Here is a 117,753-nt window from a genome sequence, read left to right as displayed (position 1 = left end):
GTTTTCATTTTTATCTTTTATTACTGCTCTAATGTGCACCGGCTGCTGCGATCCTGTCATTCCCCACTGTGGGACTAATAAAGGAATATCTAATCTAATCTAAGACCAAAACAATGAGCCAAAAGAACTTAATAAAGCTTCAGCTCAAGACCATATTGGGCAATAATGTCTTTCCAATGCTTATATAGAAACTGTAGGAGTCCAGATCGACTGAACTAATATATTAATTTGAATATTAAGAAATACCATGCAACAATTATAAATCGCTTTAGTAAATACAACATTTAAAACTGATCTGCTGCCAAAAAAATGCAGAAGAAATGTGAAACGTGTTCCACCGGTTAAATGTATATATCATTTCCTGTTCGTCCCTCGTGCAGAAGAAGATTACTTCACACAGTCCAGCACACAGTGGCATACCGTGCAACTAACAATGAAAACGTATATGTGGAGAAGAAATTAGCTGTATGTAAATATATTGAATGGCTTTTGTTGAAATGTAATGTACCTCAAGGGAATATTTAAACGTTTAGGTTTCGAGTGCTGATAATCCTGAAATACTGTAGATGTAGCGCCACTAGTAACATACGTTTACACTCTTCTTTCTGTTTCTGCCCTTCCACAGTGACTCAGATATGTTGAAGCATCTGTAATGTGACTATCTGACTATCAGACGCTGGTGAAATATCTTCCATATTGTGTTATACCACCTCACCACCTTTCCCAGGGGTTTTCTCGAAAGGCTGAGCAAAGCCTCACCTCTGACGCCTTCACAACAAAAGGAGGAAATATCAAAGACTTTCCTCTCTTTTTCTTCCTGTTAGTGGGCTTTCAGGTTTTTGTTGAATTAGGCGAGCACTCTGGTTTCAAAGGGAATGCATTGGCAGGACTTTTATGTGACCAGGTCAATCACACACACAGGCACGTGTACGGCATACGTGCATACAATAAACCAACGAGCATGGACTTACTACTGTGTGTACAAACACAGACGTAAAAATATCTAAAGATGTCGTGGTGGATTGCATTAAGCTGAAATAGGAGATGAGCACATCTAATTACTTGATCTGCATTTTTCAATCACTCCCACTCTGTTCTCCTGTCTGTCCAGCCGGCTCTTGGCAGCTCATTTCTCTGTTGTGCAGTTTGGGACACTGCGAGCCTCTCAGATGTCTGCTTTAGGTTCATTCAGCCCTTTTCCTGCTGACCTGAAGGGTACAAGGGGTTTCTCGGTCACTTGCTTCTGCTGACTTTATTCAGTTTTTTGAATGAGAAGCAGATAACTTTTCAAAGGAGTCTGCGGGCCCCCGACAGGGTGAAGCTCCTCTCTCCGTCTCTTCACACACCTCCAGCCGCAATTGTTTGTTTGCCTGCAGCTGCAAGCGAGCGTTCCGATTCTGCCCTGAGTGATGTTGCGCAGATGACAACTTTTGTCAGCATCCGATGGCTGTTGATCGGGGGATTTCTCGGATCACACAAACCCAATAAGACATTATAGCCTCCAGCATATCGTACTGGTGTAAAACAGTGACTGTATGATACTACATCTGCACTGGTGGGGGAGGAAACGCTCCTGCAGGAAGACTTTAAGGCAGGGATTTAGCAGGAGACATACTCTCAGAATAGAGAGTGGCTCTTTTGACGTTCCAGGATCACTTTGCAGTTTCTATTTTTCATGGTGATGGATGCACATGCAGAGGAACGTGTACACACAGGGCCACACAAGGACAAACAGAGGCAAACTCGCATGGCAAATTCATGAATAACTGCCATTCGCCTTTTAGCCAGATAAATAATATATTATTCATTTATGAAATAGATACATAGAAATACCAACAAAATAATATAATTGATACAGCTGTTCTGGACTTGTCAATCATTTATCGACAGTTGTTTCCGAGGTCAAAATTAACTTTGACCTTCAAACTATAATAACAAATACGGAAGAATGCACGTCTGCACGTGTAAGTATTGATCTAATAATGTTTTAATTAGTAAATAAAGTATTGCATTCAATAGCAAATGCTCTTACACTTGATTGATGTTATATAATCTTTGGAAAAACAAAGCTGTGAATGCTTTTCACTTCCATGTTATGCAAACACATTTATACACCTACTCTAAATATTTCATCAATCAACTAGTCATTAAAAGTGATCATGTAGTGGACAGATTCAAATCTTAGTGGTCACTTGACAAAAGTCATTATATTTTCCTAAATTTGTTAAATCTAATATTTCATTTGAAGAAGCCTGTTTGGGTTTTCCTGAAGCAGCGGCTCTCAAGACATCAGGCCTCGAGATTATCAATATTTATCATCACACATCCTGCAAGGGTGTATTCCCCTGATTGGGATGACTTTGTCACTAGCTGATGTTGTTTATTTATAAAGACAGGCGCCAGTGGAGGACATTATTTCCACTTTAGATGGAATTCCTAATTATATAAGCTTAATTGCGTGTGAGATAAGGAAAATGTGTGTTTACCCTCTATCCTTGTTTAGTTACATTCCCAAAGCAGGAAGGCTGCCGGCCTGCCCATCAGAGACCCTCAGCTCCTTCTAATCCAGATTGAAGAATTTTCTGTTTGCTGTTTCCTTTAATTGAACAAGATTCAAGGATATCAACCTATTTCTGCATCTCACTACAGCATTGTATTTCTCTAGCTGCACTGCAACTTTTATTCTATTTCTTGCTTTTTGATTGTTTTAATTGTTTTAAATGTTTTAATGAATGTTCTTAATTGTTTTTAAATCTTGTTTTCTTTTGCATTATGTATTGATGCTTTAAATGGTTTTATGTGAAGCACTTTGAATTGCCCTGTTGTTGAAATGTGCGATACAAATAAACGTGCCTTGCCTATTAATAACACAGTAACATTTATAATTGCAGGCTTGGTGGAAAAAGTGAGAAAAGACCTTTCGGGAATGACTTTCTAAGAAGTCATCAACCCTGCAGTTATGAATGTCAGTAAATAATCCGAAAGGAGTAATGGGCTTTCTAATAAACCATCAAAACAGCAGCTGTAAATGAAGGAATCATATAGTGGAGAATATAGTTGCCCAAGGATATTCGATTTTCACAACCTGAAAACCCAAAAGTATTAATAATCATATTAACCTTTAACTAAGCCATAGACTACTATTTATTGACCTTGTGATGTATTTATTATTGTATATACAAGCATGATTAAAACTCTGGGGTTTGACACCAAGGTGAGATTTTCATTTTCACTGTCAACCAGCCATTGCCTTTTTCTCATCGCGTTTTGTTTCGTTTGAGACGCATGAACTTTCGACCTCAATCCCAAGGTCTCAGACAAATTGTGTGGGGAGGCAACACAGGATGACATATTGTATGTAATGAGTCTCTATAGGGGGGCTAAGAGTGAGGCGCAGGGACATCACACCAGAGGGAGGATGTGAGATAGACACCCACAATCCTGTTTGTTTATAGTTGGGGGCTAAGTGGACGAGTTAGAGAGCTGGAGAGAAGGAAAACAATACATCATCTGCATATTTCATATTCTTCACTTAGGTCATTGCATGTATGGGAAACTGACACCCGACAGGCACTGTGGGGTTATTTAAATGATGGGTTGTACTTTTTTATTTGAATAAAAGCAGGGTCAAATCTGATTAGATATTTCAAATGACGGTTGTATTCGCAGTCTAAATCCGTGCTGACGTTTCAGGCAGTTTCACTCTGGTTTGTTTATTGTGGGCAGTCTGTGCACAAGGCCACTACTTTCTCATGATTACTGTCTCCTTCTAACTGCTGCCAGTGCCACTGCATATTCAATCATAACCTTTCCTAGACCTCCAGCCTCATACCCCGTGTTGCCCCTGACCACATGACCTACACAAAGAGCAAGGTGAGGGAAGGAGTCTATGCTTCGAAAAACTTGTATTGATAACCAGTCACAACCAGTAACTAGATGTCGTAAAATTGTACTTGAGCCATTTGAGCCAAACTACCAGTTTTGTCTTTGTTCACATGAAATCACACACACACATTTATAAATGTGATCAAATACAGCCACTATTTTCAAGCTTTGACACAGATGAGTTTTAAGTTCACCTTCAGCTAAAAAGTCTTCTCTACAAGTCAAAAATGTTTATTGAAAATCCATTGAATTATCTTAAAAATTATACAGTTTCACTGCACCACACATGTGGACGTCATTAGTTCACTGACTAGTTTTGATAATTGGATAACAGCGTCACTGTTGTTATTGCTTCCTTCCAATGTTTTAGATCTATTTGTTGTAGATCTTCTTTGAGTGTTTTATGACATTTGGCCAGCTTTGCTTAATTTTCTTTTTAACAGAACAGACTATTTTTTAGCTTCTGACTCTGAAGAAGTTTGTTTTTTTAAACATCACTGTAACGTCTCTTTTAATAACTGTCAGGGTGTGTCAATGTGTTGGAAAGCTGCACAGGAAATGCACATTCCTCTGGTGCCGGGGTCACTAGATCTAAGTATAATGGGATATTATCCCGGTTACTTTTTTTGGTTATTCAAATGACAAAGACAGCAGGGAATCTATGGCAACAGGCTCTATATTCCTCAACTCACCCGAGGGCTTGAAAAGCACAGGAAAGGGTAGAAGTCCAGTGTGTCCCAGCCCAAGGGGAAAGGTAGAGACACCTTGTCTACCCTGGGACAATGGGAAACAAGATGTTATCACATGATGGCACACAACCATTCTTAGTTCCCCGGGATACAGCAGGGATGGAGACCCTGAGTCAAGCCAGACAGGTAGTCGGTGTCTGCAAAGACCTTCGGCCTGTTGCATGCTGGAGACAACTAGTTGTTGTTGCATGGATGCTAAATGTATTGCCTGCCATAAAGGAAGTCAACAAGTGTAGAGAGAGAAGAAAATATAACTGCATCCAAAGACAAACCATCTTCAATAAATTGCTAGATATTTTGTAATAATTATAATATGCTAATTCATTTTTTATATTGTTGCGAGTTAGATGAGAAGATGATCGATTCCACTCTCATATCGGTTTGCTAAGTATTGAGCTACAGCCAGCAGGTGGTTAGCTTAGCGTACCATAAAGACTGGATTCAGCTACTCTCTTTTCAAGTCCTAAAATCCACCGACCAATACTTCTAGTACTTGCCAACTCTTTGTATCTCATTTATTTCATTAGCACACAAACAGAAATGTAGCAGGATTAGGAGTCTGCAGCCAAAGCTAGCCGCTCTGAGAGGCTGCATGCTAACATGTCCAAAACCATAAACGTGGTGAGATGTAGGAGGTATAATGTTTACCACATTCAGCACATTAGTTTTGCATTATAGTTACTACGGGAACATCAGATACCAGGGCCGGTCTTACGAGTCATCCGGTCCTTGTATAACCAAACTGAGAGCTGTGTCTGTAGTACTCGGCACAAAGTCAAACCCGTCTTCAGTGGATGCTCTTTGCGAATGAAGCGATTATTTCGGCTTCATCACACCTGCAGCACGCACTGGGGCGGTTTGCAGCCACATGTGAAGCAGCCGACATGACTGTCAATACCTTCAAGTCTAAGGTTATGGTTATTTGCCGGAAAACAGCGAATTGGGTTCTCCAGGTTGGGAGTGAGTCACTCTCCCATGTGAGGGAGTTAAAAGTATCTTGGGTCTTGTTCAATGAGTGGGTGTGAAATGGAGCGGTAGATGGTCAGGTGCAGTGCGATGTCAGCAGTGATGGAGCTATAGGTGTTGTACCGGAAGACATAGCTCCTATGTAAGGAGGATGCCGGCCGCCCCTGCAATCAGATGCCGGAGAAGCTGATGGATGGCGTATGGATGTAACTGAAATAGAAGAATGTTTATGAAAGATTACAATCTTCAGAGAATGTATCCTTTCAGGAAAAGGAACATGGGATCCCAATGTCCTCTTACCGAGGAGAAGGGTTCACCGTCAACACCTGCTGTGATGTAAGCTTCTGAATACTGAGATCTCAAGTCTGTGGCTTACACTTCTTCCATCAAAGGAATGTGTGTGCGTGCACGTGTGTGTGTTTGTCTGTGTGTTTGTGTGTGTGTGCATACGTGTGTGTTTGTGTGTGTGGTTTTAATAAGAAATGGTCCCAGACATCCTCTGTGTCTGTCTCTCTGTGAACGTTCTGGCAGAGCCTCCGTCCTATTCACTTCATATCATTATTCAATCTCCACACAAGCAGGAAGAGGGAGTGTTTGATTGTGTGGAAGCCAAACACTGATCAGAATGTACAACTCCTCTAATTACAAATTATGTCGTGAGCATAGAAATATGTGACAAATGGCACTATGATAAATATGCAAAGATATACTAATGTATTTGTCAATAGCTTATAGTTACAGTTTTATTTATAACTATGCTTATTCTTAAGCCTGTCCGTTATTCTTCTATCACATCACACTACTATCCATTAAATATTTTCTTGTGAAATCTCTCATTTAGATTTTTTTCCTCAGGTCATGTTAAGGAATGCGACTGGGGAGCTTTGATGAGTCACGGCAAGGAGAGAGGGAACATTGATTTATTTGTTCAGCTGAAGACCCCATGATCCTGGTCCACTCTGGAGAACACTGACCCACAGAAGAGGCATGCTACACACACACACACACACTCACACACACACACACACGCACGCACACACGCACAATATCAACTCAGATACTACATGGCTTTAAAGTTGCACTCATCAATATCTTTATATTAACAATTGGACAACTGACAATGTGCAATGTGAGAAGAGTGATGAACCCACAGTGAATTACCACCAGCCCTCGGCTCTCCAGGGGGTGTTCATTCTCACTGCTATTATAGGCGTGTGTGATCTAGCATCATTATGTCTATGGTTTAGCCAACATCTGGGCCTTTCCTACCATGAGTCGCCTGTGGACAACACCTTTCAACCTCCTCTTCAGCAGCTGGCAGCCGCCGTACACGACCCGCTCTGCAGCAAACAGCAGAGAGATAAAAAAGGTTAGTGACTGGTGAACATAATCGAGCATTTAGCTGCTAACGAGACAGATAGTTTTCTCAGGGGAGTGAATCAGGTGGTCAGAAACACAACTCTAATTGAAGGCTAATGTCGCTTGATGTCCACTGGATGTGTAATCAGGCAACTGTTGCTTACCACCTGTGTGATCTTCAGCTCGCTGTGGATTTCTGCCCTTGAGTTGCCAAAAAAAACACATCCAACTGAGGAATGCTGCTCCAAAGATAAATGACCAGAAATGTGAAGGTAAGTGGAGCAAATCTTTCTAGATGGCAGACATTAGTCAAATCTTGATGTCCCTGGTTAGAGATGATAATCAAACAGTTTTTGTCTCACAACACTGCCCCACACAAACCCAATAAATAATAACTTATAAGCAGTGGTGTATAGTAACGAAGTAGAAGTACTTTGTTACTTTACTTAAGTAGTTTTTTTGGGTATCTGTACTTTATTTTACTACTTATATTTCTGTTTACTTTTACTTTTACTTCACTACATTTTGCAATGAAAACTTGTACTTTTACTCCGATACATTTCCCCTGAAACAGTATCGTTACTCGTTACTACGGAAAAAAATAATCATGAGAAACATCGGGGACTGTTGTGGAACACACCGCAACGCACCTGAATGCAGCACGAGCACCAGGTTGGGGATCAGGGGTCCTTCCCGCGTGTTTTCTATTCCCAGTGATGCCCAGGATGCGAGCGAGCGAGCGGCTACAGAGACGACTCATTTCATGTGGAGCAGCAATGGAAGCTACTCGAACAACCACGGGGACCAAGATCAACGTCCGTGGCCATATTTGGGCGAACTCTTTTCTTTTGTCGGAGTGAAAGTTCCTTCCTACCGGATGAAGTGCCTCTTATGCCGACCGAAAGCTACGGAGATATGGCCTTCAACAACTCACCAACCTCAGGAAACACATTGAGGTAAATTAAGATTAATCCCATGAGCCGCAACGTTAATGTTTAGTCATCATAAACCTGTTAAGATATCTAGCAGTGTTGTCCTCAGGATTGGAGTAAGTTATATCTTTGGCAGGAGAGGGGAGGCAGGTGTCTGATTGTCCTCCGCATGTTGTATGTTAGGCTAACGTTCGCTAGCTATCGTCAATTAAATGAGACAATTAGCGTGAGTGGAGTAGACTGATCTCTAGCGAGTTAATGAGCTGAAGAAGTGTTGACAGTTGTGAGAATTTGTTGATTTGAGTCGTCTTAGCTATAATATAATGCTAATCATTACAGCATTATTATAATTATTTGTATTAATATTATAAGAGTGACGGTCCAGTATTTGCGACGATATTGATTTGGGACTGTTGTTGTGTTTAACTACAGAGATACAAGTACATATTCACAAATCAACTCTGGATGCACGGACAGTGCATGAAACTAAATGTATAAACTTCAAATTAAAACAAACTATTTTGTACAAAACTTTATGCCCTCATACCCTACTCATCTGGAGATAAGTATACCTCCAACAGACTTATTTGAAGATGATGAAGTAACTCCAGAAACATCTGTGAAATCCGAACCCGCCCTTGTTCGCAAATGTGAAACAAAAGATGCACTTCCATACACTGCCCCATGCACACATGACATGTTAGGAAGTGTTATTAATTCTATCATGTCTGTAATACTCTCACTTTATTTCAGGAATGGACTACATCAAGCAGCACATGGAAGAACCCTCCCTGCAGCTATGTGATGCCACCAGGTCCAGTTCATCTGATGAAGAGGACTTCTTCTTCGTCATCTCAAGCGCATGACAGCAGCAAACAGCTGGATGGAGACGTGGATCACGTTGACTTGCTGACTTCCAACTGTGTGCTGCTGTCTGTGAAGCTAGACACACTCTACCTGCACCATCAGGGCCTGTGAAGCTAGACACACTCTACCTGCACCATCAGGGCCTGTGAAGCTAGACACACTCTACCTGCATCAGGGCCTGTGAAGCTAGACACACTCTACCTGCACCATCAGGGCCTGTGAAGCTAGACACACTCTACCTGCATCAGGGCCTGTGAAGCTAGACACACTCTACCTGCATCAGGGCCTGTGAAGCTAGACACACTCTACCTGCACCATCAGGGTCTGTGAAGCTAGACACACTCTACCTGCACCAGGGCCTGTGAAGCTAGACACACTCTACCTGCATCAGGGCCTGTGAAGCTAGACACACTCTACCTGCACCAGGGCCTGTGAAGCTAGACACACTCTACCTGCATCAGGGCCTGTGAAGCTAGACACACTCTACCTGCATCAGGGCCTGTGAAGCTAGACACACTCTACCTGCACCAGGGCCTGTGAAGCTAGACACACTCTACCTGCATCAGGGCCTGTGAAGCTAGACACACTCTACCTGCACCAGGGCCTGTGAAGCTAGACACACTCTACCTGCATCAGGGCCTGTGAACGGCTCTTCAGCATCGCAGGACTCGTCTTCAGCCCCAGAAGAGCGACACTGAAATCTGTCCATTTTGAAAATCAACTTCTTTTGAAGATGAACAGGACATTTTTCACTTTAAAGTGATGATTTTGATTGTTACTTTTGGTTCTGCTTTTTTCTGTGTTAATCGTGTTTGTGTATTTTAGTAATTTCATAGTCTTCATATATTGCTCAGTTCATCCGAGCTCATACTCCTTGTTCATGGCGGCCACAGCACCCAAACAAATAAACTTCATAATTCTCAAAATTCTGACCCTTTGTTTTTTTTATTAACAGCTTTTACTTTTACTTTCAATACTTAAGTACATTTAATATCAGAAAATTACTTTTGATACTTAAGTTTTAAAAAAATCAGATACTTTTATACTTTTACTCAAGTAGTATTCTCATAGGTGCCTTTTACTTTTACTTGAGTAATTTTCCAGTCAAGTATCTTTACTTTTACTCAAGTATGACTTTTGGGTACTTTATACACCACTGCTTATAAGTAAAAAAAATGGCAATGAAAAAAGTTTTACTCACTACTCTTTTGATCAAGTGATTGCGGAATGAAATCTTAAAAATCTTCTGGAGCTGCTGATTGACTTGTCTTACAATTCTGTTGAAGCAGCCAACCTCCTCTTTACTGCAGATGAATCAGAGATGTCAGTTGTTGGAAGCCTTTGATGTTACATAATTCTTCAATATGTGTGTGTTGTCTGAAAAAGTATACCTGTAGCTATATTCTGAATGGACACCCAGCTGCTTGGCATCATTATTATAAGGGAAACCCTCATGTATGCCTTAAATAGGCACACATGCATTCCCTCCATTGCCCAATTTGTTGACACACACACCCCTCGTTTTGTCGTGACACATAGGCCGACTGTGGGTCAGTGGTTAGCAGGTCCGTCTTTCAATCAGGGGGTTGTTTTTTGGGGAGATAGAAGCGTCAGCTAAATGAAATGTAATGTAATAACATGCTGCTGTACACGTTCTGAACAAGAAAATAAAGTCTTAACAGTGCACATCGTATAGCAGCCTCTGCTCCCTGGAGATTTGCCACAGCTTCAATGCAACCGTTTGGGTTATAACACATGAACATCCCGCCTCCATCAATTTAATAAGTAAGAGTGCATCATGCTGTTTTGTCTTGCCTGGGGGTGGGGGGTGGGGGGTGTCGCTTCTTCACATACATGTGAGGTGTATATTTAGAATAGTTGTGCGTAACAGTCGTTGTTGCATGGGTGGAAGTGGGGAGTTACTTCCGACACTGGAACCAATGACCCATGTTGCACAAAAACAACCACAAAGACACGTGCACAACTTCACAGAGAATATTTAACATGCATACGTGCTTACGGAAAGAGAGATTGTGTGTGTGTGTGTGTGTGTGTGTGTGTCATAGGTTGGAAGGAGATAAACCCCAAATGTACCCGGCGCTGCTCCCACCCCAGCGTGCAGACACAGCCTTGCGTGATGCTGCAGCGATGTATTATTCACCATCTTTAAACATGGATTATCTTTTTCACTCCATTGACGATAGTTCCACGGCCTTCAAGAGAGCTCTGGAGCAAACACATCCATCAAGCGGAGCACGCCGATATGCGTTTTGTTGCTATGGCAAGTGGCAAAATCCAACTCGCAGCGCAGGCGGAACACTTTGTACTCGGTGAAATGTATGTGTGCTTTTTTTAGCTCCTCTTTATTTGATGAAGCAGGTGAGAGATCACTCAGCGGGGGAAGCCCTCCTCTCACTCGATCATCAGCATGCATCCTGTAATCAATCGCACATATTCATTATTCGCCCTCCCACAGGCTATGAATTATTCAACGCTTGTATTTTCACATATGAACTGTGAGATAAGACACAAGGAATGCCTGCTCCCTGTCTTTACCCTCACTCTCCCTCCTCCTCCTCCTCCTCCTCCTTCTCCTCTCTTGTGCACCATTGTCACTTTGACACTATACGAGGACAAAGAAAGGGAGAAATCCCTCGTCTCCAATCAGTGTGTTCTACCCTCAAGGTGTGTCAAATGTAAAAACTGACACTGTGTTGCTGCCAAAGACATCATAACCAGCGACAAGTAGAATAAATAAACTGAATGAATTTCAAGTACGTTTATCACATTTGAGAACAAACATGTAAACAACTGTGGGAAGGTTCTTGAAAAATATCTGCAGCGCTTTGTTTCTGATGCAAACAAGTCCTCATTTAGTTAATAATTTATCAAAATATGGCACACAAATTGCAGAAAATAGCAGCACACCTGCTCACTAAAAGCGACAGGGCTTCTAGATCGACGGAAAAGGTTGCTGACCTTTGCTCGGCCCCGCTCCCATAACAGCTATTACATTTCCCTTCACAGCCCCAGACGCGTGACCTCCGACGGCCATTAACAGGTAGCAATGAAACAGTTCATCTTTAGCTGGATGTGTCCCTCCCCAGCACATGTAGCTGTGGGAACAAGATTGTAAACTAACAGGATATTGTCGGGAATTTTGCTGAGATATTGAAAAGTGTGTCACCTATTACTGTTCTCTCTAAAAATGACCCTGTTATCTCAGGGTCATTTTACAATACAATATCAACAATACAGCCATCATGCAGTATATCTTCTTCACCCTGTTTGGACAGGGAGGCGATTGCGACTTTGAATTAAAAATCGATCGACCTCATACAACATGATGGTGTCAGAAGCCGCTCGCGGGCCTTCTACTGGGAGGGCAAGGGCATTTATTCACAAGAGAGCAATTAAGGACAAAACGTCCCGGTTTCAAATTTAACCACCAGATCGGACGCACACTCTGACAGATGGAAACCCGTGTTGCTCTTTATTGTCCGAGCAGTGCAATCGCTCTACAGCAGAAATAATCAGCATTTCACCTCCTCAAAGTCGGCATTACTGCAGGGAAGTGGCCGTTAATAAAACATGGTAGAGCGCTGGCGGCGGTGCTGCAGGCTCCTGATCACAGCCGGAGCTTTGGCAGTCACTGAAACGTTGGCACAGAGGGAGGCGCAGCGGGACTTAGGAGAGGATTTCCTACTCTGCCATGATGCGCCCACACAGCCAATCTGCCACTACTGCTATCTGATTCAGTCTCCCTGCCTGGACCCTCAGAGACACTTTATTTGGGCGTACTCCCTTCGCACCATATGTTTCTTATCTCTCGTGTGAGAAAATTGTGCATAATGTATTTTTTTTCTTCTTTTCATAAAAACAAATACACAATAAATTACATAGTGTTCCAAGGCAGAAAATGAAACACTATTTCCTGATATTTGCCAGTAACCACCTAATTGAGTCTAAATATCTGCCATTAAAGTCCTTGTGCTTTAGCTGCGAAAAGGTCACACGGCATACCTGACCAAATTCCAACTGTTGCATTTTAACTGCGTTTAGCAACACATTTACACAGCCGTTTATAATGTTCAACCGCTTTATAATCGATTAGTGACTGATATTAGATACAATGTCTGATTAAAGTCTGCCAAAGAGGAATAGCATTAATATATGTCAGTATTTAATAAGTGGTGTAAACTTTATTCTCTCATTACGTTTTATTAAGCTTTTTATTGCATCGGACAGTCTTATAAAAAGTAATGAGGAGTTGCGACACAATATGTTGTGCTGAACTAAGGTCTTTACCCGTGTGGAGTAAGAAAGAAAGCCCACAGCAAGCGTTCCTAATGACAGGTTTCACCTTGGAACACACTGGGCACAACTTGTGGTTCCAGTAGAGCAACAACAAAAATAATCCCGTGCTCTGTCTGATATTAGGAATTTTATTTCCCTGATATCTCGCAAGAAATACCCACAAAAGAATTCAAGCTTTGAAGCATGTTGGTTCGTGATAGCCTGAAGACTTCAGGAGCACAGCATGTCATGATATTGATATTTTTGGTGTCTTGTTTCCTGTTTTATTTTGAAGTCCGTCTTTCTTGCCCTGGGTTTCCCTGTCCCTGTGATTGTCTTCCCTGTCCCTGATTGTTTCCTCTTGTGTCTTATCACCTGCCCCTTGCCAGTGTATTTAAACCTGTTTGTCTCCTGCACCAGTGTCGGTTCGTCCTGTTGAGATCCTGTTATAGACTTATAGCCTGTTGTGTGTGATCTCTCGGTTGAGAGGAGAATAAAGTTTCTTTGCACCGTTGTTGGCGTTTGGGTTCTCTCTCTCGGGTGCTACACGCATGATACAACAACGTAATTCAGATTCCTTTTCGGATATGCCACCAAGCCGTTTATCCAAGCAGAGTGGTCACTCTCGACAATGACAAAAAGACAGGAAGCAGAGATCTCGATAGGAAACACATAAGTACATCCGCACTTCACAGGGACCAGTTCATTAGCGTTCTGGAACACTATTATTAGACATGGTTTACAGACACACAAATGGCTAAAACCACTTAAAGCCATGACCTTCACACTGATGACTTTTCTATTTATCAGCCTATACCCGCTGTTGGTAGATCACTATCGTTTAAAAGCTTTGCGTGGGTAAAAAAAAAAACATTACACCAGATAGATGACAGCTGTGATATGAAATGACAAGTCCTGCTACATTTCATTCATTAAACTGAATGCAAGCCATCAACGAAGAAAGCGTACCCATATGTAATCTTCTTGTATGTCATTAGAGAACATCACATTATTAATTATATCTTCTCCAAATACAGACTGAGATAAGTGTTTTAGACTATATCATTGGCACAGAATGTGCAGACTGATGCACTCTGCACTTTAAATCTGAACTTCATTAAGCCAACAACAGACCTTGTATCGTCAGGTTTGTTTTTCTTTCCATATCTGTATGTTGTGGTTCTAACTCACATTTTACCGAACAATCTGAACAGGTCAAAGGGAAAGCTGTTACTAGTCCTCATATCTGGTGTTGTGGTAACACTGGGGAAAGCATATTAGCGAGAAATCCTGGCTTTGGGGAATTGTGTCGTACTTTAATCTCTCTCTCGCCCTTTATAGTTCTCGCTACTTGATTTCTTATCAATAATGCATGGATTTAAACTGGGTTTACTGCAGATTTATTTGTAATTTTTGCCTAATAAAAAATGGATTTATAAAAAACAGAGGGTCAAATATGAACATAATTAGTCTTAAAAACCTGACGCCCTGAAATAGGATGAATAAAAAAATAATGTGGAATATTATAACTCGTGTCCAGATTATCATAATGATGTTAATTGAGGAGCTTCTCCTTGATCAACAGTGCTTTCTTTTTTTAATCTGGGCCTCTGGAGCTTATTTTATATTTCATTCAAAACTATTGAAGCACATTAAAGTAGAAACACTTAGATGACATTTTTTTTCCTCCTGTTAAATTTACAGTAACAAAAGACACCGGAAATATACTTCACAATCTCTAAATGTAATTCCAACAACTATATGCTGCCTTGTGAAATGCAGATGTGAATAACTGCAATGCCTCAGACTGAAAGAACACAGGAGATTGTTTAGAGCACAAAGGATCCCAACCCCCCTTCCTCTAATGTGGGCATGACCTCTAAGAGTTTTTTCCTAAGTCAAGATCATTTTGAGCAGTGTGAGTGCTTTTTAGCTGCACAGCAGTGTATCAGAGAGGCTGCAAACATGGTAGGTGCATGGAAAAAGAAAGACACACCATGTCTGAGATAAAAAGGGAATACATCACTTGGTTGTTTTCCCCTTTCCTTGGTGTAGATCTGTAAAAACTTTGGGGAAGGAGTCACGCCACGTGGAAATGTGAGCAGTCGAAGACAAACTTATTTCTGTAATTCAATCACAAGTGTGATGGGAACTGGTTGATGATAGTTACTGAGAGTCCGCAGGGGCCAGTGGAGCTCTTCAATGTTCATGGATGCCTAGAAATAAACTTGTTATCCGGATGAAAATCAATCGAAATTGGAAACAAACTAACATTTCAAGCCGTGAGGGTTACAACTATATCATTTACGTTCTTTTGACCTATTACAGCGGAGGTCAACCAACATACCATTTCATTAAGCTTAATGAAATGTACATTTCATTAAGCTTTTGAAAACATCCCAAATTAACTGATGGGGAAATGACTTGAGACAGAGTTCACACAGGAAATTAATGCTGAACTCACCATTAACCTTACACAAATTGCAGGCAGGTGGCAGTGCTCTGGGATGTTTGGATGAGCATGTCACTCTGTCAATTTGACTTATCTAAGCCAGACAGCACATATTTCAATAAATAAAATTCAAAGTTCAGCTGATTTGATTATATCTTGCGAATAGAGTTTTCCAACTCCGATATGTCACTTTGTTAATGTGAAATATATTGATTAGATTGAATAAAAAAGGCAAGCTCCCCTGGAGTGAATACAATTAAAATTAAACATTTTGGAGGGGAACAGGGGTTGAAGAAATCGGCAGACAAAAATAAGAAGTCTGCAAAAGTCTGTAAAGTTTTGTGGGGAAAGAAAATGTACCGCAATCTGAAACAATTAGGGATAAGTATACCTGGATAGAGAAAAACTAGGGATGGAACGAGTACTAGAATATCACTCTTATACAAAAGCCCTTACTTTAATCTATGTTTAACAAAGAAAGGATGTTGAGTGATGATAAATGATTCTACTGTTAAAAAAACCCAATTAGCCTAAAAAATGGTTTACACCAATTGTCAACATCACACCACCAAGCCTTTACGTCCTACCCACAATTAATTCACTTTCCATAGACGGCACCTGCAGCTTGTTCATACCACTGATTATCAATTATAAATATCCTCAAAAGAATTTACAGCAAAACTCAGACAAGTAAACTAAAATGGCCTAAAACAAATACAAAGTCAATGGACAGCCCATCCTCCTGGGGGGGAGTGTTCTGGCTGATCGGCCATGACTGGTGACCTGCCGATCAGTCGCATATTTCATTCTTCCTGTGTTATATCTCACGTTTCCTGCAGCTGCCCGGCTGTGGAGTCTAGTACGGGTAGCTGTCAGGGAAGCCACCCCTGGACGCACTGCTCTCCTCCCCCAAGTACGGACCCTTCTCCAGGTAGCCGGGAGGCAGGATGACCTTCAGACTCTGCCTCTGGTTGTCTGGGAAAGCCAGGGAGAAAAGCGCCTTGGGGTTGCACATAAACCTAACGTTCCCCTGCCACCTGCAGGACGAGCCAATCAGGGAACAGTGAATAAAATTATAACAATTTTAATGCAAATGATTACATTTTGTTTACTACAATATGACAACTAAAATATTACTTTACCTTTATAATAAATGTGTAAAGAGTGAAACCTGCCTTTGCCTCATGCATGATGCCCTTCTCGTAGTTATACCTCAGAGAGCGGCTCAGCTTTTTTTCAACAACACATTCTCACTCTTCCATGTTTGGTTCTAAAATGAAAAATATAACAATTAAATATATGATGTATTCTAGGTTACAAATTAACCATAAACAGAAAATAGCAGCATCAAAGGGTATGTTACGATCAATAACCTAGATAAGTATCAAAGACACAGGCCGATATAACTATATCTATGGTTTCTATACACGTCTACTGCCATCTACTGGTACAAACACTGTTGCTCTGCGGCTCCTTGTGCAGGCTCTGCTTTGCGGTCCCTCATGGAAACAGCACCGTTGGAGCCAAAATGTAGTTTTTTTAATGCTTTCTTATATCTTTGAATGGAATGCCGGGTGAATTGGGGCATGCACTTACTACATGTGAACACAGAGTGGCACAGTACCATTAAAGGGCATATAGGTGGGGGTCTGCTAATGAGAACAGGTGGGTGGATGGTAACCAAATAGTTGTTGACCGTGGTCGTGTCAACAGCATCTTGTGTTGTGCTGTAACCAAACGTGTAATGTATAGCAATTGTATTGGACATTGCTAATGTTATGATATGGTGTCACGGAGAAAAGATTAAACCCATTGAAAGAGACAAAGCGCATTAGTGCATTTGTTTGTGGCAGAGCACGCGCCCTAACATGATCCCGTTCGCCCCCTTGTGGCTTTAATACCTACTGGGGAAAGTCTTAGGGCCTCTACAAGCACTATAAGATGCACGAATAAATATGAGTTCTAAAAGCAACAACTCTAAAACACACAAATGGCTCATACAACTTTATTACTTGCATGAAATCCTTCTATTTTATTTTGACACTCGTAATTCCGGGTGGCATCCCTTCAAAATAAAAACATAAAAAAGGATTTGCAAACAAACTAAATCTGCTCGTTATTTAAATTTGATTCTCTTTGTATTTTTGTTTTGGGATTCAGACGAAAAAAACTGTATTGTATTTCTGTATTTCCAACTACACTGTGTAGTGTTATGGAATAATAGGGTTTGAGACCGGTGTATCTTGAAGTATCTTTTATTAGCTTAACCATACGTAACACTGAGACTGACTGGATGTGGGCAACTCCAAGAGCGGACTGCCGACTGTACACGCCCCCCTCTGATAACACACACCTTCGTATCACTCCGCATGTGTATAAAGTAGTACCATTACATTACATCACCCTTTCTTTGAGTTATTTAAAGACATACATTCAATTTCAAAATCTCTTCAGGATTTAAACTTGTTGTGGCACTAGCACTTAACAGTTTAATTTTTTTCATTAATGAAACAGTTATTTAACATACACTTGAACAGTTGAACTAATGGGATCTGGGTAGACTACCAGTCACCAACATAGCTGCAGTGGATTAGGAAAAGGAGAAGAGGGAGACAAGAAGCGTTGGATGGACAGTAGCATAGAAAGCAAAATAAATGAACATTGACAAATTAAAAATCAGTCCAACAGTTCCATTGCCTGCAATAGCACGTGGATACTTTCTGAGGCAACAGTAGACTTTGTGTTATTAAGAAAGAGTAAGAATAGAAGGGGTACGTTTACTATGCATACTATACAGACACACATTGACAGTTAGAACAGTTATATTCAAGTATTTACAAACGCATTCAAGAATTTAGGAAACAAGTTAGGAATAGTGCCTGCATTTAATACTAAAATAGGTAAGATGATTAGGGAGTATCAATTTACATAAGGGAAATGCTGGCAATAATGTTTGCATTGCAGTGGAAGCGGACACAGGACCAGTGAAGGTCATCATTTGTTCAGACTCCAGTTCATCATTAGACAGCTTACAGATCAGTCATTCACCAGTAGACAGGACATCCTGATTGAAATGCAACAACGTTCATAAAGGATTTAAATGATGGGACTGACAGTAGTGTAATGGGTTCCAGCACATGTTGGTGTCAGGGGAATAAAAAGGCAGACAAAGCTGCAAAAGAAGCAGCAACAAATAATTGTACAAAAGTTGAAGTCAACTTCAGCAAACCAGAAACTAAAAGTACTATTAAAAAAGAGGTTAAAAGAAAGGTGGCAGAAGCAATGGGAGGACATAAAAGAACGGTGTGTTTTCAGAGTTCAGAGGAAAGTGGGAGAAAGGAGATGGGCAGGAAGGAACAGGAGAAGAAATGGTCATATCAAGACTGGTCCGTGTACGTTTTGTTAGTTTGTTTTTTCGTTTCATTCCAAATACGGAATACGGAAATCACGTGGTTTTTTCGTTTTCCGTCTGAAACCAAAAACGGAAAAACGGAATACCACCTCCGTATTTCGTTTCTGCTGTCTGAAACCAAAAACGACAGAACGGAAGTGCTTAAAATTAAGTCAAAATAAAAGCCAGTGATACATATTCGTATTAACCTTAGAAGAATATTAATTAATCAATATAAAGAATAAATAATTAAACGGGGATATTTTAACGATGCAAACACATAGCAGGGTAACGTTAGAAGAATATTAATTAGTCAATATAAAGAATAAAGAATTAAACCTGGATATGTTAGCGACAGTGGTGACGACGGGAAGTTTAATATTCATGTACACAGCAAGAATCACCTTCTCACTTAATGTGTGTGTGTGTGTGTGTGTGTGTGTGTGTGTGTGTGTGTGTGTGTGTGTGTGTGTGTGTGTGTGTGTGTGTGTGTGTGTGTTTTGAAACATATGGTTGGAGGGAGCAAGAAAGACTGTCCCACATTTACAAAGAAACAAATGGTCAATTTGACCCGCAACATAACAGGAGGGTTAAATGTAGTTGACACTACAAAGGGTTGCATTTTGGGTAACTGAGTTTATTCTGTGTTTATCTCTCGCAGTTTTAGGTTTGCCACTGCTATATACACCCTTTTGCACTGAAGCACGCAAGATGGACTCCAGCCTGTTACCTTACTTAGATATTGTACAACAAATGATGCATAGTGGCTGTAGTGATGTGGACATAAAAAAAACATTTGATATTTGAATGTGGCTTGCGTAGAGGAACGTCCGTGGCCAATATTCGGAAGTTTTGTAAAGACCACGGGTTAAAAAGACAGCGAGTGACGGACCAACAACTTGAAGCTGCAGTCTCCAATGCAATAACACAGGTAGGGTGCAGTTAATTTATTTGCGCGAAAAAATGCATACAACGAAACTATAAGTGTGTGTAAGGTTAGTATGTTATACTTTAACCCTCCTGTTATGTTCGTTTCTTACATACAGCCGTCATGCTCCCGGGTCAGTTTGACCCAAAAGTGGTCAGAAACAAAAAAATCTTAATAACTATAGTTTGTACCTCATCACCAACACCATTACTAACAATCCAATCAGTTTTTAGTGGAATTGAGTTATTCACCCCTCCATAGATTTAATGAAAAATACATGTTCAAACAATTTTTTAGGTACATTGAATAAATCTAAATTAAATTGCATTAGTTTACTATAACATGTATATTCTCCTACATTTTATTACCATTTAGTAGAAAAATTTCATGGGGTGATGTAGATAAATAGAGATGAGACACCTGTGTTCAGGGTCATAATGACCCGCCCACTAAAAATCAAGCCAAATGAGTCATAAAGGATTTGTATTGAAAGTAAACTTTAGTTATGTTCATTTATAGTGTTGATATGCATAAATTATGTTATAAAAGATGACCAAAGGCCAGCACATAGTCATCCTCTTGGTGCAGTCGTATGGATCTGCAGAAATGTCACTCTTGCCTGTCTTCAAAACTTGAGAGCCCTGAACAGGGTGTGTGTCACTCTCAATCACCCAGTCTATTAGAAGTACTAGAGCACCATATTTATAAGGAGAGACATGAAAGAAAGCCTTACCTTAGTGTCCCATGTCCAATAAAGGTGTATTTAGGGGGGAAATGAGAAACATTTGTAAAGTGTGGTTCTCGTGGGGTGATGGCCGGGCACACAGGCAGGATATAGATGGTTCATACAAACAGATGGTAAGAAAGACTGTCCCACATTTACAAAGAGGTGGGACTCCATAATAGCTATTGTATTTAGTAGTTATATAGTTATTGTAACACGGTCCGAAAACTGTGCAGCTCCACGCAGCTCCAGCCGCAAATACCTGCCGTAAAGTGTGATCCATGTGACGTCATTCTGTAACTTGCTTGTATTTATTACAATAACAAATGATAACGACATCTTTTAACATTAAAGTTAGACACAGATCTGATTAAAGGTCAACATCTGAATCCAACTAAATAATGTAGCCTACTGCTAATTAAATTTGTCTCTTACAACTATGAAAATGTATCGAGTAAAACATGTTTAAACTGCAACTAGTTTTCATAATCATCTATAATTCAAAACACTTAACAATTAATTGTAATTTAATTGGAGTTGAAGTTGACATTTCATGGCTTAACATTACAATGCAACATGTATTCCTTTCTTTATCTTCAGGGTGGTCCTACCTATGGCAGGAAAATGATGACTGGGAGTCTTGCAGCTGCAGGTGTCTTCGCATCAGAGGGTCGTGTTGGAGCTGTTTTGCGCAACATTCACCCACCTTACCATAAGGCACGATGCCAGGTTTTTTTTTTTCTCAAATTAGAATATGTTGTGCTATTCAATAAGGTCATGATGTTCTTTTTTGTCTGTGTTTAAGGGAGCAAGGAACCTCAACCTCTTCCTTACCATGCAGCCTATGTGGGTCACAAAATCCACATGGACCAAAATGAGAAGATTGTCATGTTTGGCGTGACTCATGTGCTGGCAATAGATGGCTTCTCCAGCAAAATTGTTGGACAAGCTACTATGCCTGTAAAGAACAACCTCACCATCTACAATGACGTTTACAGGTAATTGAAAAGACTGTTGTCCTTGTACCCTAAACATTACAAATCATCCCCATTTTATGAGGTGTTTTAACAGGGTGTCTGTGGGTCCTTAAAAACAAAGAAATGCATTTAAAATTAAATATCTTACAATTTCTTGAATACCATTTTGTCAGCTCTGAAAAATGCACTTGATTAGGAAGAGACGCACATTTTCGAAAGTGGATTTAAATTCAATATGGCTTGTTAATGTATTAACCCTTGTGTTGCCTTCGGGTCATTTTGACCCGAATCAATATTACACCCTCCCCCCGCCTTCGGATTAATTTGACCCCATTCAATGTTTAATGTCGGTGTTCTTTCGGTAGTCAACAAACAAACATAAAGCGCCTCACACTTAAACTTGGAAAACAATATTAATTCTAATAATTTTCTGGAGGTTTTAATTGCTGGCGTCAAATTGAACCCAAAGGGTAAAATATGTTAGTAAATATAAAGGTAACAGGAGGGTGAAACATTGAATCGGGTCAAAATGACCCATAGGCGGGGGGAGGGTGTAATATTGATTCGGGTCAAAATGACCCGAAGGAAACACAAGGGTTAAAAGAAAATGCTCAATTTAAGTGGGATTAGTCGCATGTGAAAACCTTCATAATATATATTTTTTTAGTTTGGATTTGAATCAACGTATTAAATTGCATTCATATTGGTCTAAAAGAGGACTTAAATTAAACTTATTGAAAACTACAGAAATCCTTTTTAAGCAGCAAGTTAAAACTCATCTCTCCTCATCAGTACCTGATAACACAAGGCCTACTACACATTTTGTAAATGTATCTGACACCATTAGCCTTACCCTCCATACTGCTGTCTGCCAATGTTATGTTTTCTTGCAGGAGTGCAGTAATGGAATATGGGATGTGGGACCAGGTCAGAGTGGATCATGGAAAGGAGTTCTACCTCACTCTTTTCATGCAGGAGAAGTTGGCCAGCCACCGCCACAACACTGAAAGGCCACCATATCTCCAAACACCATCAACAAAGGTGATCAACATACAATGGTTTTGCTGATTATAAAGTTAATCAACATGTAATTAAATAACTATTTCACACTTTCATTAATTATTCAGAATGGTTAACTGAAGATATTGAAATGTGTGAAAGTAAGTTAGTCTGGGGGGGCGGGGAAAATATTTGTTTATCAAGAATCTGAAAATGTCTATTTTGCAATGACAGAATCACAGAATCGAGAGAATCTGGCCAGAAATCAACAACCGGGTTAACTACCCATTGAAAGCTGCATTGGTCCAACTGGTGGATCAGGAGGAGCTGGACATGGAGGACCAGATGACTCGGTTCTGTGTGTCATCTTTGACATGCCAGTTGGCCCAGATCGGTGTTAACCGACCTGTGCAAGCATGGAATGCACACAGGATTCCTGGTATGTCTTCGGGTTGGTCTTTCAAGGCTTTTTTAATGTGAATAATTATTTTCAAAATGTTTTACGATTGAATGTTTCTTAAACATGTTTAATCAAATACTAGAAGGAGCATGTTGCAATACATGGCATGGTTGTGACAGCCACATTGAATTATTGCCAAAATGCATCTGTGGCTGCAGACTGGTACGACCAGGAAGTGGGCTCACTGACAGAGTGTCAGACTTTGGCACCAACCCATTTCCAAGTTTACAGGACCAGGAAGCTGCAGTGAGGGAATTTGCTCTGCAGTGCCCTGATACAAGTGTACTGCTGGACAATGCAGTGAATAATCTGCCACAACCGTTCAAAGATGGACTCAAAGGCCTCATCGACATCTCAAGGAGAAGTTGTCAACGCTGATGTTTTTTTGTGTCTAAGTTGTTATTGTCTGTGCTTTTTAATTTATTGGTTCAACTGACGGGATGTTTTTTTCTTTTCTTCAAATGTTGGGGGTTTAAAGGGAGAAATATGTTCTTTTTGAATAAACACTTCTGTCTTTAAAGTCTGGCACGAATTTCATTTTTAATCTGTAATGGGAAAGGCTGGACCTGTAACACCAACTATTGATAGTGACATGGTGTGTTGACCCCCTGCCAGTGTGAGTAAGGCACTGGAAGATAGCTTGTTCAGTGACCTCTGACCTAGGTAACAAACGTACACCCCAAAATATACACACACAAGACGGTTGCAGCCGGTTTAGGGCGGTGAAGCCATGATGACTTCATACATTAGCCACCATTGTATCATTTGTTTCAGGCTCATAAGTCGGTCTCCCTGACAGCCGGGTATCACAGATTTGGACCCAGTGTGAAGATTTCCCACTGGAGGAGGACCCCTATGTGGTTGGGAACCTCGCTTGTTTATGAAGGGCAGCTTAAGGACCCTGACACCCTCAGTTTGGATGCCTATCTGACACCTATTGCTTCACTAAGAACACAGCTGATGTCTGAGCACTACAATCAAACAGCAGGAACAAACATCAATGATAAACAATCTGAGCCAACCTATAAATCACATAATACTAAACACCATTTTGACCTGAGCTTGTAGCAGGTATAAAGCTTCAGTGGAAGCTCAGTCAGGACGGTTCAAACATCTGACATTCACTTTTCATTTGGAACAGCTCTTGGAAGGCAACACTTTGATGATGTAAATCATGCGAGCAGATTACCTGCAGATGGAAGAATCAGAGGAATTGAGATCCAGCAATACAATTCAAATACAGGAATGTAATCCTAATGCAATGCCACCACTATTTCTGAAGGCTTCCTCTTTTAGGGGAGTAGTTAACTTGTGCTTGACATAAAGAATTAGAAAATACCAAAGATTGTCTTTCTTTACTAATCTAGAAGTGTGCAGATGTCATTGGATCAGATATAAGTAGCCTACATGTGAGCTACTGCTCTGAGCTAAAGAAGGCCACGACCTGTTAGGCCTACTCTGAGCTAAACCTGTTGCTATTAGCTAAACAAGATCATGACTTGTTGCTCTAAGCTAAAGAAAGCTCTGAGCTGAATATGGCTTATCTAAATGTACATGCAGAGATATAGCCATACGGCTAAACACAGGCAACAACACCGAACAATCACTACTATAAACTATGTGAGACATGTTAGAGATGTGAGAGGAGCTGTGCTCTCCATGTTTCACTCTGATACAATAACTCATGGAGTCAGCTCCTCAAAACATGTTCACACAACACAGAGCTCCATCCTTCTGGAGACCAAAGGACTACATGATGATGATGTGATGTAGTCAGAGGAGTAGAGACACTGACAGCAGAGTCACAACAGAACAGGTTACATGTTTATGATGATTTAGTTTATTTCGATCAGCAAAATATACAACAATCATAATTCAACAAAAGAAGAAAGTGGCTGACCGAAAGGGTCGAGGCTGAAGCTAACGAGCTTATAAGTGCCCTAACCTATGATTTCTCGAAAAAACTTATTTCAAAGAATCATATATATATATACACACATACATACGTATACATATACATACATATACACACACATATATACATATAAACACACACACTATACATACACACAAATGCATATAAACATAAAACGAAAAACAAAACAAAAAACTTGTCCCCATTAACCGTTGATGTAATGATGATGTAGTAATGAAGGTTACAGGTGAAGCACAGGTGGTGCTGTGACTGGGTGCTAAACTGAACGCTGCTTAATAAGAAAAACTCAACTGTCTCTTTATTTTTCAATTGTCAATATGTATTGCCTCGTGGTCATCATATCCTCACTCTTCCATGTGGGAATGTTTAGTTCCAAAATGACCCAAATAAAACAAGTTAATACATGATGTATACAACTATGCTGGAAATTAACCATGAACATAAATATCAGAGGAAATAAACGGCATTAAATACATATGTATCAATAACAGGTATACTGCCATATAGCGGTATAAAGGTGAACCGTTTACTCTGCGGTGGAAATATAGTCTCTGCACAGAAACATTACTTTGATTAATCTATATTTGGAACTGTGTTGCATCAAACAATGCAACGATTAAGTGAGAAGGTGATTCTTGCTGTGTAAGCTACATGAATATTAAACTTCCCGTCGTCACCACTGTCGCTAACATATCCAGGTTTAATTCTTTATTCTTTATATTGACTAATTAATAGTCTTCTAACGTTACCCTGCTATGTGTTTGCATCGTTAAAATATCCCCGTTTAATTATTTATTCTTTATATTGATTCATAATACGAATATGTATCACTGGCTTTTATTTTGACTTAAATTTAAGCACTTCCGTTCTGTCGTTTTTGGTTTCAGACAGCAGAAACGAAATACGGAGGTGGTATTCCGTTTTTCCGTTTTTGGTTTTCAAACGGAAAACGAAAAAACCACGTGATTTCCGTATTCCGTATTTGGAATGAAACGAAAAAACGAAATAACATTACGTACACGGACCAAGACTTCAATGTGGACACACTGGGCTGAAGTACACTACACAGGACGGGAACCATGATACAAGCGTGTGTGACTCCTGTGAACGAGAGGAAACAATATAACATGTTATTAATACCACAAGGTGGCGGTAATGCACAAAACAGTTGTTTAAATAACCGCCCATACAACTTTAAAAAAGAAGAAGAACATTCTGTGGCCGAAGGTAACGCGAGAAAGCGGCTTCCGGAACAAGCCACGTGACCAAGTTACTAAAAAGGACCCCGGATTTGTTTTCCAAATGGGACTGAGTCGCTCAAGATGGCCAGAGCTGGAGGACTCGGCGTGTTCCGCCTCTTGTGCCTGTTCGCCGTGTTTGAAGCGGCATGTCTGCTGGACTCCGGCATGCTCTTCCCCCGGGAGTCCTCCTCCCGGGAGGTGAAGGAGCTCAACGGGCTGTGGAGCTTCAGGGCTGACCGGAGGAACCAGGGGTTCGAGAGGGCATGGTACAAAAGTCGCCTTGCAGAGGTGAGTGAGCGCCACAGGAGCGCTGACCGAATACAGCGGCTCACTTTGTTTTGACATATAAAAGCAAAATGAGCTTTAAAATAGTTCTCTATCACCACTGACCGTAATCTGAGATACTGAAAATGGCTCATTTGGCTGTTGGCCTACTGTGGGCATAAAAAGAGAAAGATATAACTACGACATTTCAAAATTGTACACACAACTTTATACACAGGCTTTCTCGCCAGTAACTAATGTTCTTCCACTATTTGCTCCGTTGTGCATAATTTCAAAAGCCATGGCATCACGTGTTTTAAATGTTTTTTTAAGTGAATTTTAAGACTCAGACTTTTAGATGTTCGTCTTTTCTAATACACTATTCACTGAGGTAAGCAACGTGTAAAAATAAACTGATCCAGTTGCCAGGGAGGATTTTTAATATACCACTGGAGTAAAGGTGTTGCTACTATCAGCTGGTTTGTGGATTATACGATAGATTGAAATAGTTAAAGGGTACCTGTTGAGATCGCGAATATGTAGCCAGATCAAAAGATAATGTGTTTCTAAAGGTTATTCATGCACTGACGGTCCAGTATTCAATAACAATACGTAGTTTAGGCTGTTCAAAGTCCCTCAACTCCGACAAGCTTCATTGCACTGGTGCTTGAATATGGCGCCGGTGGTGTGACGTCACATCGTTGATAGATCGACAGCCAACCACAGCGGATGTGTTCAGAAACCAATGTAAACAACGTCGAGCACTCGCAAACAAATGCTGAGAACTTGATAATAATAAAGAAAACGGGCGAAATATGGACGATGAAAGATTGTCAGATTCAGCAACTGGATACTTGTATGAACCATTAAAAGCAGACTATCCCCATTTAGTTAATTGTGACAGCGATAGCGATGATTCTGATGAAGTTGATGCCGAAGGACCGCCGGTGTTACACCCCTACTGGTTTTCAAACCTACTGGTTTTCCTACGCGTGCGTGTGTTGTGTTCTCTTAACATCTGCAGCGGGGCTCTGTCTCGCTCACCAGATTCGTCACACATTCACAAACATATTGCTGGAGATCTTCAAGCCTCCGTTCATATCCATTTCGGTGATTACGATTGTATAAGTGAGCAGTGCATCACAGCCACGTAGGAATAAATACATTTAATAAAAAATAAAAAGATCGCCCGACCTGGTTTCGATCTCTGTCACGCAAAATGAGACTGCACTCTAAGCCACGCAGTCTGTGCGCTGCGTCACCAGATATTAGTTTCAACTCAAGTAATTGCGCGGCTGTGTCCAGACGCCGTCGTGGTAGCTCCGCGGAGATTGTGCGCTCTTTTAGTTTTTGTGTTTATTTTTAATAACTAATTTCGGCACTAACAGCATACGAACGCAGCACACTTTTGGACATAAACTTTTGCGCAAAACAAGGGTTTTTGTCCACTTTTTCCATCGATCCAGCGTGGCCGGCAGAGATCGTACGAGCGAACCACAACAACAACAGTGGAGCCGCTACTACGGGGAGACGACGAAAACATCGAGGGAAACGGAGCGGAATTCGGAACAGACTGAGAGTTCAAGCCCACCGTCCACCTCTGCCCAGCATCCTTCTTGCTAACGTCCAGTCTCTGGAAAATAAGCTGGATGATGTTAGGGCAAGGATCAGATTCCAACGGGACATGAGGGACTGTAACATCTTTTGTCTGACGGAAACATGGCTGACCCGCTGGTGCGGATCGAGTCATATGCCCAACCGAGTCCTTCTCTGTTTTCCGTGCAGACAGAACGGAAGAGTCTGGTAAATCTAAGGGTGGAGGGTTTGCTTCATGACTAACAACAAGTGGTGCAACCCCAAGGACATTAAGACTCTTTCTCTTCCTGCTCGCGAACCTGGAACATCTGACGATCTCATGCCGTCCATTCTACCTTACCCCGGGAGTTCAGCTCGGTCATCACCACAGCCGTCTACATACCACCACAAGCGGACACCGACGTAGCACTATCGGACCTACATGATGTGTTATGTCGGCATCAGAACAAGTATCCCGACGCGGCTGTGGTGGTGGCTGGGGACTTTAATAGGGCAAACCTAAAAAAAGTAATGCCGAACTTTCACCAGCACATTACGTGTGCTACCAGAGGGGAAAGAACGTTGGACCACTGCTATACGCCATTCAAGAGAGGCTACAAGGCTGTCTCTCTCCCTCCGTTCGGCAAATCAGACCATGCCGCCATTTTCCTGCTACCGGAGTACCAACAAAGGATAGCACGGGAAGCGGTAGTGACGAGGGACGTAAAGCGGTGGTCTGACCAATCAGAGGCTGAGCTACAGGACGCTCTGCGTGTCGTCGACTGGGACATGATCCAATCCAGTTCCAGTGACGTCAGCGAGTTTGCGGACGTAGCAATGAGCCTCATAGCAACGCTAGCGGACACCATCGCCCCACGGTAAAAGTTAGGGTCTTTCCTAACCAAAAGCCGTGGGTTGATAGATCCATCCGTGAAGCTGTGAACGCCCGTACTGCTGCCTATAACTCCGGTCTTGTATCCGGCAACATGGACGAGTACAAGGCAGCGGTCTATGGACTGAGGAAGGGCGTGAAGGAGGCCAAGAGGAGGTACCGAGACAGAGTGGAATCACAGATGGAGCAGCGCGACACCAGGCGCCTATGGCAGGGGCTACGGACTATCACAGACTACCAGAGCAGACCGCGCGCAATGGTGAGTGCCGACGCATCCCTAGCGGACGACCTGAACTCATTTTATGCACGGTTTGAGGCTAGCAACAACAGCGCTAGCTCGCCGGCTAACAACAACACCGTTAAGCGTAGCCGAGGTGAGTTCTACCGCTGGGGATGAACACACACTCTCTGTGACCGAGCACAGTGTGAGGAGGGCTCTGTTGAGGGTGAACACCAGGAAAGCTGCAGGTCCAGATGGCATATCTGGGCGAGTACTGAAGACCTGTGCTAACCAGCTAGCTCCAGTGTTCACCACAATATTCAACCTCTCCTGGCTGAGTCCGTGGTCCCCGCCTGCTTCAAGAGATCCACTATTGTCCCTGTGCCCAAGAATGCTTCTCCAGCATGTATGAATGACTACCGACCGGTGGCCCTCACCTCGGTGGTCATGAAATGCTGAGAGGCTGATAAAGGACTACATCTGCGCCTTCCTCCCTTCCTCCATGGACCCGCTGCAGTTTGCTTATCGCCCAAACAGATCCACGGATGATGCTGTCTCCCAGGTACTGCACACCACACTCTCTCATCTGGACAGCCAGAGGGGGCTATGTGAGACTGCTGTTCATTGATTATAGTTCAGCTTTCAACACCATAGTCCCTCCAGACTGGCGGCAAGCTGATTGAGCTGGGACTGAACACCCCCTGTGTGCTTGGATCCTGGACTTCCTGACCGCCAGGCCACAGGTGGTCAGGGTGGGCAGACACACCTCCAACCCCTCACCCTGAACACAGGATCCCCCAGGGTTGCGTCCTCAGCCCCTACTGTACTCCCTGTACACACATGACTGTGTGGCCAGGTTCAGCTCAACACCATCATCAAGTTGGATGACACAGTGGTGGTGGGCCTGATCTCCGACAACGACGAGAAGGCCTACCTGGAGGAAGTTGCTGATCTGTCACTCTGGTGCCAGGACAACAGTCTCATCATGAATGTCACCAAAACTAAGGAGCTGATTGTGGACTTTAGGAGGGCACAACAACAGAGGACGTACTCACCACTGGGGATTAACGGGACTACTGTGGAGAGGGTGAGCAGGTATAAATACCTGGGAGTCCACATCACCGAGGATCTGACATGGTCAACGAACACAGACACTCTGGTGAGAAAGGCAAGGCAGCGCCTCTACCACCTCAGGCAGCTGAGGAAATTTAAAGTTTCCCAGAGGATCCTTCAGTCCTTCTACTCTGGAGCTGTAGAGAGCGTCCTGACGGGAAGCATCACTGCCTGGTTTGGCAACTGCTCCGCTCAGGACAAGAAGGCTCTGCAGAGAGTAGTGCGTTCGGCTGAGCGCACTATTGGAACTACACTCCCCACCCTGCAGGACTTGTACACCAGGAGGTGCAGAACCAGAGCCGGCAGGATCATGAAGGATCCTCACCACCCCAACAACAGACTGTTTCAGCTGCTGCGGTCAGGCAGGCGCCTCCGTAGTCACGCTGCAAGAACAGAGAGACTGAGACGGAGTTTCTTTCCTCAGGCCATCAGGACTGTGAACTCCGACCTCACCAGGACCCCCACATAGACCCACACAACTGCCCCTCTTAGGCACACACACACACACACTTAGGGTAAATATTGTACTGTAAATATTGTGTTTTTTATTGTAAATAGTGTGTACTTGTTGCCCTTGCACATTCCTGCTGAGCATTGCCACTTTCATTTCACTGCACACCCTGTGTGTGTATGTGACAAATAAAAACATCTTGAATCTTGATATATTCAACCATTACGTCACATCTTTTGTTTCATGGGAACAATTTGGCGGAGGGGATCTGAAACAACTGGTTACCTTGTTCGGATATTTACACTTTGAAACATGTTTAGCGATGCTTGTTCGCAACGCAACAGCCACACAATACCGACAACAACTAATTGACTTTCGTGACGAGTATATAATGACGATGGTACTGTGAACAGAGATTAGAAACATTGCGAACACTGAACAACAGGAAGAATGGAATACTAGTAATGTTCTATCCACAAAACAATGATGAACATATTGCTGGAGCTCTTGAAGCCACATGTCACATCTATTTACGATTGTACAAGTGAGCACTACACGTCACACATGAGTAAATAACTGGCAATATGTCTGCGCACTGAAACGTTCACGGACTCGGAATGTTGACAAAGAAATGTAAAGCCTCGGGCTATGCGTGACTTGTTGACAATAGCGGCGGGGAAAATATGATTTATTTGATGCGCCTAATGGATGTAGCACGTTGTTGTTTTGGGCTACAGGTACCCTTTAAGGTTACATTATAGCGATCAGTTAACATTATATCGAACTTAATATCGGTTTCAAAGGCACACTCAAGTTTATATAACGTATTGAATAATTCTTATGCCATGGGACAGATTTCCCAACCCTAATGGCCTCTGTAAATGAAGCAACATCCTCTTGGTGACCTCCCTCATCACAGGTTATGGCCTCAGACATTTCTTCTGAGCAGCAGGCTAACTTGTTCCCTTTCTTCTCGGATTGTTTCAGTTTGAGAAAATAAAAATATTGAGTTGAAACTCAAGAAGAGAAAAGTCCTAAAATATATAGTCGGGGCCAAAAGTATTTGGACTGTGACAAACAACTGCAATGTATTTTTAATTAAAGCGTCAATATGTGGTTGAAGTGTAGACTTTTAGCTTTATTTCAATGTATATAACAAAAATATGACAGGAATTGCAACCATTTACAAAACCCACCACATTTTCTGAAGTAATTGTACAAATTGACACAAATATATTGATAATTTGTAATACTTGCTGCTGTCCACCCAGTCATCACCCAACGCTGAGCTTCCTTCCTTGAGATTCTCCGCCAGGCCTTTACTGCAGCCTCCTTTTAGTCGCTGCTTGTTTGCAGTTCAGTCAGAATTAACGTTCTTATAATATTCCTGATTTAGTCATCCCTGTTACTACAAATTTGCCACAACAGATCCCCTTTGATGCTTTATCCTCCGTAGACTGGCCCAGTGATCGACATGCCGGTTCCTGCCAGCTACAATGACATCACCCAGGACCCCACACTGAGAGATTTTATTGGCTGGGTTTGGTATGAGAGGGAGGCGGTTGTGCCTGCCCGCTGGATCGCCGACGAAGGAACAAGAATTGTCGTCCGAGTGGGAAGTGCTCACTATTACTCAGTAATTGTGAGTATGACGCGTACCTTCCCTATCAACTTCTATGAAGTTGTAAAAATAAAATAAAAATATGACACCCATCCATTCTATACTTTCCACCTCTTGTAATCATGTGGCCTTGCTAATGTGGTTTAATTTGGTTTGCAGTGGGTGAATGGGGTGAAAGTGACGGAGCATAAAGGTGGCCATCTTCCTTTTGAGGCTGAGATAGGCGCTTTACTCCGCAAGGACCCAACTCAGCCGTGCAGGATCACCATCGCTGTCAACAACACTCTGTCCCTGGACACTCTTCCACCGGGGTCCATCAAGTACATGAACGACAAGACCAAGTAAACTCAGTCTTTTTTTCATTCAGAAGTGAAACTCACTACAACAAACGCCTGCATGTTGTTTTCTTGGGCGTGCCAACTTCACTGACTCAAACTGCATGGGGTCATTATTGCAGCAAAACAATTGGCAAATGGGTAGGGACAGTTGGGTAAGATGTGTTTATGTGTAAAATAATCTGATAATGTTGTGAATGTGTACGGGGATCTGTCTGTGTGTTCAGAAACCATGTAAACAACTTTGATTTGCTTTGATTCACATGTTTAAAGTCGTAGTATTCTAAAAAAAACTCCCAAATTCAGTTGCAGTTGAGCATTTTCCATTTCAACTGTCAATTCGGGTGTAGTCAGACATTCCTTCCAATATGGAGAGCACTCGGCAGTGACACTTCACGGGGCCAGTGTTTCGTTTGTCCGTTCTGGGCTACTGTAGGAACATGGCTGTTTTCCTTTTTTCTGACACTGAACCCTTTTCGAGTTCGATGAGGTATTTGGGGCGGGATGAAAATGTGTGTCATGTTTGTCAGTTCAGATAATGATGAAACGTGTAATCGCTCAACAGGTATCCTGATGGGTATTTTGTGCAAAGCATCTTCTTTGATTTCTTCAACTATGCCGGCATACATCGCTCCGTATTGCTGTATACTACTCCTAAGGCGTATGTGGATGACATCACCGTGGTGACTAACTTCTTCGATAACACTGGTAAATGAATGCATGCGGCTATAATAAAACTACTAATTGATTGCAAGTCACCACCAATGCACTTGTTGGGTAGTTTACAAGAAACCCATGTGACTTTATTGAACAGTTTACTCTAAGAGTATTTATGTGACATCATTCAGTGTTTTCCCTTCATTTCAGGTGTTGTCCAATACAAGTTATCAGTCCGAGATGCCGTCTCAGCCACCATAAAAGTCACTTTGATGGATAAAGATGGCCACTGTGTGGCCTTCTCCAGCAAGCAATCTGGAGACCTCACAGTAAAGGATGTCATTTTGTGGTGGCCCTACCTGATGCATGAGAACCCAGGTTACCTTTACTCTATGGAGGTAAGACAACATGTGACACGAGGCAGTTGGCTTGAGAGAAAATTATATGTATTTGATTATAGTTGGACGTGATGAGGGTGAGTTGTTAATACACCTCATGTTCAAAGTTAAGTCAGGAGCACAACTTCATGTTTTATTAAAGTCACGGAAAATTGACCTTTTTCCTCAGCCGACATTTTGCTTTGACAGTAGTAACGCCGTAGCTTTTTTCTCTTCCAACAGGTCAGCATGTTTATTAATGTGAACATTGTACACCGTGAACTCTCTTCAAATATCTAAATAGGATACAAAATTAAAAATATATATATTTATAGTTTGACTTCCACCGTCACTTTTCTTCCTTACCTGATCTGGTTTTGCCCCACTTGGACTCTCTAATGTGCTGTAGTTGTTGGGTATTCAGGCAAACCTCCTCTCTTTGCAAAGTCTGCTGAAAGAGATGTCTCTGACGTTTGCATTTTAACATCTAGGTCCGCTTAAAGGCAGCCGATGAGAAATCTGCGTACGAGGATGTTTACACTCTACCAGTTGGCATCCGCATGGTCAACGTTACCAGCACCCAGTTCCTCATCAACAACAAGCCCTTCTACTTCCATGGAGTCAATAAACATGAGGACTCTAATGTGAGTACCACTAGAGGGAAGCAAGACTGTCATTACTCGTTTTTTAAAGATACATATCTGTAGTAATGCAAGCCAACATCCACAGACCATCCATATCCTCCTAAAAATGGACAAGAAATATGATATAAAAGGTTGATCCAGTCCAATAATCCAATCCTGACTTTCTCTGTTCACGTTGCATTACAGATTCGAGGTAAAGGCTTCGACTGGCCCCTCATTGTCAAGGACTTTAACTTACTGAAATGGCTGGGGGCCAACTCGTTCCGTACTAGCCACTACCCCTATGCAGAGGAGATCATGCAGATGTGTGACCGCCACGGCATTGTGGTGATAGATGAGTGCCCGGGCGTGGGCATCAAAGACATGTAAGTGTCACCACTCGCATCACTGTGACCTTCAGGTGTGTTTGAGGGCAACATCGTCACAGTGTATGAGGACAGGAACAGAGGCCAGTGCGCTGTCCAGTTCAAACCTCCTGACTGATGTTAACATAGAATAAAACTGAATTAAAAACAACAACATATGGAAAAAGGAAACTAATGATGTCGGGTCCCAAATACTATTTGCTCTGTCCTAAAAAAAATTGCATACAGATGTTGACGGTGCCTTGTGTGTGCAATTTGTGCCCTGCCAATGTAGCCTCAGTTTTGGAAACGCCTCCCTGACCAATCACCTGGTTGTCATGGACGAGCTTGTGCGTCGGGACAAAAACCATCCCTCTGTGGTCATGTGGTCAGTAGCCAATGAGCCGGCTGCAGAGATGCCCCCCGCTGACTTCTATTTAAAGTGAGTGCTGGTCGTTTCGTTAATGTGAAGTCCTGAATGGATCCAGTCATCATACACAAACTGACTCATTTCCCCCTTTTTTTATTTTTTAGTTCTGGGGATTCCAGATCGTTCCCTATGCAGATTTTTAGGAAGTTTCTTTTTGGTCATTTGATAAAGACTGATAACAACCGAGCTACCAGGATGCCTCTTGGATACCCAAACCTTTAAAAAGTATAAAGCTTTAAACTTCTGGCATGCGAGAGTCTGGTTTGTTATTCAGTCACAGCCTATCCCTTTACTCTGATATGTGGAATACTGTAAGAGTAGTCATGAATCGCCCTGAACACAAACAGTTGGAGATCAGGATTAGCCGGCAGCTTCTTGGACTACCAGTCGACCCGCCCAGGTTCCCACAAGTAAAGCAGTACGGGGAGTACACGCACAGACACGCTTTGTCCCACTGAAGTTGTAAAAAAAAACCACTAAAGCAGTTTCTTCAAATTAAAGAGGTTAGCACCGTGACATTGTAGTGATTTTACATAACACTGTAATCATAAGAAAAGGTTGCTTTTGCTTTTCCTGCAGGACCGTGATACAACATACCAAAGCTCTGGATCCAACTCGGCCCGTCACTTTTGTTTCAGACAGTAACTATGCCAGGGATAAAGGGGTGAGTTTTATCAAATGTGAAAACGGAGCATCTTTGTCATTTAATACATTAGTAGTAATTATTTGTATTGATACAAGTGGTCAATATAGAAAGAATAACTTAAACGGGTCAAAGAAAATGCAAACGGCCGGTTTGCTATGTAGATATGAAGGGCTCATTCTAAGCTACGACTCGGATGAGGTTCTTAGATCCATCCCCCCCTACCTACCCCTAAATCCTGCACACTGGTCCTGAAATACTTAAACATTTCTTGCAAGCTTCTCAACTGGCTGCAGTGAGGTAGACGTGTACTCCAGGGTGTGTCGGTCCAGTGACATCACCAAGTCAACCGCTCCCATCAGTGATGCACGCTGAGGTGAGGCAAACGAGAACGGAGCAGCAACACACGGCGTCCCAGTCTGGTGTCGAGCTCTCTACGAGCAGAATGTGTGCAGTACTTAAAGGGTACCTGTAGCCCAAAACAACAACGTGCTACATCCATTAGGCGCATCAAATAAATCATATTTTCCCCGCCGCTATTGTCAACAAGTCACGCATAGCCCGAGGCTTTAAATTTCTTTGTCAACATTCCGAGTCCGTGAACGCTTCAGTGCGCAGACATATTGCCAGTTATTTACTCATGTCAAAGGTCACTATGACGTAGAGTCGTTGAAAGGAATTCAGCCAATCCGGAGCCACTTCTACACGCGTTGCTTCTTGGGATAGATCGGTGGCCTCAAACCAGTTCACGTCTACATGAAACAACTGGCAAACTTACCGATTTGACAGTTCTCCCTCGGGTGCAGGCCCCCGAACATGTCGGCCGAACATTGCATCAATGAAAGACACCTCCAGCGCTGGCTTATGCGCGATGTAGCTATCAAGCTCACGCTTTTGTGTAAAGCAGATTAGGTCTAATGACACTATATCATCGGACATAAGTTCGTGTTCTTTACAACAAATGCACTCTGTCTGTTTTTTGTGGCACACATTTCCCACAACTGCACCAAACGTCCGCCGACTTGCGTGCACGGTCCGCACGGTGAAGCATCTGGACCGCGGTCCTTCGGCATCAACTTCATCAGAATCATCGCTATCATCGCTGTCACAATTCACTAAATGGGGATAGTCTGCTTTTAATGGTTCATACAAGTATCCAGTTGCTGAATCTGACAATCTCTCATCGTCCATATTTCGCCCGTTTTCTTTATTATTATCAAGTTCTCAGCATTTGTTTGCGAGTGCTCGACGTTGTTTACATTGGTTTCTGAACACATCCGCTGTGGTTGGCTGTCGATCTATCAACGATGTGACGTCACACCACCGGCGCCATATTCAAGCACCAGTGCAATGAAGCTTGTCGGAGTTGAGGGACTTTGAACAGCCTAAACTACGTATTGTTATTGAATACTGGACCGTCAGCGAATGAATAACCTTTAGAAACACATTATCTTTTGATCTGGCTACATATTCGCGATCTCAACAGGTACCCTTTAAACTCACATTTAAGGCCAGATACTGTGACTTTTTGGTTTTCTGTAATATTAAATATAAATTGAATAATCAAAGTTGAACTTTGGAGGGAAAAAACATTATCAGTAAATTATATAATACACTCATTTACATAATTTGGACTTTGTGGGTGGGGGTCAATCAGATTTGATTGACTGTGTTGGGAACGTTCACCAATAACACAACAATTTGTGTCCGATTATGATCTATTAAACAAGATGAAATCTGCTGCTGTCTTTTTTTTTTTAAATGTAAAACTATGCCTGTGAAAATGTAAACACGGACTCTTCCAGTCTACGTGAGTAAATCATTTGGAAGAACGACTCTATAGAAAAGCCCCATCTTGTCGCTGATGGTTCCATTTGCTTATGTGGTTCATAAAGAAGTTTTACATCGGTTTTCATAACGACTTAAACTCCATTCAGTTGCTTTTAACATTGAGGCCTTATTTGAAAAATTAAAATAAGGGAGTACGAGTCAAACTATCCTGCTGAGCTTCTCAGGTTGTTGACCTCGCATTCCTTCTCTGTGGAATATCTCTTGGTGTACTTGGTAGCTAAAAGTCACCGATTAGTTTACCTTCAGACACTATTCATTTACCGTGGGGCGATGAGCTGGGATTGACCATTGGGAAAAACATTTACTTTAGTGTTATAGACATACTGGTTTGTATTCTCTCCATCACAGATCATTGCTGGAAAAAATTGAGAGATCTATCAAAAAATTCTTATCTCACTGACTTATTTACAATGTGCTCGTATAGAACTGAACAACCGGCGCGTCGAAGAGCCTCTCTCAGCGTCGTTTTAAGTCTTTTTGTCTCGTTTCTAGGCTCCCTACGTGGACGTCATCTGCGTGAACAGTTACTTCTCCTGGTACCATGATCCAGGCCACGTGGAGCTCATCGCCCTACAGCTCAACACTCAGTTTGAGAACTGGTACGGAAAATACCAGAAACCCATCATCCAGAGCGAATATGGAGCAGATACGGTGCCGGGGCTCCACAGTGTGAGGACTCTTATTCGTACACATCCAACTATCTGAAGGCTGCCATGAGTTTCAGATTTAGCTCAACCTCAGCCCGCCCACATCGGTCTTAGCATGTTTGTTGCGGAGGGGAGGATTAAGAAAGCTGCCTTTTCCCTCTGCAGGATCCCCCCATGATGTTTACTGAAGAGTACCAGAACATCGTCCTGAAAAACTACCACAAAGTGTTCGACGAGAAGAGGAAGCAGTACGTCATTGGTGAACTCATCTGGAACTTTGCGGACTTCATGACTGCACAAGGTACTGCAGCTGGAGAACACGGCCACCCGTAAAACCAGAGCTGTTTTCATCTCTCCTCCTGTTGCTGTGCCGAGTTAATTCAGTGATTTAATTTCTCTCCCCGACACATGGAACGACACGCCGTTGATTACGTGAATACAGCGGCTTGCATGTCAGGCGCCGTATACATTCTGGTGGCTCTCGTTTCCGGGCATGCTGAAAATCAGATTTAGCAAAAGTAGCTCCTCCAGCATTTGAAAGTTATTAGCAGTTGGTTTATGCGCATATAGACCTATGAAACCAAAAGATATTCATTGATATCCCGCTGTAAAGTCGCTCGTTTGCTATTTGATGTGCGTCCGTTATCATCAGCGCATGTGTAGTAGACCACGAGATGTATAAGATGCATTAATCCACTTCTGCAGGCTGGACAGTTGCCAATTACACAATGTCACAAAGGTTTTTTTATCTGAACTATTTTATCTTCAGTAAATCACTTTAGAGACTAAGATAATAATACTATGTTATATGACATGGTATTGCCATTATATTGAATTTAATGTTGTATTATATTACTTGAATGACAGATTGTAAGAAGCTATGGTTATTTATTGTTAAGTTAAACAACGATTCTTTAAACGATTTAGAAATGAATCATTAGAATTATCGATAATTAAATATAAACTTTGTTGCAAACTTTCTAACCTGATGCTGTTAGAATCACACTGGATATTATTTTTTGCGTAACACTCCAAAAGGTTCCTCTGTTGTGTGACGTGGTTCTTGTTGATCCCTCATGTCTGCAGGGGTCCTGCGCGTGGTGGGGAACAAGAAGGGTGTTTTCACCAGGGAGCGGCAGCCCAAAGCCGCAGCGTTCATCCTGAAGGAGAGGTACTGGAGACTGGCCAACGAAACGGGCAGACTGCCTCCTTGGACCAAGTACCCCTGCTCATTCTGACACCTGCCAGTCGGGTCACCCGGTCCAGGACGGGCTTGATCCTACGTTTTCCTATATACCTCGTAAAAAAAACCATGCAGTTTAGTCAAAGCGCTTATAGAATACTTAATTGAATCGCACCTTAAAACCATTTTGAATACGCGCAACCGATCAAACCACCATGACATTCAGCTACGCTTCTCTCATGGTCTGCAGTTATGAACTAAACCATCAACACTAATGAACATTTGAATCATTATACAATTCACATGTTGGTGACATGGTCTCCTGAGGATACCTGTGACTAACACTCAATTTAGCTGTTGGAGGATTTTCTGATGCATGTGTGTGGCAGGACTTTCCACTGCCATCTTAAGGTCACGATCCCAATTCTTCATCACCGATTGGCTCCCACCTTTCTACCTGGCAGAGAAAGCACACACCACAATACAACCAAATATGTGTACTGTTAATGTGAATTGCAGTGCTCCAATCATTCGCGTTTTATTTTTATATGTGAAAATCAAGAATTATTTTATAAGAATCAACATATTAAAGACAACATAAGAACTGTACATGCAAACTGTGTTTTGCTTTGTTCGTAGAGCACATTGAAGTCTACTTTGCATTCTTAGTGCTGATTCTCTAAGTCACTGTGACTGAATGTGTTCAAAACATACCCAACATGCACCTAAAGGGTTAAGTGGCATGATGGAGGTCGATGGCAACACGACTGAAATACAGCTTTAGAACCATCAGTGACTCCGCATGTACCCTCATCACATGATTGACCTCCAGGTTCCAGCTGAACAAATATTAAGACGCCGCTTTCGCTTTCCTTCAAATGTATAGCGGCGTCCAGCAGCACACGCATACAAGATGTCGACGTTTTATAAAAAGCTTTGTCAATGCTTTTTGGATTTAGTCGAGCTGAAAATGACTTTCACAATCTATTGCATAATTGGAGATTAATGTTAACCTTTTCTGGAAAAAAACACCTAATTCTCTAGTCATGGTGACACAGAGGTTCAGACATGATTCTCTCAACAAGGGGGATACTGTATATGTTCACATACTGATATTTACTATCCTGTCACATGAGGGTTGGCATTTAATTGTATCTGTATCCAGAGCCCTTTTTATTTTTGTAGTTGAAGTTTCAGAAAATCAGTTAACCCTTGTGTTGCCTTAGGGTCATTTTGACCCGACTCAATATTACACCCTCCCCCCGCCTTAGGATTAATTTGACCCCATTCAATGTTTAATGTCGGTGTTCTTTCGGTAGTCAACAAACAAAGTGCCTCACACTTAAACTTGGAAAACAATATTAATTCTAATAATTTTCTGGAGGTTTTAATTGCTGGCGTCAAATTGAACCCAAAAGGTAAAATATGTTAGTAAATATAAAGGTAACAGGAGGGTGAAACATTGAATCGGGTCAAAATGACCCTAAGGCAACACAAGGGTTAAGTAAATGTTAGAATAACCACTTTTAAACAACTGATAATGGGGCTTCAGCAGTATTTACACAGATCGAATAAAGCGGGGATCTTCCAAGGTTACAGGTCCAGCATTCCTTTGTTTCCTTGCTGTGATAGGGGGACAGTGACACAGGAAATACAAACACGAACGTTGGAAATTATTAACCTTTTTGTAACAAACTTTGGAGTACAGTTTTACACAAAGGGGCTGTTGGGTGTCCACTCTTCTTCCATTGGGAGCACAATGGGAAGGGATCCTCTTAATGGCCATCTGACAGGGAGGAATGATGTACATAGCTATTATTCTGAGACAAATACATTGTGCACTCATCCTTTCGTGTCACTAACAACGATTACATTTAGCAGTGAATCCGCATTTTGCGTAGCCATTGTGTAATGGTATTTAATGTATTAAAATAACTTCAAATGAGCGGTAGTTTCAGAGGGAATGTTTTAATGATAGATCATTTCCACATGACAATTAAAAATGTTCTCATGTCAACCAGTTTTCCCTTAATGTAAGATGGATTTTTGAACAGATTCTTTTTTTTGCACCCTCCTACCATTCATGTAACACTTTTCCATGTAAGAAAATACAGCATTTTAAAACATATTTGGCAATACAGACGCAAACCCAGTAAGTTTTCCTCCACAAAGAAATTTAATGAACATGGTATGCTGACACATGGATTCCAAGCCCCCCCCAGCCCCTCATCTTTTTACTCAAATAACGCAGAATGTTAATCTATACAGCTAAAGGGCATAATTAGGGATGAGGAAAAAAAGAACATTACAATCATGTAGTTTAAACAGTGTATTAACATGTCCTAGCTAGACAAAATAAAGATGAGAATTATTTCGTGGAGTTCAGGAAGGGAAAAGGGGTTTGACCTTTGATTTGACAGGGCATTTTGTCTGACAATTTCCAAATGGATTAATGCACAGATACTGGAAATCAACTTTGGGAATTACCAATTTATCAGATTACTTTTTAAGGAAGGCAAGCATTTGTGCCCGTAACAGTTACCATTCTATATTTTACAAGGCTATTACTGTTGCTCGTCTTTGGCTCAAGGCCTAGTGATCAAACAGAAGGCACTTTTGTTGGCATTGGTGATGCAACTAACATGGCAGTTATACCTCAGGGCCTAAATGAATATTCTGGAGAATATAGTATCGATCGTTTTGACATTAACCCATCACACAACATGTGTTTACCAGCCAACATATTCAAACTTTTGACTTGTCATCCAAATTTCTGACCCATTTTCTTGTAAAGTAACTGCACATGACTAGTGTGACAGGCTCGCTCGATGACTGGAATCATGAACGGAATGATACCTCCTGTGCCCGGGTCAGTTCTATGGCCTCCAGTCCTCACCGGACCCATAGCTGTTGCCACAGAAACTAGCAAGTATATGTCAGTTTGACTTGTGCAAGTGAATCCATGGGAAACGTGTCTTACATGCGGGTGCACAGGATTCCCCAGACAAAGACAAAACAGTGCGGTTGTTAATCTTTTTCCGAGTCGAGATGAAACAGAACCTGATGTGAGCCCGACAAGGCAATACTGTAAACGGAAGATCTTAAAGATGACTTGCTGAGGAATGATGCAACCAGTTGAATCATTCTATGGAGGACCGTACGGCAGGTGAAAAAAAAGAACTGAACTGGTGTTTGCATGTTTTTTGGCCAGTTTACTACCAATCGTGCCAATGTAACATAACTGCCGACCATTTTCCAAAGTAAACTAGTGTTTGAATGAGGTTCTCTTCCAGGCTGCCATTGGCTCCCACTCTTTTCTGTATGGCATGAAAATCAACTTTCAAAGAGAATGAACTGTGTTTAAAGGGGCTACTCCACAGAAGGTACACATTGAGGTCTGCTCACGGGGGGGGGGGGGGGGGGGGGGTCCTACGTTTGCTATGTTAGCCACTACTAGCACACCAAACCCCAAGCTCCGGATGAATTGTCGGTGGTCAAGTTATATTGTGGGAAGAAGAATGCATGGAATAAATAAAATATATTTCTGGTTTTGTTGCATCAGTTTTGAATAAATGGTAAGAGTCCATGCTAAAATCGTGGAGTACTCCTTTAAGATAGGTTCTCCATCAGGGAATGACTGAAGTCTAGACTCTATGCCAAACTGCATCACATCAAAAAAAGTTATGCTGAAACTCAAAAGACAAACATTGACATGGTGAAGAGTACAGAGATCTCCACTGAGGGATTGAGAGCCGGAAGCATCTCTTCACGTGTATCCCATCACAGTGAACGGAAACCAGTCGGCTTGGTGTGAAGGGGAGAAACTATTGTGCTTTGGAAAATGGGCAACACCAATGTAACAGCATAAATATATATATTATTTTAAGTAAATGGTTACAACATGAACGAACAGACAATTTCCCTTGATAACCTCCTCAATTCTCATTTTCATAGAAAAGCGACGACTTCGCAGGTCATCACAGGGAACATGTCAGAGATTACTTTCTTGGCAGTTGCGATCATCAATACTTCAACAACCCTCGTGCCATGAAAGACTTTCAGGGAGAACTTGAATTCCATCAGAGTGAAAGGGCATGGAGACAAGCAGCAATGGGAACTATTAACAAGCCGGTTTGATGCCGCAGATGAATCACATCGTTAGTTATGACGACTGCTGTGGATTGTTGAGCATGAGACTGATGTCCACCATGTGCTTAAAGCAAGGAGACAGTGTACGATGCATCGGACTGGTAGGATGCTGCAAATCTGTAGATTCTGGATGGAAGAGAGACAATGGTCCGACTGACTGGGTGCTGGACTGAGCTGGCAATCCTGGGGATTCCTTCTAGCAAAGCATCTACCAGCTGTGGTTGCTCCCCCAATACTGGGACTAATCTCTGAACAGACCTTGCTATGTTAGAGATCACTTCATAAAAAGCTTCAGTGTCGGCAGCGGCTCATCTTAGAAAACCGTCAGAGACCTGGATGTCTTTTCCTGCAGGATTGAATAAAATCCCACAAACTCTGCATATGGCTTAACGCGCTGCTGTTTTCGTCTTACGGAACTCACACGCCCGTTACGCCTCTGCCGCTCATGTCAACATAAAACATTACATGTTTTCTTTTGTTCACATCCTGCAAATGAACTGTAACTCAGCTTGGCAAAATCACCGCCATCGTTCAATTGACATCAAATGTGTACAGGCTGGACAGTGAGCAGAAAGCCAGATGAGCATCAACACATTGAAACAGCAGGATAAGAGACGCCTCTGCAACTCTACACTTCAGCAGACAATCACAGTGTAGCAGCCGTTGCTACTCATGAGACTGTTAGGGAGGGAGAAACACTTCACTGGTATCTTAATGTACAAAACTGTGATCATAAAAATAAAGCCTTGGACCTGTGACAAAACAACGAGCAGACCTGGTGTTTACATAACATTACCCCCCACCCTCCAAAACGTAAGGAAAAATAGAAACAGAAAAAAAGAAATTAAGGTAATTCACCTCAACACTCCTTTAGGCACATAAGTCTTTATGGATCCCACTTGTGTGGAGGTCAGGAATGCTTTTCACATAATAACCCCCCCCCCCCCCCCAAAAAAAGAGTGAGGGTGCCTTTATGCAAACATGGTGAGAAGAACCCATAGAAGAACCCATAGTTCTGTTTAATAGACTTGCGTCTGTGGCTTCAGATGAAACGGTAACCACACAACTCTGAACTGCATGCCTGGCCAGGACTTCAGGACGGAAGACGTCCCAAGCACATCTTCAGACTCCTCCTGACAGGTGACCGTTGTCTCTTATTTTGTTCCCAATTTACTGATGTTTTTCTCCTGTTTTGGTGGTGTTTTTTCTTAATATTTGCTCCTTAAAGGTTTGTGTCAACACTAAATCACAATCTAGCCTGGAATATTGCTCAGCAGCTATTTACAGAATAGCAAAAACAAACAATCCGCGTGATCTACACACAATTTTCTCACATTGTTCTTTGTTGATTTTTAGTGGTCCTCTGCAGAAAAAAAAACGTACTACAAAGTGTAAACATGAAAACAAACTACTCTGTATAAATGTTAATCCTTTTGTCCCCCCTCACCTTTTCTCCCCCTAGAACCTTATCTGCAAACTGTAGGATAACCTAATGAGTGTTTTTTTTATTTCGTATTATTATTTTGGGACACATTTATTCGGTTCTGAGTTTTAGTGCAGATCCGCTGTGCAGCAAAAGGACCTTTTACTACAGTTTCAAGTAAACCCCTTTTATGTCCCATTTTCTTCCATTCTGCGATCCTTTTTGTTCGAAAGAAAGCTGTCCTCCATCGCTCGGTATTGTGGCCTTCGGCCGCTGCTTAAACGCGTTGATGTGTTTCCCCACACACACAAACACGTGCACACAGCCAGCCCCTTCCTTAAGCGAGTACAATGTTAAACAAGAAAAAATAAATGAAAAGAGAAATCATCTTTCACTTACAACTCCTTCCGTGTTTGCAACATTGAGATGTCCGGCCCAACATTCTTCTTTTCCTTTTTTTTTCCTTTCTTCTTTTTTTTATTTTTTAAAACACACAGCAGAATAAACATTGTTTGGAAGCAAGGTCTCCTGGTGGCATGTCAAATGTTCAGAGGTCACATTTCTTTTTTTCTTTTGTTTATCGCACTTTTCTTGCCGCTCTCGACAGCTTAGTCCTGCTTGGCCTGAAGCTGCTGCTTCCAGGCCTCGTTCAAGTAAACCAGTCGCTTGTAGTTGAGAATAAAGAGAATGAAGTTCAGCGCGTATGTGGTGATGCAGATGATGCAGAAGTCCTTTAGGACAAAGTAGAGGATGTAGCCCAGGTAGAGCGAACCCACCACCGACAAGATGGATGTCGTCATGAGAATAAGGGCGGCCATTGCACTGACAGTCATTCCTACGGCGAGAAACACAAACTAAAGCTTAGGCAAATAACCACAGCAGAAGAAGAAGAAACAAAGGCAACCTTAGAACACAAATAACCTGATGAGTCTGCTTTTTAAAGTTCAGCATTTATGCAACCAGCCTCCTCGTGATGACATTCTGCCTAAACACTGGTCACATGAGGTGCAGTCATAGTTCTCAGGCTTTTGACGGTTCCTCTGTGTTGGCGCTTTTGATAGGTCCTCAGGGCTCATAAATGTTGGGCTGCTGCACACCTAAAGCCAAAATGGTTTGATCCTGGTTTCCCTTTCTGGGAGAAAACGCAGCTGAACCGTTTCTGGCATGTCTGAATGAGTCACGCAGATTGACAGCTCTAAAAGCATGAGAAAGCTGCATATCTGAGGGCTGCAACGGGTTATTCTGAAATCAACAGGTGTTATTGGGCAAGCTTGATATATTTTTAGAGCTAGTGTTGCAGACAGTCATTTTCAGTGATTACTAATCATAGAATATGAAATCCTGACAAATACAATGCCTTACGGTCCAGTGGTTTTTCTTAAGTACCAAGCTAATATAAACATAATTTTTAGGTTCTTGTACTTTAATTGAGTGATTGCATTTTCTGCTATTTCACAACAATTCAGAGGCAGAAACTGTACTTTTTCATTCACTACATTTATTCTAAAGCTTTACTTAGTTACTTTGCAAGATTCAGATTATCAAAACTAAATGTGATCTACAGCAGTAAATGGGGTATTATTATTATTATAAGATTTAACTAGCCACCAGTATATTGAGCAGTTAAAATTAGTCTCACCTTCATCAGTTGCAACTTTAAAGAGATACATATATTAATGCATCAGTGATCCATATAGTCGAATACACTGCATAGTATTCTAAAATTTGCTATTTATGCGTTATCAGTACTTTTACTTTTGATACTTCTGTACTTTTACCCAAAAATGACTGTAACAGTATTTCTACACTACTTATTGTGGTACTACTTTTACTTCAGTAAAAGGTCCGAGCACTACTTCCACCACTGGGGGGGTCAAACAGGTGGTAACACCAATCACTACCAGAAATTAATGAAGTTGTGGTAGTACAGGCAGGTAGTACAATCTGTCCTGTTCTTGGGGTGGACCATATCTACCATGAGGTGACGTAAACTAACCAAATGTCAAAAGATGTTTCCATGCCATGTGGCCAATGAGCACACATCAATAAGCACCAACCAATGTTATGGACGCATCACTCCTACATTATGTGCATGATTGTGATGAAGAACAATGTTTTAGGATAATCCAATAAATTTAATAACACACCAATCAAACATTTTGGTTATTCGGTTTTTGTGTATATATCTTCTCAATTGATGATCCAAAAAAAATTCCATGATAGGAAAAAGACACAACTATGGCATTAGTTTGTGTGTCTATTTTTAAAAAAAAATTTAAGTCCATTTTTTGCAGTATTCAAATGCTGCACACTGGCATTAATCAGAGGTTAAACTTTGAATATGCTAATTATTGAGTCTCTGCTCTGCTCACAAATGTTGAACGACCATAAGAATAATGAAACTTCTGAAAAAGGGTGGTCTTGCCTATAATATGGAAATCTTGACCCGCTGTTGGCTTAACTGGGCTGCTATTGTGTTGGTCGACTGAGTGGTAACGGCTGTGGCTAAAAGGACCTCTTGTTATGCGTCCGCGCCGGGTGGACAGGAGAGCCTGCAGGCCACTCGGCGGGAAAACCCGCACGACCGAGTTAAAACAACTCACAAACACATAAGGGAAAATGTTTAGGATCACTCTGAACTGTCTGTTTCAAATTACACAGGGACGAATGAGGCCGCTGTCTGGAGAGCAACTATCGAGGTCTATTGATCAACTCCCTTATTCTATACTAATACGTCACCGCTGCAGTCTTGGTAGAAATGAATTAGAATGAAGTTCAAAACGCTGATCATATTGCAGATCAGGTGAGCTTGAACAAATATGAGCCGCCTGAAACTAGATTATTTTATTTACTCATGTATGATGTCAGTGTGTCAGGGTGATGAGTCAATTTGGGCAAATACAGAGGAAGGCAAAGTGTTGAGTCAGCACTAGTTGCAAATGCAATGGCTATGGAGATTGTCACCTGAATATGAAACATCAATAGATGACTGAATACAATCATATCTTACCTAGTAGAAGCTGAAAGGCATAAAAGGCAATCCCGTAGACACTGTTGGGTTGATTCAGTGCACTGTCATTTCCAAAAATTGAGCCCAGGAGTCCAAACCCTCGGCCCCACCTAGACAAAGAAGGCAGTTACAACTTTACTTCAGCAGTACAGAAACTCAGCTGAAGTCTATCAAAACCAAGTGAGTCAAACTATAAGAATGGAGATGGGATTGGAAAAAGATCTTGGCTGCAGTGATCCCACTCAGTCCTTCATGATGTTTGTTTCCCAGGAACCTTTAATCCCGTCTGGGTGAGGTTTTTTCTTTTTCTGAGACGTGTTCCATGATAGGCACATAATAATTTCCAGAAATATATTTTGGTGTTCAGTGAACTTGAGCTGCAATTAATATATATTTATAGAATTTACTTTCTGGATTCATTGTTTTGTCAACAAAATGTCCCAAAACAGTAAACAAAACTGGGGTTTTGTCTGACCAACAGTCCAAAACGATAGCTGACGATTCTCTTTCTGTTGATCAACTAATCAATGAATCGACTAAACCAATCTGGACTTTGAGGGAAAACAAATGATGCAAAGCTAAAACGTGTTTTTCTTTCTGTCCCAACACTTCTTTTATATTACATTGAACAGATGAGAACCCCTGAAAGGCAACAATAATTAAGTTTGTCTGATTTTATGTACTCAATGAAGAACTGTCAGGATGCTAGCAATCCCATCCTGTTGGTGACCAATAACTTTAAACATATGCAACTCATTAGGTCTGGTTCCAGTTTGGGCTATAATCAAATAAAAGTTGTTGTGTTGCTGCTGCCTGTTATTTTTAAAGTACTGATGGAGCTATTTCCAAGAAAAACCACAACATCCAGCAAAACAAAAAGGTAAGATAGGAGTGTGGTCATCATGCTCAGGCTATTTAAAGCAGGACAAGTTTCACTCAATGAAAAAATTCAACTTCAGGAAACATTTTTCCAATACATTTTCTTAAAGTCTGAAATTGATTTCTTCTGCTCTGTTGTGCTCCAAACATTTAGAGAGTGCATTTAAGTTATTGGATATTATAACAACTCATACATGTGCAAGGTAGTGACCCTACTTACTCGGATTCTCCTGCCATATTAAATAATGAGTAAGTTCCAGCATAGAAGCATGCCTAAGTGTACGCTCCTAACTTTACCGGTATATCACTCTTCAAATACCAGTTATTCTATATTATATCAAGTTTTGGTGAACATCAGATTTAATTCAGTATGAATATTTTAAGTTTTCTCATGTCTGATATGAGGCTTACAGCAGGAGCATGGAGGTAAGAGGCTGGTTGAATAACTCACACCGTATTTAACATCTTCTCAAGCACAACAAAGTTGGGCCGCAGTCTACTTCTAAACGCTGTGCTTTCAAACATTTGGGGATAGTGCAAGTTGTAAAGCATCAGTGCAAGTACTCTACCATTTAAACATCTCTTTACCAAATACAATTACATCACACATAAGCTGCATCACCAAATATAGGGTATTCGCTTCTTTAGAAACCTTAATGGCAGCAAAGATGAGACGAGAAGTAGAAACGGCTTCGATTCTTCATCTGAGGAAATGTTATCTTTCATTCAGTCCTCACCTCATTATTCATGAACACACTCGGTCAGAACTGACGGGTCGCAGCTGATGTTGGGTTACAAAGGCCGGACTGTCTCTCAATGCTCAGAATGAGAGTTGACCACTCATCTTACAGGTCCTAGACAGGTTACATTCCAGCCATGCCATGCTTTCTTCGCCAGGGCTGCAACAACTCTCATTCAATGCCACGAACTAGGTGGGGTTCCCTGGAGTCAGTAATAGTTGCCCAGTCAAGGACTTGACAGCATTTGTTACATAGATTACTGTCAGCATAAAAGGTGTAAAGGGGGTTCAATGGCGGACTGCTTGTAAACAGTGTGGCAGGCACATGAACTTAGCCAAAGTAAAACTGTCTGTGTGCTCATGTAGCTCTGTGGTATCAAGGTGTGACGGTGAGCAGCACTGACACTTTAAGGGGCAGCGCGGGCTCAATCCCTTCCTCTGACCTCTGTGGCCATTCCGCGCGCTGTCCCTCTGCCGTGTAACGTACAGGTGTAACGTACAGGTGTAACGTTCGTGGGTTCAGCCCCTTTTGGACTGACCGACAATAGCGCGGCAGCTCGTGGCAGTCAGTGTGACAGCTAGCGCGAGCGCTAGCTACAAGGTTACTAAAGTTTCCCCGAATCAGCCAAGCGAGGCAAGCTAGCCCCCAGAAAGGGGCTGAATGAATGGACACAGCCGGCGAAAAGACACACACACACACGCAACAATAACGTCGGTCCGAAACAAGATGCAGTCAACTTTGGTGCTGAAGTTGTGTGTTGCAGATGTGTTGCCCCCTGTTCATAAACACAGAGCACCCAGTACGACCGGTCATCGTTAGCTAGCCTATCAGCAACGGATCAATTGATTGGCTGCATGGCGAGCGGACTGCTCCCTGTTGACAGCTAACCGCAGCCGGCTAAGAAGTAACGTCCAACGTTATCGAACGGGTTGCGCTCGCTAACGGTTAGCAGAGTTAGCTTGTTTGCGCTCGTCAGCTAACGAGGTGCTCTCGGTAACCGACGAGCCGAAAGTTAACTTGTTCTTTCACCAAGTGCCGGCTCGCGCTGCACGCCGGCTGTCCCAGCTTGCCGTTAGCCTGAGCGTTAGCGGGCAGCCGGCACCGACGCGAGCTGCGAGCCGCTGACAGTTTGAACCGCGCAGCCCTTCCCCGGTTGGCACAATAGCGGGCAGCTTCATTGAGCGCTCTTTGCCGAATTCAAATTACCTTGAGCTGAACACTTTCGAACAGCTGATGGAGCTGCTGACGTCGCACATGGCCTTGAAACTCGGATCCCGAGCCTTTTCCCTCTCGACGTGAAAGGCGTATAATGACAGCAGTATGCCCAACAGGCAGACGAGAAGCCTTGCTATTCTCTCCCACCGAGGGGTGGACACTCTCAGGACGGGCGCCGCCATCACTCTCTGGCCTAGCTGGAGACACGCATACATACGCAGCGAGTTCGCCTGAGACAGGACTGCGACGTGGAAAGGCGTCAGGACGTGCCACACCGTCTGGGGGCGGGCCGCTGCGCCGAGGAGCGAAACATACAGAAAGCCGACTTTCTATGCGGACACATTGCAGTGTACATTATTACTATAACGTCTTTGAATATTTTTTTATTCTCTTGTCGCAAACACATAGTTTGTCATTTAGTCGTCAGGGTCCCTTAAACGTGGTTATTTGCCCGTTTGAAACATTGTTATTACGTATTTTTGAGTCCCAACATTTATTCAACATTTACGCGCGTTTAAAATACAAAAACACCTAAAAAAATATTCAATCAAACATGGTAAATGAGTTAAATCCACGCTGAAATAAAAAGGAAATGAATGTAGAACAAACAATGAAAAACAATATTTCCAAATAACCAGCAAACTAAAAAATATTAAATCATACAGTCCATATTCCCAAAGTAACGAGGTGGCACAGCCGGGATCACGTGACTACATGTATATAAACAAAGGGTGACCTCATCTGTTTACAACCTCCGAGACTCGCCTGGTAAAAGCCGCTGCATTCCGTCTCTAAATGGCGACAGACCTGGAAACATTCCTTTCTTTTGAGGAAACATATTACGATCAATATGACTATTATAATATTCTTGAATACTCTTGCCATGCTTGTGGCAAAGGGAGATCCAAACGAGAAATCGAGTTGAACACAAATCGCCATTGTCCCTCCGGACACGAAAGGAAGATAGCAGAAAAATTTCACAACAGCGAAGTGAAACGCAGGAGAACTAAAATCGTGTCTTGATGGCCTTTGGTGTTTTCAGGTAACAATGGCTGTGTTTGTTATTTGTTGAAATACGTGTTGTGATTAAATATGCAATCGACCTTTGTGAAAATACAACCTCATTAGATATTTACTAAAGATATCCTGCAGGCTAGTGCAGCAAGCACATCAATGCCAGGTGAACAACCCGTGTCGTCAAAGACATAAATAAAGTCCCACCTATGACATCACTCTAATAGGCAGATTAAGCCATATAGGCCTACAATGGATCAAGCATTTAATTATTTGCATCTTTGTATTTCCCCTTTCCGTTTTGAATCCTAATGAAATTAAACCATGCTCTGTTTGCAGCACAAGTGGAATAATTGCTTCTTTTGATAGTTTAAAATCGGATTTAGTGCGATTCTTTTTCAACAGAATAGTTTAGTAAAACATTTTTTTATATCAATTAGGTAATTAATTGTACTAGGGCTTAAAAAAACCAATACATTTTGGGGAAATCGAGATGGTCTTTTCTGGCAATTTAGACCGAATTAGTAATTAATGAAAAACAATCTGCAGTTGAATAGATAATATAAATATTTGCAGGATATGATTTGGGATCACCATTTATTTCTGATGTTCACACAGATCCGGACACAAAGTTGGATCTCTGATGTTGACCATGGCCGAGGTTACCTTCCTTCCCTAACCCAGTGAATCGAGCGCTGTTACACCGGGAACATGCCCTGTAATCAGTCACGTGACAGCTCTCCATTCCATTCTCTGCAGCTACTCTCAAGTTACAGCCGTGCAAGTGTAGTTTGTGTTGACCTACTGTATATATATAGGTCAGTGGTGTGTGCCTGATAAATAGTGCTATGTAGTTATTTATGTAGGTGCTGAATATATTATACAGTATTTTTGATTCAATAAAAGTGATCCTAACTTAACCAGCTTGGAGTGTATTATGTATATTGCTCAGAAGAGAATAAAAGATAAATTACTTGTTTAGTAGGCACACCGTACATGTTTGTTACTGTTTTGTGTTTTTAGTTGTTCTAAAAGAAGAATGTATTCCTTAGTCCCTCGCATTGGGACCAACCATCTTCCATGCTCTCTATGAATGTATCCCTCCCTGTGTCCACAGTGTTTTTTCAGGAGCAATGAAGGCCTGCTATGTTTACTTTTTGTATCCCAGAGGAGTTTTTATGCAGAAAACTTTCAGTTGTCTCAAAAAATGCTCAAAGGCATGGCCCGTAGGCAAGAAAGAGATTTGTGCATTTCAGAATGAATGGTCATTTTATATAGTCAAGTTTTATAAGTCATATATTATGAGATAATAAGTAATAATTCTGAAAAATTAATTAAATTAGATACTAAGTCATAATTATGAGATGCTAACGAGATTTCTAAGTCGTAATTATGAATTGCTAAGTCCTAATTACAAGATGCTAATGACATATTACGTCCTAATTATGAGATGCTAATGAGATATAAGGTCATACTTAAAATATGCTAATGATAATGTGTCATTATTATATACTAATTCAAAATTATGAGATACTGATATATAATTATGACATTCTAAGTAATTATTTTAAGATAGTATCTCATTTTAATAACTTACAGCAGTGGTCACCAACCTTTTTGAGCCCAAGATCACTGACCTCCACCTTCATGACCGGCAAGATCTACCTATTGAGGCGTTGAGAGAAAACGACGGTCCAGATTGAGGCTTTTTATTTGGCCTAATTCTAATTGAATGAAATCAAAACACATTGGTCCAGCTTTCAAATTGATGAGACCAGGAACACAGAATTTAAGTGCAATATAAAAAGTAAGATATTTGTTCACCACACACAATATGAACAAGAAAAAACACATTTCAATGAGCAGCTGGATAAACTACCAATATAAATGTTGTATTTATTTACATTACAACACAACACTGACAACATGATCAGTCAGTGCAACTCATGTAAGTTCAGCTCTCATCATAATGCCATCAAGTCATGTGACTCCAGTCAGTGTGATGGCTGTGACTGAACTCTGTCTGTGAGCTTGTAGTTAGTTCATAAACACAGACAGACAGTCTGAGGCCGTCTGTGAGCTGCTGTCAGTAATCCAGCTCCTGGTCTCCGATTTGGTGATTTTCTCAACTTCACTGATGAGTTTTTCGGGGCAAATGTGGTATTCATGAAAGTTTTATCATCTGGGACTGGTTCTGAAGTCAGCCCGTTGGTGAATACATTCACATCAGCTCTAAAGACATCCTCAGATTTAAATAATTATAATAATAATAAATATGAGAATCACCATTTGTGACTCCTGCATCTGTGCTTTTTCAAATAATAGAATAAATATAATTGCAATCACTTTCAAGTAAACCAGATTGCTCCATCAGACAAGAAAAAAAGCTCAATGTTGAGCTTTTGTTTTGAAGGACAAAAGCAGAAAAGCCGATCTCACGGAGGTAAAACCTGGCAAATCGCCAATAATCTCCGCAGTTGCGCATGCGCAGGCGTAACCTGTAAATGCCGTAACGTAAACATTTACACTAAGGTACAGGCATTACAACATTTATTTATTGATGACGTAGTTTTATGTCCTTGTACTTTGAACTTGTGTAATATGTAAAGTTATGAATAAAGGTCTTTCTGCATTTCCCCTGCGCCTCACTTGTGGTACGCTCCCCTCTTTCGGGGAGCACAGCTGACAACACGGCTGTCAGAGAACCCGCTTTCAGGCGTTCATTAAAATCAGGCGGAGATCTTTTCTATCGTCGATGTTCCAGTCAGGAAGAAAACGTTTCAGAAGACACTTCAGAAAATGTTCGAGAACGAGGAACAATGTGTTTCTGATTTTATTTTCATTTTATTTTGGAGATCGACAGGGAACGTCTCCGAGATCGACCGGTCGATCGCGATCGACGGGTTGGCGACCACTGACTTACAGGATCTTTATTTTTTTCATTACAGTAGCGAAAATGGGCTTCCACCATTAAAGTCAGATACTTTTATTTTGAAGGAAGGATTTCCCAACCGGAATTGATATCATTCACTTCCTGGTCCTCATACACGCACGAGGACCTTCGAGCATTTGAATCAGTTTATTTGTCACTTATTTGTTTTTTACGCGCCAGAATGCAGTTATGCAGTGTGTGCAGCGAACACACACCAAAATACAAATGTCCGTCCTGCAAAATAAGATAGTAAGTAACTTTAAATACCTTTCTTAAAGCTAGCTTTCAATTAGCGACCGAGTTGTTTGGCTAAAGATAACACTACATATATCGACCATGAGCTAACGTTAAAGCTAGTTTACTAAATTAACGATTCAGTTGACGTGACATGGCAGTACTGTAACTTAACGCACGTTTAGTCATGCAGGTCGCGTGCCACTTAAAAACAAGAGCACGGCTGTAACTAAGAATGAAGAAAGAGACAGATATGCGCGTGTCCGCACACCGTGCCGCTGCAGTGACACGTGCAAAACAATTTGGACATCAACACCACATGGGACGGAAATCTACGTAGCTCCAAACGATGTGCGTTTTGACGTCACACGCCACGATTCCCGCTATTGAAGAACGAATCATACCACACATAGTTGTGATTCATGAATTAATTGATCATTCACTCATTAATTTGGACTTTTAGTAACAACCTAACTGTATAGTAATATATGGTATCCCCTATTGAGAAGGATCACATTGAAACATTTTGCAGTATATGTACACCGTGTACTAATGTCACTGTATATTATTATTATGGAGTCATTATCAGTGTCTGTTTTTAATTAGGCCTTTTTCCCCCTTTTCCAGTTGTTCACTTGGCTGTTATAAGAGGCATAAAGGTAAATGAGCGTGAGCTCAGTTTATTAGTGATGTAGTTAAATGCCATTCAGACAAACTGCGATCACATTGCAATGTTTATCCATCCACTGACCTACCATTGACATTATTTTTGTCCTTAGACACTTGCCTACCCGTTGAGCAGCCTGCACCTATTGATCCCGAAGCCGTGGGTTCTTTCAATTCTGGTATGGTGCTATTTCTCAGTCAGCAAGAGAAAAAAGAAATATAACGGGTTGGACTGGGCAACTTGGATCACATCGTGATGAAATCATATGGAGATGTTATGATCATCATTATGTCTAACTTGATAATAACAAACACATTTTAACAAACTTTGCTTCATGGAATACTACCCCCAATGTAATCAAAATATTGACATCTGATTACTCTTATCTTTACATGCATTCACATAGTTAGCTGGAAAAACGTTTCTCCATAATTACACACATGTTCTCATTTTAATCTATTATATTATCAATACTTGACAAATTAAAAGTAATTTGTCAAGTATGTAAAAGTCAAATACAATTTAGGCTTTACTTGTGGTTATTTTATATAGTAGACTAAAGGCACAACAATGGCTGTGGGACTTAACTGAGTTAAAAGGCATTTTTTGCTTTCCTGTCTTTGCAGAGACGTGGACTGTTGAGGATCTTCTGCATGAAGAGGACCTTGTTGACAAAGCGCCTCTACAGAGGCTCAAGCTGTTAGGTAATAATCCAACAGCATCTTTTATCTGTTACACTTGGCAGCAACATCACATGTCCCTTTATCCAAAATGTATTCACTCAACCACATACATGATTTTTTAAAATATTAATGTGGGTAATTTGTGTTTTCTTATTTCTCTACAGGTCAATCGAAAGAGCTCCGGGATCTTCTTTGCAACCCCCATCTGAGACTACTACTGCGCTCCATTGACGGCGCAGACAGCAAAGACGTTGCTATGAAGGCTGCCATGCAGGAGCCTCTGTTCGTGGAATTTTCAGATCGGTGTTTGAAAATTGTCAAATGAAGTCAAACCATTGACAGCCAGTGAAGCTGATGTTTTGTAAAATTGTTCCCTCAGTTACTTGGATGACCGTTGAATATTTTTTCATATAAAGTCTCCACATTAGCATGGATCTCCTGTCGATATATTACTGTCTTGTGCCTTGTCATGATACACTATTGTGTTCAAATACAAACTGAAATATTTCAAACTATCGCTTTACAGTGCAGCTGAAAAGGTTACTTGTGGAACAGCTGATCACATGTTGACAAAGTTTAAAGTGAAAGGAAAATGTATCCATTACATTTTTATTAACACCGACATTTAAATATTAACGTGTCATGATATACATTAATCCCTTGGTACACTACACATTTCAAACTGTCATGACTGAGTGACTATAGCTGGAAAAGAGCCAATGAAGATATTAAAGGAATTAACAGCAGTCTGCACAAGTTCAAAACGTGTTCTACGGTACATGAAACATTACTTAAAGCAAAATATGTTCTGCATAGTCAAATGTGACGCTATCATGGCTCGAGTTCTCAAACAGCACTCGTGTAAAAGTACTTGGATTAATGTGTTGGACTGCAGCCGTTTAAAATACAATGGTTTAGGCAAATATTTTACAGATGTGTGTATATATATAAAAAGCAATTTCAATAAACCTTGGTTTAACCTTTCCCTTTTTCACACGAGTCATGTGTCTTCTCGATGTCCGTATGTCAGCAGGTCTGGTTTTAATGTGCAATATGTGCTTTACATGTGCAATACTTGCTGAATACACCCTGATTCCCCCCCGCCCACACACACACATAACACTCAAAATATATGCAGGATGTTGCGATATAATCTGTATCTGACAGGGTGTAGATTTTAAGGAAGGCACTTGTCAAAGGCCCAATAGTTAGATAGTCCAAAAGAAAGTTATACAAAAACCTGAGGTCCTGTTTTAAAGGTGCTATGATTTTATTAATTACAGGATTCCAAACGGGGACCAAAGGCTCCGTCCTGCAGTGACATAACTCTGTCCAATGATTAGGTCTGATCTCAGATGTGGCAGGTTAGTGGTCAGTTATCTGGACAGTCTACGGTCTGTGATTTAGAATCAGATATGATTTTCTTTACACTTTTTTTTAGTCCCTGGAGCCTGAAGGTGACTACAGATGGTTTATGATAAGGTCAAGGCACATTATGTTACCTAACCTGGTGGGTGAAAAAAACAATTTGAGCCAGGGTAAAGGTCCTTTGCATCCAAATTTGGCATTATTCAAGAAAGCTGTGAATGATGACTTTCAAACACATTTAACAAAATGACAGCAGGTCCCTGTCAGATTATGGAAGAGCAGATGCTGCACTGCAATGACATGTCCATGTATTCCACCTTTAGTGTTCAGCAGAGTGGGAACGCTTACAAAGTTTTCTCTAGCAGGATCGCGTTGAACCCCGTCACGTCACTCTTCATGTCTGGTTGCGTGTCAGCGTAGAGAAGTGGAGAGCGCTGATAGTGCAGCTTTACAGATCCCTGAAAAAAATAATACGTTGATTCTCAAATGACCAAAGATAACAAATCATCCGGATGACAAAAACCTGATGGGAGGTTCACCTTGGGTTGAGCCCGTATGGAGGCGAGCTCCTGCGAGTACTGATTGGGCTTCACAGTATACTCCCCTCTCTGGGAGGGCAGGTGGAGGGAGGCCATGACAGACACCATCTTCTGGAAGCCTGTGGCTGTCAGAGACATGGTGATGGACGGGGTGGAGGCCAGAGCCAGGCCCATTGGCCACCCTCGCACTGTGACGGGCTTCTGGATGGAGGAGAGCTGCACGGAGCCCCGCTCCCTGATAACAGGGTTCAATACTGGCAAGTCCCGCTCCGCAAGGTCCTTGGCGTCATCTAGTTCCGTCTCGGCCAAGGATTTCAATAGGGCCTGCCACAAAAACAAAAACACTTTATATATAATCTAGAACTCCCCATTTATTTGTTGTCGTTTTTAAACAGGGCCAGTGCACATTAATACACACTACTATTGCTACTGCTAAGACTATTTATAGTCCCTGGAGAGATTTCATATTGCTGTCCTGTAACATTGGAGTGTCAGGTGAGATCACTATTTTCTAACTCAACACCCAGTTGGTTTCCCCCCTGTTTTCAAAGTCGCAGTCTTCAGCACCAACTGATGTTGACTCATCACTTGAGGATATTCACAAGATTTATCGCTAATCACTTTGGTTCCAAAAAAGGCTTTATATAGCTTTGAACCATAAAGAATGAGAAAGAAAACATAAGACTCGATATCTGTTCCTCAAAAATCTCACCCTCCACTTCCTCCAGGTGTTCTGGATGACTGCAGCTGCGCTGTTGCGTCTCTGGACCCACCTCCTGACCAGCCACGACCGCACCACTGGGGGAGGCATAAAACACATTCTTTGCATTGTGGAGACAAAGGTTTATGTCCTTCCATTCAGAACATCAGTCATCAACAGTTAATCAGATGAGTTTATCCCCTCTGCTTCCTTCGAAGGGATAAACCGTCAGCCTGCAAACATTGCGTACCGACTGTGCCAGCTGGTTCCTGTTGGCCAGACAATAAGGTCAAAGCCTGAACGTCTGATCAGTGAGACTGAGGCCACACAGAGTGCACTCAGTGCTACCTGGACCGGGCACTAAGAGTTTACCTGCTTGGATCAGAGTAGCAGACTGATGGCGCGCGTGACGTCTGCGACTCTGGTGCTTCAGCCAGCAGCACTGAATGGTGAAGGCACACTGGGACAGGATCTTCTTCCTCTGATCCTCCAGCGAATCTAGCTGCGAGACAACAGCCGGGCAGGTCAGAACTCCAGAAAAAAACCAAAGCCCTTGGTCTACAGGCCTCTTAAGCAACTGAAACACCCAACAACAGACCATTCGACCAGATCGAAAAATAAATTTTGGGCAATTTGCTGTACTTCAGGTTATTACGCCCCGAGCATTTCTGTTCCAAGTTGTACAAACATTTAAAATGATGTGAGGATCTCTAAATGACTGACCATCAACTGGGTGAGAAACACTTTAGTCCTTCCGCAGTGCACCCATAAATTGGGTTTTTCGCCGTCTAGGTTGTGTGAGGGGTCAAACGCCTTGTGCTGTAGCACAACGCTCAGGAGCTTCTCCACCTCCCGCCGGAGAACGTCGCTGCTGTCAGCCTGCGCATCTAAGAGGGACATTAGAACATAATTCAAGTAAGGACATATAGTCAATGAGGTAAAAAGTGAAATCCATCTGAATCAACAGCATGCGGCAGATTCCACAGATTCCGATACGATGACTGAATTAATCTTTCAAACCTGATTCAGTGATTAGCGAGCAGGTTCCTTGAAAATTCATTCAACAAGACGTGAGTGTACAGCCATGCGGTGGCGCAACAAGGCAGTACTTGAGCTAATTGCTAACAACAATGTTAACGAGCCGATGTTGAGCGGGTACAATGTTTACTATGCTCCCTAGCCTTTGTTAGTTTGGATTAAACACAAAGTACAGCCAAGGTCAATGGATATTTTAATAGTTTTGCAGGTATTTGTTAATAAATCAGAAACTTGTTTTAAATCACTTCTTAAAACCCATTTTTATAGAACAGCTTTTAAGTGATCTTGTCCTTTTATGCAGAATTTTGGTTCCCCTAATTTAGTTTGTCTGTTTTTTATTTTAATTTTAATATATATATATTTTAAATGTTATATTTGTTTCTTACTATTCCATTTGTTTTGCCTTGACTCTTTGTAGAGCACTTTGTAAACTTTTGTTTTTAAAAGGTGCGATATAAATAACGTTATTATTATTATAAACCAAATGATTTCACCTTGTGGTGGCACAACAGGAGAAGTCAGGAAATCACCAGCATTATTATAGTTCATCCTGAGGGGAAGAGGAATTTTATGCTCTATACTTTTCATTAAAGTCCTCACATTTAAGCATCAGGGTGATGCTAGAAATATAAGGGGATCACCAAAGTCAATAAGAGCCTCTGTGGAACATTAATGTCTGTACAAAATCGAATAGCAATCCATGGAATAGTTAACGTAATCCCGAATGGAACATAAAGGCAGACACACTGACTGACCAACAGCACTGCTAGCATGGCTAAAAAGCAGCTAAATAGTGTTAGAATGACTTTAAGTCTAAGCATGCATTGCTAAGGAATGAGAAAGGAAACACGATGCATGCTAAGCAAGCTCCGATAGTCAGAGGTTCATGCATTTACCTGGAAAGTTCATAAGAAGTCGCAAATTTGGTTAGAAAGTCCTGCTTTTAAACACCGAATGGAAAAGTCCCGAGGAGAGTAGAGAACTGAGGGTCACATTTACTAAGAGGGCTAATGAAGGGAAATGTGAATAAATCAGCGGACCTAAAATGAGGAAATAGAATAAATCTTTGTCATTAGTAAACATGACAAATGGACTGTAAATTGATCCCGGAACAAACTGAACTTACCAAAACTCCCCGATTTCAAAATGGAATGTTTGGCAATCAGTCCATAACGTTGCATGAAGCCTTCGAAAGGAATTCTGTACAACAGAAAGGACGAGTTAACCAAAATCAAAGAAAAGCAAAACACAAAAAGGATTTGGATGAGTTACTTCGGTAGAGTATTAACCTATTGGATGGCGATCAGCCCGCCCCCAGTATGGAGAAACGGACAGGACTACGGGCCTGAAGTTATTCATCTGTACTCTCTTCAAGGCCTCAACATTCCTTTGACAAAAACTGTAATTTGACATCGCAGAACTGCTGCCTCGATCGAGAACCTGTGTTCCGTGTGACGTGTTCTGCATGGTAAAACGATTCTTTATGTCTTGTGGCTTTAAATAGAGCATAGAAGGATAAAATGGCTTCAGAAAGGAAAAGATAACTGTCCAAATATTTATAGTCGTAGATTGCTCCCGTTCTGTTACTCCTGTCTGCTTCTCCAAACCGGGAGCAAGCTGGACGCCATCTACTGTAGGTAGTAACACACCAACTATGTATAAGTATCTCATACAGCCCCATTTGATCTCTTCAAGATTAAAGTTAACACAGACACTTGTGTTGTACCTTATTGGAAAGCCAGCAGCACTGATATGAATAGTCTCCACGATCCCACAGGCCTCCAGCTGCATGATGACCTAACACATTTGTAATTTGTGAAATTGGGCTATACAAATAAACTGAATTGAATAACCATTAAAACCTTCCCCTTGTTTGTGAAAATAGAAAGCATTGCCTCGGTTGTAATGGCGGCATGAAAGGAAAAAACAAACATCTACCTCCTCCTTTTTGAAGGTCAGCGGCTTACAGTCCGGGTTAGGTTTGATGCAGCGAGTGTAGTGAGGAGTTGTGGTGTGGAGGATCTTCATCAGGCTCTCCAGAGAGTTCTGCAATCAAGACACAAATCAGTGCCCGGACTAAACTCTCTCATCTACAAGCCCCATCTAGCTACTGTAACCTGTGATAAAGGCTTTAAGTTGGCACCCACCTTGAACTTGGAGAACACCGTGACTTTACTGAGCCCTTTGGTCGTTGGGTTCTCAGTTTCCTTATCAGTGAAGATCTGGTGAAGCAGAGGGTTGTCAGACTTCTGAAGCAGGCTGGTGAGCTCCGGTGGCACTGGGTCCTAAAACACAGAGTCCAGGAGGAGATGAGCTGATAAATCTGTGGTGAACTCTTTGAACACAATTTTAAAAGTTGTTCTCGGTAGCACGCACCTTGTTTTTCTCCACCATCCCCTGTATCTGGTAGTGGACTTTGCCAGCGTAGTGGGCCACAGTAAAGTGCGGCTCCTTGCTGAACTTGTCCCAGCTGATGTTGGCGTTTTCCCAGAGCTCCTTCTCCAAACGAACCCGCAACGTCTTTGCGTCCGAGACTCGATTAAGTCGACTCTCCTGTAGGACACGCAAGTAAAAAGTTGTCAACTTTTTAACCAAGAAAGTGAATGCTTAGAAAGTAAGAGTTCAAAGTGTTAGGGGCGATTATTTGTCTGTGATTCTTCTATAAAAATGACATGACTTCAGCATAAAACAAATATAAATCCATCAAATGTATAATTTCTTTCACTTTTAAAACTGTTGTATATTTTTTATTTGTATTATTATTATTTAGGGTTTTTGTTGTGTTTTGTTTTCCCATTTTTAGTATGTGCAGTTTTGTTTGCTTTTGGGTGTGCGGGATATAAAATACATTTTGATCAATAAAATAAAGATTACAAAAAATTAAAATAAATGACCAGCATACCTCATTAAGAAGAGAAAACACACCGACAGGACTTCCCTCAAGAAGATCCAGACAGCTCTGGTTGTCTCGGTATTTGACAAAGGACCACTCTAACCCCTCTGACACATATTCCTCCTGGGAGAAACAGATAAACATAAATATTCAAGCACAAAATATTTGTTTCACGTTGCACAAGGTGCAACAAGTTGTTCTGTTTATCAACAGAGGTTTCACGAAACATCCTGAATGTCTGAAGTTAGCAGAGAAACTACGGCTCTCCAGAATCTCTGCGTGGAAAGTTGATGGCCGTGGTACCTGCTGAGCTCGGAGATAATGAGACACAAAGTGCTGCTGCAGTTTCTCATTGGCGTAGTTGATGCACAGCTGCTCCAGGTTATTATTCTGGAAACATTCAAACCCGTACACATCCAGAACTCCTGGAGATCAGAGAAGAGAGGAATGTGGGAGCTGAGGAGCAGAAACTTTGGGGAAACAAAATACAAATAGAAATATATATTCAATTAAATAAAAGACAATCATTTCTTTACCTATGAAATTGCACCAAGTGGATTTGTCTGCACATATGCTGTTGTTGATGAACGTAACCAGCCAATCGAATAATCTGGAGGAAAAAATAAAAAGATTTTAAAAATCATAAAACAGCGATTTACAGATGTAACTTCCTCTCTATTTATTGTAAACAAAAGGACATGATGGTTAAACATTTGAGTGTTTGGTGGAAAGGAGTGTTTGGGGACAAAGCCTACGTCACAGCACAAAAACAAGCTTCTGCATGACCAGAACCCTTCCCACATAATATTAACACATTGCTTGATCTCGTGATCAAATCTTCATTCTTACTGAGCGTAGATGACCTTGGCCAGACAGTCTCTCCTCATGCTGCACTCGGCCTGGGAACAGGGCTTGAGGACGCTCTGCTTCCCCGCCTTCAACGTCCTCACTCTTAAACACATCTGAAGCTCCTCGGCGGGGACGCACAGCAGCTCAGCCGCCCTTTGAGAAAAGTCTAAAACACAGAGGAGTGGAAGTATTTCATGTCTGTTCAATCAAATCATGGATTTGATTTATTTTTTACATTTCTTTGTAAATAAAATCTTTTGAGCATCATTCTGTACTTCTGAATAACTGGAAGTGAGTTGATAAATTGTCTGAAACTAAATCTGATCCAATACCTTTGGATTGTTCATCTAGACTACAAGGTTGGGATTCATCTGTTGAAGAGTAGAAGTTCACATTCCCCAGCTGCAGAATCCCTGCTAATATCTGAAATGCAACAATCAGAATAAAACAAACAGAAAGTATTTTCTGTGCTTACAGAGATAGAAAGATGATGAAAACGAAAGTACAAAAATAGGACTCAAAATGTATGAACAGGTAACCGTTTACATTAACCCCGATATTTAGCATTTTATAAGCAGTATATAATCATTTATAACACATAATGTACACATGTAACAACACTACAAGTAGGACTGGGTGATAATATGAGACATCGTGATACACGTCGTTTAAATTGATCATAACAAGCACATACTAACTCAAATGTATATGAAATATCCAACTTTATCAAATTACTCCATATTTGTGTGCATGCAGGTAAACAGTCAGTGTACAGTTGTGAATATTCTTTTTTTCCCTCTCCATAATTTCACATAAAACTGTGATGTTCATTTGACACAAGCACTCTGAATAAAATAAGGAAATACTAATTAAACTATTTAAAGTATATTAACTACTTTTTTTTAAAGTAAATAATGTACACAGGGGTATACAAAACAATGTGTTTATTTCATATATAGACTATTCATTGACTTTTCAGAAAAAATGCTATATCATTAGAGATATGAAATGATTATCCTGATAGAAGCCATAACTAGAATGTAGTTGTAATGTAGCATATACAAGTGCTTAATAATGTATTTGTCAACAAGGTTAGATGGGTTAGATGAAGAGTACCTTACCCTGAATATTTGACTTTGCCTTTCTGTATTAATGCCCAGATGAACCATAGCCTCGACCGTCTCATGAAAACAATCCTCTGTAAAACAACAACACATGAAGAGTAGAAACTTGTAAGAATCAACCCAAGATATTGTATAGAAGAAAAAGACAAAACATGCTTAAATACACATGAAAAAGTAAATACAAACCCTCAACAGTTTTTTCAGAATTTGGCAGCCACACAAAACATTGCCCACATGGCATCTTCCACTCCTTCCTCTGCTCATCTGTGGCCCCTTTCATCATCTGAAAAACAAATATGCTCTCAACATCTGCACTCATGAATGTCGTCATATTAGACTGAAATACCACACGTGCAGCCCTGTTACCTCACCTTGTAAAAGATGTGGAAGTTCCTCTCATTAGCCAGCTGACAGGCCACCCTGGTCTTCTCTAGCAAATAGGTTTGCACAGACGCCCCAACTAACAGCTGACACCTTCATGTAGAAATATCACGTTAAACCGACCAACAGCTTGTACGGGCGCTACCCCGCGTGATGAAGAAGAGAGTGCAGCAGCTGCGGTTGTGAGTACCTGTCCAGCTGGAGCTGGATGTACTTCCCAAAGCGACTGCTGTTGTTGTTCCGTAGCGTACAGGCGTTGCCTACATGGAGGGTGAAGTGGTGACTCAGTGAATGTCCGCAGTTCTTGCATTTACATTAACAAGACACCCATAAAATCATCCATTATCTCACCGAAAGCTTCCATGATGGGGTTGGAATCCAGCACCCTCCTCTCTATCCTCTCCACTGTGTCCTGACTCTTCACCACTGAGCTGGACGCCGCCACGGTGGCGTAGTATTTCATCAGGCAACGAGACGTCCATGTCTGTAACGAAAAACAAATCAAAAGCCCGCTGACGCCTTTTCCCGTGACCTAATTAACAGCCATCGCCTCCGTCTGCAACGTGGGAAGGGAAATGCCCGCCACAAGTTCCCACAACTTCAAACTGTTTGCTGACCTGCAGGTCCGGAGAGGTGACAGAAAACACGACTTACGTGATTATTCACAAATCTAAAAAGTTGACGATCAATTAATTGAATCAATTAAATATACCAATCGTTTCAGCTCTCCTCACTTAATCCTTTTTAAATATATTTTGGGACCTGCTCGTTGCAGTGATGTTTTCCTCAGAGAGGAACTGCCAGCGACGGTTCATGCCAACTATCTTCCTTATCTTCCCCAATTAATCAACCAACCAGGATGTGAAAAAGGAAAAACTAAGATGAATTGCTATCAGGTTTTACTTATTGTTTTCAAGTTGCTTATTCGGCCGACAACAAACCCCCGAAACGATTAGTTTAAAAACTGGGACACAAGAGAAGAGCAAAACATTCAGAAGCTGGAAGCGATTCTTTCAAAACAAATCACTAGTGCTGAAGAAGAAAAACAAGACATCCCTTCCGGTTCGGCCAATACTCAAAGTAGGTTACTTTTATTCCTGAAGCGTAACAAACACACGATGTGCCGGTTTACCTTTCCTGCGCCGCTCTCCCCACTGACCACCAAGGATTGGTTCACTGGCTCCAGCTGGCCCTGGACATTCCTGTAGGCTCCTTCTGCCACAATAAAGATATGTGGTTTGAACTCCTGTTGGCAAAAGAATACTTATTAAAGAGACCGGTCATTTCAGACTGCCAGGAGAGCCGCCAGGGACTTCACAAGCTGCCAGAGTTTAAGTAGTTTGACTTTGAAGGGGCTGCACGGTGGTGTAGTGGCTAGCACTGTCGCCTCACAGCAAGAGGGCCGTGGGTTCAATTCCCGGTCGAGGCGGTCCTTCTGTGTGGAGTTTGCATGTTCTCCCCGTGGCAGCGTGGGTTCCCTCCGGGTTCTCCGGCTTCCTCCCACAGTCCAAAGACATGCCGTCAGGTTAATTGATCTCTAAATTGCCCATAGGTGTGAATGTAGAGTGAATGGTTGTATGTCTCTATATGTGCCCTCGATGGACTGGCGGCCTGTCCAGGGTGTCCCCTGCCTTCGCCCTATGTCAGCTGGGATCGGCTCCAGCGCCCCCGCGACCCTAATGAGGATAAGCGGTATTGATAATGGATGGATGGACTTTGAAGGAAGCAGACAGGGAACTGGAGGAATTATGTTTGACAACAAAACAGCAAGATTGATGTTTCCATGCACTTTGAAGCTCTACAAAGTTGGAAAACATTTGAAATTCTTATGAAATATTGCTTGATACCGACTTGTTGACTTAGTCGTACCAGTTGGGTTATTTTTTAAAGTCTGCATTAGTGCATGACTTATTCCTCTGAAAAAGCCAAGAATTAAAAATGCACCCACCCTCACCATTCACACCCTTTCTTGCACCACAATAAAAAAAAGGCCTCTCGAGAAATGAACACAAGTTACAGTTGTTACTTTTATTAAATACCTGAGGCTGAGCAGCGCTGTGATACTCCTTCATCACATCCAGGGTGTAGAGGTCTGGGATTGGCTGGAAGGGGTTTAGAGCCACCAAGGTGCAGCCAGCATGTGTGTAAAACACCTTCAAGTTGTACCTGGCCTGCAGGCATTTCAGCACTAAAAGGAGGAAAATATTAAATATCATGAGACATTAACTTAACAGGAAATAACACGAGTATACAGCAGCATTAAAATGGTAAATATATGATTATCTAAAAAAAAGAGATGTATCTATAAAAAAAGAACATTATCCATATCAAAGATGCAGCAATTTCATGCCATCACACCCTGACCTCTGCTGTTCATAACCTGTACTGTTATGTTTTCTCCCTTAAGGGCTGAAACAAACCAAACATTAAAATCTACACTAAGTTTGTACACTATAATATATTATGCTTCATATTTACCTGTGGCCCTACTGTACAGTACAACCATTTTTGTTTTGGGGAAGCAGGAAGTAAATCATGCCCTTGGCTCACTAACCTGAGTGAAACGTGATCCCTCTCATTGTGGACACAGCAGTAACTCATGCATTCTTATTTTTCTCTATCGTGACACAGCACATGTTATCTTGATGTTGGTTAAACAATACACAGCAAATGCTGCAGTCCAAGGTGACATGCGCTGGGAAACACTGTCACACTGTGTCACACTGGCTACGTTTTAGTAAATAAAAGACTAAGTTGATGCAGCGCGTCAAACACTCAGCACTCACAAGGGATTTAAGATTCATGCCATCAAATTAGGTGTAAGGGATTCTTTGTTGATTAATCATGTTACCTGTTGATGGGGTCACTGGGTTGACTTTGGTGAGGTCGTCATAAGTGTGGAGTTGATCTTCATCAATGAGGAAGACCTGGATCTCTCCCTCCAGTGAATCATTTAGGGACGAGGGAGGAGAATGGACTTTCTGTAAAAATCCTTTCTCCTATGTGAATGAGAAAATATGTTATATTAATGTTTCAATTATGAACTGACACTTTGGGGAGAGCAACAGAAGACTTGTAAAACACACACACACATATATATATATATATATATAACATTAATGATAGACATGTGCAAGATGATCACACAAAAGCTAGGAAGAGGAAATTGGGTTTTTATGCATATGGTATTTGATATTCCCACAATGGAGGGCACAACATAACAAACCAGACAGATGTCATCTGATGTCACCATGACATCAACTCTAATTGCAATGGTTGTATTTTTTGTTCATGATACATTTCCAAGCTCCACACTCAGTCATCATAACAATACAGCAAAATAAGTATTTTATCCATCAAGATAACAAACATTCTGTTGGTCCATACAGTCAAACCTTCCCGAGCTATGAAATGCTTCATGCTTGTTCATGTTGTTATTCTTGGCTTTGAGAAAGCTGTCAAACATCTTACAGAAGATTTCATATGTAAATCAAGGATTCAGTCATACATCACATGCTCTATTTATTGCATTGATAGCCCATTGTCTTACAGAGCTCAGAGACACTTTGGTCCACGCGTCATGTGAAATTAATTCAGTCACAATCACTTCAGACAAATGGAAGTCTGCTTTGACCTGCTCTACGATCCCGATGTAAAGCACCTGCAGCCTGTCAGCTGTCAACAGCTACATGTGTTCAGACAGATTTAATCCAATCGCAGGAAGCCTACATCCCATCATACATCGGGGCTATTGTAAACCATGTAAATAGTCTTAATGTAATTGATTCAATGCCGAATGGAACATAAATACATATCCGAGTATACAATACATTACATATCTCACAGAGTGGTTTCTTACGTTTTGATTCACTTGGTTGAGTAACCCTTGTCCAGTTCTCAAACCAAACTCGTCATAAATCTGGCAATTTAGTGAATGCCATTTATATACTCGCAGACAAGCAACTAACATATGTGAGCCACAGAAACGTTACAGCAGCCCGAGTCAGACATGATGTCGCTGATAATATCCTCTGCTCCGACAGCATTTAAACGTGCCACGACAATTTACCTAGTGTGTGTGTGTGTGTGTGTGTGTGTGTGCGTGTGCGTGTGTGCGCTACTGTTAACTTTTCTTTCAAGGTTGAATTGAACCACTACATGTGGCGTCATTTAGATTACTCCACACACGGGGGACCAACTTCATTTCCATGTGGCGCATTAACCGCTAGGTTACGGTATTATTCACAGGTTACAACTAGTTTGAATAAGAACCAACCAATCAGAAGTGGACGTTACACGTTGATAAATGTAACATTACTCCCGTTCAGGTTAACTTATCATTAACTCTTACATTCTCGAGACCGAAAAGGAAGACCTCAACACAAGCCAGTTGAGGAGCCGTGGCCGAGTCCTCTTCACGTCCTTACCGTTCCCCCTCCATTCCTGCGTCCTTCTCTGACGATACATCGGTTGTCGGCAGAACTCATTGATTGTACCGGTTACCGTTGTGTCTGTCTTACAAGTCAACCTAACCCCTTGACAGGAACTACGCCGATACACTAATCACGATACGTTGTAGAGTTGTTCTTCACTGCAGTCCTGAGCCTCAATATTTTCCATAACTGTCAGAAATTCCTGGGGGACATCCGCGTCTGCTGCCTTTCCGACTGCCTCAAAAACTCCTAAACTTCCCACTTATTCCCGCCCTCTTGCTGACGCTTCAGGGGCCCAGCTGCCCGACCTGTGTCCAAAGTTGTCTGATAATTACACAGCTAAGGGTTTCCTTGAAATTACTTTTACTTTATAAGATTATAACTTCAGGACATACCTTTTAAGACCACTCAACACAACTTAACAACAATTAGGACTTTATATTTTTATTTTGTATGCAGTTTTCCTTTTGATTATCTAAAAGCGAGTATTAATGACCATCGTGTGTTTATCAGTTCCTCCTCGATACTCTAAACTTGAGCTATTTAACCGTCATTATCATGATCTATTACATTATATACATACATTATATACAGTAGTTGCCTACTGTTTTCCAGAGGAGACTTTCCACAACTGTTGTATCCATGGGAACTCAAGTATTGGTCAGGTTGGTGAGTTTCCAGAAATTCGAGTTGTCCTGAATGCGTCATGAGGCCGGATGCGGAAGCGTTGTTGCTGTCGTCTTGCTGCAGGTTAGCATTGCACACGGGGACGTCAAGCAACTGTACATTGATATGCTGTGAAACAGGTATTTCGTGAGCCTTCATTTCCGTAGTCTAGTAGACACACATACGTGGTGAGTACTACTTTATTGATCACGTATTATTAAACGTCGCAGAATAGATGAGAGAACCATGACCATATCTCGCGGTCGGTGCTAGTCGAAAACTATCTGAGAGTTTTTATTGCGATCAAATGTTTTTATTTAGCTTAATCACACAGGATGGCGGAACACCAAGACATGGTGCCCTTTCAAATTACAAACAATATGCTGAGACAAAATGAGTCTCTCAGGAAAACTATCTGAGAAAGTTGTTGAAAACGTTCATATTTACTTGACCCTAAATACAGTACATGTTATTAAAAGTATTTGAATGTTTGCAGGCCATGTCTCAGCGGGACCTGAAGGAAGCATTTGTCAGTAATCTCAGTGGGACCAGTCTGCAGGAGGTGGCCCTGGGCTCATTTCTCACTCCACTGTGCCTCATCAGCAGAGGACTGATTTTGACGCTGTATCATCGGGCCAGGGGGACTCTTCCGCTGCCACTCCCATTGATTTCACACCTGCTTCTAGACTTCTGTTTGCTTATTCTTCCCCTTGTCCTGTCATGCACCGTTCTGAGCGAAGCTCTTTGCCAGGTCATCCTGAGCCTGGGCTTCGTTTCGGCTTGTGTGTTTTGCTATATTTATCGTCTTGGCAGCCATCGCCCTGTTGGCACCTTCCTTCAGAGTCACGTTCAATTCGACCAGCTTCCCTTTGTGACAATCTTCCGAGTCTTCGTGAATGTGAAAACAGCCATCAGCATCCTTGCCGTAGACTTCAGTATCTTCCCAAGGCGATATGCTAAAACTGAAACCTATGGGACTGGGGTTATGGACTTCGGCGTTGGAGCGTATGTTTTTGCAAATGCCCTTGTCTGTCCAGAGGCACGGGGGAAGAACATCTCTGGATCCAAGTTGAATCACATCGCAAAGCAGGTCCTATCTGTCTGGCCACTGGTTGTTCTTGGTATGGGAAGGCTGGTGAGCCTAAAAATGTCTGGCTACCAGGAGCATGTGACAGAATATGGCGTCCACTGGAACTTTTTCTTCACACTGGCCATCGTCAGAGTTGTGGCTTCTGTGCTTTTGGTCATTTTACCAGTCAGTCGGTCATGGGTCATTGCACTTCTGATAAGCGGAGTTTACCAGTTCATTCTGGAGACATCGGGGCTGAAGGATTTTCTCATCCACAACAATAACAGAGAAAAGGGATTTCTGCATGCTAACAAGGAAGGTGTATTCTCTACAGTGGGCTATGTAGCCATCTACTTGGCAGGAGTTCAGGTTGGACTATATGTGATGCAACCAAGATCCCATGTTAGGCAGTGGCTCAAAACACTTTTTAACCTCTTGTTGGCAAGTTGTGTCCTGTACGCTGCTTTGTACACATGTCAGACACTTGTGGAGCCGGTGTCTCGCCGCTTAGCTAATTTATCTTTCTGCCTCTGGAGTGTTGCTCAGTCTTTGTTTTTTATGTCCTGTCTTGGCATGGCTGATATGGCTTTACTGTTTTCCAAAAGAACATCAGGCTGTCACCTTGTACCCTCATCGTGGAACCTGCATAAGAAACAACCAGACTCGGTCTCTGACAGAAAGACAGGTGAGATAGAAAGACACTGTCTTGTTCAAGCTGTCAGCAGGAATCAGTTGTTATTTTTCCTGCTTGCAAATTTGATGACAGGGTTGACAAACTCAATAGTGGACACACTTGTTTGCAGCAGCTCGTTTTCTCTGTTTGTTTTGCTTTCGTACATGTTCGTGAATTGCTTTGTAATATTTGTTTTACATCATTGTGGAATTACAGTAAAATTCTGGTGAAATTGCATTAATAAAACTATGAGGTTCATTCGGGTATTTTGAAGATTTTTGTGGGCGAGAGGGACATTCTGTAAAGCTGAAGATACTATTGTAAATATGTTGATTTATGTAAATAAATGTTTTTCTTGATGAAATGGTGTCTCCAAATAAGTGAGAACTTGTACTTCAATAGACTGTTAAGCCGAACACAGAGTGTTCTCATTGTAAATTATTTTAATTTTACTTTTTGTATGTATAAAACAGTTTGTCGTTGCTGCTACATAACGCAATCTGCTTATATGGGGTGGGCCTACTGCAGAACTTAATGATATAGCAGGATTTTAAGACCGGGTCAAGTCAGGATGTGAGATTCAAAGAAATGTGTACATACAAAAAAAAGAGCTAGGTTTAAAGTCTAATAAGGCACCAGCATTTATATATTTACAAATGTATTTAAAATATTAAAATATATATATGGTGAATGGTTGTCTGTCTCTATGTGTGCCCTGAGATGGACTGGCGGCCTGTCCAGGGTGTCCCCTGCCTTCGCCCTATGTCAGCTGGGATCGGCTCCAGCGCCTCGCGACCCTAATGAGGATGAAGCGGTATTGATAATGGATGGATGGAAATATATATATATAAATATTCTATATAACATATTTATATATATATTATATATTTATATATCTATAACATATATATTTCTAGATAACATTTATATTATATATAGAGATAAAATGTATATAAATAATTTATATATATATAGTGTATATATATAGCAATGTTATCTATTTACATATAACATATTTATATATATATAACATATTTACTATAATCTCTATATATGTGTAAAATATATATTATAATAATAATACTTCGAATTTATATCGTGCTTTTCTAGACACTCAAAGATGCTTTAATATAATATACATATATATATATATCATATATATATATTTAAATAAAACTGTTTAGTAAAAAGAAACAAGCAAGTAAAAAGGGGGATTTCCTTAAGGCTCACTCGTTTATTTTAAACAATGTATTTAACAACTTTAAGTATGTGAACGTAGCACTTTTTCTCTTTCACAAATATAGCAATAAGGCGCCCCCTCGAGGCCACGCGCATTTCAACATCAGCGACGACGGTTAGGGGGCAAAGGTCACATCAGTAATGAAGATTCCGCCACCGTAGCAGCCTCACTCACTGTCGCACTTGTTTATTATTTGTAAGGAGAACTTTGAGAAGCAGGTAAGTACGCACAATGGGTTATTTTATTCAGATGTTCCTTTACTGTGTCACGGTGACACATTTTGGTCTATTTTAAACGTTAGAAGAATAAGCTAATGGAAGTGACAGTTGCTAAATAGCCATTCACCCAGTCCAACTTTATATTAGCCGTGTTCGAGCTCGCTAACGTTAGCTTTAGGGCAGCGATGCTAACAAGTAAGTTAGCCAAGTTTGCTTTAATCGACGGGATGTAGACAACGATATTAACACTGTCCAACACTGTACATCTAATATGTATTAATGTATTATTGAGTTGAGCAGAGAGTAATCGCTTGAACATATTGTGCTGACCGGCTTCCTGAGTTTCTAACATTGGAATGGCAAATGATACTAGCTAGCAGGCTAACGATCACCGGTTAGCCGCCGGTTTCTGTTTGATGTTGCGCAACACACATAACCTACATCCTTCGGCGTTAGCATGATTACACATGTGATCATTGTTTAAACTACTACCCAATACAGCTACAAATGGAGCTCTCAAACTAAAACATTATACCATAACTCCCTAAGCGGCCGGTCAAGACAAACCTGTTTGTACTTCATTGTTAATAACGTCATATCAGTAAATGGTCTGCATGTTGTGACATGTGGTGTGGCCTTATGTTCTGTAAAATAGCTCGTAGTGACAGGGTGATGCTGCAGTTGGCCCTCAATGACCCGCGAGATATATTAGCATTAGCCTAGTGTAACGCGTGTGCGCGTGCCACCTGCGTGTGCGCGTGCCACCTGCGTGTGCGTGTGTCACCAGCGTGTGCTTTTGTCCCCTGCAGGCGAGCTTCACCACAGCCGAACTGGAGGAGGTCATGGCACATCTGGTGGCAGTTTGCAGGGAAGGGGAAGAGGATTACCCATTTGTCTCCAGACAGATTCCCCTGTATATCGATGATAGTCTCACGGTCAGTAGGCTTTCCCACATGTGTGTGACCACTGCCTTTCGAAGCCACAGGTGTGAAGTGGGCTAATTCAATCATAAGCCACATGATTTGAGGTCCAGAAGCCAAGTCTTGGTTAATACCAAGCACTGATCATTATCAAAATGTGAAGTCCCCGCCTCACAAACTGTTTCCTAGCCTTCTTCAGTCTATTACACAACTAAATAAAGAAAACGTAGGGCGTGGACGGATGGAAGACAACAGGCTTCAAGCAATGCCATCTCAGTAAAAAACTAAAGCTAAAAAAACATACATTTTAACAACCGTAAAGACAATCTTGACTCATTAATATTATTATCTTCATCTTTTGAAAGAGTTAATCACTGAGAATTTCCATCATGTACATTAACTGTTGTATATTGTCTCTTGTCGTCAGATGGTGATGGAATTTTCAGACACCGTCTTGGATGTTGACGGCCAAGAGATAAACGCGTCTCATTGGAAACAATTTTCCGAGGTGAGTAGTTTTAATTTTCCGTGCAGTAGTTTGTCTCCATGTGACCTGTCAACAAAGTGGTAACAGACGCATGATTCCTTTGGCCTTTTAGCACCACTTCAAGTTAAAGCAACAGGACTTGAATATCGCCATGATGGTGACATCCCGAGAGGTGTACATTGCGTTATCTCAGCTGGTGACATGCGTGGGCTGCAGGCGAAGTGTGGAGCGCCTCTTCTCGCATTTAGTAGAATCGGGGAACCCAGCCTTGGAGCCCCTCACGGTGAAACCCACAGGCCTGCTCTCTGTCACTAACGCCTGCTTAGCAGACGCAAAGAAGCTCTACACCCTCTTCTACGTCCACGGGTAAGATGCAAAGAAAGTATGTTTCCTTCATTTTCACTGCCCAATCGATCACACCATGTATTATAAAAAGAGAACAGCTAAGGCTAAATGTTTTTTTTTATTGATTATGAGAAAGTAATTTTGGTAGGTAAAAACCGAGGGAACAAAAAATATCTTAACTTCAAACTTTGCACATACTGAGTTTGAGTGTCGGATGTAGCAAATGGACAACTTTTTTTTCTTTTTCAGGTCAAAGTTGAATGACATGATTGATGCCATTCCAAAAAGTAAAAAGAACAAACGCTGTCAGTTACATTCCTTAGACACACACAAACCTAGACCGCTGGGGTGAGTCATGTTCCTATTTTAACTGTATCAATTGTTTCTTTCCCTCAAAACATTTAGGATGTTATTGCTAAGAGGCTATGTTTGAGAAGTTGGAATAGTAACTCTTCCCAGGACCCTTGTGCTTAAGTTGTTTCCTGCCAACCATAGTGACGATGGAAATACATTAGAAAACAACATGTTTGAGCATCTCCAGCCTGAAGAACATCTGTCATCCCTTTGTACCATGTGATGTCCTGTCCCGTCCCCCCCGTTGATGGTTTTATATATAAACATCAGTAGCAGGTTTAAGATATGATGATTGTGCATTGGGACGGCATAGCCATAATAGTTGTTTGCTTCCAGGGGAAGCTGGATGGACATATGGGAGCTGATGTCTCAGGAGTGCAGGGACGAGGTGGTCCTCATTGATAGTGCTTGTCTTTTAGAGACACTGGAGACATACTTGCATAAACACAGGTGACGTGTGACTCTTATAACCTTTTTCTTTGAGTTTTGGAAAGAACCCCATTGACTGTGTAGTACGGTACTTTCTTGTCTGCAGGTTTTGCACTGACTGCAAGAATAAAGTGTTGAGGGCGTACAACATCCTTGTCGGGGAGCTGGACTGCAGCAAAGAGAAGGGGTACTGCGCTGCATTGTATGAGGGACTCTGCTGCTGCCCCCATGAACGCCACATCCATGTGTGCTGCGAGACCGACTTCATTGCTCACCTCCTGGGCCGGGCAGAGCCCGAGTTTGCAGGAGGCTTTGAGTGAGTTCAGGTTCCGACAGTGAATACTACATGCCTCATGTTTACCTTCGAGCAACTCTGATTCATTTGAGGCATTTTCAGTCATGCCATGTTTCTTTGAATTCAGTTGATGACATTGCTTCTTTTTATTTGTTATAAAGACGCAGAGAGCGACATGCCAAGACCATTGACATTGCACAAGAAGAAGTCCTAACCTGTCTGGGTATTCACCTGTATGAGCGGCTGCACAGGATCTGGCAGAAACTACGAGCAGAGGAGCAGACCTGGCAGATCTTGTTCCACTTGGGAATCGATGCACTACGCAAAAGTTTTGAGGTACTTCCAATTCTGTGATTGTATGGTATAATTTCCGACAGATTCATCAGATGACGAATGTGCTAAGGCTGTGTGATGATGTACTAATTATAACCTGCTCCTAGATGGCCGTGGAGAAGATGCAGGGCATCAGTCGGCTGGAGCAGTTTGTTGAGGAGCTGTCTGAGGAGAAGAGGGCCAAAGAGTTGAAGCAGGAGAAAAAGAGGCAAAAGCGGAAAAATCGTCGCAAAAACAAGTGTGGCTTTGACATATCTGAACAGGAGGAAAAGGCCAAGGAGAACCATCTGGTTGAGGTGTGTGTGGGACCTGAAGCTCTCCTTGCACATAACTGTTCATCTGCAGCTGTACATCTGTTTGCCCGTGTTTATTTGACTCTGTCCCATTTGGTTTGTTGCAGGGTTCTCTTGAGTCTGTGGAAGCCACTTGCAAGGTCTGTGGTAGCCCCGATGAGGAGAAGGAGGAAGAGGCCATATGTGATCAGAGCATCGCTGCCATTGGAAGCAGTTCCTGCAGCTGCCCAGACGACAGCAAACAGGGTATTCATTTAAAGCGCTCCCCCCCGACCAGTTTACTGAACTCTATATATCTTATGCAGTGTAATTACACTGCACATTGTAACTTGATGTTAGTATCTTTTTTACATAAAAGTCAAATTCGTCATTATCCTGAAAGTCCTTTAATTAAACAATGCAGAAAAGTAGACGAGGCTGTACAGCTGACGTTTGCTCCGCTCGTTTCTGGCGCATCGAAACCGCCTCATTTTTGTTGCACATATAGACTATTTGAAAAAGTCAGGAAGCGTTAGTATATTTACAGTTTTTCCCCCATGTTTGAACAATGACTCATTTAAACCTGTGCTTTATACATGTTTTTCCATGTGTTTCTACAGAGTTGACCCCCCATAGCAATGGTAGTGACTGTGGCTACTCTTCAAGTATGGAGGGCAGTGAGCCAGGATCGCAAGAAGGTTCTTATATTGCCTGCTCTGAGGGAATGTGCAACCATGGCGACGCAGGTGTGGTTTGAGCAGCTCTGAGATAGTGAGAACCATATTGGGATCTTTTTAAACATGCCTTGCTTTACCTACACTCGTGTCTCTGTCTTATCTTCTGCAGTAGATGAGCCAAGTGCCCATCACTGTGCTGAAGACAAGGAGGAGGATGGAATAGACAGTTGTGTAGACTGCTGGCCACACTCTGTGGCAAACGCTCAATGCAAGAGTAAAAAGAAGAAAAGAAAGGGCAAGGGTTTATGCCACGATCAGGTGGGAGAACAAACTGTAGAATTCATGACCTCTGAGTGGAATATTTAACACTATGTCTCATCTAAAGTATGCATATTTCCGCAGGGACAAAAAGGCGACGGTTGCACGTCGGATGGGAACGCGACAGGCCACAGTCCTCCATCATCGCAAACTTGCCGAACCAAAGATATATTTTCCTCCTTATGTGGCGAAGCAATCGCCAGCATTGTGCTGCGATTACCATGGGCAGCAACTGAAGCGAACCTCAGTCTTGTTGCAAGGCCTCCAGAGGGAAACGCAAGTCTCATGGAGCTTCTGGTCAGTGAGAAATGTATTTAAGATACTCAAAGATAGGAGACGATTTGGTTCCGGCTCTGTCATGCTACTGAGCCTTTATGCACAATGACTAGGCTCTTGAACTGGCAAAGTACAAATATCTGCTGTATGATATCATATTCTTTATATTTGACTACATTTCTGGGGGGTTTCCTCATGAAAATATATTAATACACTGGTTTGATTGTGGCTCTCGTGTAACCTCCTGCACTTGGCTGTGTTCCTAACAGGAGGATTCCGAAGTGACTTCAGATGAAGATAACTGTCTGACGCAGGATGAAATCCAGGCCTTTTTGGAAAGAAACCGGTCCTTCTACAACAACCGCCTCCAGTACAGAGAACTCCTGAAGGAGAAGTTCACCAACTACTGCCATGCCACTTAGGGGAGTAAGTGTGAAAGTGGTTTACCACCACCAGTGTCAACTAAGTGCACTAATGGCACCTTCCCCTGGGATAAAACACTTGTGACCACTGCTCCAACATCTTTAGAAAGATATAATGATGAAATACATTTGAAGTCTTGATCAGACATTTCTCCTTTAAAGTAAATGTGATTCTAACTTTCGGTTGATCATCTGTCTTTCTCTCTTTCTCTCTTTTTCCACTTACACACCAACACACTTCTCCATCTCATTTCTTGGCCATTTTCTCACATGTACTTCTTCCGACCAAGCCTAGCTATTTGTTGTTGGTCCTCTGTAGGGTAACAGTTGTCTGGTCGGAGCACAGTGGAATCCTTAATTGGTAACTCTTTGCAAGCTGTGATATTGGGGATACATTTTAGGAGTCTTATTTTATGTTTTCTTTTTTCCTCTCTCTCTTTGGTGACACATCAGTTTAGTGGTGAAGGTTGTACCAATAAATGTGTACAGAAATTCTAAATATAAAGGTTTTACAGGGAATAAACATCCATTTGTAATGAGGAATTGGGTGTGAAGTTAAGAGCGCAATGTGAAAAATTTACAAAATAAAAGATATTTATTAATATGCATTATCATTTTGTTACTGTGTTTTTATTGACCTTCAAAAGCTCATATATATTTAGATTTGAGAAGATGGATGACGATAGTGTTCTTCTGTGAGCAAACGATTAATTACCTATTAAATAACAAACCAGAAAGGTGTTACTGTAAACCTCTATGTATATGTATGTGACATTTATATATTGGTGTTTATATTTTAACTCAGTTGTCATGTTTGTTTTAAAGACGCCTCCACTAAGGATTTATTTCTAAAATAACTATCAAAACTACTTAATTTTTTGGAACATCTCACAAAAAAAACGTATGATTCTGAGAAATAGTATTCCTCATACGTTTTTTTGTGAGATGTTATTTTAGAAATAAATCCTTAGTGGAGGCGTTTAGTTATTTGAGTTATGCCCAGTAGGCGGCGGTAGAGGACAACCCACGGGGAGCACTCACGGCAGCTCGGTTCCAGGGCTCCAACAGAAAGTGGGAGGTGGTATGAACCAAACATCTACTCAGGCCAGGGCTCTTCATATTTCATCTCGAGGCGCGCATGGATCCGGGCTCCGGCACACTGTCCGCCGCTGTCCTGGATGCTGGGCGGACTGACTCGGGAGGCTGTCGCTGCTGCATCCCTCATTTCGAACACACCTCATCACTCCTGATATCCGCGGCTGTGACAGCGTGAACGGAGCCGACAGAGGACCAGCACGAAGGGCTGTGGTTGCGTGTCCAGCACCGGGGGAGATGGAGCGGTGGAAAGGCAGAGTGGCCCTGGTGACCGGAGCCTCGGTGGGCATTGGAGCGGCTGTTGCCCGGGCACTGGTCCAGCAAGGCATGCGGGTGGTCGGTTGCGCCAGGAATGTCGACAAAATAGAGGTTGGGGCATTTAATTGACTATCGTCAACACCTTAAATGATAAGCTAGCTGTGTTTAGAGCAACAACAACCTGACGTGAGCGAACCAACGGGACTGTTAGCTAACATTAGCTCCACAACTTCAGCGAGAAACCTCGAGTCAACGGACGCCGACGGCCGTTGACCTGAAGTCTGGTAACTGTAACGCCGGGTAACCTCAGCCAGTGTTATGAAAGAATAAGTATTCATTATGAATAGTTTGAACGGACCCGGGATAATATATTTTACTATGTAATCCAAAACAACTAATGTGGTCGCTATACTGTAGGAACTGTATACTATCTAAAACCGTGACGTCAGCTAAATCCCGACTATCTTTTCAGAATTATCATATGAATATTACAGGTGCCACCCCACCCCGTGAGGCCAATGCGATGCTCCTAAACCAGCATTACTCTGAACATCCCACAACCCCCTTAATCTGTAATAATCTCTATTATAAATCCTTTTTTGGAAAAATCATTCTCTTTTCGATTGACCTTGTGCAGTGGGGTTAGAGGTCAGGGGCAGCAGCAGACCAGCGTTGACAGAGCTGCCAGGGACGCAGTTGGTCTTTCCAAGTTACATTTCAGAGAGTTGATACCTGCCAACGACAGGCTCTTAGCGGGACAGGAGCTGGTGGGTCACCCTGCCATCCTTCCAGCCACCGACAGTGTATGCAGTAATACAGTGTCTGTTCAGGTGGAGTCACATTACCTCATCATAGTTTCCAAAGATGTGTCAGTGGAGGCCTTATGGGGTCTTTCAGTGGTGCCAGGGCGTCCCCAGTCCTGTGTGACACCAAATGTATATTTATGTCCTGTCTAGTGTACATGAACGGCTTTTCCGATCATCTGTTTCAGGTTGATCCAACTTTCTACCTTTCCTAACCATGAATGCATTTTTAGACAATCCATTTACAGCAGCCCATCCCTTGTAAATATCACTTTACAAACTGTTCTATTGATCCACTTCTTTCATTTCCCTTTGGTTTCGTCGTTTTCATTTCCGATGGAGTTTGGAACAAACATTATCCAGTGTGTCTATAGACACACACGCGTCACTTTGTCATATTTTTACGGTCGTTGCTTCATTAGTTCTGTGACAATGGAGCCTAACTCTGTGATAATAAAAGTATTCGTGCCAGATTTGATTTATGTTTTGAACTTTAAGTTTGTAACCTTATGTTCTATCTGTCATCCACATATTGAACCAGTGAATTTATGGCTTGTAATTAAAAATAATAATTAATTGTTGGGAGTACAGACCAGAAGGCAGTCAATGACCCCACCCCTCTAACTCTTGCCCAACCATAAGCCATAAGGCTATGCACCTTGCTTATCTTGCCAGCCAATAATTAAGCCTCCTCTCGCCCCAGCTTCCGGCACTGGGCTGCCAGAGGCCTCATTCGGACAGCTTTTAGACAGCTGATGTGTTTTGGTTTAGAGCAGAGTGCTGTAGCTTAGCTTAGCAGGCCTGTGGTGGTTAACAACACTGTCATATTTGAACGTTTAGGCGTTTAACGGTAGAATGTCACCCAAGTGCATCCACCTGTGTGAATACCGCATCACACATTGCATTTGATGGTAGTAGTCATATAAATTAAATTAATAAAACTTTGGTGTTTACAATAACAACATTTGTCAAAAACTGAACATTGGAGCAACAGTTTCAGGAACTCTGATGATGGTGTTGTGAAAGCAGGAATTACAAGAAGCGCGTAAATTATTACTCTTTCTATTTAAAAATAGGAATTCTTACATATTTCAGTTGGGTCTTCAGTCTAGGCATTTTTTCCACCTTTTCCACACACACACACACACACATGTCCATACATGCACACAGTGAGTGTGAATTGCGTAATAGATAGCCTCCCTCCATTCATATTCGGGTCACATGGGCCCAGCTGTCAATAGTTAACTGCAGCAGCTTGTTTCAGCCCCTGTCTGTTAAAAAACAAGGTCACAACATTGGAATCCTTGTTTTAGTATTTTTGTATTCATACAATCAGTCGGCCTTTAAGAGCTGATCAGAGCCAGAACAATCTTCACTATTCTTTTATGGATTATGAGACATTAAACTAAGTGAATATTTTTGACAAACTGTTGATCTCGGGTTGTGTGGAGTGTCGTGTCTCATTCTGAGACAGATTTCATCACTTGTACAAGACCTCAGAGAGTTGTCTGTGCGTTGGGGGACAAAGTCTATATTGTGCTCTGTGCAACGTAAACTGGGTTCTTGCTGCTAGTGGAGAGTGCAAGTGTCCATCACTAGGTCATTGTTTGTGACTTCCATTTTGGTGTTTAACTCTTTTCTTTCGCTTTTGATCTCAGCGTTGCCCAACAGCAATATTCCCGCTCGTAGTCCACCAGATAAAACATCGCTGAAAGGATAAACGTATTCAAATGTTGGAGCTTTCAGCGTGAGTAAAACGTGGAGAAAGCAGGGTGGGGAGTCCCGGCTGCGGCATTGTTTCCGCTGTCTGCGAGGCCGTAGAGTTGGCAGCAGGAGAGCAGCGAGCTGAAGGGAGCCGTGTGGTCACCATGGGCTCTGTGCAGGAATGGAGACGTTGGGGACGACGTCCACGGAGCAGCAACACAGCTTCTCATTAACTCCTGTGAAACCCCGAGAGGCCGGTGGAAGACACTTTTATTTCGCCGGAAGAGCGCTCTCTTCACAGTGTGTTGTTTGGGGACATAACATGTTTAGAAGTGGCCTCCGTGCACAGGACAGTGCCGTGCCACAGAATTGGGCTTTTTCGCAGTGAGATTGCCATAGAGGGATGGATCCTCTCTGGAATTAATATAACTCTATATGTGTGTTTTTGTCTTTTGAGAACTTTGCCTTGTTTTGAAATATGTTCTTCGTCTCTGAGCTCATATCTGTCGAAGAGTACATCCACTAAAGCTCCTGGTTGATAGCAGTCTGGCTCACACAGCCCATATGTTGGGTTTGTTAGAGCTGCTTACCGAGCGCAACGCGATGCAGTATTAAATACAGTGAGTTGTCACAACACCTCAAATAATACCCGGTTTAAAACCCAAGTATTAGTTTTAAGACTACCATTCATTTGTTTGCTTTCCCCACATTTGGCAGGGGAATTCCATAACTAATGTGTTTGCATTATGTGCAGGTCAGGGCTGCTGTTGCTCTGGGGTGGGGTGGGGTCTTGTTAGTTATAGCAAAATGTTGAATTGATCTATATTGTAAAATCCCATTTAGCCTCTTTATATTTATTTGTTTATTTGTTTATTTATTGGATCCCCATTAGCTGACGCCTTAGCGACCGCTAATCTTCCCGGGGTCCACATATAATCGCCCGGTCATGGCGGGCTCTTTTGCTGCGTCACCTGTCACAGCACCGCTATCTTCACCTGCACAGTTGCTGTTTTCATTTCACCCGTGTCAATTTTTTCCTGAGCTTATCAAGTTAGCTCCTTCTTCAGGCTCCCGATCTGTTGTCTTACCCAAGCAGAAAGATTTTCCGCTGACTGCACATTTTTCCACTTGAGCTGACAGAGACGTATCCCTGACTAATAATCCGTCACGTTCCCGTAGATTCTGCCCCCAGGTAAAGCGCCGTTGTCACCAGCGCGACAAATCTTTCTTCATATGTGAATCCTCCCAAAGCGTCAGGCCTGAGGAGATCGCTGACTCCCGGGTATCGAAACACGGAATTATAGCACAAGGAAAGATGATGCTGAAAAGAAATCAGTCTCATTCATCTCTGTGACGCCACTGACCTCGGCACATTGTCACCTTGACAGTCGTTCCAACCTCTCCTTCACCGCTTCTCCTTCCAAGTTGACAGACTTATGTGCAATTTGTGCAGGGAGTTTGATTTGTACGCTTGAGGGACGATTTAATACGCCCTCGAGAGCAGGCGGAGAAGATGCCTCTCTTTATTCCTCCTCACTGAAGCCTCTGTGAGAAACAACCGGGAATTCTGTCCGTAACTTAGGAGTTTTCTCAGACCTGTTTTACTACAGTGCATTATTGCCGCAGTACTGTACAAACTCGGTTCATTTTCCTCCCACCGCTCATGTCATGAGTGTTTTTAATTATTTCTACCAAATCCCTTGGGCCTCCTATGATTTACAGTCTGATTGCTCTCGGCAGCTCAGTGACCCCTGTGAGCCGCTCTCCCACCGCTGCGCTGTCCTCTCCGTGCTTATCACCTTTCTAGGTGTACGGTTTACCGGCAGTGACGTGCCCCTCCTGCGATGATGGGAGGGACGCTTCTTGTCCTGTCCTGTTGAAGACTTTATGTAGTTCTCCTCTCCGTGAGAGTGCATCTGCATGCGCAACGGGGGGCCTCAGATGTGCGTAGGGGGGGCGGGCGTCACCGTGCAAACGCAAAGTGCAACAACAGAAGCAGGCCGGCACTTGTTATTAAATGTTTATTTGTAGCGGAGACCAAGCAGAGTGCAAAGGAAAGCTCTCTCTAGTTTTTCAGGACTAGGGTGGGGATGGGGGAGGTAGCCGAGAAAGAATGCAAAGTAGATTGTTGTCGCTTCGACTGTGACCAAATTAGATGAGTCGCTGGGTGTTTGTTAGATTTTTTTTTTTAAACATTTGATGGTTATTCTAAACTCACACACTGGAAAGACTAAGCTCGGGCTGGCGCAGTTTGAAAAGGTTTTTCATGTCGGACTCTTCCGATCATGGCGCCGCCTCCGTCTGGTTGAGTTGCCTGCTCTGGGCTGCCGTGGTCTGAGACGCAGTGTGCTTCATGCTCCGGCTTGTAGCTCCAGCCAGCTCTGGCCCCAGCAACGAGAGCAAACGGTGCTGTACAGATGCAGGAATTCCTTATCACATGAGCCGCGTGATGGATGCTGGTTCACCAGAAGGACGCTTCCCCCCTCAGCGTGTTTCAACTACAAACAGAGCCAGAGAGACACTTTTTTTTAATCGTATGAGTCCCATGTGAATATGTGACGAAAGGTTGCTCTGTTTTTGTCGTTCATCTTTTGAAGTATTGCAGGCAGAAATGCCATCCTCCCACTGTTTGAAAAGAAGTCGTGCTGCCGCCGCCGCCTCCTGATTTCAATCACTTTGTTTGGGAAAATAAAATGCCACCACACTGGTTACACCAGTCTGTTACGCAACAACACCTGGAGGCCTGCTCTGTCTTTAGTTGAGACTCTCAAGATTATAAAAGCCTATGACTATCTTTTATCACGGACAAAGTTTTTTCTTTTCTTTTTTTTCTCGGTCACCGTGTTTTAGGTTCAAGGGTCATTTGGGCGAAGAGTTAATACGTAGTCCTTGATTGGAACTCCTCAGGATTCTGTCAATGAGTGTAGTTACCAACAAAGAGTGTAATTATTTTTCTTATCTCTTTGTTTTGATGAGTCTGTCCTGAAGCAAGTGCTGTAAAACTGCCCTGTCAGACCTTTGAACCTTTCGGTGGCAGTCTTTCCTTCACCGTGCACGTGGTGAAGAAGAGGTAATTGCACAACCGTCCCCTCTGCTGCAATGCTGCTATACAGCCGATTAGCTCCGTCCACTTCTACTCCATTAGTCAAATAGTCTTTCATTCTGGTCAAAGTCAACTAAGATTTATTCAGTCCCAAAAGAACATACGAGCACATCTCTGGTTTAAAAACAAACAAACAAGATGTTTTGCTTGTGTGTGTGTGTGTGTGTGATTCTTTATGGAGAAACCTATAACCCCTATAACCGACTCTCACCTTTGACCCCACGGTACGATTGTGCTCAGGCTATCTTTCTGTTACAGCGCAAGTAGCTCAGCAGGAAAGATTTCTCAGAGACCTTATTGTTAGTTTGTTTTCAGAAAAGGAACCGACAACCAAGCAATGCGTTTCCCCTGTACTTTGGCTCCCTGTGGCTCCCTGTGAAAACATCACGGTCTCTCTTAACACATTTTTTTCTGTCTTCGTTTGTGGCTTTGCAAAGATATTGGCCCTAAATTAGCCTCAATGTGAGTTCATCATTTGGGGGGGATTTCCCCTCGCCTGCAGGAGCCGCCCTGTGCTGCTGTTCTCCTTCTCAGAGAGCAACTCGCTCTGGAATCTGAATGTGTTTTGATCTTCTTTGATGCACTGGCCTCAGGTTTGATTTTATGCTTCTCCGTCTCCTTCTGTTTCACTTTGTGGCTGCCAACCCAAACCCTCTACTTCTCCCTCCCTCTGCACACTGTAAGCACTGGACAACAGTCTCTGTTATGAGGATGAGGATGCATTTTGACAGGCTAAATAGTTGTCTGTGTCACAAGTACTTAAGATTTGGGACAGAAGGGATTAAGAGGGGAGTTTCTTTTTGGCTGCGTTAGAATTTTTGATTTATTTTTTAACTACCTTTTCAGACAATAAGAGGAGGCACGGGAGTCTAAAACACAATTAATCTGTTGTCTGCGAGATCTCCCGAGTCAACCTGAGACAAATCTCATTTCTCGGCGCTCTCCGCTCATGGATGACGCCTTGTGCTATTGATCTGGCTCACCACTTAGTTCTAGTCTGCCTTTTAGTGTTTTGGCATCTTCATTTTCTATTTTTGATCCCTTCCCACTTCTCCAGCGCGTTGTTTCGCCGATCCCTTTACACCAGTTCCATGAGAGCGGGCGAATGATCGATGACCATGGTGTGGAACAATAGTCTCCTATGCATCGTGGAGCTGATACAACAACTCCCTGCAGGGCTCAACGGCCGTGAATGTGACTCTGTAGGCATGTAAACATGTCGGAGTGCTGCGTGGGTGTATTCATACCCATTACTCTGACATGGAAAGGCTTTATGGCCGGTTGTATCATTTGCCTTTTGAATTGTCCAATATTTTTTTTTATCTTTCGGTGTCGGCCTTATCGAGACTGTCTGTCTGCGTGAGAGCAAACAGTGATTAAGTTGTACTGCCGAGCTCTATGTATGCTTGTGCGGTCTTTTTATAACTGCCCACAAACAACCATGTGAGAGTAATGTAAGTAAGTAGTGATAAGACAGTTGATATGGAAATAGCTTATGTATGTAAAAAGAAATACAAGATTAGTACACCAAGTAGCTGAGAATGTAAAGGCTGCATTGAGGTGTGTGTGTGTGGGGCTTTGCCTTTGAACATAATGATCTTCAGTTTGATGTGTTTCCTCAGGGCTTATTTAGCAGCTCTGCCGTCTGTCATCAAAATATGTTTCGCTGGGGTTTTTCTTTTTTTCTTCTGCTTCAAAAGGTGTGACACCAAACAGGCTTCACCTGCACATTTCCAGTGTATTCATTTGGTTTTGTGATGAATGGATTGCGTGTGGAGTGCATTTGCCAGCTATGTTGCTGTTGCCTTATCTGTAGGTCAGGGTGCTGCAGTGCCACTGCTGGAGGCGTGTCCTGTGCGAGGGCGGGCACTGGCCGCGGCGGCGGAGCCGGTGCCAGAACTCACACACACGCAGAGATTCACGGCCTGAGACTTCCTGCAGTTGGACCAAGATCACAGCCTGTTTGCTCTGCTGCTCCCACTTAAACCTCAGCAACACGACTAATTCTCCCCCTCCGGACAAAAGGCTGGCGTGGCTTCCCCTCGATGTTTTAACCTCCTTTCTGAATAAAGAGCCTCTCCATTAGTCGTCGGCCTGCTCCTTTCCGGCCGGAAAGCCTGTCCCTTCAGGGATAAGGGAGGGCGTGAAGTGAGATCTTTGGTCTAAAGGCAGTTCAGATTCTTAACTTTAATGTCTGAACTGACCAGGGATCACAGCCTCGCATTCAAGGTGATGGGAACAAGGGAATGGTTCCCCGACACGGGGGAAAGGAGGCTGGTTTTAAGGCTTTACAGATGAGACGAGTGTTTTCAGTGTTTTAGCATTTTTACAGCTTTATTCGGGTAATACCGTCACTCTGAATAATCCCAGTTAAACGGCTTAGAAGAAGAGCAAGGGAAATCTGCAGACTCCCAAGTTTGAGATAGGATCCATTCACTCTATTACATGTTTTGTTTGAAAATAAAAATGTAAAAGTCGAAATGATCCTTCAATACAGATTACAAAAAGCAGGCTTCACACAAGTTCCCTGAAGGATTGGCTGCAGCAGCTTCCACAATCTGCAGATATGCTGTGTCGGTTCATGTCCAGATGTCAGACCTTTAACAGAAAATCCCACAACTTTAGTCACATTGATCCACAGTCCTCCATGTGATGAGTGATTGCCTTTCTCTTCTGCTCTCTTCATTTATATTCCGGCTGTATAAACTGTCGCCAAATTGCAGGTACTTAGAAGGCATCAGATCATGGGGCCTCATCGCTCAGATTAGTTGCACCACAGTGCTCAACATTGTGAGCTATGATTGATATATTTACTTCACAACGTGCTTCACTCTGCCCTTAAAGCAAGATTCAGGTCTCAACGTCCAAGCGCATCAGGAATGTGTTGTTGATCTTAAAGAAATAGTTGGAAAGTTCCCACATTACTGTTAAGGCTTTTTGGGAATAGGCATAAATACATAAAGTTTTTGGGCTACCTTTTTACGGCCATACCCTCAATGTGTCACATGGCTGCTTTGAATTCTGTCTCTGAATTGACCACATGTTACATGTTGTGCAGAAGGTGGTGTGTGCAGATTCTTTGATGGATGAATGTAGAAAGAAGCCTGTGCGGTTTCCTCGTGTGTGATTGAGATTAAACCCCACATGTATTGTTGATTGTTGTTTCTGTGAGTGATTCCCAACCAGGGCCACTTGGGAAGTAACAAATACACTGTTGAAATCGTTGGCTAAGACTAAGAGTTAAAATGGTTGTAATGTCCAGTTTCTGCATCAAATAGGACCAACCCCCAAAATATGTCCTCAAATAATGCTCTGACTATTGCAGGACACGGGATCTTTTGTTCGAGGTTAGTTTTTCCTTTGGACATCCACTTTCTAAACATTTAGTACACACCTTGCTGTTACCGTGCTGTGCATCATCTCGGTCTTCCAGCAGCACTGCCCCCCCTCCCCCTGTCTGACTGGCACCCAGAGCGAGACATCAGGCTCAGCCCGCTAGAACCCGAAGGAAGAGGCAACCCATCGGTGCAAATGCTGGCTTCTTCTTATCCAAGAGTCATGATTTGGATGTTGGTCAAAAATAAAATTTCAATTCATACGCATTTTGTTCGGTGTACTCGGACATGGTGATTGTGGCTTCAGCGGCGCTGTCAGGCGCCGCTCTTGCCCTCAACTGATGTGGTGTTGATTTTACGGCTGCACACGCTCTCACTGTTTTCCTCATCTCTAAACGAGTAGAGAGTGTTTAGCTATCGTAATTATGATGCTGCGGGTTAATAATGTCTAGCTCTTGCCTAACAGGCGCGAGTATTTCTGTGTTTATTATCCTCTGGCAAATGTTTGTTAAATTGGGTCCGATTTTCTTTTGTGTATTTTCAGAAGCTGGCAGCAGAATGTCAGAGTGCAGGCTACAGCGGCACGCTGATCCCTTACAAGTGTGACCTGTCCAACGAGGAGGAGATCCTGTCCATGTTCTCAGCGATCAAGACGCTACACAAGGGCGTGGACGTGTGCATCAACAACGCCGGACTGGCCCACAGTGAGCCCCTGCTCAGTGGAAAAACAGAGGGCTGGAGGAACATGATTGACGTGGGTGGATCATCACAGACACGCAAATATATATTCAGCTGAAACAAGCCGTGTCTTTATTTGGAGTAGGGTTAGTTAAAATGATCCTCTTCCGTTTATGTGATATTGATTTTTAATGGGGCTCTACTCAACCAGAAGAAACAGAAGAAGGAGCTGAAACAGTTGGAAGTGTTGTGTTTGTAGAGCGTTGTCGTCCATTAGAGTAAAAGCAGAAATGTGCAGGTGGACACGCACACACACACACACACACACACACACACACACACACACACACACACACACAGATCCCCTCACAGAGGCTGCTTCATTGGCTCTGAGGAGAAGCACAGCAGAGGCCCACTAATGAAAGCCAGCAGTTTTTCTCTTGTTTAAACCTCACATTGTGATTCATCGAGCTCTTGACCACTGAAGACCCCCCCCCCCCACCCTCTGTTCCAAAGTCCCTGCCTCCCAAGTCCTGCATTCGTAACGCTCGTCCATCTGTTGTCATGGCAGCCCACATGAATGTGTACACCAGTGTATTTTTAGCCTGTGTTTAATCTGTACGCTGACCTTGTTTGGTCACTTCCCCCTATCTTGCCAACACGTTGGCTTTAACCTGCCGACTATCAATGTCACCACGGGAGAAGATTAGAAGCCACAAGTTGGACAGGACCAGCAGGTTCAGCTGCTCCCCATGAACATCAGTCAGCTGTTTCTTTTTCATCACATGGTATTCTTAGATATTGCAAAAATCTAATTCCACAAAACCCTATTCTATATCAACTTTAGCGACGTGTCATGTAGCGCACACAGAGACCGGTGGAAACGGAGATACGCATGAAGCTGATATCTTCCTTTTCCCCTGCAGGTGAACGTCTTGGCTTTGTCTATCTGCACCCGAGAGGCCTACAAATCGATGAAGGAGAGGAATGTGGACGATGGCCACATCATCAATATTAACAGGTCGGCTACACCTTTTGGATCGAAGAACAAATGTATTGATTGTTCTGAAACTACCTCAGCCAGCTTGTTCAAGGTGGTTTAAATCCATCAGTCTTTAAGTAAAGCCCATTGTGAGCCTGGACACGGGACAACGTGAGGATCTATCATAACTGATGAATTTTACTATCTATTAATGGATTAAACTGTATATTTGTGGGAGGAGCTCTGGGCCTGTACAGCCCATTGAGACACTGTATATGATGTCAAACCATACACATAAATGTGACTTGTGAGAAGTATGCTCTAGAAGTATGCAAGTAGAGTTGTTTAAAGTAACGTGGTTACCATCTCACTCCCTTCCTGCCCCGTCACAGTATGGGTGGGCACCGAGTGGTTCCGAGTGCCGATAAGCATTTCTACTGTGCCACTAAATACGCTGTGACCGCTTTGACTGAGGGGATACGGCAAGAGCTGCGGGAAGCAAACACCCACATCAGAGCCACGGTAAGTTAGCTGTCGTCAGGGTTGTGTTAGGTTTTTTTGTTGCTTAGACCTGTGTCATAAACGACTCCACGCACAGCAAGTCATTCAGCTTTTCCCCAGACTGTCGGCGTGTGAGCAGCAAATGTGAACGTTTTTCCAATGCATTTGCCTTCCCTGCAGTGCATATCTCCTGGAATAGTTGAGACCGAATTTGCCTTCCGGCACCACAACAGTGATCCAGAGAAAGCAGCTGCAGTGTATGAGAGTATCAAAGTAGGAGCGCACATTTGACGCAAGTCACGAGATGCATTGCAGAAAGTGAAAAGACCAAAGTGCTGTTGCATCAGTAAAACCTCCTTTCTCCACTTTTCAGTGTTTGAAAGCAGAAGACATAGCCTGTGCAGTCACATTTGTTCTCAGTGCCCCTCCTCATGTCCAGGTATGTATGTATGTATGTATATAGATTTTTGTACCGTGAAATCGATCAGCAGCTTGACGGCTGGTTTCTGTATTGATTTCTTTTGTTTGTGTCACCAGATTGGAGACATGCAGATGAGGCCAGTCGAGCAGGTGTCATAGCAGTGGAACAGGAAGCTGTAGGAGGAGCAGACAAGACGGCAGCCATGGCGACTCCATAGCGACCTCTGCTGGGCTAGGGTGGGTGGGGGTGTTTAAAACAAATCAACTACAGCTGTGTGGGTCAAAGAGGGCTTGAGCCTTAAGGTGGCTGTCGGAGGAAATTAAGGGCGTGGACTTTGTAAACCACTGCGAAAATACTACTGAATGCAGCAACCTGGTGTTTGTGAAGCGTCGAGCCCGGTCCCTGAACTGAGCCGACTCCAAACGAGAGGAGAGAGTTGCTCCTGGGCCGCGTGGTCATCCGCACGAGCGTCACTTCAGAGGGAAGAGTATGCCATTGATTGCACATGTTTTGTCTCTGTTCTTGTAGGTCACAAGACATATCTTTTTGAAATTAAGTGGAAAGAGTAATTGCTGTTTATAAGTGGCAGCTTTTTTGTTTTAATCTTTTTTTAAATAAATGTTTTAACTTTAGATCATGGCTAGATGTGGTCTTACACTAACCATAGACAGTACTCTGTCTTACGACGGTCACTAACACCAGGCTGTCCATGCCGCCACTTTTTGTCACCGTATGTTGTCACAAACCCATTCAGTTACCCGTTGGCTTTCAACCACTCAGGTAATCTGGGGGTGGGGGGAGGGGCACATGTGCCCTTGTCTGTTGAGCACAAGGGGTTTCTACTATCCACCCCTTCTTGCCTGTGTAATTTCAGCCATTCTGCACTTTGGATTCATTTATGAGGAATTACAAGAATGGCAACTTATGTCGGGGAAGACACTAACTCGTCTAGAAATGTGTACCTCACAGATAAAATTTCTCCTTCAATGAATGAATAAATAAAAATAATTGCCCATAAGTGAATTATGGTCTTGTGTTATGTTCACTGTTGAGTCATTGTAGAAATCACAAGCTGTGCACTTTTTGACAGGCTTTTATTACAACTTACATGACATAGAACTATTGCATGGCCCGCGTACTCCCCTGTTTACCACTGGCGTGTATCATCTTTATTAGCGGTGCCCTGAGTTGCATTTGACCGAATAAATGAGTCAGCCACCATGATATGGTCCACAGTGGTTCATGTTTTTAACAAAAGTAGTTCAGCTGTGTGAACTGGGAATGGTGGCATTACTTTAGAATTTTCTTGGCGAAAATGTATCTCAGGACAGTTCCTGACCTCAGAACTATCAACACTAATACTTGCATCAGCTGACATGGCCAAGAGATGGCACCCTTAGCAAAGATGTGTGTGTGTGTGTGTGTGTCTGTTATTTGGAGCCGGATGTTAAAGATGTACACAACAACGGATTCCAAATGCTGCTTTTTTACAACGTCTTTTCAATTAAAAAACTAAGTGCAAAAACATCAAATTTACAACAAATTAAATGAATAGTCTCACAAAAATGTGCATTTCAATATGTCTGCATGGAAGATGTGCAGCAGCACGTTCTCACGAGCATGTCGCTCATTATTTTGTAGTATGCTTGTTTTAAGTTCGTTGAAGATTTCAAAGTAACCGCAAACAATTAGTGATTATCTTACATTACATTACATGTCATTTAGCTGACGCTTTCATCCAAAGCGACTTACAATCATGTTGCATTCATACACCGTAGACAGCTATGGGGACCAATTCAGGGTTAAGTATCTTGCTCAAGGACACATCGACTAGGGCGGAGATTGAACCACCAACCCCCTGATTAAAGACGGACCTGCTAACCACTGACCCGCAGTCGCCCAATCATGTCCACTCTTGGTCAAGAGCCATCACAGGTTAGTCTGAATAGGAGGTTTCTCAGGTGGCTGGGTGTCGTAGCTGATGACAGCGAGGCCCGGACGTGTTTCTCCTCCCATCTCATAGTACGGCATTTTTGACTTTTTATTCAGGGCGTATGGTGTGATGGACAGCTTCAGTTTCTGTAGGAGAAATGCACCAGTAGCATTATCACATCGCTTGGCGTAGCAACACGTGCACATGGGTACTGCTGTCCCTTCAATCATTCAAACAAATTATCCTAATGTGTGTCACCTGCATGAATGAGCCAGGTAGCACCCACAATGTGTGAACGGCACCCAAAGGAATCCAGATGATGGAGCCCATGGCGATGACCCAGCCGACCCCCTGAGCCCAGGGAGGGAAGACATAGTCCTCATAGCGGGCTGGTTTAAACTGGATGATGGAGAAGATCAGGATGACCTGCCCCAAGAAGAAACATGGAAGGTGACACGTTCAGATGGATCTCGGTATTGGTTCAGGAAATCAAAAATCTAAATCATGTGGACTTACAGTGATCAACACAGGGGCAACGATGAGCCAGCAGAGTCTGAAGAAGATGTTCGGTCTGTTCCCGGTCATCTCCTGGTGGTTGTCTGAAAGTCGATTCACTCCTGCACGTGGAGAGCTGCTTCAGTTCACGGCCGTGCACATTTGGTTTGCATGTTCCCAGACCTTTTACAACATCTGGTTTTGAGAATAATCTCTACACACGGCCTCGAAGGGGGGAACAAAGGTGCCTAGGACATTCTATTAACTGGCCGCAGAGAAACCAAAACACAACCTTTGCTTACCATAAATCCAACAGATGGCTATGACCTCAAAGAATGCAAGAAACATGATGGACACGATGGCAGTGTAATGGTCCATGAGCTGGAACACATAGATGCCCACCTGAAGAGAGACGAGCTCGTTAGTAAGTGATACACTTTGGTTCAAGCTCATCCGGTAAATCCCAGTCCGTACCTGCATGACCAAGGGGATCCCCAGAAGACATGCTGCACCACAGATAGCAAGAACAAACAGCTCCTTACGCTTGAAAAATGTCATCAGATGTTGATGGAACTCGTCCATGAGACTGGTCACCATCACTTCAACCATCGCAAACTGAGAAGAAGAAGAAGAAGATTGTATTATATTATATTATTATATCTGAAGAGTACTGTTCTGTTAACTACCTCGCTGTCCAGTCCCAGGCAAAGCAGCATGAAGAAGAACATCACAGCCCACAGCTGAGACACTGGCATGTTGGCAAAGGCTTGTGGGTAAACAATAAAAACCAGTCCTGGACCTGAATGCAACAAACACACAGGAGTTGTGGCCATTCCGATGGAAACAGCAATAAATCAATTATACTAAATTGTCATGGAAAGAGCAATATATGGAGAGAGTTACCACATCTCTAGAGCTGCCACTCGGTGACTGCATGCATTCATCTCCCGGCTTCTCCCCCGTCTGCTTTCTCATGGGGTCGCCGGACCATATGAGACAGCCTAGAATCTATCTGCCTGATCAGATCCTTGGACTGCCTCTGGGTCACTGGAAATTCCATTCCCACTGTCCACTACTCTGTTGAGCCTCCTCCCACCCTCCTCCCACCGCCATCTGCCATCTGCCTGATGGATATCCATCGACCATCTAACTATTTATATACTATCTATTCACTCGTCTGTCATATTCATTGAATGTATTAAATCTGTCCTTCTGTACACATTACATACATTCATTGCATCTGTCCTGAGAGAGAGAGGGATCCTCCTCCTTTGCCTCTCTCTTTCTTTTTTTCTTCCTGAAGAGGGTTATGGGGATTTTTTTTGGTTCATGTGAGGTTTTGGGGCAGGGATGTCTATGTGTACAGATTGTAAAGCACTCCGAGACAAATTTGTAATTTGTGAAATTGGGCTATACAAATAAACTGAATTGAATTGAATTGAATTGGAACAAGCAGACTGATGGTATTAATGTAATGCACCACTTGCTTTTCCAAAATAAAATTGTTTTAAAATAAATTTATATTAATGCATTTATTGTATCTCTGTAGTTATCATGACTCTTATTAATGACTGGATTATTATCACATTGCAGCTGGGCTTTCTCTTCCCCATGAAAATAAAAGAATGATAACAAAGAACCATGAATAATTATAACACTGCTAAGGCTAACCCTCTTTCTCACTTTCTTAAAAACATAAACATTTATATGAGTAATTACCCAGCCACACGCCCAATATCAATGAGGATCAATTATTTTCTATATTTTTATCCTGATATTTTTTTTATTTCTTACCATCCACGGCCAGATCGCTGATAGGGATGCCCTGCAGATGGGACATGTATCCAAAGGCCGAGAAAATGACAAAACCTGCCAGTATGCTGGTGACGGAGTTGATGATGGATATAGTCAGAGTGTCCCTGTGAGGAAAGCAGATGGTTTTATTATTATTTTTATAACACTTTCTTATTGATCATTGCTGTCACTGCTGGTGGAGAACATTTAGTGTATGAGGATTGTGTCTCATTACTTCAGCACGTTGTTGTTGAAGGAGTTGTAGCTGGACATGGCCATGAGGGAGCCGAACCCAATCCCGATGGAGTTGAAGATCTGAGCTGCAGCATTGACCCACACCTGTAACACAGAATGGTGATCATCTATAACCACCTTCACTACCTGTTTGTTGCTACTACTCTCCCGTTTCAAACAAAACCAGCAGATTCTCAGTTCCTCGTCTCCGCGGACTCTACCTTCTCACCTCCACTGATAGCAGCTTGTCCCACTCTGGCACGATGAAGAACGTTATTCCGTCTATAGCTCCAGGAAGCTGTGCGTTGTTGATCAGCAGAGCGATCAGGATGACGTACGGAAATAGAGCCGTGAAGTACACCACCTGCAAACACACAGGTTGGTATTTGCCTCCTTGTCTCTGTCCGGATTTCTCTCTCTTCTCACTCACCTTGCCCATCGATTTCACCCCCTTGAAGATGCAAAAGTAAATGAGGACCCAAGCCAGAAGGAGGATGAGAAAAAGCTCCCACCGGACCACTCCCGCTTCATCCACTCCACTAGTCTGCTCCAGCATCTTATATCTTCAAATAAGCCACAAAAAGAGTGAAAAATACAATTGCATAAATCTGACACTGTGGCTCAAAACTGAACACACTTTATCTTACGATGCTATACTATCTTCTTTCCCTGTAAGTGTTTATCTTCCGTTAAATTCCAGTTTACATTTGGTGGCCAGCAACCTCTCTCTTTTGCACGAGGATACAAATAGTCACATAATTAGATGTTGAGTTATTGCGCCCTGAAGGGGGATATTCTGATTTTACAGATTAAACAAAGAAACATTTCAATATCGATTTGCATTTTAAAGGTGGACATTTTCAGTGGTCAGTCAAGTCAAAATTGTGCTTTGCATTGAAGCTCCTGTACAGATAAGAAGGCTGTATCTCTGGAGCCCATGTTGCACATCTCTGCTCACCCACCACTGCCTGTGATTTCTTGTGGCATTCATTCCACACACAGTAAAATTGGGAGGGTCAATTTAACACTTAAGAGTATATTTTAACACTCAGCCAGTGAACATATGGCCCCTTATCTTAAGAGTTTTAAAGTAACACTGAACATAGTGTTAACATTTCAGCGTTAATGCAACTCTGGTAAGTTATTATTCTACACTGAGAAGTGTTAATTTGATTAACACTAGTCCGAGTGTCAAATGTAAATAACACTTGTAGTGTTATAACACTACAATTGTTCATTACATTTTGATATAAAAAAGTGATTTTGAGAAACTTACTGCAGTCTTTCCAGAATTAAAGCGCTCGTAAAAACACAGTTTGAAAGGGGGAGGGGGGTGCGTAGCTTTCCAGTGTAACAGTGAACGTTGTCATCACTGGGGTTTTACTCTTGCTCTAGTTGTAATGACTCTGACAGAATCAATTCACTTTAACACTGAATGTGTCACACTGGGGAATTTACTGTGTAGAAAACACCAAACAAGTTAAAGAGTAAACCACTGCTGCAGACGATTAAACTGTTTGTATCAGGACAAATGATGAGGTTTAGGTTTCAAAGTGCTGTAAAACTTCCTTCAGATAGCATCTCTTTGACTGTTATCAATTAACCTTAGCCTCACATAACAAATTATGTCTTGGGTATCAACACAATTTGTTCACCTCTAGCCTAATCACCAGTTAGAGTTTTGCGAGCAGCCTCGCTACCAGGGTTTTTGTAATCCTTATCTAGTCTGGTTTCACAATCACACATTCTCCCACACAGGGAGAGCCTACTTGAAGAACTCCTGGCTGGCTGTGGAGGAGTAGCTGCTGTTGGTGGCGTGGTTGGTACAGTTGACTGTGTTCCAGGTGTTGTTGCAGTTCTGCCAGGGCAGCGGCGCCTGGAAGGAGCTGAAGAGATAGTAGAGGGCCCAGGTGATGACCACATTGTAGTAGATGCACATGATGAAGGAGATGGCCACCGATGCAATGCCCACTCCTGAGGACAAACACAATATATTGTAAAAAAAACAAAAGTCAATTTGTCAGTTTGTATCTCGTTCAGCGAGTGGGGAAATCAAATGAATGCCACAGATCACCTTTTAAGAGTGGGCAGACGGTAGCCAGGGCGTGGACAGGCCCTTTCCTGGTGTACTGACCCACAATCAGCTCCATGTAGAGCAGAGGGACCCCCAACACCACCAGCATGAGCAGGTACGGCACCAGAAAGGCACCTGAAGGAAAGTGATGGCAGGTCAACTGTCACACACATATCCCTGTTTGATATCCTCAAATATTTAACTTTTATGAAAACCATTCAGCCACGAGTATTTTTACTACTCACATCCTGGATCGGGTGAGATAATTTAAACCAATGTTCCTTCCAACTGGACATGTATGGTTTCAGAGAGAACACTTCACATATACTCTCACACAAAATACATACTAAGGTAAGTTCAGAACAGCTCGAGCATATATTTACAACACAATCAGCTCAGTAATAGGCTAACAGCACATGGTCGTTAACTCTGGAGCCAGTTCATATCTACAACATAAAAGCACGGATGACGGTCTGGTAGTTCAGTTTGAGGATGTCATGACGTGCCTCACCTCCTCCACTCCTGTAGCAGAGATAAGGGAACCTCCAAACATTTCCCAGACCCACGGCACAGCCGATGCCGGCCAGGGTGAACTCTATCTGTCTGCTCCACGTTGGTCTTTTGAGCTGCTGCTCCATGTCTGCTCCTCGTGTTGCTGCTGACGCTCGACTGGGCCCAAGCTCCAGGGAAAGGTTGGCTGGGATTTAAGTAACTCGGGGTGACATAACCTTCGTTTTATTATCCTTAATGATTAGCTTTGCAGACACACTGCAGCAGCTCTGAGGCTGACAAAGAGGAAGATGTTTGCATAAACTCATCAGATTGGTGCTTATGAGTAGCAGCAGGGGTTAACAATTTATATGTATTTTCTTTAAGAGATGAATGTTTATCATCAGTCTTTTTCTTTTTTTATTATTATCATTTGGTCACCAAGTGAGCCCCATTTAGCTCATTTTAACATCTGTATTTTGACACAGAGTATTGATAATAATACTTCATACAGACAAGTAAATGAGTGAATTTGTCAAGTTGGAATTATTATTTATTTTTGAAATTCTGAATGTTGCATTAACAACGCAAACAGCATTTTGTGTTTTAAATGTTTGACGATTATTAACTTCCAGAAGCTTGGCCCAAAAAAGTCATAACTTAACTATTGAACATTTTTTTACTTTTAATCTTCATAACATGTTGTTCCACAAGCACCATTGCCTTTACATCAAGATACATCTAAAGCTCCTGGTATAGAGCTGTAGATAATTACCTTCGCATTGAAAATGCCGGAAGGTTATGTTTTGATCGCCGTGTATTTATTTATTTATTTATTTATTTGTATGCGTGTTATTCGCAAAACTCAAAAAGTATTGAACCGAATCACATGAAATTTGGTGGGATGATTGTTTATTATCCGGGGACCAGTTGATGAGATTTTGGGATCGATCGGGTCAAAGGTCAAAGGTCAAAGGTCATGAACAGGTCCAAATCTTTCGCAGAACTCAAAAAGTATTGAACCGAATCGCATGAAATTTGGTGGGATGATTGTTTATTATCCGGGGACCAGTTGACTAGATTTTGGGATCGATCGGGTCAAAGGTCAAAGGTCATGAACAGGTCAAAATCTTTCGCAGAACTCAAAAAGTATTGAACCGAATCGCATGAAATTTGGTGGGATGATTGTTTATTATCCGGGGACCAGTTGATTAGATTTTGGGATCGATCGGGTCAAAGGTCAAAGGTCATGAACAGGTCAAAATCTTTCGCAGAACTCAAAAAGTATTGAACCGAATCGCATGAAATTTGGTGGGATGATTGTTTAGTATCCGGGGACCAGTTGATTAGATTTTGGGATCGATCGGATCAAAGGTCAAGGTCAAAGGTCATGAACAGGTCAAAATGTTCTTGAATCGCATGAAATTTGGTGGGATGATTGGTTATTATCCGGGAACCATTTGATTAGATTTTGGGATCAATCGGGTCAAAGGTCAAGGTCAAGGTCATGGAAAGGTCAAACTCTTTTTTTTACCATAGCACGATACATTTTTGTCCAATTGGCATGCAACTAATGCCAAAATGTTCATAATTCAATGCCCAATCTTGTGATATGCGAAGGTATGCGCTCTACCGAGTGCCCATTCTAGTTAGGTATGTTATGACTAATAATATGTTATCTATGTGTAGCTCTGATAATATATTTTTATAAGATAGATAATCATAATGATAATGTGAATATATAATAATGTAGCCCTGTCTACGATAGGATTTGAGTTTTCTAATTTGTTTGTGTGATTTAAGTTTTCTAATTTGTTTGGTGATCTGTCCGTCCTTGTTTTCTGGTGTTTGAGACCAACCGCCAATCCAGCCTCACCGTCAGGTAGAGGGGCGGGGCCTACGCGGGAGCACATTGTTGTGATATATAGGGGACAGCGACAGCTGTGATGCATCAAGCACTAAACCTGGTCCGTTCAAAGTGCAGTCTTCAAGTAATCCTGATGAATACTTCTGGTTCAGATAAGGAGAGAATGGGCATTTTGCTCCAAGGGGCACGGAACGGGAGAATCCACATAAAGGCCTTAGAAGGCCCGTAGTCTATACGTCTGGTCCGAGGAGCACCAGAGGGACCAAAAGAGAACCCACATAACCCCTCAGGAGAGCAGCATATGGCGAGGCTCCGCAAGATAGAAGTCCCTGAAAAAGATCCCAGGCTGCCTGAGGGTCAAGTGGGTCATTCAATGATTTACCCCATCAGAGTCAATGATTTCTCCTGCCAGGCTCTCATGGACAGTGGTTCTAAGGTGAACATAATATTTGAGAGCTTCGAAAAACAGCCTACTGTACAGATTGTCAGGAAATTAAAGTTAAAGTAAGCTAAAAATAAATATTATTAATATGTTTCCAATATTTGACATCTCTTTAAAGCAGATCATTACAAGTCTTGACAAAAATGACACTGCTTTCAAGTTATTGGTGACCTCTGCTATGTCAATGATTATTTTCAAAAGATATTACCGTAAAGACTTTCAGAACATTAAAGTTAAAATCGGCTAAAAATAAATAGTTAATATTTATTCAATATTTAAATTGTCTTGAAAGTAGATCATTACAAGTCTTAACGAAAATGACACTGCTTTGTAGTTATTGGTGACCTTGGCTATGTCCATGATTATTTTCAATAGATATTACTTTATTGATTGTCAGGAAATTAAAGTTAAAGTTAGCTAAAAATAAATATTATTAATATGTTTCCAATATTTGAATTGTCTTTAAAGCAGATCATTACAAGTTTTGACAAAAATGACAGGCCCCTGCATGTAGCGTCTTGCACCAGGTAGCGTCATCTGTTTGTCTTTAGACAAAACGAGACGAGATAGTGTGAACTGTGAACTCTCTGATCAAAGAAGATCAATGCAGGTTTATGTATTCATATTATGGTGATAATCACAATTTATATCAGTATTTCTTCTGTATCCCTCATTGCTGAAGTTATGAACTGATTTTCCCTGATCTGCCATTTGTCTTTCAAATACTGACGAGAAGACGAGACTGTCAACCACCTCATGGACACACGGGTTGTTGTTGGTTGTTGATGTTGTTTATTTACTGTTGTCTCCTCTCGTGTTCTTTATTGTCTTTCAGAGAGAGGAGAGGAAACAACATCAGGAGTAAACAAGAAAAAGACAACACAAGAGAAGAAGAAAGGAGACAGGATGCACTTTGAACCCTCATTAAAAAAGATAAATATACATTTATTTTTGTTCTCAAAATTCTTAATTCAAAATTTTGAAAAATTGTTTTCTTGTCTTTATTTTGTATTTTAGAGAGGTGACGACACGAGGAAGGCTTCAAAAGATAAGTACACATTCACTTAATGTTTTATCACAATATTTATACTTATCAATAATTCTTCTTTTAAAGTAAATAACTGTAACTCCTTGTTGTTTGTTATTTGTCTTTTAGAGAGAGAAACGACATGAGGAGGAAACAAGAAAAAGTGGACACAAGAGAAGAAGAAAGGAGACAGGATGCACTGTGAACACTCATTTCAAAAGATAAAATACATTTATTTTTTAAGTGAAATAACTCTGCTCGAGTTGTTTATTACCTTTCGCTCATATTATTAACTATCATCTTATTAACTTGTGTCTTTTAGAGAGAGGAGATGGAACGAGAGCAGACCAGAAGAGAGAAGAGGAAAGGAGACTGGCTGCACCATCTCCTTAAAAAGATAAATATACAGGACTGTCTCAGAAAATTAGAATATTGTGATAAAGTTCTTTATTTTCTGTAATGCAATTAAAAAAACAAAAATGTCATGCATTCTGGATTCATTACAAATCAACTGAAATATTGCAAGCCTTTTATTCTTTTAATATTGCTGATTATGGCTTACAGCTTAAGAAAACTCTAAAATCCTATCTCATAAAATTTTAATATTTCCTCAGACCAAGTAAAAAAAAGATTTATAACAGCTGAGTGTTTGTCAAGGCTCAGGAAACCCTTGCAGGTGTTTCGAGTTAATTAGACAATTCAAGTGATTTGTTTAATACCCTACTAGTATACTTTTTCATGATATTCTAATATTTAGAGATAGGATATTTGAGTTTTCTTAAGCTGTAAGCCATAATCAGCAATATTAAAAGAATAAAAGGCTTGCAATATTTCAGTTGATTTGTAATGAATCCAGAATGCATGACATTTTTGTTTTTTTAATTGCATTGCAGAAAATAAAGAACTTCATCACAATATTCTAATTTTCTGAGACAGTCCTGTACATCTATTCTCTGATGTTATACTGTTGCTGAAGTCTTTAACTGTTATTACATCTTATCTGCCATATTTTCACTCTGTGTCCAGTGAGGAGGAGCAGCTCCAGATGTGTCCTCATCTGCAGCTGCATCGCAGACAGTTTGTAGTCCTGAACTTCATCCCGTCTGTCATCACATGCAGAATCCAGCTGGACTCCAGGTCCCCACCAAGTCTGCAAAGTGCCACAGCTCCATGAGTCCGGTTTGACATGGAAGCTGCTCCGTCCTCCTCCTCCTCAAGGACTTCATTGAATCCACCTCCAACCGAGAGGACAATGAAGGAATCCTTCCAACACGTTTGATCTGTACTCACAGACAGAACATCCTTTGTGTTTGTGTTGAAGCTGCTTTAAAACTAGTTTCCACATGAAGTTACAGTCTGTGTGATTGTGATGATACTCAGCACATCTGGAGTGTACATTTGAACCACAGAGTATTTATTGTGATCTGTTGTGTCCAACCTATTAAAACAGGATTAAGTCTAAAAGGTCAAAGCTACGACTCAGTGACTCATCTAAAGTTACATCACAGTGGTCAGCCAAGTAGAATCCTGTTGTTAAAGGTTTCAGTGTGGACGTGTCCATCACTGCAGCACATCTAAGTAATAAAGTGGGTTTCAACAGGAAATGTAAGCATGAAGCTTCATGTGTTCTCTGTCTGACAGATTACTGTCAAGCATAATTCGTTGGAGGGCTCTTAATACTTCCCATGACCTTCCCTTCCCTGCTTGGCTTCTCTCGTCATGTCTTGTCTGTCTCTATACTGGAGAAATCAACTGGTCAACCTGCCTGTCCTGCTGGGACGAATGTTGCTGAGACATCTACCTATTCGGAACTATGATTACAGGATTTCTGCTGTTTGCTTATCGGAAAATTAAGGAAACGGTGACAGCTGTAAAATTAAACCGCCAGAATGATAACATTGAAAGTGGATCGATTTGAAATCCTATTGAGGAAGATGGAGGAATAGTGGTAGCGCAAAATTGAGAGGCAGCTACTGGAAGACAACAACAACTCTATCCACAGACACCTGTGGTTGTTTTCTCCCAGGACCTTGACTGAGAACTTTGTCTGTTGTGGCCTGGGAATGGATGGGCTTAGATCACCCAGTTGTTGGATTACCTCCCGTCATGTCTAAATGTATGTGCGACAAATAAATATATCAATCAAATCAATCAATCAATACAAATGACATTGTGACATTTTCGCAGTTTGAAGCATAAAATAATCCCCACAAGAGGTGAACATTTGAACCACAGCTACTAATAAATTAAAATAGTTTTGACTGCTTGCAGGAAGTCAGATATTACAGGACACAGCAGTATGTTTTTAACATTTATTTGTATTAAAATGGGGATCAGAGTGAGGATGTAAAGAAAGTAGAGGAGATAGGGATCAGAGTGATGATGTAAAGAAAGTAGAGGAGATAGGGATCAGACTGAGGATGTAAAGAAATGAGAGGAGATAGGAATTAGAGTGAGGATGTAAAGAAAGGAGAGGAGATGGGGATCAGACTGAGGATGTAAAGAAATGAGAGGAGATAGGAATTAGAGTGAGGATGTGTGCCTGCAGCTCACGAGCCTGTCGAGGAGGCTCTGACAATTCTTCAACCATTACGGCCTCAGAGAAGGTATCCAGCACCTCCTCTGAGTGAGTGTTAAACATCTTTCTGTTTCTAACATGCTCTCTCTCTCTCTCTCTCTCTCTCTCTCTCTCTCTCTGGAGGGAGCTGCTCACGATCGAGAGCGTGGTGAGGGCAAATGTTTGGTAATCTTTCTCAAACTTTTCACATTTTGTCCTTCATATTTCACTGTGTGATTGAGTTGTTGTGTTTCTAGTGTCTGATTGTTGGTTTATTTAGGGGCTTATTGGTGTTTTGTGGAGATAACCGTGTTTCTGGTGTGAGATGGCGTCCTCTGAGACGCCGTCTCCGGGTCTTGGCGTCCGGATCGAGTCCGACGCAAGTACCCCGGTAGAGGAGGTTCTCCTGGCGGTGGGAGATGTTGTCGGACACGAGAACATCTCCGACGCCTCCAGGTTGAACCGAGGGCTGCTGGTGTTTTTTACCGAGGAGCGGTGTGTGTCCGCGCTGATATCGAGCGGCGTCACGCTGAACGGCGTGTACCTGCAGGTGTCCCCGCTGACGGTGCCCACTACCCGGGTCACCGTGTCCGGGGTCCCGCCGTTCATACTCGACTCCGTGTTGGAGCGCGAGCTGCAGTGTTTCGGGAAGCTCGCGAGCGGCTTCAAAACGATCGGTCTGGGGTGCAGACACCCTAAACTGAAACACGTAAAGTCCTTCCGGAGGCAGGTGTTAATGTTTCTGAACTGTCCGTCTCAGACGCTGGAGATCTCCTTCAGAGTGAAGCACAAGGCTCAGCACTACATGCTGTATGCTAGCACGGGTAGCATGAAGTGCTTTAGGTGTGGGGGACTGGGGCACAAGCGCGACAGCTGTCCTCGCGAGCCGGCCGGAGGGAACCCCAAGCCGGGGGACGCACCGGCGGAGAAGCGGGCCGCCTGGGCTCCGCGGAGCGGAGACGCTGCCCCGGCGGGCGGGGCCGCAGAGGCTCCGCCGAGTGGTGGCGAGGCTCCGCCCACTGGGGCGGAGGAGGGGCAGAGCGACAGTCAGGCCGGGGAGCAGAGTGCTGTTTCAGCCGAAGAAAATATTAACGAGGAGATTTCAGCTGTTCAGAATACAACAGGAGAGGGAAAACAGGTGGAGGATTTACTGACAGGAGCAGAGGAAGTGAGGAAGGAAAGTGGTGAAACGGAAGGAAAAAAGGTGGAGGAAGTACTGACAGGAGCAAAGGAAGGGAGGAAAGGAAGGGGACCAACAAAAGGAAAAAAGGTGAAGGTAGCACTGAGAGGAGAAGAGGAAGAGAGGAAGCAAAGTGTAGCAGGCAGCAGCAACGGGCCGACAGCTGAACCCCACCAGAGCCAGGCTGCTGGCCCGGAGGATAGAGGAGAGGCCTGTGTGGTGGAGGAGGAGATGGAGGAGAGAGGAGAGGCCTGTGATGTGGAGGAGGAGATGGAGGATGAGACAGACTCTGACTCTGCCTCGACCACCGGGTCCCAGGCTTACGATGGAGATCTCTACAAGCTTGAGGACATAAATAGCTTTCTGGATGAGAACTTTGGGCAATCTGTAGATGTTCTAGAGCATTTTCCAGATGCAAGCAAATTTATGAAAAGTGTTTTATCAATACAGAAGGAGGTTGGTGTGGAGACGTTAGACGAGAAGAAGCGCTACCTTCTTAAAAAATACATGACTGCTATCAGGAAGCAGTTGAAGCAGATGAAAGGCTCCAAAAAGAGGAGAACTAAGTGAAGCGGTCATGAATGTGCTGTACTTGAGTTTTCTGTTATTGTTGACTGTCTACATCACGTTTCCTTTTCATATTTCAATGCACAAGGTGAGGGTTGGTTCTTTGAACATTAACGGTGGAAGGGGCCGAGAGAAAAGAGCGGTCACTGAAGAAATGATAAAACAGAAAAGACTTGACATTGTTTTCCTGCAGGAAACACATAGTGACCAACACAATGAGACAGACTGGGGTTTGTGGTGGAGGGGCCAGTATGTCCTGTCTCATGGGACCAACCTGTCTGCAGGTGTAGCCGTTCTGTTCACACCTGGGCTGGATGTCAACATCATCTCCTCCACAGAGATGGTGAAAGGAAGAGCTCTGGTGGTCAGAGTCACCATACAGAGCATTCCTTTTGTTTTTATTAACATCTAACCAGGGCTCGCACAGGACGGACGTCTTCCACAAGCTGAGAGATGTCCTGCAGCAGTGTGACCAAAACGAGTGTATAGTGATGGGGGGGGACTGGAACTGTACTATAGATCCTCTAGTGGACAGAACAGGAGAGGAACCTCACCTCCAGTCATCTAACACCTTGTCACAGGTGATTGCAGAGTCAGGTGTAGTGGACGTCTGGAGGGTCAAACACCCCAAGGCTAGGCAGTACACGTGGGTGAAGGTGTTGGATGGAACCATCAGGGCAGCCAGGCTAGACAGAGTTTACATCTCGACTAGTTTTAGCAACCGGTTACTGTCCAGTCACATTTACCCAGTAGGCTTCACCGACCATCACTTGGTCACTGTAGATGTGCACACCGCACCAACCACCAAGGGTAGCTCTTTCTGGCATTTTAACATTCAGGTGCTTCAGGACAGCGTTTTCTGTCAAAAGTTTGAGGTTTTCTGGGAGATCTGGAGAGGAAGGAAGGGTGACTTTGAGTCCCTGAGTCAGTGGTGGGATGTAGGGAAGGCACATATACGTGTCTTTGTTCAACAATACACTCGTCACTCTACAGGGAAAGTCAAAAGGCTCATTGAGGAGCTAGGAAATGAGATCAGGGATTTGGAGCACAGTCTCCTCACTCACACCAGGACAGACACACACCGGCTTCAGCAGAAGAAAGAACAACTAGGTTCATTTTTACGTGAACGAGCTAAGGGAGCCTTGGTCAGGTCGAGGTTCACCAGTGTTAGGGACATGGATGCTCCTACTTCCTACTTCTTCAATCTGGAGAAGTCCGTCTCTCGGACCAAACAAATGGTTTCTCTCCGCCTCCCTGATGGTGAGATGACGACTGACCCGGTTGAGATGAGACAGCAGGCTGTAAGTTTCTACAGCGCCCTCTTCAAGAAGGAGGACAACCACAAAGAGAGCGTTGACGAGCTGCTTCAGGACCTTCCTCAGCTGGGCCCCGAGGAGAGCTGCCTCGATGCCAGCATCTCCCTGGAGGAGCTGACCGCTGCTGTGGGTCAGATGGCTGCTGGGAGAGCTCCTGGACTGGACGGGCTGCCGGCAGACTTCTATAAGCACTTCTGGAAGTGTTTGGGAGCCGACCTGTGGGAGGTGCTGCAGGAGTGTTCACAGACAGGCCTGTTACCCACAACATGTAGACATGCAGTGCTGTCACTGCTTCCCAAAAAAGGGGACTTGTCACTGTTGAAGAACTGGAGACCGGTGGCGCTGTTATGCACAGACTATAAACTTCTTTCCAAGGTGCTCGCCAACCGTCTGAAAAACTTTCTACAGACTATAATCCAGAGGGACCAGTCTTACTGTGTACCGGACAGATCCATCATGGACAATATTTTTCTCATGAGAGACTTATTAAGTGTTTGTAAACTGTATGATATTGATGTGGGTGTAATATCCTTAGATCAAGAAAAGGCCTTTGATCGTGTTGATCATAGTTTTCTTTTTTCCACTTTCAGGGCTTTTGGTTTTGGTGAAGGGTTTGTGTCACTTTTGGGTTTAATGTACAGGGAGGCTTTGTGCCTGGTGAAGGTGGGGGGTGCGCTGAGCTGTCCAGAGAGGTATTAGACAGGGATGTCCTATCTCTGGACAGCTCTATGCTATTGCCATTGAACCTCTTCTGAACAGACTGAGATCCCGTCTGTCAGGCCTCTTGTTACCGGGGCTACCTCATCGGCCCTCGCTCGTGGTGTCAGCATACGCTGACGATGTTAATGTGCTCGTCAAAGACCAGAGGGATGTCGATATTCTGGGGAGCAGTTTAGTTTTGTTTGAGAGGGCATCTTCAGCAAAGGTAAACTGGGGGAAGAGCGAAGCTTTGCAGGTTGGGCAGTGGGTAGGCAAGGAAACACCAAAGCTACCAGGCAACCTCAGATGGGGAAGGCAGGGCTTGAAGGTTTTAGGTGTTTTTTTGGGAACAGGAGTTTCAAACACAAAACTGGGAGGGTGCTATGGAGAGAGTGTGTACTAGACTGTCGAAATGGAAATGGCTGCTACCGCAGCTCTCTTACAGGGGAAGGGTCCTAATCATAAATAACTTGGTTGCCTCGACCCTTTGGCACCGATTTGTAGTTCTTCCTCCACCACAGGCCCTGATCGAAAGGATCCAAAAGGCAGTTGTGGATTTCTTCTGGTCCGGACTTCACTGGCTGAGAGCTGCGGTGCTGTACCTGCCGGTCCAGGAAGGAGGACAGGGCCTTGTGGACATTGCATCGCGCATCAGAGCTTTCAGATTGCAGACGGCTCAGAGGCTACTGTACAGCTTTGGCCTGCCATGGACCGATGCTGCCTGTGTGCTGCTGAGAAAGGCTGGACGTTTAGGGTATGATAAACACCTGTTCCTACTTCAGCCCCAGTCAGTGGATTTAACTGGCCTGACACCGTTCTACCAGTCTGTCTTACAGGCATGGCAGGTTTTTACAGTCCACAGGAGAGCTGTGATGACACCAGGGATGTGGCTCTTTGAGGAGCCACTGTTTGGGAGCAGCTACGTCTCATCCCAAGCCCTGACGTCGGTCAGCCTGAGATCTAGACTGAGAGAGGCCGGCTGTGTGAAGCTGGGTCATCTAATGAAGACCTCCATCCCTCAGCTTGCGGAGCTCAGCAGAATCCGGTCCAGCAGGCTGCTGCTCAGGATGGTAGAGGAGGTCTGTGCTCCTCTACCCGAAGCCCTTAGAGCATTTGTTGAGGACCCCACTATAGTCAACCAATGGGATGATGAGTGTGAGTATGTCTTCCCACCTCTGGTGGTCTGTCCTCTTGGTTGGACAGTGGAAGGAGGAGGAGGACATCTTGCTGTCCCTGAAGACACCCCAGTTGGGGGAGTTTGAGTCTCTGGGGAGGAAAGCGGTGTACCAGATCTCTGTGAAGGTTTCTAACCTGCGTTCTCTGGAGGGTGTGAGGGTGTCGAAGTGGACAGGTTTTTTTGGCAGGGGATCCTCCCCAGGGGGCAGTTGGCGTTCCCTGTACAAACCCCCTATAGATAAAAGGACAGGAGACCTCCAGTGGAGGATTGTACATGGGGCCATAGCTACGAACCGGTATCTGGTGCACCTGGATCCGGGCTCAGGAGACGGCTGTCCTTTCTGCTCTCAGACAGAAACTATCCACCACTTGTTTGTGGAGTGCTCCAGACTGGTCAGACTTTTCAGTCGCCTGCAGGCATGGTATCAGGGCTTAGGGGAACTTTTCTCTTTTCGCCTTTTTATTTACGGTCCGAACTATTCCCAAAAAAACAAAAATGTGCACACACTAATCAATTTCCTCTCAGGACTGGCCAAACTGGCAATTTGGAAATCCAGGAAAAACCGCATCAGAGGTGCAGGGTCAGAAGATGCAAGTCTGATGCTGACGGGGCTACTGACCGCTCGGCTCAGGGTGGAGTTTGGTTTTTACAAACTAACAAACAAAACAGAACTGTTTGTGACATTTTGGGCGCTAAAGGACGTCCTGTGTTCAGTTAGAGGAGACGCTCTGTTTTTGAACTTATGAGTTGTTGTTCCTGACTAATGTTTTCTTGTTGATGTTTGTTTGTTTATTTGTATTTGCATTATTTAGTTTTGTAATTTTTTGATGAACAGTATAACTGTAACCTGAAATGAATGGAAAATAAAGACACCTAGACAATCAATCTCTCTCTCTCATATGAAGTACCTGTGGTGAGGAAGTTCAAGAAGTGGACCAGTGAGGCTCTGGAGGACCTACGGGCGTGCTTGGACTGTACTGACTGGGATGTCTTCAGGACTGCTACCAACAGCCTGGATGAGTACACAGAGGCTGTAACTTCCTACATCAGCTTCTGTGAGGACAGCTGTATTCCATCCAGCTCCAGGGTGAGTTATAACAACGACAAACCCTGGTTCACAGCGGAGCTCAGGAAGCTAAGACTGCAGAAGGACCAGGCATTCAGGAGTGGGGACAAGGACCTGTACACAGAGTCCAAATACAGGTTTAGCAAGGCGGTGAGAGATGCTAAACGACTGTACTCTGAGAAACTGCAACAGCAGCTCTCAGCAAACGACTCTGCTTCTGTCTGGAGAGGGCTCAGGCAGATCACCAACTACAAGCCCAAATCACCCCACTCCATGAACAATGTGCTTCTGGCAGACGAGCTCAATGAGTTCTACTGCCGCTTTGAAAGACAATGGAGCAGTCCTGAGACAATCCCCCACAGCCCCATCAACAAGCCACAGACCATCAGCCCACCCTCCCCCAGCCCATCAGGGGCTCACACCTCTGGAGCACCCTCCATCAACTCAGCGACGACCCTCGTCATCCTGGAGAGAGCTGTCAACAGGCTGTTCAAAAAGCAGAACACCCAAAGCAGCGGGCCCGGACTCCGCCACCTCCTCCACCCTGAAGCACTGTGCTGACCAGCTGTCTCCGTGTTCACCGACATCTTCAATACCTCCTGGAGACATGCCACGTTCCAGCCTGCTTCAAGGCCTCCACCATCATCCCGTCCCCAAAAACCCAAGATCACAGGACTCAATGACTACAGGCCCGCCGCCTGACCTCTGTGGTCATGAAGTCCTTTGAACGCTTGGTCCTGTCACACCTCAAGACCATCACCGACCCACTCCTGGACCACCTGCAGTTCGCCTACAGAGCCAACAGGTCTGCAGACGACACAGTCAACATGGCCCTTCACTACATCCTCCAGCATCTGGACTCCCCAGGAACCTACGCCAGGATCCTGTTTGTGGACTTCAGCTCTGCTTTCAATACAATCATCCCGTCCCTGCTGCAGGACAAGCTCTCCCAGCTGCACGTGCCCGACTCCACCTGCAGGTGGATCACAGACTTCCTGACCGACAGGAAGCAGCACGTGAGGCTGGGGAAACACGTCTCAGGCTCCCGGACCACCAGCACAGGTTCCCCCCAAGGCTGTGTTCTCTCCCCTCTGCTGTTCTCCCTGTACACCAACAGCTGCACCTCCAGTCACCAGTCCGTCAAGCTCTTAAAGTTCGCGGATGACACCACCCTCATTGGGCTCATCTCTGGTGGGGACGAGACCGCCTACAGGTGGGAGACTGACCACCTGGTGACCTGGTGCAGCCAGAACAACCATGAGCTCAACGGTCTAAAGACAGTGGAGATGGTTGTGGATTTCAGGAGGAATGCAGCCCCACCCGCCCCTCTCATCCTGTGTGACTCCCCCGTCGACGCTGTGGAGTCCTTCCGCTTCCTGGGCTCCATCATCTCCCAGGACCTCAAGTGGGAGCTGAACATCGGCTCCATCACCAAGAAGGCCCAGCAGAGGATGTTCTTCCTGAGGCAGCTGAGGAAATTCAACCTGCCAGGAGAATGATGGTACAATTCTACACGGCCATCGTTGAGTCCATCATCTGCTCCTCCATCACCGCCTGGCACCCTGCAGCCACAGCCAAAGACAAGTGCAGGCTGCAGAGCATCATCCGCACGGCCGAGAGGGTTATCGGCTGCAATCTGCCTTCCTCCAGGTCCTGTTCACTTCTAGGTCACTGAAGCGGCCAGAAAGATTGTCGCTGACCCTCCCACTCCCCTTTAGTTTTTTGGGGGGGGTTATAAAAACCCCGCCCCCAAAAATTTTTTCCCCGGGGGGTGGGGGCTAATGGGAAACCCGGGTGCTACTTACCCCGGACACCCCCTTTCCCACCCCTTCCCCCCCCCCGTTTCCCTTCCTCCCCCTTTTTTCCCCCCCCTCCCCCTCCTCCCTTTTCCCCCCTGGAGGCCCCCCACACCCCACTTTAACATGCATTTAAGAGGCCCCTTAACATGCCCCTTTTTTTGCAAATTTAAAAAAAACCGCCATTAAATCCCTTTTTAAAAAAACCCCCTTAAAAAAAAACTTCAATTAGTTTCTTTTGTTTTGATTTGTTGTTTTTTGCCCTTTTTTTGTTGGAATTTCAAAAAATTTTGTAAACATTCCTGATAAAATTTTAAAAATTTTATAAATTTAAAAAATTAAATTTCAAAAAACAGTTTAAAGGTCCTTGGACCTTTTAGTATTGAACTCAATTCTTCTGTTTGGTAAAAACAGTAAAGTCCTTGTTTGAATTATTTTAAAAATGGGTAAATTTTCCCGCCGTTTCTGGCCGTTTTCCCAAAAATTCAACAGTATCAATAGTTAACAGTAATAACAGTAATGCCTTTGAGTCAAATTGAATCAAAAAGTGAGAATATTTATTGTATATAAGTGTCTTGTGATTGGCTGAGCGAGTGAAGGGGGATGTTGTTGTTTGTGTTACTTGGGAGTATAATGTCTCACGGTGTTCCCTGTTTAGCGGAGGCTACGGCCCACAGTCGCCTCGACTGTCCCCGAATAAACGGCAATAAGCGAGACAATGTCTCGTAGCGCTCCTGGCCCAGGGTCGCTACATGTTGTATTCATTATAATGCATTGGACGAGTCCAATGTGGAGATGAAATGAAAATATAAAATATCTTGACTATATCTGGAAATATTTTAGTGTACAGATGCTTGCTGTTTAATTTTAAGTTTGCCGACATGAGGAACGATGTACTCATTCATGTTTTCTGGACATATTTCTGACATTGAAGGTGTATTTTTTTACATTTAAAAAAATGTATCCACAGCGCTGTGGTTGTGATTGACATGAATGTTACAATCCATGCATGATACAATATTACAAACATTTACCAGTTTAATCACAGGTGATAATAATAAACATATCTCATTCAAATTACGTGATCCGGTCAGGTGACGTCACAGCAAGGGCGAGTCAAAGGGCGAGGTCACAGCAGGGCGGTCACAGCAAGGGGCGAGTCACAGCAAGGGCGACGTCACAGCAAGGGCGTCGTCACAGCAAGGGGCGTGTCACAAGAAGGTCATCGTCACAGAATGCGAGTCATTCAGAGCGATCACAGCAAGGCTTCACAGAAGGGTTCTCTGGCTGAAGGTTCGAAATCCTCAAAACCCGGAGTCGTCAGGTTACTCACTAACCGCTTAGCAGTGACACGGGTTTTCCTGGACGAAGGAACACCACCAAGACCCTAGACGTGATACAATCAGCTAATGATTACTCAAACTCTTATTAAGCTATTTGTACGTGAATTTTCACTTCATAATGTTTAACAGCTCGTAGCTCGCTATAAGTACAGTTTAAGAAGTTTACAAGAGATGATTAGCTTCGTAAATTTAAATAGCAATTTAGTACTGTATTCTTGATTTTACTTCATTAGTAGTCTAACCTGATTGTCTTTACTGTATTACATTATTGAGTACAATTTACAAAAATAATATGTATCACGTAAAGTCTTAAAGTCATATCAATATTAGTAGGTGATATTATTTGTTTAACTTTACTTTTTAGCTATCCATGCTTACGTTGAAGAATTAAGCCATGAGTGTTGTTCATTGTCTCAATGTTTATTATAATAACTATTAAAATTTAAATGTTCCTGCAATGCCTCATTTCAATAAGTCGATTAATTTCGGATCACACATAAATTATCCACTGACTTAAACATTGATGTATTAAATTACTGCTTAAGTGAAACATATCTAAAGTAAAATGTTGAATATAAGGTATCAGTGTGTAATTGAAAAGGGGTTTTGTTTTAGAAAAGTTTCGTAGTTGTGGACCATTAAGTAATGTTTCTTGCATACACGATGGAATCAGCGTCACCAATAGGGAGATTAGGTTTAAATTAGTGTAATGTGTATCATGCAATGTTTTATTAATATAATTTTTAAAATAATTAAAATATTTTAAATGTATTTATAAATTTTGTAAATATTTTTTTAAATTTTAAAATTTAATAAATTGGGAAAAAAAAGTTTTATGTTATTTTATAATGATATAATTGTAATTTGGAAAGTTAATTAATTTTAAAAAAAATTTTGATTTTAAATAGTATTTAACCAAATAAACAAGAGATTTTAAAAACATGGTTAAACAATTGAAGTTGAGATTCAAATGGTTTTGAAAACGTTTTGTTTTTTAAATTTTAAAAAAGCTTTTTTATTCCAAAAATTTTTTGTGGTGGAGCCCGCTGTCTCCAGTCAACAAAAACTGGGGGGAAATAACGGGTGTTCCTGGTTTAAAGCGAGCCTAAAATTGGGGAGGGTAAATTAAACTCAAGTGTGTCCTCACTGATTCCGGAAAAATTTTTCCCGGGTAAATGACACGGGGCCCAAGTTGAGGCTGGTTTTTTCCCCTTTCCCCATGGTTTTGGGGGAGGCTGGCAGTTGGAGTTTAAAAGGGATTTGGGGGCTCGGGTTAATGTTTGGTGGTTCCATAGGGTTTTTTGTATAAAGGACGGGCCCCGGGAAAACGTTAAAATAAGAATTTTGGTTTGGGCCGGGGGGAAAGGGGCAAAAATTTGAACTTTTGGGGTTTTTTTAAAAAATTTTTTTTAAATTTTCCCCTTTTTTTAAAATCGGGGGTTTGCCCGGGGGGGGTTTTTTAAATGTTTATTTTTATAAAAAAATTTTGAAAAAAATTCTGGCCCGCTGCCGTTGAGATTGCAGTGAGACCCGGAGAAAAGTGTGAAGTGTTGCTCTTCGCAATAAAACATCTTTGATGGGACGTGTCGAGTCTCGGCCAATCAGCGTTCAGATGTCTTCAGCGTTTGGGGGTTCAGGTTAGCTTGAATGTTAGTCCGCTACATCTGCTCCTGTCACGCTGCACGGTGTAGCGATGCTAACAGAGTACCCGTACGTTAAACACGATGTGATTTAGCATATTTTTAGTGTCGATACTTCATTAAGAGAGCGATCAGAGCGCACGCGCTGCTCCGTGTCGATCTGTCTGCGCACACTGCGCTGCGCAGCGCTCACAGCGAGAGAAGTGGCGCAGCTTTAGAGACCGACTTCGGCTTAAAAAATACAAAGATGCCAGAAGTGAAATGTTTCAGTCTGTAAAGTTGTGTAACTCTCCAGCTGCTCATCCTGATGAACTGTGTATCATCTGGTCAGAGACTAACGGCCTCATAGTGTATAATCAATGCTATGATGGAACCATGTAGTTTCATTCATATCTGGCTGTATGAATACTCATATTACTGTCATTTGTTAAGTGTTGAAAAAGTTGGTAAAAAGTGAACCATACAGATGTTTTATTTATTACTATTATAGATAAATATACCAGTCTTGTATTTTTGGTATCATATTGTTTTTATGGTATTGTATTGAATTCTGGTATCGGGTATCATGATATTTATGGCAGGTATGTAATATGTATAGAAGTTATAATATGAGTATTGTGACAAACAGGTAGAGACAGAACAGATTCAGGGAAAAGTCCATGAGGACTGTTCAGGCAAAAAAGTTGGTTCATGAATGACTTTAACCATATTATATATAATGACAATGTATATTTGTTATTACTATCATTACAGGGCTGAGTCAGAGCGGAGGACCTTTTGTTCTTAAACTGTTTATTATCATTATTTAGATTTGTGGCCAGAACAATAAAATGACTGTAGTTGTGGTTCTAAAAGCTTTGAGGCTTCAAACAACGTGGATGTGGTGTGGTGAAAAAAAAAAAGTCAACTGCACCCCCCCCCCCCCCCCTCCGTTGTCACCTTTTTCACCCCTCATGAGTTTGCAGGTATGAGATAATGTGTAAAAAGAAGTGTAATCTTAAAGATCACTGCCGTCACATCACAGATCACAAAGAAGCTGGCCGGCCACTGCAGGGGACAGCTCTCTGGGTGACCTCCATCGGCAATGAGGTCGGCCAGATACTGAACAGTGTCCTGACGGTGCAGGAGGGGCCGGGACTGGACGTGATGGTCTCCGGAGTGTCTGTGTTGGATGGGTACCCTAGAACTCGCAGGAATACAGGACTGGTACCTCTGTAGTATCCTTAAGAGAGGCAGTGGCCCCCGAGGGCCACCAGTATGTACGATTCCCGTCAACATACTGTAGCCTTGTGTCCGGGTTGAGCTGGCGGGACTCGAGTGGAGTTGGCCGAACTTCACGTTGATCCACATCTCCGGTGGATGACGAATCTCAAAAAACGTGCACGGGTTCTTATTTTCTCCTCCTCCCCCTTTAAGGTGGTGGAGGAGTCTGAGTCGCTTGCTCCTTGACCCCGAGCCAATGAGCGGTTCAATTGTGTTTATATTAGAATAGAATAAAATAGAATATAGAATAGAATATAGAATAGGTAGGTAGGTATTCCTATATTAGTCCCACTGTGGGGAAATTTCAAAATCCCAAAAGTTTAGAATGAATTATTTTGTATGTGTTGCATCTTCAAATTCACTCTGATTCTTCTTTCAGTTTTGTAAATCACGCTTTGGTGAGTCAAAGTCGGCCTCACAAAGTCGGCCCCACATTTAGTGGCTAGGAGGACCCCCAGCCCTTCTCCTCCTCCTTTCATATCCTCTGTGAGGACACCCAGCAGCCCTACTGGGAACTATGGCATTGCAGAAGATGCTGTGAGTACTATGCAGCTTACTGTATTGGTCTTGCTTTATTATAAGTCATATTTTGTGTTGCCTTTACTTTTGCATAGACGTAATTATCATTTGTTGTCGTCTTCCAAACAGGGTGAGCCTGGAGGAGTTCAGCTAGCCGCTGCTGGGGCTGCAGCTTCATTCTGGTTGCCGTCGGAGATGAGAAAGACCCTCCCTGTGCAGGACCAGAGGTGGATTGCCAATTCAATTCAATTCAATTCAGTTTATTTGTATAGCCCAATTTCCCAAATTACAAATTTGTCTCGGAGTGCTTTACAATCTGTACACATAGACATCCCTGCCCCAAAACCTCACATCGGACCAGGAAAAACTCCCAAATAACCCTTCAGGGGGAAAAAGGAAGAAACCTGGAGAGCAACAGAGGAGGATCCCTCTCCAGGATGGACAGGTGCAATAGATGTAATGTGTACAGAAGGACAGATTTAGAGTTAAAATACATTCAATGAATATGACAGAGTGTATGAATAGTTCATAGTAGGCATATTCCACGATGGAGACTCCACGATCCATCAGGCAGATGGCGGTGGAGGAGGGTTCCGAGTCTCAAGTCGCGCTCTCAACAGGACAGTGGCGTAGTATGATTGGAATTCCACGACCCAGACCGAAAATCCATCAGGCAGATGATTATGCCGTCTCATAGGGTCCGAAGACCCCATGCAGTGAA

At 42.6% G+C, this 117,753-nt stretch overlaps 8 protein-coding genes across 13 annotated transcripts; 5 read left to right on the top strand and 3 right to left on the bottom strand.

Moving 5' to 3' along the window:
* Positions 1–26,214: 26,214 nt before the first annotated feature.
* gusb (glucuronidase, beta) lies at positions 26,215–40,018 on the top strand. Its single transcript, XM_056443491.1, has 12 exons — positions 26,215–26,450; positions 32,134–32,319; positions 32,458–32,639; positions 33,199–33,341; positions 33,501–33,688; positions 34,159–34,311; positions 34,498–34,676; positions 34,951–35,097; positions 35,665–35,749; positions 38,072–38,248; positions 38,392–38,527; positions 39,313–40,018. The coding sequence occupies exons 1-12, from the start codon at positions 26,244–26,246 to the stop codon at positions 39,462–39,464; spliced, it is 1,935 nt and encodes a 644-aa protein (XP_056299466.1). The 5' UTR covers positions 26,215–26,243; the 3' UTR covers positions 39,465–40,018.
* A 1,339-nt stretch (positions 40,019–41,357) lies between these two features.
* On the bottom strand, positions 41,358–51,071 carry vkorc1l1 (vitamin K epoxide reductase complex, subunit 1-like 1). The gene is made up of 3 exons (XM_056443492.1): positions 50,817–51,071; positions 47,992–48,101; positions 41,358–45,816 (listed from the first exon to the last, which is right to left on the bottom strand). Exons 1-3 carry the CDS (start codon positions 51,038–51,040, stop codon positions 45,590–45,592), a joined length of 561 nt encoding a protein of 186 aa, XP_056299467.1. The 5' UTR covers positions 51,041–51,071; the 3' UTR covers positions 41,358–45,589.
* Positions 51,072–52,458: 1,387 nt separating this feature from the next.
* znhit3 (zinc finger, HIT-type containing 3) lies at positions 52,459–57,339 on the top strand. Its single transcript, XM_056407882.1, has 5 exons — positions 52,459–55,020; positions 55,633–55,664; positions 55,785–55,850; positions 56,299–56,376; positions 56,520–57,339. Exons 1-5 carry the CDS (start codon positions 54,953–54,955, stop codon positions 56,678–56,680), a joined length of 405 nt encoding a protein of 134 aa, XP_056263857.1. The 5' UTR covers positions 52,459–54,952; the 3' UTR covers positions 56,681–57,339.
* Positions 56,948–69,909, bottom strand: LOC130189147 (unconventional myosin-XIX). 4 transcript variants are annotated; one of them, XM_056407842.1, is made up of 24 exons: positions 69,675–69,909; positions 68,099–68,246; positions 67,287–67,435; positions 66,380–66,493; positions 65,599–65,731; positions 65,438–65,507; positions 65,238–65,340; positions 65,053–65,149; positions 64,864–64,940; positions 64,075–64,165; positions 63,743–63,908; positions 63,430–63,503; positions 63,197–63,318; positions 62,903–63,016; positions 62,377–62,553; positions 62,148–62,285; positions 61,939–62,046; positions 61,727–61,797; positions 61,127–61,200; positions 59,686–59,849; positions 59,335–59,464; positions 58,975–59,060; positions 58,263–58,586; positions 56,948–58,181 (listed from the first exon to the last, which is right to left on the bottom strand). In XM_056407842.1, the coding sequence occupies exons 1-24, from the start codon at positions 69,732–69,734 to the stop codon at positions 58,068–58,070; spliced, it is 2,904 nt and encodes a 967-aa protein (XP_056263817.1). In that variant the 5' UTR covers positions 69,735–69,909; the 3' UTR covers positions 56,948–58,067. The 4 variants fall into 4 exon arrangements, with proteins under 4 accessions (XP_056263817.1, XP_056263835.1, XP_056263826.1 ...); XM_056407860.1 differs by lacking the exons at positions 68,099–68,246; positions 69,675–69,909 and having other exon boundaries at positions 66,380–66,923; positions 67,287–67,366; XM_056407851.1 differs by lacking the exons at positions 67,287–67,435; positions 68,099–68,246; positions 69,675–69,909 and adding an exon at positions 66,640–67,270.
* Positions 69,910–70,426: 517 nt separating this feature from the next.
* On the top strand, positions 70,427–72,779 carry pigw (phosphatidylinositol glycan anchor biosynthesis, class W). 2 transcript variants are annotated; one of them, XM_056408878.1, is made up of 2 exons: positions 70,427–70,534; positions 70,843–72,779. In XM_056408878.1, the coding sequence occupies exon 2, from the start codon at positions 70,846–70,848 to the stop codon at positions 72,316–72,318; it is 1,473 nt and encodes a 490-aa protein (XP_056264853.1). In that variant the 5' UTR covers positions 70,427–70,534; positions 70,843–70,845; the 3' UTR covers positions 72,319–72,779. The 2 variants fall into 2 exon arrangements, with proteins under 2 accessions (XP_056264853.1, XP_056264857.1); XM_056408882.1 differs by having other exon boundaries at positions 70,441–70,486.
* Positions 72,780–73,455: 676 nt separating this feature from the next.
* Positions 73,456–79,285, top strand: ggnbp2 (gametogenetin binding protein 2). 2 transcript variants are annotated; one of them, XM_056411658.1, is made up of 14 exons: positions 73,456–73,546; positions 74,356–74,481; positions 74,894–74,974; positions 75,066–75,319; positions 75,548–75,646; positions 75,989–76,102; positions 76,188–76,397; positions 76,538–76,712; positions 76,817–77,005; positions 77,110–77,248; positions 77,602–77,727; positions 77,828–77,976; positions 78,061–78,273; positions 78,522–79,285. In XM_056411658.1, the coding sequence occupies exons 2-14, from the start codon at positions 74,389–74,391 to the stop codon at positions 78,672–78,674; spliced, it is 1,995 nt and encodes a 664-aa protein (XP_056267633.1). In that variant the 5' UTR covers positions 73,456–73,546; positions 74,356–74,388; the 3' UTR covers positions 78,675–79,285. The 2 variants fall into 2 exon arrangements, with proteins under 2 accessions (XP_056267633.1, XP_056267634.1); XM_056411659.1 differs by lacking the exon at positions 73,456–73,546 and having other exon boundaries at positions 73,571–74,481.
* Positions 79,286–79,800: 515 nt separating this feature from the next.
* dhrs11a (dehydrogenase/reductase 11a) lies at positions 79,801–92,577 on the top strand. Its single transcript, XM_056411728.1, has 7 exons — positions 79,801–80,138; positions 89,517–89,726; positions 90,577–90,671; positions 91,025–91,154; positions 91,314–91,406; positions 91,507–91,572; positions 91,671–92,577. The coding sequence occupies exons 1-7, from the start codon at positions 80,007–80,009 to the stop codon at positions 91,710–91,712; spliced, it is 768 nt and encodes a 255-aa protein (XP_056267703.1). The 5' UTR covers positions 79,801–80,006; the 3' UTR covers positions 91,713–92,577.
* A 906-nt stretch (positions 92,578–93,483) lies between these two features.
* Positions 93,484–100,486, bottom strand: si:ch211-283g2.1 (sodium- and chloride-dependent GABA transporter ine). The gene is made up of 14 exons (XM_056411369.1): positions 100,450–100,486; positions 98,596–98,781; positions 98,085–98,219; positions 97,780–97,984; positions 96,441–96,573; positions 96,240–96,374; positions 96,012–96,115; positions 95,777–95,901; positions 94,669–94,781; positions 94,457–94,597; positions 94,285–94,384; positions 94,004–94,104; positions 93,746–93,913; positions 93,484–93,633 (listed from the first exon to the last, which is right to left on the bottom strand). Exons 1-14 carry the CDS (start codon positions 100,484–100,486, stop codon positions 93,484–93,486), a joined length of 1,833 nt encoding a protein of 610 aa, XP_056267344.1.
* Positions 100,487–117,753: the final 17,267 nt, after the last annotated feature.

The sequence above is a fragment of the Pseudoliparis swirei genome, chromosome 3 (assembly GCF_029220125.1).
Source record: "Pseudoliparis swirei isolate HS2019 ecotype Mariana Trench chromosome 3, NWPU_hadal_v1, whole genome shotgun sequence".
Lineage (NCBI taxonomy): Eukaryota > Metazoa > Chordata > Actinopteri > Perciformes > Liparidae > Pseudoliparis > Pseudoliparis swirei.
The sequence above is the reverse complement of the archived record's forward strand: the minus strand, read 5'-3'. Positions and strand labels throughout refer to the sequence as shown.

What these genes read in the sequence shown, in the direction of transcription:
- gusb (XM_056443491.1), top strand. Translation starts at nt 26,244, where the DNA reads ATGGCCAGAGCTGGAGGACTCGGCGTGTTCCGCCTCTTGTGCCTGTTC. An exon ending in ATAAACATGAGGACTCTAAT is followed by an intron (nt 34,312 to 34,497) that starts GTGAGTACCACT and finishes GTTGCATTACAG; the next exon opens with ATTCGAGGTAAAGGCTTCGA. An exon ending in CGGTGCCGGGGCTCCACAGT is followed by an intron (nt 38,249 to 38,391) that starts GTGAGGACTCTT and finishes TTCCCTCTGCAG; the next exon opens with GATCCCCCCATGATGTTTAC.
- vkorc1l1 (XM_056443492.1), bottom strand. Translation starts at nt 51,040, where the DNA reads ATGTATGCGTGTCTCCAGCTAGGCCAGAGAGTGATGGCGGCGCCCGTC. An exon ending in TCGAAAGTGTTCAGCTCAAG is followed by an intron (nt 48,102 to 50,816) that starts GTAATTTGAATT and finishes TTCTTTGTCTAG; the next exon opens with GTGGGGCCGAGGGTTTGGAC. An exon ending in TGCCTTTCAGCTTCTACTAG is followed by an intron (nt 45,817 to 47,991) that starts GTAAGATATGAT and finishes TTCTCGCCGTAG; the next exon opens with GAATGACTGTCAGTGCAATG.
- znhit3 (XM_056407882.1), top strand. Translation starts at nt 54,953, where the DNA reads ATGCAGTTATGCAGTGTGTGCAGCGAACACACACCAAAATACAAATGT. An exon ending in CTGTTATAAGAGGCATAAAG is followed by an intron (nt 55,665 to 55,784) that starts GTAAATGAGCGT and finishes TTTTGTCCTTAG; the next exon opens with ACACTTGCCTACCCGTTGAG. An exon ending in ACAGAGGCTCAAGCTGTTAG is followed by an intron (nt 56,377 to 56,519) that starts GTAATAATCCAA and finishes ATTTCTCTACAG; the next exon opens with GTCAATCGAAAGAGCTCCGG.
- LOC130189147 (XM_056407842.1), bottom strand. Translation starts at nt 69,734, where the DNA reads ATGAGTTCTGCCGACAACCGATGTATCGTCAGAGAAGGACGCAGGAAT. An exon ending in GCAGGAATGGAGGGGGAACG is followed by an intron (nt 68,247 to 69,674) that starts GTAAGGACGTGA and finishes TCATTCACATAG; the next exon opens with GAGAAAGGATTTTTACAGAA. An exon ending in ATCCAGCTCCAGCTGGACAG is followed by an intron (nt 65,341 to 65,437) that starts GTACTCACAACC and finishes TTCTACATGAAG; the next exon opens with GTGTCAGCTGTTAGTTGGGG.
- pigw (XM_056408878.1), top strand. Translation starts at nt 70,846, where the DNA reads ATGTCTCAGCGGGACCTGAAGGAAGCATTTGTCAGTAATCTCAGTGGG.
- ggnbp2 (XM_056411658.1), top strand. Translation starts at nt 74,389, where the DNA reads ATGGCACATCTGGTGGCAGTTTGCAGGGAAGGGGAAGAGGATTACCCA. An exon ending in ATATCGATGATAGTCTCACG is followed by an intron (nt 74,482 to 74,893) that starts GTCAGTAGGCTT and finishes TCTTGTCGTCAG; the next exon opens with ATGGTGATGGAATTTTCAGA. An exon ending in GAGTTTGCAGGAGGCTTTGA is followed by an intron (nt 76,398 to 76,537) that starts GTGAGTTCAGGT and finishes TTTGTTATAAAG; the next exon opens with ACGCAGAGAGCGACATGCCA.
- dhrs11a (XM_056411728.1), top strand. Translation starts at nt 80,007, where the DNA reads ATGGAGCGGTGGAAAGGCAGAGTGGCCCTGGTGACCGGAGCCTCGGTG. An exon ending in GGAATGTCGACAAAATAGAG is followed by an intron (nt 80,139 to 89,516) that starts GTTGGGGCATTT and finishes GTGTATTTTCAG; the next exon opens with AAGCTGGCAGCAGAATGTCA. An exon ending in CACATCATCAATATTAACAG is followed by an intron (nt 90,672 to 91,024) that starts GTCGGCTACACC and finishes GCCCCGTCACAG; the next exon opens with TATGGGTGGGCACCGAGTGG.
- si:ch211-283g2.1 (XM_056411369.1), bottom strand. Translation starts at nt 100,486, where the DNA reads ATGTGCTCCCGCGTAGGCCCCGCCCCTCTACCTGACG. An exon ending in CCCCGCCCCTCTACCTGACG is followed by an intron (nt 98,782 to 100,449) that starts GTGAGGCTGGAT and finishes CTTAAATCCCAG; the next exon opens with CCAACCTTTCCCTGGAGCTT. An exon ending in CGTCTGCCCACTCTTAAAAG is followed by an intron (nt 97,985 to 98,084) that starts GTGATCTGTGGC and finishes GTTTGTCCTCAG; the next exon opens with GAGTGGGCATTGCATCGGTG.